The sequence below is a fragment of the Andrographis paniculata genome, unplaced genomic scaffold (genome assembly GCF_009805555.1).
Source record: "Andrographis paniculata isolate CXL003 unplaced genomic scaffold, ASM980555v1 Contig70END, whole genome shotgun sequence".
Lineage (NCBI taxonomy): Eukaryota > Viridiplantae > Streptophyta > Magnoliopsida > Lamiales > Acanthaceae > Andrographis > Andrographis paniculata.
In genome coordinates this window covers 1,337,075-1,481,253 of record NW_026137607.1, presented here as the reverse complement: position 1 = coordinate 1,481,253, position 144,179 = coordinate 1,337,075, and the positions used below count along the sequence as shown (strand labels likewise).

General features: G+C 34.0%; 10 protein-coding genes and 1 pseudogene across 14 annotated transcripts; 9 read left to right on the top strand and 2 right to left on the bottom strand.

The window, feature by feature from the left end:
* The first annotated feature begins 18,118 nt into the window (after positions 1-18,118).
* LOC127264288 (rop guanine nucleotide exchange factor 1-like) lies at positions 18,119-21,061 on the top strand. Its single transcript, XM_051293738.1, has 5 exons — positions 18,119-18,794; positions 19,278-19,394; positions 19,509-20,047; positions 20,125-20,475; positions 20,555-21,061. The coding sequence occupies exons 1-5, from the start codon at positions 18,488-18,490 to the stop codon at positions 20,888-20,890; spliced, it is 1,650 nt and encodes a 549-aa protein (XP_051149695.1). The 5' UTR covers positions 18,119-18,487; the 3' UTR covers positions 20,891-21,061.
* A 10,228-nt stretch (positions 21,062-31,289) lies between these two features.
* LOC127264465 (probable prolyl 4-hydroxylase 3) lies at positions 31,290-34,896 on the top strand. Its single transcript, XM_051294005.1, has 7 exons — positions 31,290-31,642; positions 31,767-31,863; positions 32,619-32,716; positions 32,825-32,922; positions 34,159-34,288; positions 34,374-34,561; positions 34,684-34,896. The coding sequence occupies exons 1-7, from the start codon at positions 31,437-31,439 to the stop codon at positions 34,761-34,763; spliced, it is 897 nt and encodes a 298-aa protein (XP_051149962.1). The 5' UTR covers positions 31,290-31,436; the 3' UTR covers positions 34,764-34,896.
* A 29,168-nt stretch (positions 34,897-64,064) lies between these two features.
* On the top strand, positions 64,065-67,577 carry LOC127264426 (uncharacterized). Of its 4 annotated transcripts, none has more exons than XM_051293958.1 (9): positions 64,065-64,245; positions 64,378-64,578; positions 65,112-65,192; positions 65,294-65,382; positions 65,488-65,562; positions 65,717-65,778; positions 65,854-65,919; positions 65,998-66,117; positions 67,185-67,577. In XM_051293958.1, exons 2-9 carry the CDS (start codon positions 64,450-64,452, stop codon positions 67,265-67,267), a joined length of 705 nt encoding a protein of 234 aa, XP_051149915.1. In that variant the 5' UTR covers positions 64,065-64,245; positions 64,378-64,449; the 3' UTR covers positions 67,268-67,577. The 4 variants fall into 4 exon arrangements, with proteins under 4 accessions (XP_051149915.1, XP_051149914.1, XP_051149916.1 ...); XM_051293957.1 differs by having other exon boundaries at positions 64,354-64,578; XM_051293959.1 differs by lacking the exon at positions 64,065-64,245 and having other exon boundaries at positions 64,252-64,578; positions 66,068-66,117.
* A 147-nt stretch (positions 67,578-67,724) lies between these two features.
* Positions 67,725-69,967, top strand: LOC127264425 (expansin-A11-like). Its single transcript, XM_051293956.1, has 3 exons — positions 67,725-68,344; positions 68,441-68,762; positions 69,519-69,967. The coding sequence occupies exons 1-3, from the start codon at positions 68,200-68,202 to the stop codon at positions 69,823-69,825; spliced, it is 774 nt and encodes a 257-aa protein (XP_051149913.1). The 5' UTR covers positions 67,725-68,199; the 3' UTR covers positions 69,826-69,967.
* Positions 69,968-71,842: 1,875 nt separating this feature from the next.
* On the top strand, positions 71,843-91,952 carry LOC127264355 (peroxidase 64-like). The gene is made up of 7 exons (XM_051293835.1): positions 71,843-72,074; positions 72,748-72,936; positions 73,092-73,254; positions 74,539-74,937; positions 79,466-79,632; positions 91,474-91,540; positions 91,648-91,952. Exons 1-7 carry the CDS (start codon positions 71,874-71,876, stop codon positions 91,950-91,952), a joined length of 1,491 nt encoding a protein of 496 aa, XP_051149792.1. The 5' UTR covers positions 71,843-71,873.
* A 9,469-nt stretch (positions 91,953-101,421) lies between these two features.
* Positions 101,422-108,265, top strand: LOC127264301 (origin of replication complex subunit 3-like; annotated as a pseudogene).
* Positions 108,266-109,629: 1,364 nt separating this feature from the next.
* On the top strand, positions 109,630-112,901 carry LOC127264305 (la-related protein 1C-like). The gene is made up of 6 exons (XM_051293765.1): positions 109,630-110,286; positions 110,469-110,952; positions 111,025-111,166; positions 111,299-111,389; positions 112,053-112,124; positions 112,301-112,901. The coding sequence occupies exons 1-6, from the start codon at positions 109,840-109,842 to the stop codon at positions 112,544-112,546; spliced, it is 1,482 nt and encodes a 493-aa protein (XP_051149722.1). The 5' UTR covers positions 109,630-109,839; the 3' UTR covers positions 112,547-112,901.
* A 12,482-nt stretch (positions 112,902-125,383) lies between these two features.
* LOC127264304 (uncharacterized protein C594.04c-like) lies at positions 125,384-126,798 on the top strand. Its single transcript, XM_051293764.1, has 3 exons — positions 125,384-125,740; positions 125,814-126,077; positions 126,198-126,798. Exons 1-3 carry the CDS (start codon positions 125,486-125,488, stop codon positions 126,672-126,674), a joined length of 996 nt encoding a protein of 331 aa, XP_051149721.1. The 5' UTR covers positions 125,384-125,485; the 3' UTR covers positions 126,675-126,798.
* A 219-nt stretch (positions 126,799-127,017) lies between these two features.
* LOC127264303 (GDSL esterase/lipase EXL3-like) lies at positions 127,018-129,252 on the bottom strand. Its single transcript, XM_051293763.1, has 5 exons — positions 128,793-129,252; positions 128,047-128,177; positions 127,705-127,938; positions 127,350-127,605; positions 127,018-127,274 (listed from the first exon to the last, which is right to left on the bottom strand). The coding sequence occupies exons 1-5, from the start codon at positions 129,088-129,090 to the stop codon at positions 127,084-127,086; spliced, it is 1,110 nt and encodes a 369-aa protein (XP_051149720.1). The 5' UTR covers positions 129,091-129,252; the 3' UTR covers positions 127,018-127,083.
* A 3,306-nt stretch (positions 129,253-132,558) lies between these two features.
* On the bottom strand, positions 132,559-136,138 carry LOC127264548 (uncharacterized). Its single transcript, XM_051294138.1, has 6 exons — positions 135,735-136,138; positions 134,426-134,560; positions 134,188-134,275; positions 133,807-133,901; positions 133,044-133,211; positions 132,559-132,962 (listed from the first exon to the last, which is right to left on the bottom strand). The coding sequence occupies exons 1-6, from the start codon at positions 136,081-136,083 to the stop codon at positions 132,802-132,804; spliced, it is 996 nt and encodes a 331-aa protein (XP_051150095.1). The 5' UTR covers positions 136,084-136,138; the 3' UTR covers positions 132,559-132,801.
* Positions 136,139-136,391: 253 nt separating this feature from the next.
* Positions 136,392-139,152, top strand: LOC127264314 (uncharacterized). 2 transcript variants are annotated; one of them, XR_007841658.1, is made up of 7 exons: positions 136,392-136,521; positions 137,251-137,507; positions 137,884-137,924; positions 138,527-138,595; positions 138,676-138,735; positions 138,829-139,019; positions 139,055-139,152. XR_007841658.1 is itself a non-coding variant. In XM_051293784.1 (6 exons), exons 2-6 carry the CDS (start codon positions 137,387-137,389, stop codon positions 138,904-138,906), a joined length of 369 nt encoding a protein of 122 aa, XP_051149741.1. In that variant the 5' UTR covers positions 136,392-136,521; positions 137,251-137,386; the 3' UTR covers positions 138,907-139,152. The 2 variants fall into 2 exon arrangements, 1 of the variants encoding a protein (XP_051149741.1); XM_051293784.1 differs by having other exon boundaries at positions 138,829-139,152.
* Positions 139,153-144,179: the final 5,027 nt, after the last annotated feature.

Here is a 144,179-nt window from a genome sequence, read left to right as displayed (position 1 = left end):
AAAACTAATTTATGAAAAGTTCATCTACCCAACATTTTGAAAAAGCTTTTACATTTTAATTTTATTTATTCCTTATTTATTCTTAAAATTTAATTATTTATTTTATACATATAAAAATATTTTTATAGCAGTATTTATTAATTATTTTATTACATTTAATTTATTAAATTATATTTTTATTTGTGTAAATTTAAAATAATTACTATTATTAATTATTACATATAAATTATTTTATTTGTAAAATATATATATTTTTTTAAAACTAAATCAAATAGAAAAAAAAGGTTATTAATTTATTTATATATATTAAAACAATAATTAACATAATAAAAATATATATACGAAGATTTACTATTTTATATTTTATATAATTTCAATAAAAAGTTATTATTTTTTAGTAAAACTAATTTTCTCATATCTAAAATGATAAAAATAAAAATAAATATTTTATAATATTTTTATAATTTTTAATAATTAATAACAAAAATTCTCATAAATTTCAAATCAAAATGAACAAAATTAAATATTTTAAAAAATAACATATCAATGTCCTTAATAGTCATTTTATATATAAACAATTAATGTCAAATAGTTGTTTTACCGAGCACTTTAATACAAATCGCTAATTGAATCAGCTAATTGCCAAAGGCACTTAATATCCTCTTTTTATAATTTATTTTTTTTGATAAATAAATATATTGATATAGATTAAGTTTTTTTTATATTAATTATGTATAAATATATATATTTTTATTTAGTTGTATTATATATAAAATTTTATTTTCTATAATTTGCTATTTTTCTTAGATATATTTTATTGAGATGTAATTTTAAAATACATAAATTTATTTTGATTATTGATATTTAGCAATAGCATAATGGATTAGGTGTTTTTTATTTGGATTAAGTGTTGAGATGACAACAAAATTATTATCATGCTCTGGCAATTGCTCGTTAAATGTATCTGTGTATGTATGGCAAACAAAATATTGTTTTAAAAATGTTAAAAATTTTGAAAAAAAAATAATGATTGTAGTATACATCATCAAAATAAATTATCTATATATGAGCAATACAAAAAATACTCAACATACTCAAATTTAAGTACTTTAATATATAAATAAAACTAAATATAAATATAAATATAAAATCGAATATCTAAAATGTCACTAAATGCCTAAAAAACATTTAAAAAGAAAAAAAAAAGATTCAATAATGTTGTACTTATTTTTTGTTTTCTTTATTATCTAATCATGAAAATTAGATAGCATGTAAGAAAAGCATTCAATTGAATTATTTTCACTAATACTCCTTACATTCCATGTCTATATATCTATTTGTTTTTTTCATAAAATTTTAGAAATATTAGTATTATAATAGAATAAAGTAGAAATAAAGATAAAAAGACTAAATTACCCTTATCAGTATTGTATGATATTTAAGGTAATGACATTTGTGTAATATATTGTAAATTAGAAGGGTATTTGTAATGTTAGGTAGATTGTACAATTGCTAAAAAAAAATAAAAAAATAGATACTTTGTTATGGGACGAACCAAATTAAAAAAATAAATAGATTGATAAAGGACGGAGGGAGTATATATTGAATTTGTTGTACCAACACATTTTTATTTTAGTGTTTTTTAATGTATTTTTATATAAATAGGATTGTTTGTCATATTCGATTGTTTGGTTGTATGAGTTTCCTTCGTACAACAAAAATTTTTTTGACACAATCTTTGATCAATATTATAAAAAATATAATATGTTTTATTTATTTTAAAAAATAATTTAACATAAAATATTATTTAGAAAAATTACTTTTTAGTCTTATATCGCAATCTTCTATTATTTTATAATCATAACATATATTGAATCAGTCTCACAATTAAAAAAAAAAAAAAAAAAGTGACAACAATGATGCGCTACCGTAAGTGTCATGATTGGCCAAAAATTGTGTAGATGTCAAGTGACATGATGTAATTATAATTCTAAAATGATAAAAGGTAATATACGAGACTAAAAGATAATTTTTATTATCTTTTTAATATTATTTACATATTTGTTTATATTTAATATAAAAATACTTTAAACTCAAAATTTTAAAAATGCATATTTTGGGATAATAAAGATTTAAAATTAAAATTTATTTAATGTAGTATAAATTATAGTTGAAATAATACTTTTATTAAAAATAATTTTTATATATAATATACTCATTTCGTTTAGCTACAAGAGTTATATTTTTTATTTTTGAATGTTCACTTACAATAGTTACGTTTCTTTTTAATAATTATCTATTTTACTACTCATTACAAATGTCATTTTCATCACATTTGTTTATACAAATATCATTTCATTACAAATAAAGTTAAATGTCAAATTTATCTTTTAATTTGAAAATCCACCAACTATCATTATAATACAATATTTCTTAATTTCGTGCCAAAAGTAGATGTAACTCTTTCCTGGAGAAAGGATTATTAAATAAAAATGAATATATGGTTCATATATTTTTTAAGGATAAAAATATATAGTAAAAACGATTGGAGGAAGAATCATGTTGCTTAGTTATAGCCGATGATAAGTGGATGGATGGATTTGATTATTATATTCTATCTCATATATAGAATATAATAATCATAAAAATTACTATAATAATACTAATTAAGGATAATAATGAGTTTTAATCCTACCAAAGGAATATGCTATTAGTTGTGATTACAATGGTAAATTTTTTTTAATCATGTGCAAAATATTGTGAGGTATATAAAATATTGGCATAATACTACAGCTTAAACATGTTTGATACAAATATTTTGAAATATATTGCAAATAAGCTTTGCGTGTCTTTTACTTATTTTTGTTGGGGAGTCGTTCTCCTAGGATCGATGACTAGAATTGTTTTTCCAATAAAAAATTATAACTCTTACGAAGAAAATTAGTAAGTTAGTCAATCAAATAAATACATAATTTAGAATAATAATAATAATTGAAAGGAAAAAAAAAAAAAAAAACAGTGCTATAATAAACAAAATATTTGTCGGCTCATAGCACAGCTCACTATGCACTAACTCCAAGTCCTCCGACGAGGCAACACCACTGAGGGGAGAAATCAAAGGGCACCAAAGAATCCGTAATCACAAGAAGGACACAAGGAACACAAATTTTAATATTAACAAATGCATACGATATGGAGTTGCAATCGAAAATAAATTTTTCAAAGACAATATCAGGTAACCATTCGTCTTCTACATTGGATCAATAGTAGAAAATTTATCTCTTACCATAAACACGTTACCTACAACCTCATTCTCTATAATTACATTCGCTTTATCGTGTTGTTGGTTTCTAAAGTTTTCTTTAGGATGTAAACATTGATTTATAAAATAATTTTTATTCCCACAATTATAGTAGTTTATATTCTTATACTTAGACTTACCTTTTCATTTGTCATTATACTTTTAATTTTCAAAATCTTTTAAATTATGTGACTTATCTTTGTGTAACAAGACCTCATCAACTGCTTGTTTTTCTTTCCCATTAACCTGCAAATTTAATTCTTTACTTTTAAGCCATTTATTATTGTTTCAAGAGTTATACTATCTTTGTCCCGTAATGGATGGACTGGTGGTGTAGGGGTTGGACTTGTGACCGTGAGGTTATGGGTTCAAACTCCCGACGCCTCAGGTCACTGCCACACATGGTTCGCCTAGTGTAACTTTTAGGACTCCCGACGCCTCAGGTCACTGCCACACATGGTTCGGGTGTATTCATCAATATCATTATCTCATGTTTGTTTATCTTGAAAAATTTTAGCAAAAATATCAAGATTTTCATCTATTTACTTAGTTAAATCAAGTTTAAATCTGAAGACATTTTCAAGTATAAAACAATTTATTCGACAAAGACATTTCCATATAGATATCTTCTAATCATTTCCAAAGTTCTTTTGTAGAGTTATGCTTTCTTATTTTTTTTAATCACATAATTAGATAAATTCAAAATTATCAACGAATATAAATGCTCATCTAATTCAACTTTTCTATCTTCAGTCAATAAACGATTAAAATCACCACCAATAGTTTTGTCAACTTTTTGTGTTGCTAGAAAACTTTTCATCTTTTGTTGCTGAATTGAAAAATCAATTTTGTCTTAAAAAGAGCAATTGACACAATTGTCATTTTGCAAGTATCACTCAAAGTCACACAATTCGCCACACAAGAATGTCACACAATTCACTAAGGGTGTGTTTGTTTGGGGGTTTGGATTTTGAGTTAGGATTTGAATAGTAAAAATTTTGAATTTGAATAGTTGTATGATAGTCATATAAAAAAGTGATGATATGATATAAAAAGGTGATGATGTGATGTTTTGAATGTAAAATTGATTTTCAGTATAATATAAAAAATAAACAATAGGTGTTTGATTTGATGTTTTGGGGGAAAATTTTTGGATGAATAGTGGGATTTTGTCAAAATCCATCAAACGAACACACCCTAACTATCAATGATCAACTATTTACTCGTTTCTTAGAGCAACCAATTACGTAATACCAGTGTTCACATAATTATAAGATTTAAGAAATTTAATCACAACTTACCCTCTAACTAATTAAAAAATAAAAAAATAAGGGTTAGCTTTCCGTTGCCAAATCCAGGGCAAATCAATATTCTGATTTTCAAACTGTGTCAACAACCCATGTCCATCTATGCTTTAATACCACTTTTGGAAATTCATTTCCCCCAGAATTGATGACTCGGATTGTTTCTGCATCAAATATAATAATTTTCACGAAAATAATAGTAGGTTTGCCAGTCAAATAAATATACCTAATAATAATAATAATAATAATAATAATAATAATAAATGAAAAAAAGAAAAATAGTGCTATATATAATAAACAAGATATCTGTCCGCTGAGATCACAGCTCATTTCGTGCCAACTTTAAGTCTTCTGATGAGGTGACACCACTGAGGGGAGAAATCAAAGTCACCAAAGAACCCGTAATTGCACGAAGGGACAAAATAAGCACAAATTTTTAAAGGAGGGGGAGAAATCTGGAAAAACTCTAGCAATTACCAACCATCGTTGGAAGGGAAGAATAAAATCAGCACTATATATCACTTTCACACCCAAATCCAACAAACCCATTAACATATATATAGCCAAGGGAGATAAGCGATAAACCTCCACAAAATAGGAACCAATGATAACTTCAAATAATAGCATATTTTTCGCTTGATAAAACTGTGTATTACTTGAATTTTTATGTGAAAACCAGCAAAATATCTAATTTAGGACACATTTTATTGAATTATTTTGCTTGATATGATCCAGAGCGCGTTTGTTGAGATTATTAATGTTTTTTGCCTATTTAAGCGATGTTTCTGGTCCAGAAAAACAAAGTATTGGAATCCAAGCAATGGCGTTTCCCGCTCGGCAAGCGACGCTCTTTCCGCTCGAGTCAGCGCCAGCGACCAGACATCCACAGCAGCGAAGCGAGAGTGAACCACTCCATAAATTCACTAAGTGTTCAACTCTCAACGGTGTAACCATTTCGATACCAGCCAACGACGACAACATCACTTGAGCTGCGCTGATGCCCTCCAGCCATCTAAGCAATCGAGGAAGGTCTGCTCCCTTACATTCTGAAGCGAGCGAAGTGGCACCCAGGGAGTTATGACCGGTGAAACTGTTTCAACAGATTAACCGCTATCAACCGTCTAACTGCCCAAACAATTTCAAGTGCCGCTCAACTGCCTGCAACCACCATTTCCGTAGATCTATAAATAGGGGCAAAATTCTTTTGTAACATATATACATACACGCGCATTCATACTTTAAAGTGTTGATTTCTGCAAATCTTTAGAGCTCTAACTTTGTAAGGGGGTTCTATTGTTAGGAATGGCCAGAGGAGTTGAGACTTTCTCCTCCTCTGGCCGTTCACTTTACTATTTTTTAGATTAGTTTACTGTTTTGTTCCTACTTTAATTTACTACCTTTATAATGTAGAATTTTACTGTTTTCTATAGTAAGTAATGAAATATCAAGATTTTTCCGCTATCATCTCTATCCAAGAACCATATTTGCATTTAAACGTTAGGATTAGAATCCTATTTCGCTGTGGAAGAACAGAGAAGAATCGACTATTTCAGCCTAGTTTCGCGTCGTATTCATTAACAAATTCTAGGTAGTTCAACGTAGCTAAATATGCGGGAGCCTTGTCGACCTGCTTAGTTGTTGTCCCGAATTCGATTCTGATTAAAAGAGGTAACAAAAGGGTAAAACCACTAATGAGACAGAGATTGGGATAATTTACTAGACATAGACGTGGATCTATTAGGCCATAGAACTTCTCGTTACAATAGATTTTCTTGTGTATAATGTTCTGATTCTGGGCGTCACTGAAGTCTTGTTGTAAATCCCTTAAGGTCAAGTACCAACGATGTCATTTTATATTTTAACAGTTTTTATGTAATTACAGTTAGTTCTCCTATCATTATGTTTTATAAATATATGTTTCGCTTACTCACCTTCCTCATTCGCTCACTTCATCCATGAGAACCTAGCTATCTATTAACATACAACTCAAACACAACATCATCTGAACATCCTTACCGCTCGCATATTATCATACACACTTATAACTATGATCCGCTCCCCGTTGCCTCCGCTCACAACTACTGTCGCTGCATTCATCGCTCGTTCACTGCCTCCACTGCTCACTCACATTAGATCACTTCGCTTAATTTCTGTCTTAGTTAATTTTCGGTTCGCTCAAAAGGGAGTCATCTTACCGCTTTCTGCTGCAGATCACCAATATTTCAATTCTTGATTTACATTTCGCAACTTAAAATCCCTGTGTTTGAGTTGGAAACTCACAAGTTAAAGAGTATAAATAATTGTGATATTGCGATGTAGGGTCTACAACTTCATTTTCATCATCTATATCTGAAAATGTCCAATGATACACATTACATCCAAGAAATTCATAAGAAATTCCTTACCTTAACTTTAAAAATCAAATCCCAAAAAAAACCTATCAACCAACTTACCGATCGACCGCCAAGGGAGAAGGATAAAGTGCAAGAATGAAGGCACCCAAGAAATCTTATCGTGTCATCGTCGAAATAGAAGAAGAAAAAAGGGTAGTGTTTATGTTCGGCTACGGTGAAAAACAAAATGATAAATCATACCTCTTCAGGTCGGGTCAATCAAAGACGAGTCGATTCGGATTTTGGATCGGATCGGGTCTGAATTGGATCAGACAAAAATAAAACCTAACAATTTTGTTACTTGACCAGTCATAGACTTGTCTATCATTTAATCGCTGCACGGCTGCTTCTTTGCCATTTTGTATCAATTTGTTCCTCATTCAGTTTTATATTAAAACTCTTATGACTGCACTTCCATTACTATTTCATAATTGTATGTAATATCTCTTTGGCAACTTCAAAGGTTCTTGTAACCATTACATTTTCTTATTCCACTTTTTAATATGTTGTTTATAGCAATTATTCCAAAACTCCCACCCACCAATTTTATAATTCATTATTGATTTGTCCGATTTTGATACTTGAATATGACACTAATAAAATTATGATGTATCGGCACAAGTCATTTTGATTAAATTAATAAAAAATTCTTCGAAATCAGTCCGTCATTATCGATGAAATTTTTTTGTGTCAACATTATATATATATATATATATATATATATTATATGTGTGTTTGAAGACAAGAAACTAGATGAAGTATTGACATGCGGTGAATTTATTTACGTGTTTCATTCATCTACAATCAATATACTTCATCCACTACAAAAAAAAAAAAAAAAAAAAAAAAAAAATAGTATATTTGTAACGGAATTCCGTTCATAAAGTTCATGTAGCTAATGTAATTCCATCTCAAATTCCATCTCTAATATCATTAGTAACGGAAAAAGTAGATTTAACAACAAAAAAATTTTGTTACAAAATTGATATATTATTTTGTAGTGATCGGTCTCACTCAAATGTATCTTTTTGAAATTTTATAGTAAATTTAAAAAAATAATAATATTTTCTTGATTAGTTAAAGTGTGTAAGAAATTTTGATATTTTTATATATATTAAAAAATAATAATATTTTTAATTGGAACAAAATGAATATTTATTTTTATCATTTTAGATTATGTACATTCCCTATATTCATTTAATAATTTAATAATAATAATAATAATAATAATACATTTCACATATAAAATTATCAACATACCATTAACTTGTTTTTATAATCTGTAAATTTTGATTTTAATACTATTCTAATCAATACATTTTTTCACATATTATCTTATCATACATGAAATTATATCAATATACTTTGATCTACATAATAAATTGTTGCATACATAAGGGATACAATAATTAATTCATCCTCCTGTACGTATTGTAATTTCCTAAAATACTTTAATTTCATCAATAATCAGCACACACTAAAACCAAAATAATAATAAAACTTTTAAAGCAGAGCCACCGCAGCATTGGGCTGTACATACGTATATATTTTAAGTTAAATAAAATGACATGAAATCTCCTATACTTTTAAAATTGTGTCAAATTCTCTTGTGGTTTTATAAACTCTACGTATAACTTCATCGGCGGTCCTTATTTAACGGTATTTAACCTAAATGTGCCTAAACTGCAAATAAATTTTAGAAATTCAATTTATGTACCCCTAAAATTACAAATATATTCATTTTTTTTTTATATTTAGCCTAAAAAAATAGTAAATATACTCAAAAATAATTATTTTATAAGGTTTTAAGAGTTTATTTTCACTATTTTTTAGACTAAATATAAGAAAAATAAAGATATTTGTATTTAGAGGTTTAAAAATTAAATTCTAAAATTTATTCGCAGTTTAGGAGCATTTAGGTCAAATACCATTAAATAAGAACCTTCGAGAAAATTAGCCATAAGGGAGTTTGACGCAATTTTAAAAGTACGAAGAATTTGGTGTAATTTTATGAACCCACAAATGAATTTTGTGCAATTTAATCTATATTTTATATATATATATATATATATGCTTTCACAGTCGCACACATAATTTGGTTACCAAATAACACACACACACCCACATGTTTGTGTGTGTGCATTAATAAATTGACATTTATGACCTTTGGCCAGCACAAATTGTGTCTGTGTCAAAGATTGCAAGAAAAAGAATTGAATTTGAGTAGCCAAAGAAATTTATGGACACATTAATATTTTGATGCTCCATCCACCATTATGCATTTGCACCAAACCAAACCTCTGCCATCACAAATATAATTATCATTCAATTTCAATTAATTCTCTGCCTACGATTTACTATTTCTTGGGACCCTTTTTTTTTTTTTTTCCCTATTTGAGGAACAATATACTCCATATTTAAATTATAAATTTATAATACATGTTTAATAGTATAATATTTTTAATAGAAATGATTTTTACATTAAATAATAATAAATATTTAATATATTATAGTTTTAAAGTAGTATATGTTAATAGGATAGAAAACCAACACGAGTACTCAATTTGTGGTGGACCAATGTGATCAACCCACCCTTCCTAACTCCCGAGGATCATTATTTATTGGAAAAAAATCAATTTTGGTCCCAATATAAAAAATTTATCAATTTTAGTTCTAATATAAACAATTTCAATCAATTTTGATCACACCGTTAAAAAACTAATGGAAATTGCTGATGTGGACATGATGGAGATGACGTGGCAGTTGACCTGAAAAGTACACGGTCATGTACAATTATACACGGCCATGTTGTTATATGGCCATATATATTTCAGTGTCATGACCATGTTGTTACACGGTCATGTACAATTATACACGGTCATGTACATTTCTATTTTAGTTTAAAATTTATTTTTTTGTTATATTTTTTTTAAAAAAAATTATTTTGAATTTAAAATAGTTGATATAGTTAAAATGGACAAAATCAATAGTAATTATAATATAATTAAAATTTATAAATTTTAATTCAAATATAAAAATTTATAAGATATATTCTTTTGAAATGTTTTGTCTAAAATTTTATTATTCATAAAAAAAAATTCTTCTTACAAACATCCAATAAGAAATTTTTTTTTGCTAAATTTTAGAATTTTAGACAAAATCTTTCAAAAGAACATACTCGATAAATATTTATATTTGAACTAAAATTTTTAATTATATTATAATTATTATTGATTTTTTTTCTGTTTTAATTATATCACTATTCTAAATTCAAAAATAAAAAATAAAAAAAATAACAAAAAAAACAAAATTTTAGACCGAAACAGAAAGGTACACGGCCATGTGTACACGGCCATGTAGAATTATACGTGGTCGTGTAACAACATGGTCATGTATAATTATACACTGAAATATACATGGTCATGTAACAATATGACCGTGTATAATTGTACATGACTATGTAACAACATGGTCATGTATAATTATACACTGAAATATACATGGTCATGTAACAATATGACCGTGTATAATTGTACATGACTATGTAACAACATGGTCATGTATAATTATACACTGAAATATACATGGTCATGTAACAACATGGTTGTGTACTTTTCAGGTCAACTGCCACGTCAACTCTGTTATGTCCACGTCAGCAATTTCCGTTAGTTTTTTAACGGTAGGACCACAATTGATTGAAATTATTTATAATTGGACCAAAATTGATTGAAATTGTTTATATTGAGACTAAAATTGATGATTTTTTTATATTATGACCAAAATTGTTAAATTTTGATTATATTGGGATCAAAATTAATTTTTTCCCTTATTTATTTATTTAGTTTTTAGTTTTTTTTTTTTGATGACATAAAAACCCGCAGCAGCTACCCGAAAATGCGCAATAGGTAAACCCTCGACTTAAAGTATCATTATTTATTGATTCTTCTTCATTTACCACATGGAATAATTTTGCATCTACAATATCTATGTAGAAGAATCCTATAGCTTGTGTTTCTATTTTAGTGTCTTTGCTTTCAATAATAAAATACAGGTTCAATAAAATTATGCTGCCTTTATCCCATTTTAATTGACATTTCGATTTTTCTCCGTCTCATGATAATTGATATTTTTTATTTTAGATAAAATTTACTAAATTAAAAAATACTTAATAAGTACGCCATCCGTCCATTAAAATTAGAGCCGGCAATGGGTCGATTCGTGTCGAGTTCGTATCGGGTTGATTACTTTAAACAGGTTAAATTATTTAACCCTAACCCGACCTGTTTATTATCGTGTCGAGTTCGTGTTAATCCGTTTATTATCGTGTCGGATTCGGGTTGACTCGTGTTGATCCGTATACATAATTAAGTCTAATTTCTTGATTCAAATTAAATAATTTTTTTGTTTTGTTGTCGTGTTATGTTAGTTTTTATTGATTTGAGCGTAAATTAGGTTGAATTAGTTAAAATTGAACTTAGGTTAAATTAATTTATAAAAAAATTATTAAATTATGATTATTTTACATATATAATAAATATATTAATCAATATTAATATATTATAATCGGGTTGTCGTGTCGGGTTCGAGTTGAGAGTTTCAACCCTAATCCGATCCGTTTATTATCGTGTCGGGTTCGTGTCAACCCGCATACATAATCGGGTTGAAATCTTTGACCCAAATCCAATTATTTCGTGTCGGGTCAGTTTTGCCAGCTCTAATTAAAATTAGCCCATTTGAGTCCGGCATAAAGATTAAAAAAAAATTATTTTATTGAAAAAATGATAGGTAGTCGAGATATTTTTGAAAATTTAATTAAAAATTAAAGTAAACGAAGATAGTGAATATTATAAAGTTAGTGATATTTGTTATAAATAATTATTGAATGGAGCGTAATACTTAAATGTTGACTTTACCAAAATTAATAATGAGATAAATTAATCAAAACGGAATAAAAATGAAAGTGAGAATAAATTTGGCGATTGAGGGATATGTTTCAACTTAATTAATTATATAACATATAATATCATACATCATGTAGGACTCACTCCAAATTCTTTTATTTTTATCTCTTTCAAAAATAAATATTTTTTTATCTACGTTTCAAATTACACATCTTTTAGAAAACTAGTTTATGTTAATTATATATAAATAAATAAACATATGTTTTTTACTTAGTATTATATAAAATTTTATTCTCTACAATGATATTCATATTGTATATATATTTTTGTTGCGATATAATTTTTAAAATATTTAAATACATATTCTATTTTTTTAACATATATAATTTATTTTAAAACTATCAATATAATTAATTATATAAAAAATAATAAAATAATATTATAAACATTATTAACTTATGTATTGTATCAGTAATAAAAATAGTAAATTATCTTGAGATAGACTGAGTGTTATTATTATTTTATAAAACATCTAAATGATAATATAAACGGCTAATTGGATTTAAATATTTATGTCATATTTATTATTTAAGTTCCGTCTTTATACGTAATTGTCTTGGACTACACTCCTCTTTTTATGAAAGTTATTGAGATTTGCTCCCTACCACTTACCAATTTCCATTTATACTGATATTCAATCCCAATTCATTTTTTACTCTTCTTTTTCAACGTCATATTCTTGCATCAGTTTATTTTGCACAAAAGAGAAATGAATTACAGTGTGGTATTTTCGAGGAAATGAACCTCGCTTTTCCGGAGAAATAAATCTCACATTTCCGGCGACCCAATTGGTGACTCGTAGAATAATTTCAATCAAACTTTTGCGGCAAGGTAGTAAATTCGAGCACTACATTACTTGCGAGCATTAGATTCTGTGATTAATAGCAAATTTGTGATGGATTTCGAATCGAAAACCCAATCGTTAGGTTTATTTCGCGTAAGAAAAATACGGGTAAGGTGAAGGTTCGATTTCAGATGTTTTTTTGATGCAATAATATTGTTGGTTGATTATGGTGATGCTATTAGGGCTTATGATTGATCCCACTCACATTCAGTTTAAAAAGTAGACCGAAACTCGGGTATGATTGATCATCTTCATCATTATTTGATATTATAAGTAGCTATTATTGAAAATAATTTTTGTAATCGATCAATATTCTTGTTTGGTTCTTGAAGATATTGTATATATTTTTTTTAATATAGACAAAATAATGGATTGTGAAGTGGATGCAGAAACACGACATTTTCAATGCCTATTTTATGTTTCATGCGTGCAGAATTTTATGTTCTTAAAGATATTGTATTTTTTTTTAAAATATACACCATGACTACTTATTTATGAACTTTTATTTAATGTACTTGTATATTGAATAATGTTAAATTTTTACTGCTATGCAGCGGGGTCTGCCAAAAATGTGAAAATTGATAATGATTTTGCTGGAAGTTAGATTCCATTATTTAGGTTGATGGTTGATATAAATAGAAAGAATACATTTTTTCGAAGACATTCGAGACTTTGAAAGTCCATCCCTGCCGTATTTTCCGGAGCCCACCACACATACTGTCTCTGGCACCCAGCGGACAACTTCTGCACTCACGTATGTCTTGAATACATGTGTCATTTATTATGACATGTATTACAAGGTAATTAAATTTCTTATAGGTAGTGCGGAGATATCCGATGTACAAAAAGAAAAAATGGATGTCCATTTTCAACAAAGCTGGTTATGCTCCCCTACGAAATGATTTTGAGCCGCATATAATATTTATTGTGGAGGCCATAAGTACTCGTTATGGTATACTATGACCCATAGTGTACCCTTATTGTTTATCTGAAATTACCTTAACATAAATCATATTTATTTATGCAGACATTTAATTTTTTCGACAGAGCTGTTACAATAAAAAAAAAATGAGTATATTTTTATGTTCCTGGAGTATATTCATTATGATCAAAGGTATACATATCCAGTTAAAAGAATTGCGTAATCGTGTATGAAAGCATTCATATTTATATACAAGTATAATTTTGTGAACAAAGGTATTTAAATATTTGTCGAAGATTTGTCATTGATTATTGCTAGATCAGACGATTGTCAGATGATTTCATCACCCCCACCTTTGTTAGATATTAGTATGCATCAACAAATACTTTTGAAACGTTTCATGAGATCACTTAACCATGTATTAAAGGGTGGATGAAAATGTTACTTCAGATAGGTATCTCGTAACATATCATTTGGTGAATCATAATAATAGATATTTTTGTGACATATTGGACATTCCCACACTATGATAATATCTATATATATATATTTATACACACTATACTTTAGATGTGTTATGAGAAAACGAGAAAGAAAGAAAATAAAGAAAACATGAGTTTTACGTGGTTCGGTGACGGTGTGTCAACCTACGTCTACGGGAAGGAACCGGAGAGATTTTATTATACTGATTCAGAGATTTACAGTTATATCATCCGACTAAGAACCATAGCTATCTATTTATAAGCACCCCAAAACACCCTAAATCCTAAGCCTATTTGTTATTAATTAGGATAAGCCCAAAAGGAACTCTGTCAATTGAAACAGCCCTTTCGTTTTGGTTTTTGGTCGAATAGACCGCTAAATCCAAGTCACGTTTCAACAATATGTATATGGATGTTTTATAACTTATCACCGTAAAAATATAAAGATACTTTTTATTAATGTTATAGTTGTATTGTCAAAACATTATACTCCCTCCGTCCCATAAATATAGTCTTAATTGGGTTAAACACGGGATTTAATGAATATGAATATTATATTGGTAGTTGGTAAAAAGTATGGATAAAAAAAAAATTTAGTAGTGACAATTATGTAATAAAAATAAAAAAGTAGTTTTATGGTGATATGATTATTTATGAAAATAAAATTATTGATTTGAAACGGACAAAAATGATAAACAAATATTGGAACAAGGGAGTACTATAAAATACTTTTATAAAAAAAAATTCATAAATTAAACAAGACATTTACTATACCCTTTACTGTTGTTAATAAAAAGCTTATTTCAAATTCCATCTATGTTATTTTGGGAGTGTTGATTTAATTAGTAACTGAAATTATTGACCAAGTTGAATAAATTTCAAGCAATAATTTTTTACTGAAACTGTAGAGTAACTGTTGCAAATTACTTTTGGGTTAATAATAATGCAATTGATTTCATTTGTAGTTTAATTTCCTGATCTGGCTACACAGTGGCTATATGTATTATTTTACAGTACATTATGGATGATATGAAAACATAACAAATAGTATCTCCGTCCCATAACAAATTATTTTTTTTTTTCATTTTAGTCTGTCTCATAATAAAGTATTCATTTTTTTTTTCAAGTAACATGTACTATCTACCTAATATTACAAATACCCTTACAACTTACAATATATTACACAAATGTCATTACCTTTATATCATACGTACTAATAAAGTTATTTTAGTCATTTCTATTTTATTTCTATTATATCTCAATATAATATTAATATTTTTAAAATTGCGTAAAAAAAACAAAAGAATACGTCTTTGTGAACAGAGGAAGTATATTAAAATGTATTTAAAATTTGGATGACAAAATCTGGATAAAATAGCTTTTATTTATATTGCAATTCTGACAAAAGATTCTAATGAAAATAAAAATTGATCCGTCTTTTTCTGCTTTTCTTTGAACAATAAAATAAAATATATTTCACATAATATTTTTATTTTTGAAATTAATTTCATCTCCTTTAATTGGTACTTAATTTGAGTAATTGCATTATTGGAATCAGTAATAGCGACTTTTAAGGAATTTAGGGAAAATTTGGGATTAAATAAAAAATGTATATAATTACGGAATTATTATGATTATTAGGGCAGACATTTATGTTATATGCTTATTTGCACATATTTTTTTTGATATTTATTTTATTATATACTTAATAGTTTATAATATGAAAAAATTCATATGAAATTCTTATTCAGCCCATAACTAACTGTTAAATCAATACACTGTTTTTGTGTGTATTACAAAAAAAAGTACTCTCAAATATTTCATAAAAAGACCAAAATACCATAATAGGTGCAAATAATTTATTTGAAATAAATAATTCATTGTAAAGAAAAATTACCAAAAAATTTGAAAATAAGTATGATATAGGTCAATAATTCAACTTCTAATGGAAAATTAAATTTTTGATTGTTTGTTTCAAATAAAATCGCCACAAACATCACGGTTTGAACGCTATGTTAATTACGTATGAAATGATGATTTCATCCAAATTATTGTTAAACTACAATAAATTAAATATAATGAATTTTGTAGGGAAAAAAAAAACACGTAGTGCCTCCGGCTTTAACAATCTATCCATTTTTTAACAGTACTTTTTCAATTTACAATATATTATACAAATATTATTATCTTTATATTATATAATACTAATGATAGTATTTTATTTTATTTATTTTTTATTTTTACTGCATTCCAATATAATATTAATATTTCTAAAACTCCATTTAAAAAAAAAAAAAGTAAATGAATAGACATATATAACACGAATGTAAATAAATTTATCTTTATTTTATATTTTTTTAATGTTAGAATCCCTTTAAAAATAAAATTAGTGGAAAACTTATTTTTATTTTTATTTTTTAATTTATATTTTTATTATTATTTTTTTTTTTATGATGTTGGAAAGAAGTCACTGGCGGAAAGTATATACGGACAAATCCCATATTAAACCTAATACTCTGTAAATGACTTCTCAGTCGGAAGAATGCATTGGCCCGACAAGCAAGTCACGCTAAAAAGAAAATAGTTTGAGGGGATGTTTGGTTGATGGACTTTTTTTGTGGGATTGGAATTTCACAGTAGGATTTATATATGATAGGATTTATTATATTTAGGATTTGGAATCCTATCATATGTTTGGTTGGTAAAATTATGTGGGATTTATATTTCTCACGTCTTATTTGTTTTTTATATGAGCGGAAATATTTGGATTTTTTATATTCTAAATGACATAATTGCCCCCCTATGAATTTTATTTATTTTGATAAATTAAACATCTAATTTATAATAAATATAAATTGAAAATGTATTAATAATTTTATAAGGATTACAATAGGTTATCGTAAACTCGAAACCCGACTCGAACCCGACCTATTTATTTGAAGTTGAGTCCAATTATTTGAGTATTAGATCTTGATCCGGGTCATATTATGGGTATCCTAATCGGGTCCGAATCGGGTCTAGGGTCTCAGCGGACCATACCCGCACCCAGATTCGATTTATAATATTAATAATATATCGACTATACATATGAAAAAATAATTTCTAACAATATAATTATATTAAAAATATTTTTTTAAGTTTAATTTATTTATTATTTTATTATAATATTTTTTTTCATAAAATACATAAATAATATATATTGGGTCGGTACATGTGTAATTTTAAATTAAAATTTAAGAATTGTAAAAAGAATTGGATCTGTCGGATTTTACCGGGTATAGTTTCGGCCGGATCTGGTATAATCAGATCCAATTTGGATCTAAAGTCTAACAATATATATTCGGGACAGATCTCAGTTCCGGCTGAATCCGATTTATTGTCGTTCTGATAATTTTATAATTTAAATAAAATTTATAATAAATAACAATTTAAAACAATAAATTTATTAATTTATTTAAAAAATATTTTACCATAAAAAATAATAGTATTAATTTAATTTAATATATAATTCAAATAAAAATTAAGTTTAAAATTATTTAATTTAATTTTATATAAATATATTTATAATATATAATATTTTGTTTTATATAAGAGTATAAAAGTAAAATTTATAATCCCATTGAATAAGATTTAAAAGTAATAGAGGTACCCCATTAAAAATAAATTCTTCATTTGTAGGATTTTGGACATGTTTTTAAATCTATTATTTTAAATTCCATTATTTTTTTAAACCAAACATAAATTTCATGAAATTTTAAAATCCAAATCCCATAAAATTCTATCAAAATCTTTGAAACAAACGACGACCCGGATGACGGTGCGAAAGTCCACAATGTATCCATAACATTGGGAGCTGAGGTCCATGGATTCGGTGAAAATTCTCCCAAATTCCGACGCGAAACTGTTTGCCGGACAGAGGCGGCCACCACCATGTGACGGTGGGGCCGCCGTCTGCGGACAATATATATATGTATGTATATATATATGTATGTATCTGTTGTATTGGTAATTTGGTACTCACTCTCCTACTCTTCCTACTGCACATTTATACAATACACCTTTCCATCAAACATACTGCTTTCGCTTTTACTTTATTGCTTCACTTTCCTTTCCCTATCCTTGTCTCTCTCTTCTCTCTCTCTTCGGAAATCATTCCAATTCCGCACCGGCTTTTCGGTCTTCAATGATTCCAGCCTGTTTATGTTGAAATTGTGCCGTTGAAGGCTGAGATTGATGTAAGTTTTTGCAGCCCTTTTTTGTGTTTTTGTTCGGTTCGGGAGATGGATTCCGGTGTTATTTCGCAATCGGATGATGAGTTCGAGGATCTGCAGTCCCGCGGCTTCGAAGACGGTTACAGTTTGAGCGCAGATGTCAGTGAGTCGGAGAGTTCGACTTCGAGCGTCGCTACATTTTCTTCTGATCGTCGACTGGCGTTGGCCAGCACTGCTGCATCTCTGACGGCTTTGGATTCTAGTTCGGAGTGTTTTCCGCCGCCGCCGATCATGTTGCCGGTAGTTGGAGGCAGGCACGTCGTTTTTCCGGCGGAGAAGAGCGGCAGAGAGAAATCTGACACGCCTGAAGTAGCCGGTGAGGTTCTCCTTCCAATTTTGATCGTCCGATCAACGTTACATTTTGTTTGGTAAAGTAAATCGATGAATAAACTCATCAATGGCATATAAACCGCTCTGTGTTCGAAAACGTAGTGCAAAGTAGCAGAAGCATACTGATTACTAATAAAATCGAAAAAGGGGGAAAGATAAGTTTAAAAATCAATCTGCATTCATACATTTTGTTGCTAGCATTTTCATAGCATTTCGTACTCCTCTACCTCATACTGATTAGGCAAAATAAATTTTACCTGATTATCTCCAAAGCTAGCAGCAAATTGTAGATTAGGTCTAGGTAGAGTGGTAGACGGTACAACGCCATTGATGAACACGGTAAGCAGTACTTGAAACGAAGAGGCAGAGGTCAATTACCTATTGAGGCTCGCTTGTTCATACTTCACTGGAAGACATCAGTTGAATTTTCGTTTACTGAGTTGAATTCATTAGCCTTTTTCTGATGCAGAGGCAGAATTGATGAAGGAACGATTTGCAAAACTCTTGCTAGGAGAGGACATGTCCGGTGGAGGAAAAGGAGTAAGCACTGCTCTGGCAATCTCCAATGCAATCACTAACCTTGCAGGTTCGAATGTTTTCACACGCTTCTAAATTCAACCAGATACATTACATTGATTTGTTCATCTTATCACTGCCTTCGATTCTTGTTAACATTCCTTCATAAAATGAAATTTCATAGCTACTGTTTTCGGCGAGCTCTGGAAGTTGGAGCCATTGGCACCACAGAAAAAGACGATGTGGCAGCGAGAGATGGATTGGCTATTGTGTGTGAGCGACTCCATTGTAGAGCTCGTTCCATCGGTTCAAGAATTCCCCGGCGGAGGGAGCTTTGAGATCATGGTGCCTCACCAGAGATCCGACTTATACATAAACCTTCCAGCCCTGAAAAAACTCGACGGGATGTTGATCAGCATCTTAGATGGATTTCGCGACACTGAATTCTACTACATCGACCGTGGAATAGTTGTCGCCAGCGGCGAAAACATCGAGGCATATACAAGTTCACCTTCACGTAGAAGACCATCAGTAACACTCGAAGAAAAATGGTGGCTGCCATTCCCAAAAGTTCCCGCAAACGGTTTATCCGAGGAGACAAGAAATCGATTACAGCACTGCAAAGAATGTACGCTTCAGATTTTCAAAGCCGCCGTAGCAATCAACAGCGGCGTCCTCGCGGAGATGGAGGTGCCACAACTTTATCTCGATAGCTTACCAAAGGTATTTGAAAATCAGCATTTTCTGTATGACTGATCTACTCTATAATTTACATCGAGAATCCTGTTCTTTTTTCTCAGAGTGAGAAGGCATGTTTAGGCGAAATCATCCACCGTTACATAACTGCCGATCAATTCTCTGTCGATTGTCTGCTGGATTGCCTCGACCTTTCATCAGAGTACAGCACGTTGGAGATCGCAAATAGGATCGAATCTGCGACACACTTATGGAGGCTAAAACATCAAAAAAAGAAGCTCAATCATTCGAAATCGAGCTCTTTTTGGGGAACTGCTGTGAAAGGGCTATGCAGTGATTCAGAAAAGAGCAAACTTTTTGCACACAGAGCTGAAACCCTCCTAAAGAGCTTAAAGCAACACTTTCCAGGCCTCCCACAAACAACACTTGACATGAACAAGATTCAGTATAACAAAGTTAGATTCTCATAGCCCTTTTTTCGATTTTTCATAAATTCGATTCGGAGCTAGAAAAATTAAATCTTGATCCATGCAGGATGTCGGGCAGTCGATTTTGGAAAGCTATTCGAGGGTGATGGAGAGCCTAGCCTTCAACTTGATGTCGAGGATCGATGATTTGTTATACGTAGACGATGCCACGAAACAGCGTCTAATGGCTGAGTCGATGTCTGTGCAGCATCACAGTCGCAGGGCGACATCAATGGGCGAGAGCATTCGCGATAACGGCCAAGGGGCTTATGGATCGTTGATGGGGTCACCTTTCCGATATTCGTCGCCGGTTACTCAGCGGCCTCAGAGGCTCTGCCGATCGGTAAGCCAACCTGCCTATCCTCCTCTTGATGTACAAGTAGAAAATCTTAGTTTAAGATAATTGAAATATGGTTGTAAGAATCATGGAGATATTACTAAAACCAAAATGTGTAGGTTCGTTGAGATATATATATATATATATATATTTCTATAGTTTGAATTGAAGAATGAGGAAATATGCTTTTGACAGACAGTGTAGCTTTACTTGCTCTAATGCCGTTGGAGTTCTGTTTCCATCGCCTGCTTATAGCGTAGATATGACATATATTTGGATTAAAAAATTCGATTGTGGTTTAAACGTCTAAAAATAACTATTTGGATTATAATTAAGTCTATATTAAGTAATTTTTAATTTATTGGGTTTATTTAGGGCGTGTTTGGTAATTAGCTGATAGCTGTTAGCTGATTCAATTAGCTAGTTTAACTAGCTGATTCGATTAGTTGTTTGTATTAAAATGTTTGGTAAAATAACCGTTTGATATTAGCTGTTTATACGTAAAATAACAATCGAGGACATTTCTATTTTATTCTTGTTTCCAATATATTCAATTATGTTTTTTTGAGTTTTGAATGTTTAAATTTTTTGCTATTAATTATTGAAAATTGTAAAAGTGTTATAAAAGTATTTATTTTTATTATAGTTAGATTTAAAAAATAATATATTTTTATTAAAATATATAAATAGTTTTTATTTATTGAAAATGATGTAAAATATAAAATAATAAATTTTTCATGTATATATTTATTATGTTAGTTATCGATTAGTTCATTATATTTATAATTTTCAATAAATTTAATTTATTTTTAGTATAAAATTTATATAATGTAATTTTAATAAAAAAAAAATTATTAATATTTATATTTTTTATTTTATGTTTATTTTAATAAATTTATATATTTTACCATTAAAATAATTTTTATATAAAAATTAATTATTTTAAATTTATAAAAGTAAAACTATAATATAATAAAATATTCTAATATAATTAATAAATAATCAAAATATATTTATTTGTGGAAAATTTATAATAAATTTTTAAGGGCATATAAGGAATAAAAAAATTTTTACAGAAAAAAGCTATTTCAAAACGAGTAAATTAGCTTTTCAGAAATTAACTTTTTTGGTCCAAAAAGCTATTCTAAAAAGCTAATTTACCAAACATCTAAATTAGTTTTTTAACTGGTCAAACAGCTAAAAGCTATTCAATAAGCTAAAAGCTTTTCAAAAAGCTAAAAGCTCTTCAAAAAGCTATTTGCCAAACACCCCTTAGTAAACACGGATCTCCTATGTGCATATATCGGGTAACTTATTAATTGAGTGATGAAGCCCATTGATACTCCCTCTGTCCCGGAACTATAGTCTTGGTTGTGTTAGTGAGTAAAAAATATAGGTAAAAGATATTTTTGCCCTTGTGAGTGTATTGTGTAAAAGGTAGTGACAATTGTGTAATAATAATGAAAGAGTAAGGGTAGTCTTATAGTGATATAGTTATTTATGGAAATAAGACTATTGTTTTGAGACGGACAAAAATAGTAAACAAGACTATTGTACTGGGACGGAGGGGTATAAATTAGGGCAACGGCCATTATTTTTCATATAACGGCAGAAACCCTAAATCTTAGCGGTTTTTTCAAGAGGAGTTGCGTCATTAGCTTTAAGAACACAATACTGTTCGTTAAATTTGCATATCTGAATCCGGCTATGCTAAGGAATAAAGTTAGATTTATTTTGTTTTACTTTTATTTTAATTATACACGACAGATCGTGGGTTTAGAATTTAATCTTCAACAATATATTTATTTATAGTTTTATACGTAATAGTGGCGACAGTTATTATTTATATTAATAGTATACAATGAATTATAGAAAAGTATATGATGTTATTATATGAAATATATTATTTATATTAATATAATATAAATAAAATGTAAAACTAAAAGCTGATATATTCTACAAAGCATATAATTATTTATCGGTGTTATTTGAGTTTTTAATCGATATTATTTTAAACGAATTTAATTTCCATTCAACTGAGAATAAGAGGAAATGAATTCCTAGTCGGTCATGGAAGAATGACGCATATTTGGAGTGCAACCAGAGATGATCGAAACAAAATATATATTATCAATCGAGAAAATAAATTTGTTACGTACAAAAATAATAATAATAATAATAATAATAATGGTAGCAGGATCTTAAAGGAAGTTAGGACACGAAGTCGGGCGGAAAAGGAGAAAATATGCACTCAGGTCGGTTGGTCCACGGTCGGTTGGTCCGCAGTCAGATAAGCAGGTCGGAAGGTCCGCGGTCGGACAGGCAGGTCGAAAGGTCCGCGGTCGGACAGGCAAGTTGGTTGGTCCTCGGTCGGATAGGCAGGTCAGAAAGTCAATGGTCGGATAGGCAGGTCGGAAGGTCTGCGGTCGGATAGGCAGGTCGGAAAGTCCGTGGTCGGATAGGCAGGTCGGAAGGTCAGGGATCGGATAGGCATGTCGGAAAGTCTGTGGTCGGATAGGCAAGTCGGATGGTCTGCAGTCGGATCGGATGGTTTGCAGTCGGTTGGTCCGCCATCGGTTGAGTCGGCCAATACGGAGTTTGGACCAAGCGAAGAAGGTCTGTTAATTAGACGTCTAATTAAGTGAACAGTAGTTCAGTCGCTTGGTTGGGGCGACCATTGAATCGTCTGGAAAGACCAGAGGGTGGTCGCTTGATGGGGCGACCAATGAGTCGTTTGGTCTAGCGACCAGTTAGTCTCTGGATTGGTTGGTTGGGTTATGCGGTTGGCGAGACAGTTGTCGTAACTGACCAGACGACGTTTCAAAATATTTCGTTGTGGGCAGTTGACGGCGGTTCCTGGCGACGGTTCCGAAACATCTCTTCTGAGGAATATTTAAGGATTGGGGTCAGCAACTGGCAGAGTATCTTCAATCATCTTCAAACGACAACAAAGTCAGTGATTTGGGGATCATTCTTTAATTTTCAGTCGGTAGCATTTATTTTCCAGTTTATTTATGTACCGTACAATGTTTTGAGATTCCTAATATCCGGCACTAATTATATCAAATTCGGAGATAATTTCTTATTTTCGGATTTTACTTTTTATTGTTGAAAAATTTACATCAACAAATTGGCGACCACAGTGGGAGAAAGATAAGATTGCTGATCCTACGTCAATAGAGAATTTTATACGATTGAGGTCTGGCCGAATCATTAGAAGGATCCATATGGCAGGTTCACAACCTCAAGCGTCTTCAACACCGGTAGGAGAAATAATTTCACCACCTGCTATACCGAATGCAGGGGAAACACCACAAGTACCTACCGATTGGGTGTCTTATGTTAAACAATTGAACAATAAGCAAATTTTGGTCATCGCAAAACATGTTGCGTGAGCAGCAAAACCTCATGTTGCGTGAACAAAAAAATCTAATGCAGAACATGTTGGATCAGACGTTCTCTAAATTCACACTACATTCAAACATGCCTCAAGCCTTGTCACCTTCTCGCTTTCAGTCAACTTTTCCAGGATCAACGTTTGCAGGGCCAACATATGTTGATAATACATTTCCAAGCGTCACAACTTTCAACCGAACAAATATGGGGAAGACTCCTCTAACTTCCCCAGATAATGTTCCTTTGGGACCAAGAGTTGATAATACTCAGCCGAATATCGTAAAGGAAGAAAGATTGGGGGGACAAGCTCATAATCCCATCCCAGCCGAGCCAACCGTCACCAGAGAAGAAAGATTGGAAGGACAAGCTCACAATCCCATCCCAGCCGAGCCAACCGTCCCCAGAGAAGAGAGGTTGGGGGGACAAGCTCATAATCTCATTCCTGTATTCGACCATGTTCCACCCAGAGTAGATCCGGAATACATCGCTAAAGTTCTGCGGGTGCATTTCGGAATGAATCCGCAAACGGTGAATAGAACGGCATATCAAAGACCTTTTCCAGAAAGGATCATTAACGATTTTCCTCTCCCAAAGAATTATCGACCGCCAGACTTTCATGCTTTCTCGGGAGAAGACGGATCGTCCACCATAGAGCATGTGGGTCGGTTCACAGCACAGTTAGGAGAAGTCGATAATAACCCTTTTTATAAACTGCAACTATTTGGTTTGTCTCTTACCAGGACAATTTTTTCATGGTTTGTAAATCTGCCACCTGGGCAAATACAAACCTGGGAAGGTTTAGAGATGGCGTTCCATGTTAGATTCTTCAACCCGTTACCAGCCGTCTCTCTTTCCGATTTGTTGGAAATGAAACAATATCCAGAAGAGACAGCCTCACAGTTCATCGAAAGGACACGTCTAATAAAGGGGCGTTGCCCGACAGTCATTGAGGAGAGCGAAATGACCAACCTGGTGGTCAGGAATATGCATACACGACTGCGGGAGGCTTTAACGGCCCACGACGTTCAAGATCTGGCCAGTTTAGCATCCAAGGCGAGGAGGTTAGAATCCCTTTTTAGAGAAAATGATCACGACTTCTGTCAGGGGGGAAGGTGTTGAAGAAATGATAGTGCAAGATCGAACAACATGCAGGCCAGCACCAGTCCGCGATAAATGGAGGTCGGGTCCAACGTAGCCTTGAAAGATGGAGGTCGGATCTGAGGCTGACGTTGCCTCGGATGACGGCCTGCTAACTCCTAAACATCATGAGAAATGACGCTTAGGAGTCTTGCGGAGGAGGCAAGTTGTTACATACAAATAATAATAATAATAATAATAATAATAATAATAATAATAATAATAATAATAATAATAATAATAATAATAATAATAGCAGGATCTTAAAGGAAGTTAGGACACGAAGTCGGGCGGAAAATGAGAAAATATGCACTCTGGTCGGTTGGTCCGCAGTCGGATAAGCAGGTCGGAAGGTCCGCGGTCGGACAGGCAGGTTGACAGGTCCGCGGTCGGACAGATAGGTCGGTTGGTCCTCGGTTGGATAGGCAGGTCAGAAAGTCCGTGGTCGGATAGGCAGGTCGGAAGGTCCGCGGTCGGATAGGCAGGTCGGAAAGTCCGTGGTCGGATAGGCAGGTCGGAATGTCCGCGGTCGGATAGGCATGTCGGAAAGTCCGTGGTCGGATAGGCAGGTCGGATGGTCTCAGTCGGATCGGATGGTTTGCAGTCGCTTGGTTCGCAGTCGGTTGGTCCGCCATCGGTTGAGTCGGCCAATACGGAGTTTGGACCAAGCGAAGAAAGTCTGTTAATTAGTCGCCTAATTAAGTGAACAGTAGTTCAGTCGCTTGGTTGGGACAACCATTGAATCGTCTGGAAAGACTAGAGAGTGGTCGCTTGATGGGGCGACCAAAGAGTCGTTTGGTCTAGCGACCAGTTAGTCTCTGGATTGGTCGGTTGGGTTATGCGGTTGGTGAGACGGTTGCCGTAACTGACCAGATGACGTTTCAAAACGTTTCGTTGTGGGCGGTTGACGGCGGTTGCTAGTGACGGTTCCGAAACATCTCTTCTGAGGAATATTTAAGGATTGGGGTCAGCAACTCTGCATTTAAGGATTGGAGTCAGCAACTGGCAGAGTATCTTCAATCATCTTCACACGACAGCAAAGTCAGTGATTTGGGGATCATCCTTTAATTTTCAATCTGTAGCATTTATTTTTCAGTTTACTTATGTACCGTACAGTGTTTAGAGATTTTTAATCTCCGACACTAATTATATCAAATTCAAAAATAATTTCTTATTTTTGAATTTTACTTTTTATTGGTGAGAAAAATTTGCATCAACAGAATTCATAACTAAAAAACAATATGATATTAGAGCATCTATTAGATAAACATGATATTACAAAGAATACACATATCACATACATCCATAGTAAAAAAGCATTAATAATTTATCTATGCAAATATAATTTAAATTTATTTTAAAATATCATATTTACCTACTTATTTTCCAATCATATTATATTATATATATATATCAAATTTCAATATTTATTTATTTTAAAAATATATATATATTCAATTTCAACCAACTAACCAATTAAAATACTAATTATTTATTCAACTAGATTTTTAACAAAACTATGGGAACAAAATCTTTTCGGACAATACATTATTTCAACTTATTCCAATATTTAAATTTTCAAATATTAATAATCTCACAAATTTGAATTTTGTAATATTCAAAATAATAATAAAAAATACTCTCTTCTTCCGTCAAATTTATTTTCATTTTTCTTTTTAGTTCGTCCAATAAATTTATCCAATTACTAATTTTGGCAAAGTCAACAAATCAATATTTAATTATTATCGTCCATTCAACACTTATTTACAACAAATACCACTAATTTTATTACATTCTCTCTCTTTATTTACTTTATTTTTTTAACTAAATTTCCAAAAATACTCTTAACTACCTATCACTTTTTTAATAAAATATTCATTTTTCTTAATTCTCATGTCGGACCTAAATATGCTAATTTTAATGGACAGATGAAGGAAGTATATAATATTATTTATATAAATTAATATTTTAGATTAAAATAAAATATAATAATATTATATAATATATATTATTAGACAATAAAAATATGTAAAACTAAACAATTATTATAGATTTTTAAAAAATTGTAAAAATAATGGGCTAAATATGATGATACTATAATGAGTGTTAATAAGGGTAATTTGAATGTTTGCATGTTATTAGATTCAATCGGAAGTTTACCCATATAGATCACTTGAAGGATAGCGCCCGTGAGTTTTCATATTATTATTTTATTTTTTATTTTTTTTAAAAAAAGTAATTTGAATATTGATATAGATATGATATGAATGAAAAAGATAAATAAAAATGTAATGAAATAGAGACATTGACTACAACAAATGCTCTAATAAAAACTGAAAAGATAATAATACAAATAATTGTAACATATGATCGTATAAGAAATAGCTTGATGAAGAAAATCATGAAAATCAAGAATCAAGTACTAAAAATCCAAGCTTACAACTCAAAATTTTCATTCTCATTATGAAAAATATTCAATTCGAAGTTTTTTAGTACACAAAATTCTCTTAAATTAAATAGAATATAATATATTTGAAAAAATCACACACAAAATATATATATATATATATATAGAATTAGCACACAGTCTAATAAAACTTATCATATAATAAATTTTTTCCTTTTGTACATTTTATTGAAAATTTGCATGCAGTAAATTTTAAATATCACATATTGTGTTCGAATAAATCACACCAAAAAAATACATTTAACACAGATCTAATATAACTTATCACAAATGAATTTTTTTTTCACTAATACATAACATAGATAGCACATATATAATAAGTATATTCAACAAGAAACTAAAAATATTTAAAGTATATTTAATTATCAAAATAAAATTAAACCTAAGATGAACCTCATTAAAAAATGAACATACTAATAGAAGTATAAATCATATCAATTCATATATTACTAAAATAATGTCACATAAGTTGATGAATTTGGTAACAGTGAGATTATCCATTCAAACTTCAAACATCTTTAAATTTTACTATGTTTCTATTATTTTATCTTTGTTATGACTCATTGCAAATCATTTATAGGTGTCATTTGTTGCCTTTGCTAAGTCATCTATTTAATGACTCATCATATTGTAACGCATGTATAAATATGTCTATTTTTGTGAAATAAAAGATTACACAAGAATTGATTTTTGGTTCATTCCATCATATTCTCTCTCTCTCTCTCTCTCTCTCTCGTCTCTCTACTCTCTCTCTCTAGAATATATATATACTTTATTACACAAATATACATATACATATGCTATATATATATTACATATCATATATTTTATAAATCATACACATATATATATTTTATCTTATATAATTATATATATTTGTTATATTTTATAACAATCTTATTTTATTTTTATTGGAGTTTATTATTATTATTCTATTATTCTAATTTTTTTTTATAACGTTGTAATCTGCAGTCTCTATCTATCGGGTGCGCTTTCGATATATTTTCGATCAAATCTAATAGCCTGTAAACTAGGCCCGAATGATTTACAAGTATGCTTGTTTTTTTTTTTTTTTTTTTTTTTTTTTAATTTCAAATGAAAATTACTACTTCCTCTGTCCCGGCTATGGTGTCTATTTTCCCGTAGATACATAAATTCAGGAGAAGTATAATTAAAAATAATTAAGAATATATTAGTAAAAATAATTATTGTATAATTAAATAATTATAAAATAAAATTAAAATAATTAATTAGTTCGATTAAAATTTAAAAAATTATAAATAAAAAATTAAAATAAGATTAAGATGTATTAGTTTTTTTAAAAAATAATAATAAAATAAGTGACACAAATAAAAATAAAAAAGTGGACAAAAGTATTATTTATTTTTAACAGAAATATTTTTTTTTTTTACAAATTTTAATAATTAAATAAAAATAAAATTTCTACCATTTTAAATTATTTTTAATCGAATCCACCATTCCACGTGAACACCATGGCCCTACGTAGATCCAATAGGCTGTCAAAACAGGCATGGGCAGACGAATTGGAACGTGCCACGTCTGCATAAAGTTGACTGTTGTCAATGTTTGACTTTTAAGGATTTATTTATAAGGTCAAATAAGAGAGGAAAAGATAAACATGGCGCGCCACACCCGCAATTGTTTAATTACAGTAATTATATCTAATTACGATCAAATTAAGCACAATATTCTGTGAACATATATATGGTAGTTAGATATATATATATATTTTTTAAAAAATCTTTTATAAAGTTTTGAAAATTTTTAAAATAACAAAAAATACTGGTTTTGTTTGTTTAGTGTTTTGAGTTGATTTTTTCTTTTTTTTTTTGTGAAGTATTGAAAATTATATCGGTAATATAAAAAATAATATTTTATGTTGAATATTGATTTTTTATTTTTGTGAAATAATAAAATATATATATTGAAAATCCGGAGAAAAAATGCTGGACAAACAAACCCCTATTATTTAAGACTTTCTTCATCCACTTTCATTGAATACAAAGTTTTGAAAATAATATTCCTTCCGTCCACTTTAAAGGTTTACATTTACTTTTTCTTATTGATTTTTGAATATTATTTATTATATCAAAATATTGTATAAATTAAGTAAAAAAAGACAAAAATACTTATATTAGTGTCTTATAATACAAATATAATGATATTTGTATACAAATTTATACAAATATATTGATATTTTTAATGTTAAGTATAACGACGTAAAAGATAAATACTCCCTCCGTCAAGCTAGAAAGTATACATATTTCTATTTTGGGACGTCTAATTACAAAGTAACCATTTCATTAAATACCCAATTTTTTCCACAAATACCCCAATTTTATATCACATAATTACTTTTATACCAAAAAAGTAAGGGCAAAAATGTCATTTCACTACTTTTACTTACACATTATAATTAAAATACTATTATTCCTTAATCTCCGCGCCTATACTTTTAGCTTGGACGGAGGGAGTATAAAATTTGAAAGTGGAAGGAGGGAATAGCATTTTAATACTTTCTTTATTCATTAGTAATTTCTATTTGACTTTTGCAAACAGATAAAGATAAATTAGTATTTTATAAATATGTAGTAGTATAATAAAATAATATAATATATATTTTACTTTTGAAAAATAATGTAAAAAAAGTAAAAATATTTTAGTATTTAGTTGACACTTACTTTTTATAAAAAAATACTTTTTCTAAAAATTGTGTAATTAATATAAAAACAATGAGCGTATATTTGGACTAATATTTTGACAACTGTAGCTACAATATTAAATTTGAAATTCACTTTTTTGCTGAACAATACCAATAAACTTACAAAAAAAAAAAAAAACAAAATATATTAGTATTGATAACACATTATTTATATTTATATAATACAAATACAGCATCACGCAGAGACACACTGTAATTATAAATAACATTACATGCTTTTATTATAAACAACACATATTATATACAATAAACATTTACTCCCTCCGTCTTATGTTGGATGTCTGGGTTAGATACGAGAATTTAAGATAAATATAATTAGTAGATAATTAAAAATATATTAGTAAAAATAATTATTGTATAATATAAATAATTATAAATTAAAATTAAGATAACTAATTAATTTAATTAAAATTAAAAAAATTTAAAATAAAATTAAAGTGTGTAATTATTTTATAAAGAAAGTGACATGAGATATAGACGGTCAGAACAACAACATGATTCGGTATATGGACTGAAGGAGTATATTTGTCTTTTTTATGGGTGCTGGTACTGATTTATATTTTCAAATAAGCAGGGTAACCTACTAACCTTTCCTTATTTTGACAAATGCATTTAATGCATTCAAATATTCTCGAGTACAAATACATGAAATTCGAATTTGCTATAATCCACTGCGGATGACACTACAATTTACAATACAAGATTTGGAAAATATTCCCGACTCCGTCCGCCAGAAAGATTGCCTCCCTTGCAACCTTTTTGATAAAGTTTGCTCAAACACGCCAAGACAAACCGGCGATGCTGCGAGTCATCCGTTTTGTGTTGCAGAGAATTCGACGAAATCACTTGGAGAGTTAAAAAGCTGAAAAATGGCGAAGGGGAAAGGCAAGGGACACCGCCATCATCAAGCGAAGAAATCGTCTGCTGTTCTGGTCGTTTTGGCGGTGCTGTTACTGCTGACGGTTATGCTTTTGGTTCTGCTCGGATTAGGAGTCGTTTCCATTCCCATTGGCCGCGACGATGATTTCTTCACCATTGGAGATGGATTGAAATTGAAGCGCTTGAGGTTGGAGAGGTAGATTTGTGCGTTAATTTCGATTGTTGAGATTCCGCATCGCGATTGGAATTGATTTGTTCTTTGTTTTTTTGTTCGCGATTTGAATTGAAATTTTGTGCTTCGATTTTGTTTCGAGTGATAGCATTAGAATAGGCGAGGAAGGATCGGAGGAAGGAGGAGAACGTTGGACGGAGATCCTCTCATGGCGGCCTAGGGCTTTTCGGTATCATAATTTTCTGGTGAGTTTGTGGTTGATCACTTGATCTGGAGGAATTTGATGCAATTCGATTAACAAATTGCTTGGCGATTGAGATAAATTTTTGAGTCACAATGATTCGTATATTTTAAATATTTAGTTCTAAACTTAGTAAATTTATATTTATATTTTTGATCTTATTCATAGATGACCATTTAGATTTGACTAACATGGTATTAGAGTCTGTATAGTTTACCAACCCGTGTTTGTTTGATACATGTACGTGAAGGTCTCCTAATTTTGAAAATTTTTCAATAGTTTGTAGCTATTTCTTTTTTCGATTTTGCTTTGAATTCTGATTTTGTTGAAGTCATGTCTGCATCCGTTTGCTCGTTCCTCCATTGCAATGAGAGTCCTGCTATTTCCGATTTTATGGAGAGTATTCCCGTCGTTTTTTTGTTTCAGTAGAGGGTCCGGTCGTTTTCGTTTTCGGCTCTATTAGAGAGTTACGTCGTTTTCGACTTGAGTAGTGAGTCATGTAGTTCTTTTATCAAACATATTCAATTTTAGATTTAGTAGATTATATTTAGACAAGTAGATCTATATTTATATTTGATCTTATCCATGTATTAGATTACATTATTTATAAAGTATATCGAGTTTTTTTGTATTGCAGACTCCTTATTTATAGAAAATCAGATAATTTTCCCCTATAATTTCTACAACACAACATCAACACCAGATTAAGAAATATAAGTTTTGATTATCGACAGCTGATTAGTTTCGACTAATTTACAGTCTAAGAAAGAATGTGAGCACCTGATAAACCTTGCCAAACCTCACATGGAAAAGTCGAAAGTGGTCGACAGCGAGACAGGCGAAAGCGTGGATAGCAAGTATGCTCTCTAATTTCTTCTCATCTGTGCTTGAATTGAGATTCATCTCTCTGAATTATGCTTTCCTCTCCTCTGTTCATAACAACACAAAGATCCTTCGTGTTCTAGAGTTCGCACAAGTTCTGGAATGTTTTTGGCAAGAGGTCAGGATGAAATCATCACCAGAATCGAAAGAAGAATAGCAGATTTTACTTTCTTACCTGAAGGTTAGTCTGATTCAGTGACATTGATTCGAATTTCGCCTCCAATTCCTTGTTTCATGCTTGGTGTTCTACCAATTGGATGTTCTTTTACAGAGCCATAGATTTACAGTCATTTTTGACACTTTTAGGTTGTGTTTGTTTATGGGTTTAGATTTTTTAATAGTAAAAAATTTAATTTGAATAATTGATTGATTTATACCAAATATTGATATGATATTTTGAATATAAAATAAATTTATATTATAATATAAAAAAAATAATAATTGTTTGATTTGATAATTTTTTTAGAGAAACAAAAATGTGAATAGTAAAAGCAAAAAAAACAACAATTAAATATTTATGCATTATATTTATTTTTATTTTTATTTTTAGACTTTTTGTACTATTTATTTTATTTTTATTTTTTAAAAATAATACTTCTTCAATCCATAAATTAATGTCATATTTTATTTATTTTTATTTTGGACTGTAAAAAACTATTGTCTTAATTTTCTTTTTAAATACAAATTTTACCTTTTTATCATTTCGTTCATTTACCACTTTTAATTTCTACTTTACCATAAATAATAAATTTGTCAATTCATAACAAAAAAAACAATTACCAAAAAAAAATTATGCAAATATACTTTAGGATAATGAAAATTAGACCGAGGAAGTAGTATTATTTCAATTTTACAAAATAGCACATTTAATTTATTAATCAAGTATTCCCCCGTTCCATTGAAATGATGCTATTTTTTATTTTTGTCCGTCCCAAAACAATGGTACAATTTCTTAATTTAGTAATTGTAATACTTACCTAACGTAATAAATACACTTCCAACTTACAATATATTACACAAATGTCGTTACTTTTATATTACACTATACTAATAGGAGTATTTTGTCTTTTTTATTATAATATAATATAATACTAATATTTAAAAATCTACATGCAAAAAACAAAAGCCACTATTTCACCGGAGGGAGTATTTAATTTTTATGATTTTTAAAAAATTACACTAAAATTAAAATATCGTATCTACTTTATTCTTTAAGCAAAACAAAGTCACCAAAAATATATATTTTTATAGATTCTCACTTGTTAAAATTTTCTCTTGTCCGTTTAATCTTTATTCTTATTGATCTATTCAAATAGCTGCATTTTTTACATGCAATTTTATTCTTTGTTCTCATTTTTTCAAAATTCCATTTTATGTACCAAACATCATCTTACATATGAAATTAGAAATGTTTTAGAAAATGGAGAAGGCCTACAAGTTTTGTACTATGAAGTGGGGCAAAAATACGAACCACATTTCGACTACTTTGTCGACGACTTCAACATCAAGAAAGGGGGCCAGCGGATCGCCACACTTCTTATGTATCTGTATGCAAGACTTTTCATAAGTGTCTTAAAAATCGTCGGCACTTTTGCACGGCTGTTGTTATATTGCCTTTATATATTTACGCAGGTCTGATGTCGAAGAAGGCGGCGAAACAGTGTTCCCTGCTGTCGGAGGAAACTTCAGTTTCCTAACGAGGAATAATCAGTTGTCCGAATGCGCCAAGAATGGCCTTTCTGTGAAACCCCAAAGAGGCGATGCGCTACTTTTTTGGAGCCTAAGCCCGGAAGCCACTGTAGATCCCTCAAGCGCACATGGTGAATTTCAGTTTCATATCAATATACTATTTAAATAAAAATAAAATTTTTATTTTAAATTAATTTCAAATTACAATGGAATGAAGTCAATTTTCTTATTGTTATACTTTAAATTGGTTTAGGTTCTTGTCCGGTGATCAAAGGAAACAAGTGGTCCGCGACAAAATGGATTCATGTTCATAAATACAGCGTCGAGTCTTAGACCCAAGGTATACATTTTATCCACTAATATGGACACTTAAGTTTTAGAGGGCTCCGATAAAAATAAAAAAAAGAGATGTTTATTTGATTATATATATAATATAAAAATAATAGATTTTTGGTTTGAATTTGAAGATTTTGATGGATAGTGATTTGATAGGGCATGCGGGTCTTGCCCTTCCCACACAGATCAATCATATCATGTCATATACTTATTTATTTTTAAATTTATCAATATTCTATTTCATATATATATTTGCAATGTTTCAATTTCATTTTCAATTTTTTTTAGAAAAATTGTCTTTCATGTTGCTTTATGTTAGAGTCGAGTAGGAAGAGAAAGAGATGTCAATTCCAAATATATACTACTCCCTCCTTCTCACATAACGTGTCTGCTACACTGTAGACACACTATTTTAGAAGAGATGTAATTACTAGATAATTAATAATGTATTAGTGAAAATAATTATTCTATAATATAAATAATTATAAATTAAGATTAAGATAACTAATTAGTTAATTAAAATTAAGAAAAAATAAAATTTTTAAAAAATTTAAAATGAGATTAAAGTTTACATAAAAATATTCGAGCTAAAAGTTTACATAAAATGTCATTTTGAAGCTCAATATTTTTGTATAAAGTTTTAGAGGTACCTTCGCTTGGACTTCATGCGATAATTCTATTACGATAGCTTTTTTTTTTTTCTTTTTTTTCTTTTTTTTTTATCTTTGGAAATGGCTCCGTTCGAAAACTCCTTTTCCAAGTTCAGCAGGGAGTTGATACGGGTCATCTTATCATCAAGTTCGTCCCCTAGGAAGTATGTTGGTTGGGCTTAAAGCGTCTCGATTTTCTTGACTAAAATTCAATTGCATTGACCTTAAAGTCATTTTTATACGAGACTCTCTCCAAGTCTCAGTCATTAGCTATGATGTTGAAATTGACCTCTAAAGTTTTATCATCATCAAGGGGCCCAACCATAGGGTTGTCCTCTGAAGCTTGAGTTGTCAGATCCTCAAAAAAGGCTCGTTGTTTGGGACAACTTATTGTCCAAAATTAACCACTTCGACCTCCATTCTTGATGCGTCGAGAGCTGGTGCTGCAAATAATTTTTGTGAAGTGTATTTTTAGTCCGGTCTATTTGTGTATGACCTATCTGGAACTGTCCATCTTGCTGTTCCAGCTCCTCTCGAGTAGACTTGGTTGTCCCTGACGCTGCCTCTTCCGCCTTTGCGTCTCGTGAGAGGCCGGGTCATTTTTAGCCTCGACTATTGGTCCATCTCCATTCCTTGGGGGTCTTTCCAGAGCAGCATGTGTGGTGCATTGTAATAATCACCCGGTCCACTGAGTCCACGCGCCACACTTTGCCATTTTTCTCATACCTGAGATCTATCACTGTGTTGCTAGGTGACGTCCTACCTCACACCGAGCTCATCGTTGGAGGTTTAATCGACTTTCCGAGCCTCTCAAACACCATCTTTCTTGGGGAAGATTTCTTTTTGTTGTTTTCGGAACCAGAAATTGATTCATAGGTTTTCATTAGATGTGCTCCAACGGCATTAATCGGCATAGGAAATGGTTGAACATCAATCTTTTTATCTTGTTTTTTTTCCCCAACTATGCCTTCCCTACATCGGGGTTGTCTTCCCGCGTATGTAAAGAATGAGCTTCGTTCTAGTATTCTTGGTCCCGGGCTGTCTGAGCGTTCATCAGGAGTTGCTCTGGTTTTATAGCTTTTGAAGTGAGTTATAGAAAATTCTGATATTCTTGAAGGTTTAGCTTCTCCTAGAGCTGGTGATTCATATTGTTGATCACCATGTTCACCATTTGGCTCTCCAAAATTCGTACCTGGCAATGACTCTCGGCACTCCGGAAACGTTTGAAAATTTTTATACTGATTCTTCATTATTTTGGCGTCGATTGATAAGGTCAGACACTGTAACCTTCGGCAGTGTGCTGTAGGACCGTTCATGGAATGATTTTTCCAAATCTGCCCACATCTCCACAAAATGTGGAGGTAAGAAGGTGTACCACATAAAGGCTAGTCCAATAAAGAACAATGAAAATAACTAAAGTTTAACCAACTATTATTTCCGAACTTGTCTCCACATTATGCTGTGAACCGACTGATATGTTCAATAGTTGGGCGCGAATCCTCTTAAAAAAAAAAAAACTATTATTACCACATTCTAATAAAACTTGACGAATATCTTTAGATAACATCCTTGGATATTTATCTATGTGACGTTGTAAGTTACCTTTACTATTTTTTGAATCAACCCCCAATAAATGATCATATGCTTTGCACTTGCATTTCAATGGTTTGCCTGCCTCTTGTGGTAACAACTCAAAATGTTGTCATACTTTAGACTTTAGCTTTGTTTTACGTTTAAAACCTGATGTTGCTTCCGATTTCTTTCGATCGGTCTCTTGACTTGTAGAGTTAGACCCCGAAAAAACTGACTTAAGAATCCATACTGACTTCATCCTCATCATCTAAAATCTCAATATTTTGTTTGAGTCACCTATACAACATAAACAATTTTTTATTACAAGTTATAACAATACGGATCCAGAGTAGGCAAACATCATATTAAATAATGGAAGTACTAGTTGTTCACTTCAATATACCATATTCATTACTGTGATGTCAATGCTGTTAAAAAACTAGTGAAATAAGAGAACACTTTAACAAGATATTTGAAATACAACCAAAAGAGACAAAATACAATTTTAGATAATATTTTATGTTAGAGTTCATTATGTTTTATAAACAAATTTCTATTATTGCAAAACTTAAGAAATTTCAAAAAAATTATTTCAATAGTCTATTAAAATTTTAGTAATGTAAAAAATATTTTTTTAAATCTAGAAATCAAAATTAAATTGCAAATCATCCATACATTCAAATTTTTTTTAAAAAAAAAAACTCAAAATCTTTAAACTTAACTAAAAATAAATTATATTTAGAAAGTAAAAATAAATTAAAAGATGAATTAGATGAGAAAATACAAAAATTTATCTGAAGAGATAAACTGCTAGAGCAATCACTCTTCTAAATCAACTACTCCAAATGAACTCCGGGGTTATGAAACTTGAGAGAAAAATAAGATTTTCAAATCGAAATTCCAGTTCGACCGTCTGCACGGTGCGGTGGGCTGCCGGATGCGCCAATGCCTGTATTTTTCTTTCTTTTTAGGAGAAATAGGTATTAGTGTAGGCCTCTAGGAATTAGGATTGTTCACTTTAGTTATTAGTTACACTAAAAAAAAAATTAGTATATTTGTAATGGAATTCCGTTCCTAAAGTTCACGTAGCTAACGTAATTCCATCTCTAATTCCGTCTCTAATATCATTATTAACAGAAAAAGTGAATTTAGTAACGAAAAAATCTCGTTACAAAATTAATAATTTCTTGTAGTGTTAGAATTTAAAATTTTTATAATTTATTTGGTGCCATACAAACTTAAAATGGTTTGTTTTTTTCTTTATTTTCTAGAATTTATTTTTATTTAATATAATATAAATATTATAAATTTAAAAACAAAAACAAAAAATACATCAATCCAAAACTTAAAATCCAACCTCAATTTTTTGTTTCAGATTATCAGCTCAATTCAAATTCCGACCTTCCGACCTGAACATGACTCTAATTTTTTTCATTTCGTATTAAATTGATATAATTTTTTTTAAACCCGAAACATCCAAATTCTAACATAAAAATTTTCAGATCAAACAAGTTCGATTTTTTGAATTACGTAGAATTTTGACACCCTAGAGCTGATCCCCATGGTGTACCCCTGGAGCTGGCGGGATGGTTGACTGTCCGGAGCTTCCGAATGCCATGCTACCCATGAGTTTATTTTATTTACTCACTAATTTATAGACATATTTTATATAAATCACCGTTTGTTTCTTTTATTTTATATTTTTGAATTCTAGTTAGTGTTGCTTGATATGTAATTTGGACTAGTTTGCAAAATATAGCTAAACTAGGCAAGTTGTGTGCGAGTACAAATTGTCTAAATAAGATAATAATCATACGAATCTTTTTAAATAAGACAACTACCATAAATATAATATATTACTTTTAAATATATTTTAAAAGTGACCACGTTCAACCATAGTCTCTTAATTAATTACTCTATCCGCATTATTCAATAGAGTTCTTGATTTTCACATTGAGTGAGAAAAACCCTAAATTCGAATATTCTCTTAACAAATCCAATCATAGCACGACAACATATATGTATATTCTTCACTTGGAATTAAAGAGCATTATCCATCAGCAAAACAATTGCATAAGCAGGTTATAGATGATCAAATCATGCATAAGGACACATTGTATGTTACACCAAGATCAAGAACTGTTGTAGATTCAAATATGTTCCAAGATTCAGTACATCTTCATCAATTTATTTGCATCAACCAGTTGTCGGGATTCGATGGATCTTCAGGGATGGGTTCACATTCGATATTCTGTAACCTCCTAACCATTTCAGAATCATCTTCTTCGCCACCACGATGATCAATCGACGCAGGCTCATCATTATCATTATTATCATCGACAACATTGAAAATCCGATCCAAGAACATCTCGGCACCGCGGCTGCTCTCTTCCAAGACACCTCCGATGAACTGATCAAAGTAAGATCGGTCGACATCCCGTGTCTTCCTCACCGAACACAGCACAAAATCCTCGCAGCCATCTCTCACACAACTTCTGAACTTCTCGTCCAAAGAATATTCTCTCATGGCATAATAACATCGTTTCCCAATTTCATTACCATAGACACGACCATCCTTCTTGTAGGTGTGTAAGAACGTCTGCCCACGCCCTATTACCACACTTTCCCTCTTATGAAATATCGAATCAATTCTTACATGCTCAATCCATTTCCCACTCTTGCCGCATCCCCGGAAACTTTTTCCGGAGATTTTCTTGATCTTGGTCAAGAAAAAGACTTCCCGGCAATTATCGTAGCCTCTGAAGATATCCCACGGCTCCTTTTCGCCGTAAATGTCGAAGGTGGGAATGACAGGATTGAACCGAATTGGCAACGGCAGTCGATATTTACAAACCTTGTTAAGAAGACACAAGATGATTTCTTTTTCGGTTAATCTTCTAGTATTTGCTTCCAAGATCAGATTCAAATACCTCTGGGCATCGATGAAGCTCCTCGTCGGAGGATCGATAAAATCGAGTGACTCGCCTACGATTTTCTTGATCACTATACACAACGCGTAATCGTGGCAAGAGTCTCGGACACAGTTGGTCTGGAAATGGCTAGAGAGAGTATACTCTCTCAACAAGAAATTGTTCTTGTCGTCGTTCCTCCTCCTCCTGCCTCGACTTTGATCTCTTTTGAATTTAAAATGCTTTGCTTGACCTATTATTTGTTGTTCGTCGTCTTTGATTAAGGTAGTTCTGCGATTCATCTTCCAGCTCCCATTGCCGCATGAGCGGATTCTCGAGTTGCTGAATTTCTTGAGCCTTGTGAAGAAGTATATTTCATCGTCTTCCCAGAAGTCTTTGAAAATTTCTGAGGGAGCTTGGTCGCCATAAATGTCGAAAGTGGGAATTCTTCGTTTGAAATGTTGGGGCAGCGGCACTTTGGTTCGAGTCGTTTCGTCAAGAAGAGCGACCAAGATTTCTTTTTCGGATAGTCGGAATCGCGCCATTGATGAGAAAGGTATTCTCAGCCAAATTAGATCACAGAATTTGTATTCGTCTTCAAGTTCAACTCTTGGGCAGAAAGTTGATGCTCCTGGATCGTAAATATTGAATAAGAGAATACTAGCATTTGAATCCTTACTGTGCGCGGGTGTATACTTAATTAAAATATTTAAAAAATAATAAATAAATTATAAATAAAGCTATTTTAAAATAATGTTATATTTTTTATTTTCTATATATATTTCACAAATAATAAATTACATTTTATAAAATGTAATATAAAATAGAATTATTTCAAATTATTGAAATAAAATTGTTACGTACGAAATTTAGAATTAGGTTAAAAGCCCAAGGTAAAAAAGAAGAATGGGCCTGGCAATAGGGTTGATTGAACTGGCTGAAGGACACCGTGAGGAAATCAAGGAAAATAAATTTATTTATTTATTTCTAAGGAAAATACAGGACGGAAGGTTCTCAGGTCGGTAGGTCCTCAGGACGGAAGGACTTCAGGTCGGTAGGTCCTCAGGACGGAAAGACCTCAGGTCGGAAGGTCTTCAGGTCAGTAGGTCCTTAAGACGGAAAGTCATTAGGACGGAAGGACCTCAGGTCGGTAGGTCCTCAAGACGGAAGGACCTCAGGTCGGAAGGTCTTCAGGTCGGTAGGTCTTCAAGACGGAAAGTCATTAGGACGGACGGACCTCAGGTCGGTAGGTCCTCAAGACGGAAGGACCTCAAGTCGGAAGGTTTTCAGGTCGGGAAGTCCTCAAGACGGAAAGACCTCAAGTCGGAAGGTTTTCAGGTCGGGAGGTCCTCAAGACGGAAAGACCTCAAGTCGGAAGGTTTTCAGGTCGGGAAGTCCTCAAGGCGGAAAGACCTCAAGTCGGAAGGTTTTCAGGTCGGGAAGTCCTCAAGGCGGAAAGACCTCAAGCCAGATGGTTCGCAAGTCGGGAGGATTGGCGGTCGGACCCATACTATTGTAGATTGGCAGTCGGGCCAAAAGAGCGGAAGGTCTGTGGTCGGCTCAAGGAGTGAAATATAGGGAATTTTTGGTCTGCTGGGGACACGTGTCAGCATAAGAAAGGTTGGAAGACGGTTGAGAAGGAGACGTTGTAACCGTTCGGGTGACGGTTTTCAGTACGGTTTCCCAGGGAATATTTAAGGATTTGGATCATCATTTGGCAAGGGATCTTCAATCAACTTCAACAAAGCAAAGTCAGATTTGGGGATCACCACTTTAAATTTCAGTCTTTTATTTTCCAGTTTATTTTCTGTACCATACAGTGTTTAGAGATTCCTAATCTCAGGCACTAATTAATCAAGTTTAAGGATATTTTCTATATCTTTGAATTTTACTTTATTTTTGTTGAAAAATTACATCAACAAATTGGCGACCACAGTGGGAGCAAGACAAAATTGCTCATTCCAATTCCGGCGATAATTTCATACGTCTTAGATCCGGCCGAATCATCGGAAGGGTCCATATGGCAGGGTCACAACCGCAAGCATCTTCGACACCGGTGGGAGAATCCGTTCCACCACCCATTGTGCCAAATGCCGGGGACATCCCACAACCACCAACTGATTGGTGGTCTTATGTTCAACAAATGAACAACCAGCATACCTTGGTTATGCAGAATATGTTGCGTGAGCAACAAACGAACATGTTGCGTGAGCAACAGAGTCAGTTGCAGAACATGATAGATCAAGCATTGTCAAGGGTTAGTCTTCAACCCACTCAAACGCCACCAGGAGTGTCACCGTCCAGACCACAGGCAAATTTCGCAGGGCCATCATTCGTGGATAGTACATTCCCAAGTGCCACAAATCCCAACCGAATGGATCGGGGAAAAACTCCTTTGACTTTTCCCAACAATGTTCCACTGGGACCAAGGGTTACCAATTCGCAGCCGAACAATACAAGGGAGGACAGGCCTGAAGGATATATACATGATCCGATTCATATTCCTGTGCAGGATCCGTTCCAGGTTCCTGATCATCAACGCTTTCATGTAGATCCTGATGAGATTGCACATATATTAAGGGATCAGTATGGATTAACTCCTCAGATGGCTAACCGCCCTGCATATCAAAGACCTTTCCCAGAAAGGATCATTCATGAACACCCTCTCCCAAGGAATTTTCGACCACCCGACTTTCATGCATTCTCAGGGGAGGACGGATCTTCCACCATAGAACATGTTGGTCGGTTCACAGCACAATTAGGAGAGGTTGGCAATAACCCTTTTTATAAGTTACAGCTGTTTGGTTTGTCTCTTACCAGAACGGCGTTTTCATGGTTTGTAAGTCTACCTCCTGGACAAATTCAGACATGGGAAGGATTGGAAATGGCATTTCACGCTAGATTCTTTAATCCTTTACCAGTTGTTTCTTTAACTGATTTACTTGAATTGAGACAGTATCCAGAAGAAACTGCTTCACAGTTTATAGAAAGGGTACGATTGATGAAGGGACGATGTCCTACGGTAATCAGTGAGAAAGAGATGACCAATTTAGTGGTCCGGAATATGCATAATCGCTTAAGAAAGGCACTCACTGCCCTGGATGTTGAGGATTTGGCAAATCTTGCATCCAAGGCAGGACGTCTAGAGTCTTTGTTCAGAGAGGAAGAGCAGCATAACAGGCGTAATAGAGGCCAACATATGGCGAGTATGGGAACAGAAACATGCGACTTTGATTTTAATCAGTCAGAAGAGATGGCAGCCGAAATCCTTTCTGGAAAACCGTATGTATGTCCTAAATTGAAGCCAGTACCAGGATCTGAAGGAAAGGAGCAACCGACCTTTGATAGTTCGAAAGCTGATGAAATCTTTGATATCCTACTGACTGATGGGCAGATTCGTATTCCAAAGGGCCAAAGACTTGCCACTAAAGAAGAAATCAAAGGGAGACCATATTGTAAGTGGCATAATTCTTTCACACACACTACAAGTCAGTGTACTCATTTTAGGAAGGAAATTCAAAAAGCCATCAAGACAGGTCGGCTCAAATACATCACTTTAGGTGTAGACCAGCAACCATTTCCGAAACTAACAACTGCAATGGTTGACATCCAACCAAGTTCGGAAACAAGGAAAAGTTCGGTCAATAGTGGACAAACAGGGGAGCAAACTAGTCCCGGAAAAAAGAAAGGGAATCAGCCAAACAGCAGCCGACCGGAAGAACGACTCAAGGTTGTTGAAAGGCCAGTCGCTGAAAAATGGGACCGTCCAGACGGTTCTTTTAACGTGGAAGTGAAGGAAAAGGTTTTAGTGAAAGACCACCCGACCAGAAAAACGGGTTCAGTCGGGAACGAGTGGGCTCGAAATAAAAAGCCTTTACCCGTTGATATAGATCCTCGTTTCCCAGGTATGAATCGTACACAGATTCGCAATGCCAAACGCAGGTATGCTGCAAAGTATGGGAAACGAGTTCCTGCAGTGCAACAAAGAACCGACGAACAAACTGCGGCCGACCACTTGACAGGAGATCAGTCCATTAGAGTCTTTACAGAACAAACGACCGACGAGCAGGGAGCGGCCATTCAGTCTCCAATAAGTCGGTCCAGTCGGGTCTGGTCAGGAAAGCAACCGAAGGACGGATTAGGAGCTTCCGACTATACCAAAAGAAGTTCGTCGGGACAGGGGAAAGGTAAGGGAATGGTACATGAAATAATTAAAGGTTTTAGATGCCAACATTGTGAACGGATCAACATCAATCCATCTCTGGAAGAATTTCGTATTGAATCCTTGACGGTTCAATCTCGAAATGAGACGAAGGAAGAAGTGGTGCCTACAGAGGAAAATTCAAGATCTGTTAAATCTCGTCTGGGACCACGAATCCCTTGTCGAATGACAGAGGTTAACCAGATGAGTGATGAACCGACGTGGGCGAGTCTGGTAGATGATATTATGGACGAACCTTTATGGGCATTCTTGGCAGATGGCGAATTAGAGGAAACAGAGTGGGCAAAGATTACAGATTCTGAGCCTCAGTCGGAAGCACCTTCAATTGTGTTTCCTCCTATTCCAGAGGGTGCGAACTCCCATTTGAAACCCCTGTATGTTAATGCTCACATTTGTGGGAAACCAATCACAAAGGTTTTCGTGGATAATGGAGCAGTCTTTAATGTTATGCCATTGAAGACTCTCAAGAAGCTAGGGAAAGGAATTCATGATCTGTCCCCTGTGGAATTCGAAATGACAAGTTTTACAGGGCAGCCGACCAAGCCTGAAGGTATGATGGTTGCCACAATTGAGGTCGGACCAAAGAAAATTTCCACTGTTTTCTTTATTGTGGACGCAGATACCACATACTCTCTTTTGCTGGGACGAGATTGGATTCATGCCTCTCAATGTGTGCCATCAACCTTGCACCAACAGTTAATGTTCTGGGAAGGAAATCAGGTCTTTAAAATGGAAGCGAATGACAACCCATTCGACGTAACAGAACAAGTGGAAGAGTCAGTGTTTTATTCTAGTCATTTGGCTCCGATGTCTCAGTTGTATATGGCCAGGGAATACCCAAACAAGGGTTATAAAGTCACTGGCCAGAACTCGATGTTCTATTAAAAGAACACCTTTATTGTATGGCTCATGATAAAGCCACACCCATTTCTGTATAAGTTGTTTGTAATGGAAGATACAACTTTAGAAGTATGTAGTTCTCTTATTAATAAGTTCTATTTAAAGCAGTTATTACATAAAGTAGAAAATAATAAAGAGATTCTGGATGTTCACCTCCAAGAAGATGAACAATTTCGTTGGCCCGACTTATTAGAAAAAACAGAACCAACAGCTTCATCACAAGACCCGTTATTGGAGTTTAATTTAGGAACCGAATTGGTTCCAAAAGTGATCAGGTTAAGTGGTTATTTGTCTAAAGAGCAACAAACAATGATGCTTGAAGTTATTAGAAACAACATTGATTGTTTAGCGTGGGATTATTCAGAGATGCCTGGTTTGACAAGAAGTCTAATAGAGCATCGATTGCCCATCAAAGAAGGTTGTAAACCTTACAAACAACCTCCAAGGCGAATGAGTCCAGATCTGATGCCTCAAATCAAGGAAGAAATCCAAAAACTTCTCAAAGTGGGTTTCATTCAACCTTGCCGTTATGCGGAGTGGCTGGCTAATATTGTGCCAGTGGTCAAGAAAAATGGTAAGATAAGGATATGCATCGACTTCAGGGATTTGAATCTAGCTACCCCTAAGGACGAATACGTGATGCCTATGGCCGACATGCTGATAGATGCAGCAGCAGGGCATAAAATCCTTAGTCTGATGGATGGCTATGCAGGTTATAACCAAATATTCTTGGCAGAAGAAGACATTCCTAAGACAGCATTCAGATGCCCAGGGGCTTTGGGTATTTATGAATGGACAGTCATGCCATTCGGGTTAAAGAATGCAGGGGCAACTTACCAAAGAGCCATGAATTCAATCTTTCATGATTTAATTGGCAGATCTATGGAAGTGTATATTGATGATGTTATAGTTAAATCTGCCAGTTTTGACGAACATTTGAGAGATCTTGAAGAGGCATTTGAAAGAATGAAGAAGTACAAGTTGAAGATGAATCCGACCAAATGTGCTTTTGGAATATCAGCCGGGAGCTTTCTAGGATTCTTAGTTCATGAGAGAGGAATTGAAATTGATGCCAATAAGGCTAAAGCCATTCTTGATAGTCGGCCACCCAAGACGGTTACAGAAATCCAAAGTCTGTTGGGTAAGGTGAATTATTTGAGGCGTTTCATTTCTAATGCTGCTGGCAAGGTCAGACCCATTACTAAATTATTGAAAGCTGGAAAAATTGCCTTTGAATGGGGTCCCGACCAACAAACGGCTTTAGATGCTATCAAGCAGGCATTGGTTCATCCTCCAGTCTTGATGCCTCCCAAACAAGGTCGGCCACTCAAACTTTATTTGGCAAATACATATGAAGTGGTTAGTTGTTTATTGGCGCAGGATGGTGATGACGGGAAGGAAAGGGCAATTTACTATCTCAGTAAAACCCTTACAGGACCAGAACTGAATTACACTATGCCAGAAAAAATGTGTTATTCATTGGTCTTCGCTTGCACTAAACTCGAGCATTATTTGCTGCCCAGAAGAGTTGAGGTCATATCAAAGGTGGATCTCATCAAATTGATTTTACAGAGACCTACTATGAAGGGCAGACTCATGAAATGGGCCATCAAATTGGCTCCTTTCGATCTTCAACATTCCCCGCTGAGGGCAATTAAGGGACAAGCAGTAGCCGACTTCTTGGCAGAATTCTCACAAGTCGGGTATTCTCTTTGTGATAGTGTCCGACCATTTAGTTGTGCATCATATCTGGATAATCTACAGGTCGGATGTGTGCCTTATATAAGTACCAGAACATGGTTGATGTTCTTTGATGGTTCTACCTCTGGAAACAAATCGGGGGCAGGGGTCTTTTTGCAAGGACCTGATGGTCAAAAGATCAACTTACAACTACGATTGGAATCCATGACCCATAATTCGGCAGAATATGAAGCTTTAATTTTGGGTTTGGAGGCTTTAATTGCCAGGAAGGTCCAGTCTGTAATCATAAGGGGGGATTCTCAATTAGTAGTCAACCAGGTAAACAATCAATATGTGTGCAATTTCCCTCATCTTCGCAGATATAGGGACATTGTGAGTCGGCTACTGACAAGAATCTCAGAGGTAATAATTGAGTTCATTCCGAGGAAAGAAAACCAACGTGCTGATGAATTGGCTCAAAGGGCATGTAAAGGAATTCTGGAGGATATGTGGTCGGAGGTCAAGTCGGGCATAGAAGGAAAGACAGACCCGATCTGCGAAGTTACGGTCGGGCAGGAGACTATCGGACAGGACCCCGACTGCGAAGTTACGGTCGGGCAAGAGGATATCGGACAGGACCCCGACTGCGAAGTTGCGGTCGGGCAAGAGGATATCGGTCAGGAGTCCGACTGCGAGGTTACGGTCGGGCAAGAGGATAATGGACAGGAGCCCGATTACGAAGTTTTTATCGGACAGAAGTCCGATGGCGAAACAGTGTCCGATTGGAGAACAGAGCTTATCCTGTATTTACAGAATCCTGGTGCGAGTGTTTCAATTGCGACACGATTGAAGGCTTTACGTTTTCAATTGATAAATGGAATTTTGTACAAGAGATCATTTGAAGGTTTACTTTTGAAATGCTTGGGATCTAAAGAAGCTCTAGAAGTGATGACAGAAGTACATGGTGGGATATGTGGAGCTCATCGGGCAGGTCTCAATATGAGATGGGCCATTCATCGCTTGGGTTTTTTCTGGCCTAAGATTTTTGAGGATTGCATACAATTTGCAAAAGGCTGCCTGGAATGTCAGAGACATGGAAACTTGAATCATTTGCCAGTAACCGAATTGCAATTCTTGGCAAAACCATGGCCTTTTAAATCGTGGGCTATGGATATTATTGGTAAGATACATCCTGCTTCATCGAAACATCACTGTTTCATTTTGGTCGCGACTGATTACTTTACCAAATGGGTGGAAGCAGTTGCTTTGAAAAATGTGGATCAGAAAGAAGTGATAGACTTCGTTTTGAACCAAATTATTTACAGATATGGTATTCCTCAGTCTATAACAACCGACCAAGGCTTGGTCTTTACAGGGGAAAAGTTCTCTAATTTCTTGGCAGAATTCGGTGTTCGGTTACATCATTCTTCACCATATTATCCCCAAGCCAATGGACAGGCGGAAGCAGCAAATAAGATTATCATTGGGATTATAAAGAAGATGATTGAAGGGAACCCAAGAAAGTGGCATTTGTTATTGTCTCAGGCTTTATGGGCACATAGAAATGCCAGAAATACGGCCACAGGGTTCTCACCTTACCAACTTACGTTTGGCCAAGATGCTGTTTTACCAGCCGAAATTCGAGTGTCATCTGGCCGAACAGAATTTACTGATAGTGATCTTACAAAGGAATACCAACAAATTATGTTGCAGCAGTTAGAAGATTTGGATGTTAACCGTCTCCATGCAATAGATCGAAGTGTGAAACAGAGTGAAATCAGAGCAAGGAGTTATGGAAAGAAAGTTCTTCACAGGACATTCCAAAAAGGAGACCTAGTCTGGAAGACCATTCTTCCTACATATAAGAAAACCGATCAATTGGGAAAGTGGTCACCGAATTGGGAAGGACCATACATTGTTCAAAAAGATATTGGAAATGGCGCGTTCATTATTGTAAATCATGAAGGTAGAAGAGTACATGATTGTATTAATGCTAAATATCTGAAGAGGTATTATCCTGCCTTTTCAGATAACAAAACTGCCTGAAACCACATATTATTCAGAACCCATTTATGGGGGTTCGAACCTACTGGAAGGTTCATTTCTGTTAGTCATCGTGTAGTTGTGAGAAATTTTCTGTCTCTGAATCAGACTTTTCATCCCAGTGAGTGGATATTAGCTCTGGTTCTTCTTCAATAAGATCTTCCAAGTCTGGTCGGTACCTTTCCCATTGGCTTTGCATGTCATCTAGATCTTGATGGGTACGTGCTTGCATGTCTGTTAGGGCTTGATGTTCACGGTCAACAATGGTACGCAATCTTGAAAAGACTTTTCGTTGATTGGAAAATATGTTATCCCAACCAAGGTCTGGAAGTATGGTTGCTGCATGATTTTCAATCATTTCCATGTGATGATGGAGATCAGGGATGCGGCTGAGGATGTCATGAAGAGGTTCATACCCCTCAATGACTTTTTCCATCAGGAGGATGACGCGATGAATAGTTCTTCTACCTCGTTGGGAGAATCGGAATTTGAAGTCTAGTTGCTTGAGTATATATAACAAGTCTTCTGCATGGCCTCCAATAGGGTGATTACCTACAAAGAAGGGTTGAAGAACACCCTCCCAGTTGCTTGATGGAACATGAGGTCGGTCATTCGCCATGTTTGTTCACACTTTCAGTGTTTTGATTTTTAAAATATGCTTGGGAATATGTTTCTTAAAATGTGAGAAACAGTGTTCTTTTAAAGAAGGAGTTTGGTTCGTTTCCTATAAAGTTGGGAATTGAAAGGTGATCCTTGTTTTGAGAGAAGAAAGAAAAAAATGGATTACTAAGTCAGTTGTTGTTACAAAGGGGGAAATATTACAACAGTGCCCCTAGGGCAGTTTTTATTTGTGTCCATTTGTTTTCATCCCTGGATAGCCTTCTGGTAATGGCAGCCGTCTGATATCTTCTGATGAATTGGGATCGGGCTTGGGTTTTCAGCTCTTGATCCAATTCAGCCTCATTTTTGGTATACTTCTCAAGCAGATGCTGTTCATTGGTAATTTGCTTATCCAGGGTAGACTGTTCTTTCCTCAGCTCCCGCAATTCTGCCTCCTTTTTCTGAATGGCATCATCAACCAGAGCTTTCGTGATATGAATCTTCAGGAGTAGTGCAATATGGACGGATCGTCGGAGTTAGTACTTTCGAGGCTGAAAATGGACCTTCTGGAAGGGTTCCGTCGAAAGGAAGGGCAGGCATGTATTGATTCGCCATAGTTAGAATGTTTTGGGATTGTGATTCACACAGGCTTGTATTGCGAAGATGGAAGTTTATCAGGCGTGTTTCAGTAACTGGTGCAGTTGCTAAGGGAGTTTTTCAAGAGGGTAGTGATTTATGAACTTCCAAACATTGATTGTTAAATGGCGTTTGAAAGTCCCTTGGCGGCGGGCAAGTTGTTACGTACGAAATTTAGAATTAGGTTAAAAGCCCAAGGTAAAAAAGAAGAATGGGCCTGGCAATAGGGTTGATTGAACTGGCTGAAGGACACCGTGAGGAAATCAAGGAAAATAAATTTATTTATTTATTTCTAAGGAAAATACAGGACGGAAGGTTCTCAGGTCGGTAGGTCCTCAGGACGGAAGGACTTCAGGTCGGTAGGTCCTCAGGACGGAAAGACCTCAGGTCGGAAGGTCTTCAGGTCAGTAGGTCCTTAAGACGGAAAGTCATTAGGACGGAAGGACCTCAGGTCGGTAGGTCCTCAAGACGGAAGGACCTCAGGTCGGAAGGTCTTCAGGTCGGTAGGTCTTCAAGACGGAAAGTCATTAGGACGGACGGACCTCAGGTCGGTAGGTCCTCAAGACGGAAGGACCTCAAGTCGGAAGGTTTTCAGGTCGGGAAGTCCTCAAGACGGAAAGACCTCAAGTCGGAAGGTTTTCAGGTCGGGAGGTCCTCAAGACGGAAAGACCTCAAGTCGGAAGGTTTTCAGGTCGGGAAGTCCTCAAGGCGGAAAGACCTCAAGTCGGAAGGTTTTCAGGTCGGGAAGTCCTCAAGGCGGAAAGACCTCAAGCCAGATGGTTCGCAAGTCGGGAGGATTGGCGGTCGGACCCATACTATTGTAGATTGGCAGTCGGGCCAAAAGAGCGGAAGGTCTGTGGTCGGCTCAAGGAGTGAAATATAGGGAATTTTTGGTCTGCTGGGGACACGTGTCAGCATAAGAAAGGTTGGAAGACGGTTGAGAAGGAGACGTTGTAACCGTTCGGGTGACGGTTTTCAGTACGGTTTCCCAGGGAATATTTAAGGATTTGGATCATCATTTGGCAAGGGATCTTCAATCAACTTCAACAAAGCAAAGTCAGATTTGGGGATCACCACTTTAAATTTCAGTCTTTTATTTTCCAGTTTATTTTCTGTACCATACAGTGTTTAGAGATTCCTAATCTCAGGCACTAATTAATCAAGTTTAAGGATATTTTCTATATCTTTGAATTTTACTTTATTTTTGTTGAAAAATTACATCAACAAAAATAACAAAAATAAAAACATAAAGATACAACTTTGATTTCAATTGAATCTATCATTAAAATTTATATTTAATTAATAAATATATAAATTTAATTTTAAATAATATATAATTAATTAATATCATGATAAAAGTATATTAAATATAATTAAAAAAAATAAGAAAAATAAATAAAATAAAACAAATTTTATCAAATAAATATTGTTAATAAAATAAAATTATGTAGAAAAAATATTAAATATAATTATATTAGTTAATATATTTTTATTGGGGTTGATTTAAGAAATGGTAAAGGTAACTTAGAACGTGACATAGATAAATGTCCAACGATGTTATCTAAAGCTACTGGTCAAGCTTTATTAGATTGCGGTAATAAAAGCTTTTTTTTTTTTTTTTTTCGGAAGAGGATTCACGTCCAACTATTGAACATATCAGCGGATTCACAGCATAATGTGGAAGCAAGTTCGAAAATAACAGTTGGTTAAACTTCAATTATTTTCATTGTTCTTTATTGGACTAGCCTTTATGTGGTACATCTCCTTACCTCCAAATTTGGTCCAGACGTGGGCAGATTTGGAAAAATCATTCCATGAAAGGTTCTACAATCCACTGCCAAAGGTTAGAGTGTCTGACCTTATCAATCGACGCCAAAAGAATGAAGAATCAGTATAAAAATTTTCAAACGTTTCGGAGGGCTGAGAGTCATTCCCAAGTACGAATTCCGAAGAGCCAAATGGTGAACATGGTGATCAACAATCTCTAGGAGAAGCTAATCCTTCAAGAATATCAAAACTTTCTACAACTCACTTCAAAAGCTATAAAAGCGGAGCAACTCCTGGTGAACGCTCAGACAGCCCGGGACCAAGAATACTAGACCGAAGCTCATTCTTTACATACGCAGGAAGACAACCCCGATGTCAGGGAAGGCGTAGTCGAGGAAAGTGTAAATGAGACCCACTTGGTCAAAAAACAAGATAAGAAGATTGATGTTTAACCATTTCCTATGCCGATTAATGCAGTTGGAGCACATCTAAGGAAAACCTACCAATCAATTTCTGGTTCCGACAACAACAAAAAGAAATCTTCCCCAAGAAAGATGGTGTTTGAGAGGCTCGGAAAATTCGATTAAACCTCCAACGATGAGCTCGGTGTGAGGTAGGACGTCACCTAGCAACACAGTGATAGATCTCAGGTATGAGAAAAATGACAAAGTGTGGCGCGTAGACTCAGTGGACCGGGTGATTATTACAATGCACCACACATGCTGCTCTGGAAAGACCCCCAAGGAATGGAGATGGACCAATAGTCGAGGCTAAAAATGACCAGGCCTCTCACGAGACGCAAAGGCGGAAGAGGCAGCGTCAGGGACAACCAAGTCTACTCGAGAGGAGCTGGAACAGCAAGATGGACAGTTCCAGATAGGTCATACACAAATAGACCGGACTAAAAATACACTTCACAAAAATTATTTGCAGCACCAGCTCCCGACGCATCAAGAATGGAGGTCGAAGTGGTTAATTTTGGACAATAAGTTGTCCCAAACAACGAGCCTTTTTTGAGGATCTGACAACTCAAGCTTCGGAGGACAACCCTATGGTTGGGCCCCTTGATGATGATAAAACTTTAGAGGTCAATTTCAACATCATAGCTAATGACCGAGACTTGGAGAGAGTCTCGTATAAAAATGACTTTAAGGTCAATGCAATTGAATTTTAGTCAAGAAAATCGAGACTCTTAAGCCCAACCAACATACTTCTTAGGGGACGAACTTGATGATAAGATGACCCGTATCAACTCCCTGCTCAACTTGGAAAAGGAGTTTTCGAACGGAGCCATTTCCAAAGATAAAAAAAAAAAAAAAAAAAAAAAGCTATAGTAATAGAATTATCGCGTGAAGTCTGAGCAAAGGTACCTCTTAAACCTTATAAAAAATAAGATATATGACAAAAACTTAAGATCTCCCAAGCATGGAGATGAGATCTCTTATTTTTTCTTTTTTTTTTTTTTTTTTTTAAAAGTTGCCATGGCGCATCTCCAAATTCAATATAGGATCTGTTCCCATATAGTTTTGTTTGTTAATTTATAATTTAATTATGGAAGTGACAATTTCAGGTCAATCCAATTGATTTTTAACACATACTTGGATAGGCCGGCCTTGTCTTAAATCAGACTTGTAAACCCAAGGCCGGCCGCAATCCAATTTCGAATCACACTAGGCGAACCAGGTATGGCAGTTGACTGAGGCGCATGGCTCAGTTTTGACTAGCCTAAACATGGCCGAGATTTTCAACCACTGCTGGGATGGTTCGCTCCAGTGCTCAATTCGTATACACTATGCTGTGCAGTTACATAATCAGTTCCTCCCTTTCTACGTGTGTTATATATATATATATATTTTTCCTTATTCAATATTTAATTACGATCCACGAGCATCTAATTTCGTCAAAAGAGTAGACGAATACAAATTCTTCGTTCTTTTTCCATCATTCTGTGGCGCAGCTGATCTAATTTGGCTGAGAATACCTTTCTCATCAATGGCGCGATTCGACTATCCAAAAAAGAAATCTTGGTCGCTCTTCTTGATGAAACCACTCGAATCAAAGTGCCGCTTCCCCAACATTTCAAACCAAGCTTTCCCACTTTCGACATTTATGGCGACCAAGCTCCCTCGGAAATATTCAAAGAGTTCTGGGAAGACGATGAAATATACTTCTTCACAAGGCTCAAGAAATTCAGCAACTCGAGAATCCGCCCATGCGGCAATGGGAGCTGGAAGATGAATCGCAGAACTACCTTAATCAAAGACGACGAACAACAAATAATAGGTCAAGCAAAGCATTTTAAATTCAAAAGAGATCAAAGTAGTGGCAGGACGAGGAGGAACGACGACAAGAACAATTTCTTGTTGAGAGAGTATAGTCTCTCTACCCAGTTTCAGACCAACTGTGTCCGAGACTCTTGCCACAATTACGTGTTGTGTATAGTGATCAAGAAAATCGTAGGCGAGTCACTCGGTTTTATCGATCCTTCGACGAGGAGCTTCATCGATGCCCAGAAATATTTGAATCTGATCTTGGAAGCAAATACTAGAAGATTAACCGAAAAAGAAATCGTCTTGTGTCTTCTTAACAAGGTTTGTAAATATCGACTGCCGTTGCCAATCCGGTTCAATCCTGTCATTCCCACCTTCGACATTTATGGCGAAAAGAAGCCGTGGGATATCTTCAGAGGCTACGATAATTGCCGGGAAGTCTTTTTCTTGACCAAGATCAAGAAAATCTCCGGAAAAAGTTTCCGGGAATGCGGCAAGAGTGGGAAATGGATTGAGCATGTAAGAATCGATTCGATATTTCATAAGAGGGAAAGTGTGGTAATAGGGCGTGGGAAGACGTTCTTACACACCTACAAGAAGGATGGTAGTGTCTATGGTAATGAAATTGGGAAACGATGTTATTATGCCATGAGAGAATATTCTTTGGACGAGAGGTTCAGAAGTTGTGTGAGAGATGGCTGCGAGGATTTTGTGCTGTGTTCGGTGAGGAAGACTCGGGATGTCGACCGATATTACTTTGATCAGTTCATCGGAGGTGTCTTGGAAGAGAGCATCCGCGGTGCCGAGATGTTCTTGGATCAGATTTTCAATGTTGTCGATGATAATAATGATGATGAGCCTGCGCCGATTGATCATCGTGGCGAAGAAGATGATTCTGAAATGGTTAGGAGATTACAGAATATCGAATGTGAACCCATCCCTGAAGATCCATCGGATCCCGACAACTGGTTGATGCAAATAAATTGATAAAGATGTACTGAATCTTGGAACATATTTGAATCTACAACAGTTCTTGATCTTGGTGTAACATACAATGTGTCCTTATGCATGATTTGATCATCTATAACCTGCTTATGCAATTGTTTTGCTGATGGATAATCCTCTTTAATTCCTAGTGAAAGAATATACATATATGTTGCAGTGCTAAGATTGGATTTGTTCTATATCTAAGATAACTAGCGTTTGAACAGTACCGCACTGGTGTATATATAATTAAAATATTTAAAAAATAATAAATAAAGTATAAATAATAGCTATTTTAAAATAATATTATATTTCTATTTTCTATATATATTTCACAAATAATAAGCTATATTTTATAAAATGTAATATAAAATAGAATTATTTCAAATTATTGAAATAAAATAACAAAAATAAAACAAAAAGATACAAATTTGATTTCAATCGAATATATCATTAAAATTTATATTTAATTAATAAATATATTAAATTTAATTTTAAATAATATATAATTAATTAATATCATGATAAAAGTATATAAAATATAATTTAAAAAAATAAGAAAAATAAATAAAATAAAACAATTTTTATCAAATAAATATTGTTAATAAAATAAAATTATGTAGAAAAAATATTAAATATAATTATATTATTTAATATATCTTTATATGAATATTATATTTATAGTTTATTATATGAATAATATGTGTTTACCTTCGTTTCTGATTTATTTGTAAAATAAATATAATAAAAAATATCTGCAAAATATATCAAAAAAAATAAATGAATATGTGTTAAAATATCTCTACAAAATAAATAAAATAGAAAATATCTACAAAATATATTAAAAATATTAATGGATATTATATGTTTATCTTCTTTACATCGTAATTTATTTGCAAAATAAAAAAAAAAAAATATCTGCAAAATTTTTTTTCCATAGATCGTGATTTATCTGCAAAAACAAATAAAATATAAAAAAATATATACAAAATATATCAAATTAATATTATGTGTTATATTTTTCTTCTTCAATAGATCGTGATTTATCTGCAAAACAAATAAAATAGAAAATATCTACAAAATATATTAATGGATATTATGTGTTTATCTTCTTCTTATTTTTTACATCGCAATATATCTGCAAATTATATTAAAATAAAATTTATCCTAAAAATAAAAGCAATTTTCTCTGAAACTAACGCATTTGAAAATTTGAAAATAAATATAGTTTTGATAGAAGGGGAGTCACCAAATCTTTGCCGAGACAGGCGAGAGTCCTAATTTGCTTTAATTCAATCACTATCATTCATCAGAGAAAAAAAATGGAGTATAGTTAAAGTCATTTAAATTGAAATTTTATTACCAACCTAAAAAGGAAAGTAAGTAATTCAAAATTTTTAATTAATACATATGTAATTATAGATAACAATGATAAATTACTAAAGAAAAATTATAATTATTTATTTATAAACAAAAATACTCACCTTATTTGATCATAAAAAAATGTCAGTTTTTCTCCCAAATTTAAATGCTAGCAAACGACAAAAAAAATAAAAAATAAAAAATAAATTGAAATTATAATAAAAAATAGAAGAAGACATATAATTAAAATAAACCGCTTTAAATTGAAAGGTTGAACGAACTATACTAGAGACAGGCGGAAATATGGCATAGGAAAATTACTTACCATGGCAAGAGAAATTCAGATTCAAATGCATTCACACTGCATAGTCAGCATCATCAACCTGAAGAATTGCATCGTATGAAAAAATTAAAATAAAATAAAGTAACAATTAACAAATTGAAATAAAAAAATTAACAATGTAAAATAATATGAAAATTGTTCTGAATTTATGAGATGTATAAGTAACAACAATTGAATTACCTTAATACAAATTATTTCGTGATATTCAACCAATTCTTCAACCATAAGAAAAATATGAAAATTCTCACGAATACAAAAGTTAAATGGTTGAAAGCCAAATCTGAAACCCTTTTCAAAGAAGTATGGTAGAAGGGAGAATCACCAAATCATTGCGAAGCTTTTGCCTCTTTAAGGAAATCTCAAATGGTAGAAGGAAGAATCACCAAATCCTTGCAAGCCTCTTCAAAGAAATCTCAAATGGTAGAAATGAGAGTCACGAAATACTTGCCAAATTTTTGCCTCTTTGAAGAAATCTCAAATGGAGAAAAGAGAGTTACCAAATCCTTTCCATGCAACTGAGATTAATTGCGGGTATTTTGCTAAATTATTGAGAGAATACTTATGTGATACACAAACTAAATTAAAAAAAAACAAAAGTAAATTAAGAAACTATCCCATTATTTAAAAAAATAAAACTGTAATTGATTAACTGCTGTATATTGAAAAGATTCCATTAAAAAATTTGAAAAAATCTAAAAAATGAGAAGCTTTAGTGCGTACCTTTACATAGGAATTTGAGGAATGAGGTCCACACTCTTTGCTATAATTATATATGATAGAATATGATATATAAGATATATATATATAGAGAGAAAGGGAGGAACTGATTATGTAACTGCAGTGCGTACCTGTACACAATCCGTGCGCTACTGAATTATCAAAAATAATAATAATAATTTAAATATTTTTAAATATGTACTCTCACATATTTTATCTGCTTTAGTGTACACACGAGAAGTTAAGAAAGGTATAATTAAAAATGTATTATTGAAAATGACTAAAGTTAATTATAGATTAAAATTAATTTAAAATTTTAAAAAAATTATAAATTAAATTTTTTTAAATAAGATTAAAATATATTTTTCTTTTTTTAAAAAAAGTGACAAAATAAGTGAGAAGTAATAAAATTCAAAATTAATTACATATTAAATATTTAAATTTTGAACTATCATAAATGTATTTATTTAGATTAATAGTATAATTTATTTTTTAATAAAAATAATTATACAACATAAGAATACGTACATATTTACAGTGATATACAAATCGTCTAAATAAGACAATAATCTTATGAATCTCTTAAATAAGACAATAATCCGACGAATCTCTTAAATAATACAACTATCAATAATATAATATATTGCTTCTAAATATATTTTAACACCCCTCCTCAAACTTAAGATATGATTTAACAAGCTTGAATTTGTCAAAAGTGACCGAGAAAGATATCGCCGAAATCTTCAACGAACAAACTTGAAGTTGTTATTGACTAAAGGTGGTGTAATCGTCAACTGAATCAGAGTCGGAATCATAACTCAACAGCCTTAGAGTTGAAAACATGACTCACTCGTTCACAATGGAATTAGAGTCGAAAAAAAAACTCACTCGCTCACAACAGAATTAGAGTCGGAAATATGACTCACTCACTCTCAATAGAATTAGAGTCGAAAACGTGACTTTCAACAGCGTCAGAGTTGAAAGTAGAACTCAGTCAGTAGACATCGAAATAGTATAGACGGAGATGGCATGGAAATGACGACGCGATCGTGGATAGAAGCAAATACATCAATAAAATATATACGAGATACAACGGGTCATGGATATACCCGGAGAAAATTTGGCTCTGATACCATATTAGAACATGAAACTGAAATTCTCTATTTCAATCATAAGAATACGTACATATTTATACTGATATACAAATCGTCTAAATAAGGCAATAATCCTACGAATTTCTTAAACAAGACAACTACGATAAATATAATATATTACTTCTAAATATATTTTAACAGTGACTACATTGTGATTACTGAGTCACCCTACCATAACAAATTGTCCACCCTAACGGGGCATGTTCAACCATAGTCTATTAATTAATTACTCTATCCGTATTATTCAATAGAGTTCTTGATTTTCACATTGAGTGAGAAAAACCCTAAACTCGAATATTTTCTTAGAGGTAGAACAAATCCAATCATAGCACCACAACATATATGTATATTCTTCACTTGGAATTAAAGAGGATTATCCATCAGCAAAATAACTGCATAAGCAGGTTATAGATGATCAAATCATGCATAAGGACACATTGTATGTTACACCAAGATCAAGAACTGTTGTAGATTCAAATATGTTCCAAGATTCAGTACATCTTCATCAATTTATTTGCATCAACCAGTTGTCGGGATTCGATGGATCTTCAGGGATGGGTTCACATTCAATATTCTGTAACCTCCTAACCATTTCAGAATCATCTTCTTCGCCACGATGATCAATCGACGCAGGCTCATCATCATCATTATTATCATCGACAACATTGAAAATCCGATCCAAGAACATCTCGGCACCGCGGCTGCTCTCTTCCAAGACACCTCCGATGAACTGATCAAAGTAAGCTCGGTCGACATCCCGTGTCTTCCTCACCGAACACAGCACAAAATCCTCGCAGCCATCTCTCACACAACTTCTGAACTTCTCGTCCAAAGAATATTCTCTCATGGCATAATAACATCGTTTCCCAATTTCATTACCATAGACACGACCATCCTTCTTGTAGGTGTGTAAGAACGTCTGCCCACGCCCTATTACCACACTTTCCCTCTTATGAAATATCGAATCGATTCTTACATGCTCAATCCATTTCCCACTCTTGCCGCATTCCCGGAAACTTTTTCCGGAGATTTTCTTGATCTTGGTCAAGAAAAAGACTTCCCGGCAATTATCGTAGCCTCTGAAGATATCCCACGGCTCCTTTTCGCCGTAAATGTCGAAGGTGGGAATGACAGGATTGAACCGAATTGGCAACGGCAGTCGATATTTACAAACCTTGTTAAGAAGACACAAGATGATTTCTTTTTCGGTTAATCTTCTAGTATTTGCTTCCAAGATCAGATTCAAATACCTCTGGGCATCGATGAAGCTCCTCGTCGGAGGATCGATAAAATCGAGTGACTCGCCTACGATTTTCTTGATCACTATACACAACGCGTAATCGTGGCAAGAGTCTCGGACACAGTTGGTCTGGAAATGGCTAGAGAGAGTATACTCTCTCAACAAGAAATTGTTCTTGTCGTCGTTCCTCCTCCTCCTGCCTCGACTTTGATCTCTTTTGAATTTAAAATGCTTTGCTTGACCTATTATTTGTTGTTCGTCGTCTTTGATTAAGGTAGTTCTGCGATTCATCTTCCAGCTCCCATTGCCGCATGAGCGGATTCTCGAGTTGCTGAATTTCTTGAGCCTTGTGAAGAAGTATATTTCATCGTCTTCCCAGAAGTCTTTGAAAATTTCTGAGGGAGCTTGGTCGCCATAAATGTCGAAAGTGGGAATTCTTCGTTTGAAATGTTGGGGCAGCGGCACTTTGGTTCGAGTCGTTTCGTCAAGAAGAGCGACCAAGATTTCTTTTTCGGATAGTCGGAATCGCGCCATTGATGAGAAAGGTATTCTCAGCCAAATTAGATCACAGAATTTGTATTCGTCTTCAAGTTCAACTCTTGGGAAGAAAGTAGATGCTCGTGGATCGTAAATATTGAATAAGAGAATATATATTATATAGCCCGCAAAAATGAGCAAAGCCAGAAAGTCTTGATCCGAGCACTGGACCGAGCCATCCCAGCGGCGGTTGAAAATCCGGGCCATGTCTAGGCTGGCTAGTGCAAACTGAACTGAACCGTGCGCCGTAAGATTTATCAAATAAAATTTAATTTAAATATGTAATAAAATTGAAAAATTTAATTATATATTAAATGTTTCAATTTTAAATTATCAATAACTTAATTATTTTTTTTATCATAATTTTATTTATTTAGATTAGTATAAATAATTATGTAAAATAAATTAAAATAAAAAAATTTAAAAATAGCTTACTCCAGTTTGACATGACTTAAAATTGTATTGGCTCGGACTTGGGCTTTTCAGGCCCAGTTTAAAACTATGTTGGGCTGTCGAAAAAAGAACTGAACCAAGTTGTAACAAAGCAAGAAAATTTATTAATGTGAATGGTTATGGTGCTTACTTAGGCCTCAAATCCTTTATTTCAATTTTTTTTTTTTTTTTTTTTTTATATTTCTCATCTTCCAATTAATAATATCATTATATTTATAATAATACAAAAGAGAGAATAAATATATTTAAATCCATTTAAAGATTAAAAAAAAATTAATCCTATTAGTTTCTTCATTCTTTAAATTTAAAATAATAGAAAATTATATATTATATTCTTCTTTATTTTTAGTATGTTATTTTATAATTTTGATAAAAAAATATTAATTTTTCATAAGAAAGTTAAATTTAAATATTTTAAGAGTTATATTTTATATTTATTTATTTTTATTTTATTTTCAACCATAAAATATTATAAAAAAGAATACTATATATTGTTATAATTATAAAATACTAATATAATACAAAATTGAGTTTGAATATAATTATTGTTTTATTTTTTTTACGAAAATAAGGGGAAAAATATCTAAAATTATACTTAAATTTATTTATGTACTTTTTTTAATTTTTTTTGACATTGCACCATTTTATGAATGGAAATAGAAGAAATGTGCAGAGCTTGTTTGGTTTGATATAGAATTGAGTTTTATATATATATATATATATATATATATATATAAAATATTACGAGTAAAAAATATATTATTTTCATTAATATGAGAGTTAAATATTATTACCAAATGTACTCATGATAGATCTTGAAATATTTATTTCACTTATATATTGTAACATATTTAATTATTTTTTATTATTTAGGTACGGTTTGGATTGGCTTCTGGTAGCTATTTTTGGTTTTTGCTTCTAAGAAAATACTTTGTATTTGTTTGCATGGATTTTTGTCCAAAACAGAAGCAACTTTTGAGACTAAAAAATTTTTTTTTATTTTTTTTATTTTTGCAGAAGCACATTGAGAGCAACTTTAAAAGGAGCACAAACACTTTTTAACTAAAATTACTATTTTATCCTTAATAATAATAATAATAATAATAATAATAAAATACAATACTATAATATACTTCCTCGGTCCCCAAATTTATTCTCACTTTATTTTAGTTTGTCCACTAAATTTATCTCATTATTAATTTTTGCAAAGTCAACAAATCAACATTTAATTATTACTATCAATTCAATACTTATTTACAACAAATATCACTAACTTTAATACATTCTCTCACTTCATTTACTTTATTTTTTAAATAAATTTTCAAAAATATCATCAACTATTTATCACTTTTTCAATAAAAATATTCATTTTTCTTAATTTTCGTGTTGAGCCAAAATAGGTTAATGTTAATGGACGGATGAAATATTATATTATAAAAATAATTAGTTATATATTATATTTTTAAAAAAAAAGCAAAAAATACTATTATATTATTATTATTAATTTATATATTATAGTTAAATTAAAATTTAAAATTATAATTGAGATACCAAATTTAAATAAAAGTATATAATTATTTTTTAGTTATACTACATTTTTACAAAAATTGTAAAGTAACGTAATAGAAAAGACAAATTAAAATTAAGATTGGATTTAATATTTTTTTTAAAAAAAAATAAAATTAATTTTATTTATCTTTTAACCTTCTCATTTTTTATAAAATAAATTTTAAGTTAATTATAAATAAATAAATAGATTTTTTATTTATTGTATTACATAAAATTTTATTATCTGTAAAATAATATTTATATTGTATATATTTTATTGAGATATGATGTTAAAAATATTTAACATACTAATAATATTACTCATATAGAAAATAATAATAAATAATATCTTATTATTAATAATTTAATAATTTAAGAGTTTGTATCTCCAACCCAGTTTTAGGCTAGATCACTGTGTAAATAAAACTGGGCTGGAGGAGGTTTGGTGGACAGACTCATTGTCCTTTTCTTTTTTTTCTTTTTTTAATTATAAATATAAAGAAAATTATAATAATTATAATTTAATAAAATATATACATATATATGTTATTTTGTAAAATTTTTTTTATTATAATACAAATAAATAAAAATTTAAAAATATAATATAAATTTATAATTAAATTATACAAATTACTATTCATTTATATTATTATATTCATACCAATCAAATCAATACACATCAAAACTCCTCAAACTCCAACCAAACTCAAACAAAAAAAAACATCAAAATTCAAATTCATCTCAAAATTCAAATAAAAATCAAATTCAAACCCAAATTTCCTCAAAATCTCCTAAAGAAACACACCCTAAAATATACTCCCTCCGTCCATTTACAAGGGTTACATTTACTTTTGGTGCGGTGTTTAAAAAATAATAGTATTTTAATTATAATGATTAGTTAAAAGTAGTGTAATGACATTTTTGTCTTTACTTTTTTGTGTAAAAGTAATGATGTGATGTAAAATAAGGGTATTTGTGAAAAAAAGTAGAGCATTCAATGAAATGTAAACTTTGTAATTGGACGTTTCAAAATAAAAACATGTAAAGTTTGTAAGCGGACGGATCAAAAATAAAATATTATATCCTAACAAAAGGGACATCATAGGAGCGAATATTATATGAAGTCCTACCATATAAAGAAGTTCAATGAACAAACCCAAAGTTGAAGAAATTTGAAAACAAAGAACAGACGCACAAATTGAATCCTTAAATTAATAATGGCCCCACTCGAACAAACAATACTCCCTCTGTCCCCAAAAGAAATATTTATTTATTTTTCACATATAATTTTAAAAATATTAGAATTATATTAGAATATATTAGAAATAAAATAGAAATAACTAAAATAATCTAATTAGCATGTGTGATAGTGTGATATAAAGGTAATAGCATTTGTGTAATATATTGTAAGTTGTAAGAATATTTATAATGTTAAGTAAATAGTACAATTACTATATAAAAAAAAAAAAAAATAGATAGTTTGTTATGAGAATGAGCAAAATGGAATATAATATTTGGTACGTGCATCGAATCTTCAAAACGCCGTCGTTTCGTTTACTTGAAATCTTAAGAAGACTCAATCGTGTCTTGAGTGAGTGACGACCTTATCCAAATTTCCAATCATTGTCAATTAATTAATTATTCAACATATGTACGTACCTATACATAGATGGATGCACGTAGTATATCATATACATACACACATACATGATACCGACAACGACAGCAGAGAAGAGGAGATAGCCAGTTAGGGCACAAGTCCTGGACCTGGAGCAACAAAATACTCCAGGAGCACTCCGCGAGGCGATCGTGGGAATAACGAAGAAAAGAATTGTCGGAGCTGAGGGTCCTCCTACTCTGGACCACATCATCATATGATCATATCCTTCAGAGTATGAACTCGCGTTTACATACCCACCCTTTTGTTCATGTACAGATGCTGTTCTGCACGTACTTCCAGCATCACTCCTAGAATTTCAGTTATCTAACTTTAATTGCAGATTTGGTGCATATCCAAACCCTAGTTATTGCAGGTTTTCCCGATTCGGTTGTAGCTGGATACAATAAACAGTTACTGAATTCTGCTTGGAAAAGTTATGAGCATGGATCGGTACCAGAAAGTGGAGAAGCCGAAGGAGGAGTCACAGATTGATGAGAATGAAATTCGCATTACGAGTCAAGGCAGGATGCGGAATTACATCGCTTATGCTATGACTCTGCTTCAGGTGTGCTTATACACTCCATGTGTGAGTTAGTGCTTCGCTGCGGGATTGTGCTTTATGTGTATGCTTAGGGCAAAGCGTTCATCCTGGATTCTCTTCCTCATCTATCAAGTGATCCCTATTATCTGTTTCTGCTCTGTTTGAAACTTTGAATGTAATGGTCAATTACTTGTCATGGTTGTGAACTTATTTCAATTAATAGCCAGTCCTTGTTTAGATAAACGTTGCTTCGATATACTTTGATTGCTGTATCCTATATTGAGGGAGAACGTGTCAATAAACTAAATACCCATGCTTTGCATTTTTGCAATGCCAGTTTAATTTCTTGGATTTTTATGTGTAGTTTTATTAGGATTCATGGAGTTGGCAAAAGGACACTGATGCATTATTTCGTTTTATACTCTTGGGGTTGAATTTTAGCAATTTGTGTTGGTTGGTTTGTATCGTTTTAGTAAAATAGTTGCCATTCTTGAATTGGTTAGGAAAGTACTTCATAGAGCAAAGTGATTCACAAGTATATTGTGTGGTGATTATAGGAAAAGGGTTCGGATGAAATAGTATTAAAGGCAATGGGCAGAGCAATCAATAAAGCTGTAACCATTGTGGAGTTGATCAAGGTTTTCGGTTTGAGCTATTCTGTTACTTTTGCAGGTCGATGTTGGTTCTTCGTTTTAATTTCTTATGTTGATATACTGAAAACTGTTCTTTTGTGATTCAGAGAAGAATTGTTGATCTTCACCAAACAACATCAATCCAATCCACGGACATAACTGACACATGGGAACCCCTGGAAGAAGGCCTGCAAACGTAATGCCATTTTTCGATAAATTGAGATCCAATGATATGCCTTGATGTTGATTGAGGGATATTAACGTTCTGGTCTTTCTGCCATTGTATGCTAAATCTTCGCAGCCTTGAAACCACAAGAAAAGTATCAATGGTCACAATTGTTCTCTCAAAAAAGGAGTTGGACAAGAAAAATATTGGGTGAGATGTTGCACACATTTTCTGTTTGCAAGGCCCCCCTTCTCCATATCTTTCTCATGTCTGTTCTTTTCCCTTAATGTGCAAGCAGTTCCTTCTGTCTTCTGATGACATAAATTCATTGAAGTGGGATCTTTGATGGCCTTGTGTTCTATAGGTATCAGCCCCCTATTCCAGCTCACATGGTGAAGGTTTCTACAGAGCCTAACTACGATGGAGGTGGAATTTTTAATTTTTGCAGTTACTTTACTTTATTCCAGTAAGAAAATGTTTTCATATGTTATGATTCTCTAGAGGGATCGCCTCCTGCCCAAAGAAGAAGAGTTAGTAGAGTGAATGGGAGGCCTAGAGTCCCATCTGGTATGAATTTAGCCAATCTCTTGGTGTTCTATTAGAATCAGTTCAACGACTATGATAATCTGTCTTTTTTCATTTTAGGGGATGAGTTTGCATCTGCTAAGTATGAGCGTGGTGGCTATCAGTTGAATCATGGATATTCTGTTGGCAGGGGAAGGGGAAGAGCTAGAAGTCGCTATTTCGGTGGTCGCGGAAGGGGAGGTAGCGTTTCCCTTCTCAGTAACTATTCCAGTATATTGTTTTTTATAAGTTCAGCTAAGCAAAAAACACTTTCTGACTAGAGTTGTAAAACAAACAAGTAGTCTGAGAGCTCAGTTCGGTTCGGTTTGTTTGAACTCATTTAGTAAAATAATACAACTTTTTTTTTTATTAAAAAAGGTAAAAATTCTATTTTATCTATTTTTCTTAAAATCCGTATCCGGTCAAATGAGCATACAATTGGATGACGGATGGAGTATATTTATCTATGATACTATACTTAATTCTAATTTGTATACAAAGTTTATTAATAATAATTCTATTATTACATTAATAGATTAAATTTAGGTTTAAATAGAATAAATAAAATAAAAAGATGCTTATCAAGCTGAACAAAAATACAAATTTTTGTTTAATGAGTCGAGTTCAAACAAAACTTTTAGCTCGTGACCTTTAATGAACAAAAACCAAGCTCGAGTCCTTAACGACTTAAATATGAACATGAAAACTCGGCTCAGTTCAGCTTGTTAGCAACTCTATTTCTAGCTAATACTTAATGCTAAGCTACTTTCTGCATATGAAATTCTATTATGTTTGTTCAGTTTCTTGTTTTAACTTCTTTCAATATACTTCCATAGCTTTGCACCCCTTAGGATGCTGCTCTTACCAAAATATTTGAGAGATCATTTTAGGTCTGTTCATGGCCTATTTGGGTACATTTATTATCTAGACTGAATACTAATCTCCACCATTCATGATATCTCTTGCAATTATCTAAGGGTGTGTTTGTTTGGGAGTTTGGATTTTGGTTTGAGATTTGAATAGTAAAAATTTTGAATTAGAATAGTTGTATGATGTGATATGAATAGGTATTGATGTGATGTTTTTAATGTAAAATTGATATGTAGTGTAATAGAGAAAATGAAAATTAGAGTTTTGATTTGATGCTTTTTAGGAGAAAAATCTTGATGAATAATAAAAATTGGGTAAATTTGATAAGAGAACACACCCTAAGTGTAGCTCAATGAGCTAGTTATAATAATTGCTTGTGCACCATTTCTCTGATGCAGATGTTGGCCAAAGCTGTGGCAGGGGGATTCGTGTGAGAGATCGTGGATTCAGATCAAATGGACCGAGCGATGTTAGTAATTGAGGCATGGGTAATCAGTATGTGGTGCCTATTAAAAGAAGACACAATATGATTGTTCTGTTGGGTGTCTGCTCACTTGGTTTCTTTTTTCGTCGTTGCTGGCAATGTATTAATTATAAGGTGATATATATATATGTATATATGTAGTCATTGTAGAGTAACTAGGCCTGCATATCTGTTGTGAGCTCTTGTGTCTTTATTTTCTTTCTCTTAGTTAATTAGTTGCTTTGATCAAGTGTAGTTTAATTTGGTTGTTGAGCACCAAATTCTTTAATTTGTTCTGTTGCAATTCAAAAATGTCTTTGCTTTCTAAGTTCTCTGTGTCTCTTTCTTTCAATTGTTTAGCTTGATTGATGATAGTTTAATCTTCTGCCACTGATGATGTTCCCATCAAAGAACAACTAAATGGATCGATTACAAGAATGAAGCATATCTAATGAAACTGGGAAGGTACTAATCTTGTGTTTATAATATACATTGAGAAACCTCAGGATCTCATCCAATAATGTCAGAAGGCATGTGGCACTACAGCTGAGGATAAAAAGGGTGTGGGCACATATGATCTTGGAAGGGCATCACATGTGAGGTGACATAGCTAAATGTTATTCCTATATATATATATATGCATTTATTATGTGGTGTTCTCACATACTCACATATAAGAACAACTGGTTACTTTAAATAATGTGTGACATGAATAAATTTGGAATATGTCCATGTGATTCTGTAGAGAAAATTGAGGGAGAGAACGTGGGTACAATTGATGGGCTTTCAGATTCATCACTAGATCATTCAATATTATCTGCTTCTTGCATGTGAGCTTTGTTCTTTTCTGCAAATTCTTGCATCTATAAATAACCTGTCTGTATTTCATAACCAACAATCTTCCCTCTCATTTCCTCATCTTTCCACATTTCACTACAACCTCCCCAAACATGTCTACAAGAAGTATGTTCTTACCAGCAGTGATCTTAGTACTATTACATTGTTTCATCATCAATGCCGGCGCTATAACGCCTTCTGGATGGATTCAAGCCCATGCTACATTCTACGGAGGCAGCGACGCATCTGGCACAATGGGTAAACAATCAATCCTTTGTATCATTTTCTTTCCGCAGACAAAAGTATGTTTTAAATTTCAAAAGTGTCGATGGATTTGTGTTTATGTCTGGACAGGAGGTGCCTGTGGATACGGCAACCTGTACTCAGCAGGATATGGAACAAGAACAGCGGCACTCAGCACTGCATTGTTCAACAATGGAGCTTCATGTGGACAGTGCTTCAAGATCATGTGTGACTACAAATCCGACCCTCAATGGTGCAAGAAGGGCACCTCCGTCACCATCACCGCCACCAACTTCTGCCCTCCAAACTACGATCTCCCCAGCGACAACGGCGGCTGGTGCAACCCTCCCCGCCAGCACTTCGACATGGCTCAGCCCGCGTGGGAAAAGATCGGCATCTACAAAGGCGGCATTGTCCCTGTGCTCTACCAAAGGTAACAACAACAACAACTCACACTTGTTGCAATAGCTAGCTCATGCATTGTTAGCTGAATGTTTTGTTTTTATATTCAAATAAATAAGGGTAAACTGATTTTTTTCGTCCCGTAACGGGACTCCTTTATCATTTTAGTCTCGTAACTAGAGCCTGTCGCAAACTAGTCTCGTAAGTAAAATATTTTGCAATTTTAGTACTCCGACACCGGAGATGTCTACGTGTGTCCGAAGATAAGTGTTCGCCAGGTGTTGCTGACCTGGCAGACAGATGAATTTTTTTAATTTTTAAAATTTTTAATTTTCAATTTCTTTAAACAAATAATAATTTTTACAAAAAAATACGATAAATAAATTAATTTTGAAAAAAAAATTGAAAAAATTCCACGTGTCCGCCCGCCAGCGCTGGAGATGCCTACATGGAACGTATTTGGCTTGTCGGAGGACACGTATCCGTCAGGTGACCCGGCGGACACGTAGATTTTTAATTTTTTTTAAAAAAAAATTAATTTTTACAAAAAAAGAATAAATAAACTAATTTTTAAGAAAAATTTTAAAAAATCCACGTGTCGCTGACGTGGCGTACATGTGTCCTCCGGCGAGCCATGTAGGCATGTCCGGCATCAGATGACTAAAAGTGCAAAAAATTTTCACTTACAAAACTAATTTACGACAGGCTCTAGTTACTGAACTAAAATAATAAAAAAGTCTAGTTACGAACTTAGAAATCAGTTTACCCTATTAATAAATAAATTTAGGGTTCCTTGCAAGAAGAATGGAGGGGTGAGATTCAGCATGAATGGGAGGGACTACTTCGAGCTTGTGCTGATCAGCAATGTCGGGAATGCTGGCTCTATTCAATCTGTTCGTATAAAGGGATCAAAGACAGGGTGGCTGCCTATGTCAAGAAACTGGGGGGCGAATTGGCAGTCCAATTCTTACCTCAATGGTCAACCTCTCTCTTTTATGGTCACCACCACTGATGGAGTCACCAAAACTTTCTTGAATGTTGTCCCATCTAATTGGGCTTTCGGGCAGACATTTTCAAGCCCGATCCAGTTCTAAGCTGAATCGGGTCGGGTTTTCTGTTTGGGCTGGGGCGGCGACGAGCAGCCCGCCAATTTTTTTTTGAATTGATTGTTCAACAACATTTGTATATGAAAAGAGAACGACATAAGATATGGTGAACGAGTGGATGTCGTTGAAATTGTCTTTCAATAATATAAAAATAATTGCTATACCATATGAAAGATGTTTTTCATTCTATTTATTTGATAAGTATACATTTTCTTATTTTTGATTACCCAAATACAAAGTATTTCATTTGTCTTCCCATTCTTTTTTTCTTTTCATTTAAATCTATTTTTATTTTTTTAATAATACCACTTTTTCTATTTACTTTTTATTCTAAAAAATAATATTTTTACTCCCAACAAATAAGCTTATATTTGGATAACAAATGAGGTATATTTAAGTATATTTGGATCTTACTACTCATTAGAAATATCATTCGTATTTATAAAATAATTTTTACTTATTTAAATTATCACAAACTATGGTTGAAATATAATATTTATTAAACTTCATATAAAATAAGTATTAAATTTTTAAGTAGGGGTGAGAATATTGAACTTGGCGGTAGTTTGGCTAAAGTTGGATTTGAGTTTGGTTTTTATTTGAATTTTGAAATGAGTTTGAATTTTGTTGTTTGTTTTGTGTTTGGGTTTGGTTGGAGTTTGGGGAATTTTGATGTGTATTGACTTGATGGATAATGAATAAAATAATATTTATGTGTATTAAATTTAATTTATAAAATTTATATTGTATGATTTGATTATAAATTTATAGTATACCCAACATATATATATTTAAATTTTTTTTTATTTGTATTATAAAAAATTTTATTCTCTACAAAATATCATATATATATTATATATGTATATATTTTTCATTTAATTATAATAAATATTAAATAAAATTTTAATATTTTTTAAAAAAAAAACAAAAAAAATAGAGGTTTGGCGCCTATTTTACTTTACACAATAAATGTACAATAAAATGGGGTACTGTGCACAGTAAGATGGGCCAAACAGCTTGGAGAAACATATCCAACATACCCTAAATCTATTGAATATTTATATATTTAATGTATGAAAGAATTGAATAGTTAGACTAAATCTAGTGAATTTAATTTGTTATGAATTTTGAAATGGGTTTGACAATTTTTATTTTATAGTATATATTTGTACTATATATTAATCCTGTGTTGTTGATTAATATCCTAGTATTGTTTTTTTTTTTTTTTTAATTTTTTTAACGTAGTTATCCTATGTATTTTATTTATTTTTTATCGTAATTATCCTATGTATTGTCTGTATATATTAGATGTGTTGCTAACACTACGTTGGAATATCGACAATTAATTGAAAATAAAACTTATGACGTTACAAATTGTTAGATACACATTAAAAAAATAAAAAATAAACATATGCAAAATATATGCCTACATAAATGTGTGTTTTTTCCTTCATTGGATGATTAGTGGAGTTGAGGCAAGGCCATGGGCTAATATATACCATAAATTAGAACTTAATTTGTTAAACCTAATCCACCATACAATCTCCTTTCTTGCACAATTTGTTAGTAGGGTGGGGTCTTTCTATTTTTATTTTATTTTATTTTATTATTTATACTCATTGTGTGGTTGGTTAATGCTCAAACCTAAAAGTATAGATAGTGAACTTGTTGTAGTTTCACCTATACACCATAATTAAATTGGATAGTATCTTATGACTTCATTCTTTTGTACTCTTCATAACTTCTTAATCATTTGTAAATCCATAAGCTTAAGACCCTATCCACTTTCCACCAAGAATTCACACAACATTTCCTTAAAAATGGAATATATATATATATATATATATTTCTTTCTTACAACTAATCTTAAAGAACTCAAAAAGTGGTTCTACCTCAACCAAACAGCTCTACATTATTATTATGTGTTTCTTGGCTTTTACTTGATCTTTTAGGCCTACAAATACCTTTGGAAACTTGATGAATCTTTCCAAGAGTGTAATTTACATTGTGGGTTTTCATTATTAGACATAATTATAATGGCTGCAGTAGCCCTTATTGGTTTCTTGATCATACTTACTTTTTTGGGCATTTCTAATGCACTAAGTGTAGACTATTATGAGAAAACATGCCCTGGAGCTGAGTCAGCCATTACAAGAGCTGTCCATAAAGGGATGATCAATGACAAAACAGTTCCAGCAGCCTTGCTTAGAATGCACTTCCATGATTGCTTCATCAGGGTATAAAAATACATACATACACACACACATATATATATATATTTATATTATCTACATTGTGCTGATTTTATGTTCAATTCAGTTATGAGATACTTTCTTCCTGTATAAATTTATTAAGCTATATTCATTTGGGGTGTCTTTCTTTTGAGTCTTGATTGAGTTTGGAGGTTTGGGTTTTTAATTAAAATAATACTCTTTTCGAACCTTAACAAATTTTTTTTTTGTTTTTTTTGATTCGTCTCACAGTAAAGTATTTATTTTTTTTTATAATTGTATTATCTACTAACATTATAAATACTCTTACAAGTTATGTCATTACATTTATATTATACAATACTAATAGGATTATTTTAATAATTTCTACTTTATTCTTACTGCGTATCAATATAATACTAATATATAAAACTCTATGTAAAAAGTAAATAAATATCTAATTAAGGGACGTAATGAGTATTTAATGTGATTTTTTGTGAAATAAAAAATATAATTTTTTAGGAGAATATAGATTCCAAATAATAAAAACAGAATCTTGAAAGGAACAAACCTTTTACTAGGAATGTAATATGCTGAATTTAACAAGTACATATGTGGGCTTTGCTTTGGTGCCATTTAATGGTATATATATTGGTTACTACTTACTATATCAATAATATGTGTTGTGTAAAATTGGAAGGGGTGTGATGCATCTGTGCTTCTCGACTCGAAGGGGTCGAACCGGGCCGAGAAAGCCGGGCCCCCGAATATTTCATTACATGCATTCTATGTCATTGATCTTGCCAAGAAAGCTGTTGAGAAAATCTGCCCAGGAGTTGTCTCATGTGCCGACATTTTAGCTCTTGCCGCGAGAGATGCTGTTGCACTTGTATGTTTTTTTTTTTTTTTTTTGCTTTGTTTCGATTACAAGCATAGTTGTTTATATTCGAAGAAATTTTATATGATATGATATGATACGATACGATATGAATTCAGTCAAGAAATATATATAATATAATATGTTATGATACGACATGAATTCAGTCGGGAGGTCCAAGTTGGGAAGTCCCAAAAGGAAGAAAGGATGGGAGAATTTCAAAGGCTAATGACTCACTTAAACTTCCATTCCCAACCTTCAATATTTCTCAGCTCCAACAAAGTTTCTCCCAAAGAGGCCTCTCTATAGATGATCTATTGGCACTCTCAGGTTTGTCGATATATGTATTTTGAAAAATACTTTTTCAATTCGAAATACTTATGTCAGTTTTTTTTTTTCTGTTAAATTTATATTATTTATTTATAATAAATAATTTTATTCATTTATAATTTTGTTATTCATATTTTAACATATAGTAATAAATAATTTAATTATAATAAATAATTTTTTCATTTATAATTTTATTATTCCCATTTTAACATATAGTAATAAATAATTTGCCACCGCCTTTTCAACTATTTAATAAAAATATTACGATATTTCTATTTTACTTTTTTAGCTAATTTTCTTTTATTTTAAAATATTATTACTTTCTTTTTCTACTTACTATGTTCACATTTCCATTTTGTCTGATTATACACTTTAATTTTATTTTAAATTTTTTATTTTAATTTGATTAATTATTTATCTTAATCTTAATCTATAATTACTTTTATTATACAATAATTATTTTTACTAATATATTATTAATTATTTACTAATTATACTCATTTTAAATTTTTATGTTTATATTAAAGTAGACATAATAAATAGGATAGAGAAAGTATTCTTTAGTACTCTCTCTGTCATTTAAATCTAGGTTCACTTTCTTTTTTGGGTTGTCATAAAAAAATATTCTCGTTTTTTTTTTAAGTAAAAAATCATTACATTTTTGTACTTTTTTTTTACTATAAAAAGAAAAAATAACAATTAAAACTCGTGCCCGTTCAAATAAGCACATATTTGAATGACAGATGGAGTATCATTTTTCAGACAAAATAATATAAAAAATATGGATAGAGGGACTATATATTTATATGTATATAAATTATACTGCCTCCGTCCCAAACACCTGCAATATTTCCTTTTTGGTATGTCTCAAACACCTTACAATATTTCCAAAATAGGAAATAATTAATTATATATAATTTATATCTCACACTTTATTCTCTCACATCATTCAAATAAAAAAATAAAAAATATATTTATCTCTGCATCAATACTACCCACCTAAAAATTCGTGCGAAAAACTAAGTGTTGCATCTTGTTTAGAAAGGAGGGAGTAGCATTTGTCTCTCATTCAACCTAAACGTGTGTCAAGAGTCCAACAAGTTTCTTAAATAATTCAAATACACCAGCACATATATTCTAACAATATTGAAACTTCAAACTTGTTTAACAGATTCCCTATAAACTAACAATTTCAATACTGAAGAACACAAACAAATACTTTCATCACAAAGAATCATTAATCTGAGACAAATCCATTCCTAATTCATGTATCTATATATGTAGGAGGGCACACCCTAGGCTTCTCCCATTGCTCATCTTTCCAAAACAGGATCCACAACTTTAACTCGAAAACCGACGTCGACCCGGCAATAAACCCATCTTTCGCAGCCGGGTTACGCCAAGTTTGCCCGATGCACAACAAGGTGAAGAGTGCCGGAGCCAACCTGGACCCGACCCCGACGATCTTCGACAATGCATATTATCGAATGCTGGTGGGAGGCAAGAGCATTTTGACGTCGGACCAGGCCCTCCTCGACAGTCCGCGGACGAAGGCCCTGGCGGCGCGGTTCGCAGCCTCGCAGGAGGAATTCTTTAAGGCCTTTGTTCACTCCATGATCAAGATGAGCTCCATCAATGGAGCTGGAACTGAGGTTAGATTGGACTGCAGGGCTGTTAACCATAGTTAGTTTGGTTGTTTGATTTTTTTTTTTTTTTTTACATTGTTTAGTTTGTTTTGTGTTTCTGTCAATTGGATTGGATTGGATTGGTTTGGACTTTGTATGTTGTAAATTGGTTTGTTTTATTGGATTAATGATAGTGATAAAAAAAAATTAAGAGAGCTGGTGTCTTTATATATATATATATATATACTTGGAATAGTCTTATAGTTTTCAATTCCTAAATAGTTTGTTTGGTTTTGAGTTAAGATTGTGGATTGAATTGAGTTTTTATTTAAACAGTAGTTTAATACGATGTTATGTGAGAAAATAGTGTATTTTTATCAGAAATATATAAGTAAATTGTGTTATTTTGATTTGAAATGTTAAAAGAAATCATCCTAAATTAATCGAATAAGTATTTCATCTATAGCAATTAAATTTCCAACCTGCAAAAGACAAAAAAATTTTGCCAAAAAAAAAAAGAATTCAAGGATGTAGATAAATTATATCGAAGGTATTGTAAGTAATATGTAATCTTTCTTTTACTTACTCCGTCCCGGCTAATTTGTCCATTTAGATTAGGCATGAAGTTTTAGGTATTGTATAATTAGTGAGTAATTAAAAAGAATATAAGTAAAAATAATTATGATTTAATAAAAATAATTTTATATTAATTAAGAAGACTAAATAATTTAATTAAAAAATTATAAATTATGAATTTTAATATATTTAGTGAACTAATTAACTGGGAGGGAGAGAGTAATATTTGTGGAGACCATAATTCCTAAAAAAAAAAAAAAAAAAAAAAAAGAAAAAGTATAATATTGTAATACACAATACCTATGAATGAATTACGTGGATGCTTGTCGATGTCAATCATATAGTTGCTACGTAGGCGATATGTATAATTGTTGATTTGTTAGTGGTGCAATATTAACCACACCTATCATTATTCCCTCCTATAAATAATTATGTCAAGTCACACACATTGGAATAAAAAATCCATAAATTCTCTCTCTCCCTCCTTTAAGGTCATCTCTATATACTTGCATTAATTGTTCTAATATATATATACGCAGTAATATATCTATATATACATATATATATACATATAAATATATAAGTTAATGCACTATATATATAAATATATTATTGTTGATGTAATTTTTCAACAAAAATAAAGTAAAATTCAAAGATATAGAAAATATCCTTAAACTTGATTAATTAGTGCCTGAGATTAGGAATCTCTAAACACTGTATGTTACAGAAAATAAACTGGAAAATAAAAGACTGAAATTTAAAGTGGTGATCCCCAAATCTGACTTTGCTTTGTTGAAGTTGATTGAAGATACCTTGTCAAATGATGATCCCAATCCTTAAATATTCTCTGGGAAACTGTACTGAAAACCGTCGCCCGAACGGTTACAACGTCTCCTTCCCAACCGTCTTCCAACCCTTCTCCTGCTGACACGTGTCCTCAGCAGACCAAAATTATCCCTATACTTCACTCTTTGGCCGACCACAGACCTTCCGCCCTTTTGGCCCGACTGCCAATCTACAACCGTATTGGTCCGACTGCCAATCCTCCCGACTTGCAAACCATCTGACTTGTTGGTCCCGCCGCAGAGTTCCGACCTGAGAACTTCCCGACCTGAGGGCCTCCCGACCCGCAGACTTCCCGTCCTGATGACTTTCCGTCTTGAGGACCTCCCGACCTGAAGACCTTCCGACTTGAGGTCTTTCCGTCCTGAGGACTTTCCGTCACCTCCCGACCTGAAGACCTTCCGACTTGAGGTCTTTCCGTCCTGAGGACTTTCCGTCTTGAGGGCCTCCCGACCTGAAGGCCTTCCGACCTGAGGTCTTTCCGTCCTGAGGACTTTCCGTCTTGAGGACCTACCGACCTGAAGACCTTCCGACCTGAAGTCTTTCCGTCCTGAGGACTTTCCGTCTTGAGGGCCTCCCGACCTGAAGACCTTCCGACTTGAGGTCTTTCCGTCTTGAGGACTTTCCGTCTTGAGGACCTACCGACCTGAAGACCTTCCGACCTGAAGTCTTTCCGTCCTGTATTTTCCTTAGAAATATATCTATTTTCCTTGATTTCCTCACGGTGTCCTTCAGCCAGTTCAAACAACTCTATTGCCAAGCCCATTCTTCTTTTTACCTTGGGCTTTTAACCTAATTCTAAATTTCGTACGTAACAACTTGCCCGCCGCCAAGGGACTTTCAAACGCCATTTAACAATCGATGTTTGGAAGTTCATAAATCACCATCCTCTGAAAAATTCCCTTAGCAACCGCACCAGTTACTGCAACACTCCTGATTAACTTCCTTCTCCGCCATACAAGCCTTTGTGAATCACAATCTCAAACACTCCAACCATGGCGAATCAATACATTCCTGCCCTTCCCTTCGACGGAAACCTCCCAGAGGGCCCCTTTTCAGCCTCGAAAGTATTAACTCCGACGATTCGCCCATACTGCACTACACCTGAAGACTCAAATCGGATGAGGGAAGTTTTGGAATCCCGAAATTCCTTGGCTATCAATAACCCTAACTACCAAGCAGTTCGCATTCGAGATAGCATCAAAAGCCATCTCACGGACCCAAAAGATCCTTACCGCGCTTGGTATCGACAGGTAGCAGAACACTTCCAGACCCAATGGCGATCTCAAAAAATCGACCAAGCAATACTATTGTCCACCATGCCGATCAATCTGCATGAGAAGGTGCTCTTAGCCATGTCTGCCTTCTGGAATGCGGAAAATGGGACTTTTCTCTTACCGTCGGGCCCCTTTGGTCCGACTCTCATGGATGTTGCAATGATCGCGCATCTCCCAGTCGTGGGTGAAGACCCTGTGATGGGAGCTCTAAATGGGCAGGAGCCACCAGAAGACCATCCAGGGTGGTCTTTACAAGGCGTGAAGGAATGGGGCTGGACAAAGTTCGCAACCGACCAGCAGGGGGCTCCAGGGACCCCCGTGACCGACCGGGAGCATACTGCCTTTATTCTTTTTTGGCTTTGTAGGTACGTCATTGTTTCCCCTTCTAAATGCGTTCTTTCTTCTCATCTCGACCTGGCCATTCATATCGCGTCAGGTCGGTTCTTTTCCCTTGGCACCCTGTTTTTAGCCAATCTGTTTGAAGGACTCACCAGGGTTAGTCTTCGTTTAACAGATAATGATAATAGAAAATTAGACACTGCCGCATCGGGTCCGTTTTGGTTTTTAGAACTTTGGTTCCGTCTTTACTTCCCCAACGCGTTCAACTTAGGATCTCCGCCCACTATGCCAATATCCGAAAAACATTTGGGATTAGCCCTCAACCGACTCTGCTCAGGACGTAATAAACTCCAATCTTCCGATCCAATAATAACCACAATTTTAACAGATACCCGCAGTAACTCTCGATTTTCTATGTATAAAAAGTATGCGGGTTATGCTCCCGACCACTTTTGGCCCTTTCCGGCACCAAATCCTCTTCCGACTCCTGAACCTTGTCCTCATCCCACCTATCCTTTTGCCTGGGACGTTGCCCTCAAACCCAGGTCTCTTTTTAGCAGCAAAAAACTTGATAAAAAAGGGCAAAAAACTTTTTGCACCTTTAATTATGAACCTCAATTCATGGCGCGCCAGTTCGGCTGTTGCCAAGGTATCCCTGGACCCGTCGCTTGTCCGCATATAATTTTTCAAAGTCCTGACCGACGAGTCCTACCTAATTCAATCCCTTCTTATATCTCCCAGCTCACCACGTATATAATTTCCAATTCTTATATTCCTTTCCGCTCCAACCCTGAGACTGTAGATACATTCAATGAATGGTGGTCAGTTGTATGGCCCCTGATTTCCCCTGATAAGAATCGGTTGCTGAACATACTCCTTCCCCCCCAAGGATTGGTTCTAGGGGCGGCTAGACATACTAGCACTCAGCCACAAACAGCCGCCCCGGGAATCGGATCTAGTGTTCCAATACGAAAAAGGAAAGCTTCCCAGCTGCAAACACCCCCGACTTCTGGGGCCGACCAGCAAGCTCCAGCGGACCTTGGAACAACTAGGACGTCAGCAAGGACCCGACCCCGAATAGGTAATTTTTCTTAAAACCGTGAACCAATTCACTATATCTTAACTTTGATTTCACTCATTTCATTCACCAGAACCGACCTTGGTAGCACCGACCACACAAACGATGCCACCCCCAGCCGACCATTCAATCGTACCTTTGGTTCAGACTGAGGCATTTCATCTCCAAACCCCTACTCCAATGAGCAGTCGGGCGGAGGACCCGACGAGGAGGCAAACTCTTCCTCCCGTACCGAGGAGTGGTCGGGCCAGGCACCCGACCAGGAGGCAATCTTTACCAGCAGTGCCTATAGAACCAGTAAGTTCCCTCATCAGCAATACTTAGGATTCTAATGATCAACCTTGGTGTATTTAACAACAACATTTTTATGATTTTTTCACAGACACCTTCACCAATCGCATCAGCAGCAGGGGTCTCTGCAGACAGCGAGGGGACTACTTCCCAGATGGGTCGACCGCCATACATGGCATCAGACTCATCCATTTCGAAGGAAGGACCAGCTGCCCTTGCCAAAGCTGACCCTCAAGACGACATCCCTGCTGCTGCCGATCCCGAAATAGTCCAATCGGATGCAGCCGCGCTGGAAGCCGAAAGTGCCTCAGCTGCGGCTATCTCAGTTGCTCCAGAGATCCCGGCTGCAGTGGCTCTAGATGCAGCCGCCCAACCTGCAGCCGCCCAACCAGCAGCGGCGCTACCTCCAGCAATCGAGTGGTAGGCAGTAGAACCACCTGTGGCAGCCCAACCTCCAGAAATAGAAGAAGTTTCGTCGTCCGATTCGGAAACTTCTGTGAATTTGGTAAGATTAAACCAATTCATGCCACGATGTTTCTTTCGGAAAACACTAACAGTTTTATATTCTACTTTCCATAGGGACCCAGGTCGGCACCTCAGCGACCATTCGCAGCAGCCGACGAGTCGGCTGCCGTTATACCAGCTGTCCGCCCTACTCGACCGACCTCATAGTTGCCCCCTTCACTGACAGCAGTTCGCCCAGAGGTGACACATATCTTATTGAAACTGTAAGACTTGCAGGGGCCTTCGGACTTAGCTATCCTATCGACTGTTCCAGTTCCAGCAGAGGCCCAAACTATATTCACTGAGGCCATCAAACTATATTTTGAAAATCAAACATTTGAAGTGTTAACAAACATGGCGAATGACCGACCTCATGTTCCATCAAGCAACTGGGAAGGTGTTCTTCAACCCTTCTTTGTAGGTAATCACCCTATTGGAGGCCATGCAGAAGACTTGTTACATATACTCAAGCAACTAGACTTCAAATTCCGATTCTCCCAACGAGGTAGAAGAACCATTCATCGCGTCATCCGCCTGATGGAAAAAATCATTGAGGGGTATGAACCTCTTCGTGACATCCTTAGCCGCATTCCTGACCTCCATCATCACATGGAAATGATAGAAAATCACGCAGCAACCATACTTCCAGATCTTGGTTGGGATAATATATTTTCCAATCAACGAAAAGTCTTTTCAAGATTGCGTACCATTGTTGACCGTGAATATCAAGCCATAACGGACATGCAAGCACGTACCAATCAAGATTTAGACGAAATGCAAAGCCAATGGGAGAGGTACCGACCAGATTTGGAAGATCTTATTGAAGAAGAACCAGAACTAATATCCACTCACTGGGATGAACATTCTGATTCAGAGGCAGAAAATTTCTCACAAATACATGATGACTAACAGAAATGAACCTTTAAATAGGTTCGAACCCCACAAATGGGTTCTGAATAATAGTTTGCTTCAGGCAGTTTTGTTATCTGAAAAGGCAGGATAATACCTCTTCAGATATTTAGCATTAATACAATCATGTACTCTCTTACCTTCATGATTTACAATAATGAAAGCACCATTCCCAATATCTTTTTGAATAATGTATGGTCCTTCCCAATTCGGTGACCACTTTCCCAATTGGTCAGTTTTCTTATATGTAGGAAGAATGGTCTTCCAGACTAGGTCTCCTTTTTGGAATGTCCTGTGAAGAACTTTCTTTCCATAACTCCTTGCTCTGATTTCACTCTGTTTCACACTCTGACCTATTGCATGGAGTCGGTTAACATCCAAATCTTCCAACTGTTGTAACATAAGTTGTTGGTATTCTTTTGTAAGATCACCATCAGTAAACTCTGTTCGGCCAGATGATACTCGGATTTCGGCTGGTAAAACAGCATCTTGGCCAAAAGTGAGTTGGTACGGTGAGAACCCTGTGGCCGTATTTCTGGTATTCCTATGTGCCCAAAAAGCCCGAGACAATAACAAATGCCATTTTCTTGGGTTCCCTTCAACCATCTTCTTTATAATCCCAATAATGATCTTATTTGCTGCTTCCGCTTGTCCATTGGCCTGGGGATAATAAGGTGACGAATGGTGTAATCGGACACCATATTCTGCCAAGAAACTAGAAAACTTTTCCCCTGTGAAAACCAGGCCCTGGTCGGTTGTTATAGACTAAGGAATACCATATCTGTAAATAATTTGATTTAACACGAAATCTATCACCTCTTTCTGATCTACATTTTTCAAAGCAATTGCTTCTACCCATTTGGTAAAGTAATCAGTCGCGACCAATATGAAACAATGGTGTTTCGATGAAGCAGGATGTATCTTACCAATAATATCCATAGCCCAAGATTTAAAAGGCCATGGTTTTGCCAAAAATTGCAATTCGGTTACTGGCAAATGGTTTAAATTTCCATGTCTCTGACATTCCTGGCAGCCTTTGGCAAATTGTATGCAATCTTCAAAAATCTTTGGCCAGAAAAAACCCAAACGATGAATGGCCCATCTCATATTCAGACCTGCCCGATGAGCTCCACATATTCCAGCATGTACTTCTGTCATTACCTCTAGAGCTTTTGTAGACCCCAAACATTTCAAAAGTAAACCTTCAAATGATCTCTTATACAAAATTCCATTTATCAATTGAAAACGTAAAGCCTTCAATCGTGTCGCAATTGAAACACTCGCGCCTGGATTTTGTAAATACATGATAAGCTCTGTTCTCCAATCGGTCATTGTTTCACTGGTATCTTTGTGTCCGACTGTACCTACGCTGTCGGGCTCCTGTCCGACAGTAACTACGCAGTCGGGCTCCTGTCCAACAGTAACTACGCAGTCGGGCTCCTGTCCAACAGTCTCTTGCCCGACCATCTCTTGCCCGACCATCTCTTGCCCGACCATTCGATCACATATTTGGTCTGTCTTTCCTTCTATGCCCGACTTGACCTCCGACCACATATCCTCCAAAATTCCTTTACAGGCCCTTTGAGCCAACTCATCAGCACGTTGGTTTTCTTTCCTCGGAATGAACTCAATTATTACTTCTGAGATTTTTGTCAGTAACCGACCCACAATGTCCCTGTATCTGCGAAGATGAGGGTAATTGCAAACATATTGATTGTTTACCTGATTGATTACTAGTTGAGAATCCCCTCTTATGATTACAGACTGGACCTTCCTGGCTATTAAAGCCTCCAAACCTAAAATTAAAGCTTCATATTCTGCCGAATTATGGGTCATGGCTTCCAATCGTAGTTGTAAGTTGATCTTTTGACCGTCAGGTCCTTGCAAAAAGACCCCTGCCCCTGATTTGTTTCCAGAGGTAGAACCATCAAAGAACATCAACCATGTTCTGGTACTTACATAAGGTACACATCCGACCTGTAGATTACTCAGATATGATGAACAACTAAGTGGTCGGACACTATCACAAAGAGAATATCCGACTTGTGAAAATTCTGCTAAGAAATCGGCCACTGCTTGTCCTTTGATTGCCCTCAAAGGGGAATGTTGAAGATCAAAAGAAGCCAATTTGATGGCCCACTTCATGAGTCTGCCTTTCATAGTAGGTCTCTGTAAAATCAATTTGATGAGATCCACCTTTGATATGACCTCAATTCTGCTGGGCAGCAAATAATGCTCGAGTTTAGTGCAAGCGAAGACCAATGAATAACACATTTTTTCTGGCATAGTGTAATTCAGTTCTGGTCCTGTAAGGGTTTTACTGAGATAGTAGATTGCCCTTTCCTTCCCGTCATCACCATCCTGCGCCAAAAAACAGCTAACCACTTCATATGTATTTGCCAAATAAAGTTTGAGTGGCCGACCTTGTTTAGGAGGCATCAGGACTGGGGGGTGAACCAATGCCTGCTTGATAGCATCTAAAGCCGTCTGTTGATCGGGACCCCATTCAAAAGCATCTTTTCCAGCTTTCAACAATTTAGTAATGGGTCTGACCTTGCCAGCAGCATTAGAAATGAAACGCCTCAAATAGTTCACCTTACCCAAAAGACTTTGGATTTCTTTAACCGTCTTGGGTGGCCGACTGTCAAGAATGGCTTTAGCCTTATTGGCATCGATTTCAATTCCTCTCTCATGAACTAAAAATCCTAAAAAGCTCCCAGCTGATACTCCAAAAGCACATTTGTTTGGATTCATATTCAACTTGTACTTCTTCATTCTTCCGAATGCCTCTTCAAGATTTTTCAAATGTTCGCTAAAACTGGAGGATTTAACAATAACATCATCAATATAAACTTCCATAGATTTGCCAATTAAATCATGGAAGATTGAATTCATGGCTCTTTGGTAAGTTTCCCCTGCATTCTTTAATCCGAATGGCATGACTGTCCATTCGTAAATACCTAAAGCCCCTGGGCACCTGAATGTTGTCTTAGGAATGTCTTCCTCTGCCAGAAATATTTGGTTATAACCTGCATAACCATCCATCAGACTAAGGACTTTATGCCCTGCTGCTGCATCTATCAACATGTCGGCCATAGGCATCACATATTCGTCCTTAGGGGTAGCTAGATTCAGATCCCTGAAATCGATGCATATCCTTATCTTACCATTTTTCTTGACTACTGGCACAATGTTAGCCAGCCACTCCGCATAACGGCAAGGCTGAATGAAACCCACTTTAAGAAGTTTTTGGATTTCTTCCTTGATTTGAGGCATCAGATCCGGGCTCATTCGCCTTGGAGGTTGTTTGTAAGGTTTGCAACCTTCCTTGATAGGCAATCGATGCTCTATTAGACTTCTTGTCAAACCAGGCATTTCTGGATAATCCCATGCTAAACAATCAATGTTGTTTCTAATAACTTCAAGCATCATTGTCTGTTGCTCTTTAGACAAATAACCACTTAGCCTGATCACTTTTGGAACCAATTCGGTTCCTAAATTAAACTCCATTAATGGGTCTTGTGATGAAGCTGTTGGTTCTGTTTTTTCTAATAAATCAGGCCAACGAAATTGTTCATCTTCTTGGAGGTGAACATCGAGAATTTCTTTACTGTTTTCTGCTTTATGTAATAACTGCTTTAAATAAAACTTATTAATAAGAGAACTACATACTTCTAAACTTGTATCACCCATAACAAACAAATTATACGAGAAAAGGTGTGGCTTTATCATGAGCCATACAATAAAGTTGTTCTTTTAATAGAACATCGAGTTCTGGCCAGTGACTTTATAACCCTTGTTTGGGTATTCCCTGGCCATATACAAGTGAGACATCGGAGCCAAATGACTGGAATAAAACACTGACTCTTCAACTTGTTCCGAGACATCGAATGGGTTGTCATTTGCTTCCATTTTGAAGACTTGATTTCCTTCCCAGAACATTAACTGTTGATGCAGTGTTGATGGCACACATTGAGAAGCATGAATCCAGTCTCTTCCCAGTAAGAGAGAGTATGTAGTATCTGCGTCTACAATAAAGAAAACAGTGGAGATCTTTTTTGGTCCGACTTCAATTGTGGCAACCATCATGCCTTCAGGCTTGGTCGGCTGCCCTGTAAAACTTGTCATTTCGAATTCCACAGGAGACAGATCATGAATTCCTTTCCCTAGTTTCTTGAGGGTCTTCAATGGCATAACATTAAAGACTGCTCCATTATCCACAAAAACCTTTGTGATTGGTTTCCCGCAAATGTGAGCATTAACATACAAAGGTTTCAAATGGGAGATCGCACCCTCTGGAATAGGAGGAAACACTATCGACGGTGTCTCCGACTGAGACTCAGAATCTGAAGTCTTTGCCCACTCTGTTTCCTCTAATTCATCATCTGCCAAGAATGCCCATAAAGGTTCGTCCATAGTATCATCTACCAGACTCGCCCACATTGGTTCATCTCTCATCTGATTAATCTCTGTCATTCGACAAGGGATTCGTGGCCCCAGACGAGATTTAACAGATCTCGAATTTTCCTCTGTAGTTACAACTTCTTCCTTCGTCTTAATCCGAGATTGAACCGTCAAAGATTCTATACGGAATTCCTCAGGAGATGGATTGATGTTGATCCGTTCACAATGTTGGCATCTAAAACCTCTAATTATTTCATCTGATATTCCTTTACCTTTCCCCTGTCCCGACGAACTTCCTTTGGTATAGTCGGAAGCGCCTAATCCGTCGTTCGGTTGCTTTCCTGAACAGCCCCGACTGGACCGACTTTTTGGAGATTGAATGGCTGCTCCCTGCTCGTTGGTTGTTTGTTCTGTAAAGACTCTAATAGGCTGATCTCCTGCCAAGTAGTCGGCTGCTTTTTGTTCGTCGGTTAGTTGTTTTGCTGAAGGAACTCGTTTCCCATACTTTGCAGCATATCTGCGTTTGGCATTGCGAATCTGTGTACGATTCATACCTGGGAAACGAGGATCTATATCAACTGGTAAAGGTTTTTTATTTCGAGCCCAATTGTTCCCGACTGACCCTGTTTTTCTGGTCGGGTGGTCACGCACTAGAATCTTTTCTTTCACCTCCACATTAAAAGAACCGTCTGGACGGTCCCATTTTTCAGCGACTGGTCTTTCAACAACTTTGAGTCGTTCTTCCGGTCGGCCACTGTTTCGCTGACTTCCTTTTTTTGTTCCGGGGCTTGCTTGAGTTCGTTCCCCTGTTTGTCCATCATTGGCCGAACTTTTCCCTGTTTCCGAACTTGGTTGGATGTCAACCATTGCCGTTGTTACTTTCGGAAACGGTTGCTGGTCTACACCTAGAGTGATGTATTTGAGCCGACCTGTCTTGATGGCCTTTTGAATTTCCTTCCTGAAATGAGTACACTGACTTGTATTGTGTGTGAAAGAATTATGCCACTTACAATATGGTCTCCCTTTGATTTCTTCTTTAGTGGCCAACCTTTGCCCCTTTGGAATACGGATCTGCCCATCAGTCAGCAAGATATCAAAGATTTCATCAGCTTTCGAACTATCAAACGTCGGTTGATCCTTTCCTTCAGACCCTGGTACTGGCTTCAATTTGGGGCATACATAAGATTTTCCAGAAAGGATTTCGGCTGCCATCTCTTCTGACTGATTAAAATCAAAGTCCCATGTTTCTGTTCCCATACTCGCCATATGTTGGCCTCTATTACGCCTGTTATTCTGATCTTCCTCTCTGAACAAAGACTCTAAACGTCCAGCCTTAGATGCAAGACTTGCCAAATCCTCAACGTCCAGGGCAGTGAGTGCCTTTCTTAAGCGAGTATGCATATTCCGGACCACTAAATTGGTCATCTCTTTCTCACTGATTACTGTAGGACATCGCCCCTTCATCAATCGCACCCTTTCTATAAATTGTGAAGCAGATTCTTCTGGATACTGTCTCAATTCTAGTAAATCAGTTAAAGACACACTTGGTAAAGGATTGAAGAATCTGGCATGAAATGCCATCTCCAGTCCTTCCCATGTCTGAATTTGTCCAGGAGGCAAACTTGCAAACCACGAAAACGCTGTTCTAGTAAGAGATAAACCAAACAGCTGCAACTTATAAAAAGGGTTATTGCCAACTTCTCCTAATTGTGCTGTGAACCGACCAACATGTTCTATAGTGGAAGATCCGTCCTCCCCTGAGAATGCATGAAAATCGGGTGGTCGATAATTCCTTGGGAGGGGGTGTTCATTAATGATCCTTTCTGGGAAAGGTCTCTGATATGCAGGGCGGTTAGCCATCTGAGGAGTTAGCCCAAACTGATCTCTTAATATATGTGCGATCTCATCAGGATCTACATGAACACGTTGATGATCAGGAACATGGATAGGATCCTGCACAGGAATATGAATAGGATCATGTATATATCCTCCAGGCCTGTCCTCCCTTGTATTGTTCGGCTGCGGACTGGAAACCCTTGGTCCCAGCGGAACAGTGTTGGGAAACGTCAGAGGAGATTTTCCCCTATCCGTTCGGTTGGGATTTGTGGCACTTGGAAACGCACTATCCACGAATGATGGCCCTGCGAAATTTGTCTGTAGTCTGGATGGTGATACTCCTGGTGGAGTTTGAGTGGGTTGAAGACTAACCCTTGACAGTGCTTGATCCAACATGTTCTGTATTAGATTTTGTTGTTCACGCAACATGTTCGTTTGTTGCTCACGCAACATATTCTGCATAACCAAAGTATGCTGGTTGTTCATTTGTTGAACATAGGACCACCAATCAGTTGGTGGTTGTGGGGTTTCCCCGGCATTGGGCACAATAGGTGGTGGAACGGATTCTCCCGCCGGTGCCGAAGATGATTGAGGTTGTGAACCTGCCATATGGACCCTTCCGATGATTCGGCCGGATCTAAGACGTATGAAATTATCGCCGGAATTGGAATGAGCAATTGTGTCTTGCTCCCACTGTGGTCACCAATTTGTTGATGTAATTTTTCAACAAAAATAAAGTAAAATTCAAAGATATAGAAAATATCCTTAAACTTGATTAATTAGTGCCTGAGATTAGGAATCTCTAAACACTGTATGTTACAGAAAATAAACTGGAAAATAAAAGACTGAAATTTAAAGTTGTGATCCCCAAATCTGACTTTGCTTTGTTGAAGTTGATTGAAGATACCTTGCCAAATGATGATCACAATCCTTAAATATTCTCTGGGAAACTGTACTGAAAACCGTCGCCCGAACGGTTACAACGTCTCCTTCCCAACCGTCTTCCAACCCTTCTCCTGCTGACACGTGTCCTCAGCAGACCAAAATTATCCCTATACTTCACTCTTTGGCCGACCACAGACCTTCCGCCCTTTTGGCCCGACTGCCAATCTACAACCGTATTGGTCCGACTGCCAATCCTCCCGACTTGCAAACCATCTGACTTGTTGGTCCCGCCGCAGAGTTCCGACCTGAGAACTTCCCGACCTGAGGGCCTCCCGACCCGCAGACTTCCCGTCCTGATGACTTTCCGTCTTGAGGACCTCCCGACCTGAAGACCTTCCGACTTGAGGTCTTTCCGTCCTGAGGACTTTCCGTCACCTCCCGACCTGAAGACCTTCCGACTTGAGGTCTTTCCGTCCTGAGGACTTTCCGTCTTGAGGGCCTCCCGACCTGAAGACCTTCCGACCTGAGGTCTTTCCGTCCTGAGGACTTTCCGTCTTGAGGACCTACCGACCTGAAGACCTTCCGACCTGAAGTCTTTCCGTCCTGAGGACTTTCCGTCTTGAGGGCCTCCCGACCTGAAGACCTTCCGACTTGAGGTCTTTCCGTCTTGAGGACTTTCCGTCTTGAGGACCTACCGACCTGAAGACCTTCCGACCTGAAGTCTTTCCGTCCTGTATTTTCCTTAGAAATATATCTATTTTCCTTGATTTCCTCACGGTGTCCTTCAGCCAGTTCAAACAACTCTATTGCCAAGCCCATTCTTCTTTTTACCTTGGACTTTTAACCTAATTCTAAATTTCGTACGTAACAATTATATATTTAACACACTATATACACATATAATATATATATATACAAATAGTGATTAAGAGTGGGATAATTAATATTCTCATTTGTTATTCCTATATTAATATTTATAACACATTATCAGCACGATCAGTCTTTCCGGCACGGTAGGTATATTTCAATATTATTATGGCTACTAATATTGCAAAACAGAAATTCGTCTCACTTATCATTTTTGGCAAAAATTATTTGTCATGGGCCATGGATATTTAAATGCATTTGGAATCGATGGGTCTGGGTGAAACTATTGTAAGAGGCAATAATGCCACCAATCAGAGCCGAGCAAAGGCAATGATATCCTCCGACATCATACCGATGAAGGGCTGAAAATGGAATATCTCACAGTCAAGAATCCTCTTGACTTGTGGAATAAACTAAAAGAAAGATACGATCACCTGAAGTTGATCGTACTGCCAAAAACCCGTAGCGAATGGCACAATTTGAGGTTGCAAGACTTCAAATCGGTCACTAAATATAATTCTGTCATGTTTAGGATCACATCGCAGTTGAACCCATGCAGCGAGAATATTAATTACAGTGACATGATGGAGAAAACATTCTCCACATTTTATGCCTCAAACCTGCTTTTACAACAACAGTATCGAGAGAGAGGCTTCAGAACATATTCAGATCTTATTGCTTGTCTTTCGTTGGTATAAAAAAACATCCAACTGTTGTTGAAAAATCATGCATCCAAGCCAACAAGTTACAGCCCATTCCCTTAAACGAAAGCGGTACAGTCTGCAAATCTAGGTCGTGGAAACAACAAAATCGGAGATATGGCAAAGGCCAAAAACGCGACCGTCCCCAACCTCGTCGAAATAACGGCAAGAAACTATACAAGCCCATGAAGTGGCAGAATGACGAGCATAAAAGAAATTATGAAGATAAGTGTCAAAGGTGCGGCACAAGTGGACACTGGTCGCGCGTCTGCAGAACGCTTAAGCATTTGGCTGATACCAGGCTTCGTTGAAAGGGAAAAGTACATCTGCTAACGTAAATCTCTTTGAGCAAAATAATGACGCATATGATGATGTTCTGAAGAACACATTAGCTGATGTAAACCTCGCTTAACAGAATAATGATGACACATATGATGATGTCCTAAACAGCGACCTTATGCATCTTGATACATCAGACTTCCTTAAGCACCCTGAAAGTGCCAAGTGACTATGTACTTAACTGCTTTATTAATTTTTGTACCCTCTCTCTACTCTTTGTAATACCTCTTTTTTTGTATCATTTTGTATTCCATCGGCTCTATTAATATATTGTCTTTTTGTTATTTTTATTCTGAAAAGAATATGAATGCCACGTGTGCCACGTGTCACAGTACATATTATAAAAGGGGACAATATTTGCCTAATCGATAGTGCGACCACGCACACGATATTGAAATACAAAAAGTATTTCTCCCACTTGAAGTTGGGAAAATAAAAAGTCAGCACAATAAGTGGCAGTGCGACAATTGAAGGATCCGGAAGGGCCCTTATATGTTTCCTTGGAGGAATCAGACTTGGAATACAAAATGCACTGTTCTCGAGTAAAGCTCAAAGAAATTTGTTGAGTTTCACTTATATCCGTAGAAACGGATATCATACTGAAACAATGGACGAGGCAAATAATGAATATTTGGTGATTACAAAAATCATCAATGGAAATAAATGTGCAGTTGCGAAATTGCTCTCATTGTCCTCTGGCTTTTATTATGCTAAAATAAGTACCGTTGAAACATATGCAGTAGACCTGAAGTCTACGCAATCAAATGAATTTTCGATTTGGCACGTTCGGCTCGGGCATCCTAGAAATACCATAATGAGGCGAATAATTGAAAACTCCATTGGCCATTCATTGAAAGATCGAAAGATCTTGAATTCGAATGAATTCGCGTGTGCTACATGCTCACAAGGCAAATTGATAATTAGGCCATCACCAACCAAAGTTGGGATTGAATCTCCATCGTTTCTAGAAAGAATTCAGGGTGATATATGTGGACCTGTAGATCCACCATGTGGGTCATTTAAATATTTCATGGTGCTCATTGATGCATCAACGAGATGGTCACACGTATGTTTGCTATCTACACGTAATATTGCGTTTGCAAGGTTACTTGCACAAATATTTAATTGCGAGCACAATTTCTAGATTATCCAATAAAGAAAATTCGTCTCGGTAATGCTAGTGAATATTCATCACAAGCATTTGACGATTATTGCATGACTTTGGGAATAGCTGTTGAACATCATATTCTTCATGTTCACACTCAAAGTGACATGGCAGAATCCTTTATCAAAAGACTGCAATTAATTTCCAGACCATTATTGATGAAGTTAAACTCTCTGTCTCTGCATAGGGACATGCAATATTACATGCAATAGAACTTGTGCGAACTAGACCGACAAGTTATCAGAAATACTCTCCAACATAATTAGTGTTTGGAAAAGAGCCCAATATTTCTTATTTGAGGATTTTTGGATGCGCGGTTTACATGCCGATTGCACCACCTCAACGTACAAAAATAGACCCCCATCGTCGTTTGGGAATTTATGTCGGGTACGAATCACCGTCGATAATTAATACCTCAAACCAATGACGGGTGATCTGTTTACTACGCGATTTGCATATTGTCATTTTGATGAAACAAATTTCCCGATATTAAGGGGAGAACAAAATCAACTGAAAAATAAAATTTCATGGAAAATACCTATGAATTTTCTGGATCCTTATTCACAATAATGTAAATTAGAAGTACAATGAATTGGAAATTGCAAATCAGTTACTTGATGCATTTAATGCTCTAGCAGAGTCATCAGGTCATATATTTCTGCAGCAAATGATCCGGCAAAATTAAATATCCCAGAAGGATAAATTAAAAGTGCCAATGAATCTTCTATGTGCCTGAAGTGTGGTAGACCTGTAGGTTCTAAGGATAAGAATCCCCAAAAGAAAAGAGTTATGATTAATGATTCAATCTCTCAAACAATTTGTAGTGACAAGGAACAAATTCTTGAAGATGATGCTCCTGAAGAGCATACCTCAGAAGAAACTAAAGTTATCGAGAATTCAATTAACTTCATCGCTACAAATAAAAGTTGGAACCGCAATGAAATAGTCATCGATAATGCATTTGTATATAATGTGACACTTGATATAATGGAAAATGACGATGATCCCGAACCAACATCAGTTGATAAATATCGGAAAGGAAACGATTGGCTAAAATAGAAAGATGCGATCTAGTATGAACTAGACTCACTGGCCAAAATAAATTTCTTTGGACCTATAATTCAAACACCACAAGGTGTTAAGCCAGTTGGGTGAAAATGAGTATTTGTGATAAAAAGAAATGAAGACAATGAAATTTTTAGATACAAAGCGAGACTTGTAGTCCAAGGATTCTCACAAAGACCTAGGATTGATTATGATGAGTCATATTCCCTAGTTATGGATGGTATCACATTTAGATACCTTGTAAGCCTAGCAGTGCATGAAAAAATTGACATGCGCCTAAAGGGCGTAGTCATTGCTTTCTTATATGACTCACTGAAGAATAATATTTACATGAAAATCCCTGAAGGATATGACATGCCTGAAGCATGCAAATCGAATCCCAGAGAATGCTATTCTATCAAAGTACAAAAGTCTTTGTATGGACTTAAGCAGTCTGGACGCATGTGGTATAACCGTCTCATTGAGTGTTTAACTAAAGAAAGTTACACTAACGACCCAATATGCCCATGTGTTTTTATAACGAAAAATGGGTCAAAATTCGTGATCATTGCAGTATATGTCAACGATCTCAATATTATCGGAACTCCTGAAGAGCTCCAATCAGCCGTAGAATATCTGAAAAGGAAATTTGAGATCAAAGATTTTGGAAAGACAAAGTTTTTCCTTGGTCTGCAAATTGAATATATGGATAATGGAATATTCATCCACCAAACCGTCTATACCCAGAAGGTATTGAAACGATTTTATTGGATAAAGCACATTCATTGAGTACCCCAATGATCGTTAGGTCACTTGATCCTAACAAGGATCCATTTAGACCAAAAGAAGATGATGAAGAGATACTTGGTCCTAAAGTACTATATCTCAGTGCAATAGGTGCACTCATGCATCTAGCAAATAACACTAGGCTAGATATTGCATTTGCAGTAAACTTATTGGCCAGATTCAGTTCATCTTCTACAAAATGACATTTGAATGGGGTTAAACATATTTTGCGCTATCTTCAAGGGACAAGTGATCTTGGCCTATTTTACCCAAATGATTCTCGACATGAGTTATTAGGCTATGCCGATGCTGGGTATTTGTCTGACCCGCACAAAGCAAAATTGCAAACCGGCTATATATTTATATGTGGCGATACTTTGATTTCCTGGAGATCCACAAAACAGACAATAACTGCCACGTCATCAAATCATGCAGAAGTATTGGCTATTCATGAAGCGAGTCGAGAATGTGTTTGGCTGAGGTCGATGACCCATCATATTAAAAAGAATTGTGGGTTAATATCGGAAAACGAAAATCCCCCAACAATTATATATGAAGACAATGTAGCTTGCATTGCTCAGTTAAAGGGTGGATATATTAAAGGAGATAGAACAAAACACATTTTCCTAAAATTTTTCTTTATTCACGACTTGCAAAAGAATGGTGAAATCGATGTGCAACAAATCCAATCATTTGAAAATTTTGCAGATTTATTAACCAAGGTCCTACCGACAGCAACATTCAACAAATTGGTGAAAGGAATTGGAATGCGTCGGCTTATAGATCTCAAGTCCAGTCCAAATTAGGGGAGCAAATAAATACAAGAATGATGTACTCTTTTTCTTTCACAATGATTTTTTTCCACAGGGTTTTTTCATAGTAAGGTTTTAACGAGACACATTCTTTATTTAAAGCATCCAATGAGGAGTATTGTCATACACAATACCTACGAATGAACTACGTGTATGCTTGTCGATGTCAATCATATAGTTGCTACGTAGGTGATATGTATAATTGTTGTGGTGCAATATTGACCACACCCCATCATTACCCCCTCCTATAAATAGCTATGTAAGTCAAGAATACACATTAAAATAAAAAATTCATAAATTCTCTCTGCCTCCTTTAACGTCATCTCTATATACTTGCATTAATTGCTCTAATATACATATACACATATTATATACACAGTAATATATCTATATCTACCCATACATATACATATATATATATATAAGTTAATGCACTATCTACATAAATATATTATATAACACTCAATATACACATATAATATATATACAAATAGTGAGTAAGAGCAGAGATAATTAATATTCCTATTTGTTAGTTCTATATTAATATTTACAATAGATAAAACTTATTTGAGACGGATTAATTTTTTTTTGAATGGAAAGAGTACTTAAGTGTTTGTTCGAAGGATTTGGAAGAATTTATATTATTCATACAAATTTTCTCTTCCAAAAATATCAAATTAAACACTTAATTTCATCTTTTATATTATACTAAAAATTAATTTTATATTCAAAATATTACAGCAATACTTATTTATATCTCATTATGCCACTATTGTTGATAAATGGCGATAAAATTTTCAAAAAACACTATATACTAATATTGTTATCCTTTTGAATGAATACTATTTTGAAAATTAATATTTATTTTATATTTCTTACATAATAACAAAAATTAATGTAATATCTTATTGAAATAAAAACAAAATAAAAATAAAATGATTTCTCTTTATTCTACATAATTTGTCAATTCTTTCTATTTTTATCAATTCTACATAATTTGTCATTTTTTTAAAGATATGAGTATAATCATATTTTAAATTTTATAATTTTTTTATTTTAAGAAAACTATTTAATGTTATATAAATAATAATATAATATGGATATATAAATATATGTAAGTTGGTAAGTATATTATATATATATATATATATGTATGTATGTATGTATATGTGGATGTGGTATGTATATGAATATTATATATATAGATATATAATGAAGATATATATGTATAGTGATAAATGAATGTGGATAGAGAGATGGAGGGCGCACAGGGAGAGAACGAGGGAATTTGGTGTATTTATTCATTCCAAATAGCACTACATATTTATAGGAGGACTTGACCAATAAAAAAACATTCACACCTTAACTACACATGCATACAAACACTACCTATACAATATATATACACGTAGTGGCTGCGTGTCTTTAACATTTAATAATCTTAATCTTAATTTTTATTATTTTTATTAAATATAATTATTTTTACTAATATATTTCTTAATTACTTACAAATTACATAATATCTAAAGCTCTGTATCCAATTAAAGTGGATAAATTAGCTGAGACGGAAGAAGTATATAATAAAAAAAAAAGCATGTTATTCTAACAAACAAAAAAGAATTGACACTTAGGAAAAAAATTCTTGAAATACATAACATATACTTCACCCTTAACAGATACAAATGTCATATATATATATATATATATATTTAAATGTTGGTTAAAATTCATAATTCATTTTTAATAAATAATTTTATATACTCATACTTTTAGTATTTTATTTTAATAAATAATAATTAATTTGTCACTATTTTTTTTATTTTAATCTACTATTTTTTTATATTTTAAACTACTATTTTTTTTATTAAGTACAATTAAGTAAAAATAAATATAAATCTATTAAATGGACGAACAAAGTAATTTTTTTCATAACATTCATATTTTATTTTTTTATTTATCTTACTTTTACGTTAAAATAAGTAAAATCCTCACTTAATAAAGTATTCATTTTTATATTTTTGTCTGTCCCAAAATAATGTATTCCCTCCGTCGTATAAGAAGAATATTATTTTTCATTTTTGTTCGTCCCAAAACAAATGTACAAATTTATAATTTAGTAATTGTACTACACATCTAATATAATTAATACCCTTACAACTTCAAATATATTATACAAATGTCATTATTTTTATATCACACAATCTAATAAGGACATTTTTATCATTTTCACTATTAACCAATATAATACTAATATTTAAAAATTTACGTACAAAAAATAAATGTTACCAATTTTATGTGACGAAGATAATATAAATTTTAATTTTTAATGATTGTACTACATACTTTAACACTTAAATGTGTTTAGTTTTAATAGTTATAGTGGATAATATTATTTTATTTAATATAACCATATATTTTATTTGCTATGCATTGTTATATCTCGTAATTAAATACAACATGACATAATAGTAGCATAGTTAAATATTATTAATCATTCACTTCTAAGTAACATTAAATAACATTAATTACTATTAATGTAAAAAGATTATTTTACACTTTATTAATAGCTAATATAATATTAATTTTAGAAAAAATAGCATAAAACCTCCCTATCGTTTGATAAATTTGTTGAAAATTCTTTGTGGTTTGAAAATTTCATTAAACCTACTTGTGATATTTAAAACATTGTAAAAAACCACCTTTCCATTAGGACTTAATAGAAAGTGGTCTCACGCGCTTAGACTAAAATTTATATACAAAAATTGATATATAACTATCTTAAATTACAAAAATACCCCTCTAAAGTTTCAAAATATATTAATTAAAGAAGATGACTATTTTAGTCATTTTACCTACATTAAAGAAAAAACATAATTAAATAATAATAATAATAATAATAATAATAATAATTATATAATCTAATTTCCAATTCATTTTCTTCGATGGTACAGATCGAAAAGCGCACCTCTTCTCATTTTCCACCGTCCGCCGACGATGACTGCCACACATCATCCGTCACCAATCTTGTTGTTATTCTCGATCTTCCTGAACGTTGGGTGATCTGCACAAATCAACCAAATAATTAGTGCGGATAAAACTCAAAGGTTAAGAATATAAAATAGAAATATATATATTAAGAATTAAAAAAAAAAAAATTTGCTCAATTGGTGAAGTAGGCTCAGATCGCAGCCACTCTTTCGCCAACTCCAAGTCGTCCTACGAGGTAACCCATAAAGGTGTCGATTGCGGTGGTTCCTAATACGAAGTAACCCAAGAACCCTAGAGTGTTCATCGCACACGCAGTATATCAGGACAGAAAAATAACGAGAGAAGTCGATAGGCATAGGCAGGCAGTAAGTTCGTTGCTCACAAAACAAAATAGAATATCGAACACGTTCCACACATCTCCCAAAATCCCAAACCAAGGAGAGTTGAATGGATAGGTCTCAAAAGAGAATAAAACAACCTTACCTTATCAACGGCCAGACGAACTCGATCAATCATGAAGAAATAGAGATAACACCGAGAATGAAGGAATAGATTTAGGGAGGATTCAAAATACGAACATAATGGGAATATAGTAGATCGGTTCTGATTTAATAAGAGAAATTAAAAATCAAACAAACCGGGTCGGTGTGGGTTCGGGTCGGATCGGGTCTGGGTCGAGGCTGAAACACACAAACAATGTCCACCTTGTTTCTAGTCAACCCTCATGGTTACATTGGAGGGCAATCGGGAGTGAGAACATGCTATCATCATCGCCATTATTTCTGCAATCTCAACACAAAATCAATCTTGTAGAGCATATATTAATCACATAGAAATAATACATGCTATCAATGAAGAACAGACACGGTTCTAATCAAATGTATCAATATTTAACATATTTAAAGATGACTGAAACTTAGAAACAGGCAAGCATTTGGTTCCCATATCAGCATGGTTAAATTGAGAGGGTATCTTTTCAAGTTTAACTAACCCTTTTGCAACTATGTCACGTATAAAATGAAACCTAACATCTATGTGTTTGGTTATACTATGAAAATTAGGGTTTTTGCATAATTGGATTCCATACTGACTATAAAAATAGACTGTGACAGTGTCATTCAGTATTTCAATTTCAGAAAGCAAACCTTTTAGCCACATCGCTTCTTTAAGAGCCTCAGTTATTGCAACATATTATGATTCAGTAGTAAATAGAACAACAATATGTTGGAGTTAGGATTTACAACTTATACATGAGCCATACAAAGTAAACACATAAGATGTTGTAGATTTTCTATTGTCTCTATCGTTCGCATGATTATAATCCACATAACCTCTCAATTTTACTCCTTCAACACATTTTCCAAATTTTAGCCCTAGGTTACTAGAACCACACAAATATCTAACTAACAACTTGACTGCATTTCAATGCTCAGTTCCAAGATTAGACATGAAACGACTCAAACAACTTACAAAATATGCAATATCAGGCCTAATGCAAATCATCAAGTACATCACAGAGCCTATAACATTCCGAATATGACATCATGTAATTCATATCAGATTTAGACTTAGGACATTGATCTTTACTTAGCACAAAATGAGAAGCTAGAGGCACATTAGTTGACTTTGCATTAAACATACAAAATCGTTTCAGGACTTTCTCAATATATGCAGATTGATTTAACAAAAGTGTAAAAGCAGCCCCATCTCTAATAATGTTCATACCAAGAATATTCTTTGCATCACCCAAATATTTCATGTCAAACTTATTGCTCAAACAGTCATTAACATGCTTGATAGTATTCGCACAAAGACTAATCAATAACATGTCATCGACATAAATAAGTAAGAAAACATGAACATCATTTGATCTTATAAAATACAAGCAATGATCAAAATTACGTATCGTGAATTTTAAAGATATCATGCACTCATCAAATTTAATGTTCCACTATCTAGGTGATTGTTTCAAACCATACAAAGATTTCTTCAGTAGACACACATGATCAGACTTACTTTTATCTACAAAATCATCAGGTTGTTTCATGTAAATTTTCTCACTTAGATCACCATGTAGAAAAGCAGTTTTAATATCCATTTGTTTTAATTCCCAATTAAAGTGGGCAACTAAGGAAAGCATGATCCTAACAATAGTATATTTAACCACATGTGAGAAAATTTCAGTGTAATCAATCCCTTTCCTTTTGAGTGAACCCTTTTGCTACCAACCTATTTTTAAATCTAACATTATCATTTTCATTTTTGAATTTGAAAATCTATTTGCAGTCAACAATAGAACAATTTGCAGGCTTAGGAACAAGAATCCACGTATTGTTAACATGCAAGGAATTCATTTCATCACGTATTGCATTTAGCTATTTTTAACATGTTTAGATTTAAAAGTTTCTTCATAAGATATGTTCATTTCCATCTAACGTCTAGAATACACTAAAAGCATAGGAAATCAAGTCTTATTCATCAAATCTAGACGGTTGCTTAGTGGTTCTCTTAGTCCTATCTCTCGTTAGTTGGTTGTTTTTTATGTTCTCATATTTTGATTCAGAATTTTCAGCATTAGGTAGGGCATTTTCAAGCAATTTATCATGAGATTCAGATTTGTCATGCAGTTTTTTAGAACTTTCCAATTTATTTGGCTCCACCTCATTAGAAGTTACGTTAATTTCAGTATTTGACACATTAAGACAAAGCATCTCATTTTCATTAAAGGTGACGTCTCTATTAATTAGTACTTTGAAAATTGGTTCATCTTTTAACCATAGCTTATATCTTTTTACTCTTAAAGGATAACCTAAGAAAAATGCATTTCACAGCTCTAGGTTCAAGTTTATCACCTTCATATAAATCATATGCAGTACAACCAAATACTTTCAAATTGGAAATATCAAGTTTCTTAGCCGACCATACAGATTCAGGACATTTACCCCTAAGTGGCACAGAGGGAGACCTATTAATCAAATATGCAGCCGTAGTCCTAGCTTCCCCCCAAAAACTCTTTGAAAGACCCGAGGAGTTTAACATACTCCTCACCCTTTCAATAAAGTTCGATTCATTTGTTTTGCCACCCTATTTTGCTGGGGTGTATAGGGAATTGTCTTATGTCTAATTATATCTGATTTAGCACATAATGAATCAAGCCACTTATTGCAAAACTCGAGACCATTATCTGTTCTAAAAAATTTAATGCGCTTACCTGTTTGGTGATCTATTAACTTTTTCCATGCTTGAAAATTTTCAAAAACATCTTATTTTTGTTCTAAAAGAAAAATCCAAACTTTTCGTGAAAATTCATCAATTACCAACGGGACAGAACTCGATCAATCAAAAAAAAAAGGGATAGCACCGAGAATGACAGAACAAATTTAAGGAGGATTCAAAATTCGAACAGAATGAGAATAGAGTAGATCGGTTCCGATTTAAAGAGAGAAATTAAAAATCAAACAAACTGGGTCGGTGTGGGTTCGGGTCGGATCGGGTTTGGGTCGATGCTGAAACACACCAACAAATCTTCTTCTTCTCCTTATTTTTCCTTCTTTTTATTTATTTTTATTCAAACACATTATATATTATTGAGAACAAAATGGAAATCAAATTCAAAGACAATCGTATCAATTCCAGAATTTGACAGCCTCAAATCCTTTCCTATTACTGAGTCAGCGAATTTGTACTAATTTCACAGGAAATCCAAGAATTTTTCATGGAATAGAAAAATTTGGACGGAATTAATAAGTGAAATTGGGACGGGAGAGAGAGGCGGCCGAATGAACAGTCGGTTTGGGGGGGGGGGAGCGTTGTGGCTGGCAACGGCGATTGGCTGAAGAAGGAGTTGCCCGACGCGATTGAAATCAGCGGAGAAGGGCGGCGCTCATGGTTGCGATGATGGAGGAAGAAGAAGACGACGCCCGTGGGTGGTGGTTGGCGGCTGCTTGTGCGCGCTGTGGACGGGCATGGGTTGACAGAAGAAAGAAAGGGGGAGAAGATGCATCAGTGAAAGAAGGTAAAGATAAAGAAAGAGGGATATAGTAGATAGACAAAAAAATGTGGGTTTGGATTTGAGAATTTAATTTGGAATTAAAGTTTAATTTTGATATTTAATTTAGACTTAAAGCAGGACATAACCACGGGATTTTCAGCAAATTCATCAAACTAAGTTTTATGTTATTTTGTCTTAATTTTATCATGTAACTAAAAATATTATCAAAAAATTAATAATCCATCAAATAAATATTTATATTATTTCATTATATAATTAATTCAAATAATACTATATATATTATAATTATACTTGTATCATTCAAAAATTGGATATCATTCAAAAATTGAGAAAATAGTAAAATAGTAGTCATTATAGTAAATAATTATTGAGTGAAGTATAATAATTAAATATTAAAAATTTCGATTTTAGCATAATTGTTTAAATTTAACATATGAATAAAAAAATAAAAGTAAATTTGGCAAATGATAATGGAACAGACAAAATAAAAAAGTGACATGAGAGGAGAAAATATTATATATTGTATATATTATTTTTTTATACTATCCACATATTTATTAATGTATAATACTCCTCCGTCCATAAATTATTGTCTTACTTTTTATTTGGAACGTCCAACAACTATTGTTTTATTTTATTTTTTAAATATAAATTTTATATTTTTATCTTTTATTCATTTATTATTTTTAATCTCTCTATCGTATAATCGTATAATTAAGGTTAAATTTATTAATTTATAATAAAAAAAATAATCAGCTAAAAAAATAGTGCAAATATATTTAAAAACAGTAAAAATTGGACGGAATGAGTATAAAAAATATATCGGACACAAAATACATAACAAATCGAATTCTAAGGTTTTATTTCACTTAACAGTCGGGTCTGTCCCCCCAAAATTCAGAAAATCTATTTTCATTTTCTCAACCAAACAAACGTGCGCGCACAAAAATCAATTGAACAAAGCCCATCGATCGATCTCAAGCCGCCGCATCTGATCGACGGTCACGATTGCAGGAATTCTTCTTCACCTCTTCCTCCGCCTACTCCTCCTCCACGGCAATCGTCTCCAGCGGGCCAATTCAACGACGGAGGCTTCTTCGCAGAAATTACCGGCGCCGGCGCGACCTCGATCCAGATACCCGAATACCGGACCCGCTTCGCCATCACCGCCAGATTCACTCAAATGGTGCGTAAATGGGCAAGTTTATGAAGATGCTTAGAAAGTAATTTAGTGCTGAATGCTTATCACCTGTGTGCTGAAGTGAAATTGGTGTGATTTATATATAGAGAGGGAGGGAGGGAGCTGAGGAATGGCGACGTGTGGGAAGATACATACACAGATAGGTACATAGATAGATACAGTACCTAAGCTTCCCTTTCCACATTCTATTTGTTTCTTTTCCCGCCAAAAACGGAGGCGGTGGTTTTCGCCGGAAAATCACAGTGCGAGAGAGAGGCTATGGCGGCGGATTCATCACCGTCCTTGGACACTCCGACTTCGGAAAATAATCTTCAGGTATATTTATCTGTCGTCTACTATAACTATGAAGTCGTCGTGGATTTGACTAAGCTTGTATACGCTGCAGCCTTTCTTCATTCTTCATAAAGCCTCTCCGTCGCGAAAATCCGCACCCAAAACCCGAAGAAAAAGCGATCAATTCTCCAAATATTCGGAGACTTCTGCGAATGAATACAGTGATAGGTTGCGATTAGAAACTTTCAAATTACTTTGGTCCAATGCTGAGTCTACTATCAAGGCAAATGCTCCATTTCCTTACCTTTTGTTACCTAGATGACTCTTTTTGTTGTTTGTCGCATTATTTGTCAAAATCTTTGATATTTCAGGACGTTTTGAAAAGAATTAATGCCAATGTGTATGTTGAGATTGAGAAATGGGTTCGTGCGTCCTTCGATGCAATACGATCCCATCAGAAGCTTGATTTCACTACCGCTGCACGTCCATATCCGATTTTTGGTTCATCAGAGGCAGCCGCTGGTGCATCTCGACAGATCTTCACGGCTTTATTATTCACAAGTAATTCATTGCCCTAGCGCTTGCTTATGATATAGTTTTTGAATCCGTGCATTTTTAAATCCACATAGGTTGTCAATGCGGTTGCAATTATCCTGGGTACTGGGAAGTGGGAACTGATGTTTGGTGTGATGAATTTGCAGAAAATATGGAATTTGTTGATGATATACTCACATTTGTGGACCTCGCTGTGCATTTGCGATCCCATGGATGTCATGTGGCTAACCTCACATCATTGGACTTCTCTGAGAAGAATGGAGTTGGTGGCTGTCTTAAAACCTTACTTCGCCAGTTTCTGATTGTTGATACCAATGTATGGAAGTGATTCTTTTTTCACCTAAGTTCACTAAGAATTGATACAATATATTCCATGTTGTGAAATGGATTCCGGAGCTAATATTTGTTCTTTACTTGGTATCTGATTCTTAGTAGGCACCTGACATGTCCGTTTTAGCTTCTTGGTACACTGAGCAAAAGAACTATGGGAATCCGCTTGTTGTGACAATTGAGGATGTGGAAAGATGCTGTGTTTCTGTCCTGGCTACTTTTATTGCAATGTTGAGGTATTGTGGCTATTTTGATTATAAAGTAATCATTCTTGACTTGATATCGTGAAAGCCGTTTTTTGTTGTTTTTGCTATGGTTTTAACAATCCTCTCTTGACAGGGAATGGGTAGTGAAAACTCCAGTAGTTTTAATCCTGGGAGTAGCAACAACTGTTGATGTTCTGAGAAACATCCTAAGCTCTAGCGTATGCTTGCATTTATCTGTTTGTGAATTTACTTTGGGTACCCCAGCTGAAAGGATGGATGCCATTGTTGAGGCTATTCTTCTGAAAAATTGTGAAGGCTTTTGTATTGGAAAACATGTGTCAGCTTTTCTGAGAAATTACTACGTTAAGCATGATGGTACATTGACGTTATTTGTTAGAGCTCTAAAGGTTAGTATACTGGCCTCACACTTTCTGTAAACTAAAATTTTCATTTATTGGCATGAGGCGATGTGCCCTCAGGCCTGTAAAAGTTTTAATTAAGATATTTCTATTGTCTCACAATTGTTCTCTAGATTGCTATGGCCCAACACATCTTTGTGGAGCCTTCAAGCATTGCTCTTAGGAAATTTATTCATGGAGAAGAAACAGAGGTAAGTTACCTAAGTTTTGTTGCTCAAATTTCCCACTTTGTGCTGTTTGTGTCTTCCTGGTTGTTGGTTGGAAGTTATGTTTTTTCGTTTTAGTTCCGTGTATTGAGATTTTATATTTACTTAGACTGTGCTTATCTATACTGCTTAGAACTGCAATGGTTCAGATTTGATGACTGTATGTCTCCATCACTCTGTGAATTTTCATTTGTAATAGTAAAACATTAGTATTAATTAGAAACTATATATTGAAGAGAGCTTCTATTCTTCTCCATGAAATTGAACTATGATAATATACTGTATTTTCTCGTTTTAGTTTTGTATCATGCGTTGTTTTTTTTTACCATTGCAGGGCATTGATGGTGAGAGTATGTTACCTGAAGATAATGTGCTCAATCTGGTGGTTGATCTTCCATCTTTACAAAGGTTTCCAAATGATTTGTTTAAAAAGTGGCATGTATCTTTAACTTGAATTACATAAGTTTCTGATCTAGAGCTATATATACAAGGTGTTGTCAGCCTGGCATCAGTTGCGTAGACTTGGCCTATTGTTAGTCAGAGCTGAAAAGACTAAATAGACTACGAAGTTCTGCTGTTATGGTAAACTTTTGAGCTAGTAGCTTCCTCATAGCTTGAATAACTTCCACATTTTAAAGTAGATAAAGACTACTTTGCTCAGGAAACTGTGTGAGAAAACTGCATGTTCTATTTTCTTATATATACACATTAAGACCTCCAAATCTCCATATGATTTCCTGACTTTATTTTTCGTCAGTGAACAGACCCTTTTATTTTGCACTTGTTGATACTTGGATGTTGTATTCTTCTGTACCATTCATGAATATTATATATATATATATATTTCTATATTTCATTTATGAATAAATAATTAAACACTTATCTGATAGAAGCATGCTGAGGAAGGGATTTCTGATTTGTGTATTTGTCAATTCTTCTCAGTGCCTGCACGAAGTTGGAAAACACCGCAAAAATTCTTTGTTGCATTTATATTGTCAGATAATCCAATCTGATCCAGCCAACTCTAGTTTTCCTGTTCACACTCAAACCAACAAAGAGAATGCTATATCATCACATGATGTTCATTTGCTTGGCTCCTCTCGAAGTGAAAGTTATGCTGCTTGGGCCTTCCAGATAGTGAGGTAAAATTCACACTTTTAAATTAGAAACGAAGTATTCAACCCTCGAGATCTTACTTGTTCCAGCATAATATAGGAATAGGAAATAGCTTGAAAGATCAAGTTCCTGAAAGTAAAATATAATAAAAGGCAATAACACTATGCAATGTACTTAATAGATGTATTATGGTGCACAGATTATAATGCTGATGGGAATCATTTCCAGGAAGAATCTTATTATGTTCTGACCTGAGGGAAATTGATTCCTCTTTTCTGTGACTTTCTTACATATAAGATCTGTCGAAAGAATATTAGTTTGTAAATCCAGAGTTTTGAGTTCTATTGGCAGGAATTTGCCAGCGGCCGAGCTGTGCAACTTGCTCAGCAGGTGGGAAAATCTTACCAGAGGCATTAAAGAGGTATTCTCAGGGGTGACATATTTATGATTCTGTATTTCACATCATAATGTTGTAACCATGAATCATGCTGCATTCTGCATTATAACAACTTAACTGAACTAATACTTATGCATAGTTTTCAAAATTGTTGATTAGAAATGATAATTCAAGCTCTAGGGATGTGTTTGTATTAGGTTTGGATTTGGATTGTGGGTTTGATAATAGTAAAAATTTGAATTGAAGTAATATTTGATGTGATATAAATAGATGTTTGATATGACATTTTGAATTAAAAGTTCTTTTTTTTTTGAGCGTGTGTGTGTAGTATATTAAATAAAAAATAGGATTTTGATTTAATAGTTCTGGGAAAAAGTTTGGGAATAGTCCCAAACCCAATGCAATTGATAAATTGTTCAATTGTGTATAGAAGTGAGGGGAATAATGGCACTATGCCCTAGAGAAAGCATCTGTTGATAAGTTAAAGCATTTAATTAGTAAATAGATTGAATGGAGCTTTATGAGAGGATCCAAGTATGTAACATAGGTTGTATCCTGGCAGACCAATAAGAAAAGTGCATCCTGGTTTTATGCGTTTTGCTTTGCTTTTATGAGACTATTTAATATCTGATCTGCATGTGAAATTGATTTTCCCAGATCCATGAGAAGATAAAGGAGCTACAATCCCTGACAACATTAGAGTGGAGTGCAAAATGTGATCCAGCAGAGCAATCCAAGTATTTCTCCTTTGTTGCCTCACCTAAATTCGAATAATATGATTGAATTAATGCTGGCAAGTTTTTCTTGGCGATCTTGGGCATTAAATATCATCTAAGGATGGTTAAGGGTAGTTCAAAAAATCTACATTATCATATCCACTGACTATGCCATTGGTTCTTCTAAGTTGCATATAAGATGACAGAGATGCTTGGTTATATATCAGTTGGTCTCTTGATGCCCCACTCCAGTTGATGTATAGTTTAAAAACTTGATATTGAACCTTGGATAGCTATGCAAACTGTAATTTTGGCCATCTACAATTCTTAACCTCCATGATGTAACTTGAGAAAAGTATTTTCTTAGGAAATTTAGTGTTGTTGCCTTTTGTAATTTCCTAGAACTCATCAACCTCTTCATTCTTTGACAATCTTGCAGGAGGTCGACATCCAGGAATCGGTTAAATCAGAAGAGAGATGAAATCACTGCCAATGAAAAAGTTGCCACATTTCTGGAGTATATGGTCAGGTAGGAATCTCAATACCTAGGTTCCATTACAAAAACTTCTTGGTTACCCTGATTGATATCAGATTCCTAGTTTTCAATCGAAAGCCATATGTTTCTAATCTCTAATTCGAATAAATTATGCAATATGTGTCTCAAGTTCTTCATGTTTGAATCAATTAATGATGATTCTATTGTTGATTCATTTTTGTCGAGTTACTATCCTGATTTGATATCTTTGGTTCATGACTCAGGCAATACATCAAGCCAATTGAAAGTATTCCCTTCAATGAAGTAGTCTTCTACGATGATGTCGACAAACTTCAAGCAGTTACGTGATCTTCGATATGATCTTTTAATGGCACAAGAACTTACTACCTTCGGGTGATCAGCATGCTAATACTACAACCCATTCTTGTGTTTCTCTCTTCATCAGGCTTTGATAGGAGACCCGAGAAGACGAATCCAAGCTGATCTTTTGGACTCCAACAAATTTCTTAAGTGTTCCTGCTGCAGAAAGAACACGGGCATGTTACTTCCATCCATGCATCATACTTCCATACTGTAAGCAAACCCATTCTTCCTAAATCCTTATAACCATCCATACTGATCTCCCATTGAGTATAATTCCTGTGAATTCGCCGTGCAGGTATTCCCTGGCTCAAGAGCACGGTGATCTCATCAATCTTCACGAATGGTTCCACTCATTCAACGCAGTTCTTCGCCAGCCTCCTCCTGATACCAACAAGAAAAGGACACGAGCATCTCCGTCCCCTAAAAAACAAAAAACAGAATCTAAGATAAAAGGCGATGCTTCCATCCAGTATCCTTCTTGCGTCATTTTCTTCAATTGCATCTCATCTCATCTCATCTCCTGCTGATGATATATATACATACATATATATAAGGATTGGTTATGGTGCTAATTGGGACTAATAAGCATAATGTTAATCAGTTAGTCCCGGGCAGCACATGGTAATGATATATATATATATCACGTGGTTGTTGTTGAAACATGTGCTTTATATATCATTAGCATGTGTTGTCCGTATGTATTATGGTAATGTGTTATATGTGCCGAAATCGATGATGATACGTGCTAACTAAACTATTGTCACGTTGTCAGCTCATATGTTACATTGTATTATATTAATATAAATTGTGTGCTAGGCCTATTTCTGTTTGAGTTGCTGTTTGCAAACTAATTACAGCTGCATATGTATGGAAAATAGGGATTCCTTAATTTGCATGCATAAATAAAGAGCAGAGTTTTGCAGTGGAGTTGTGGAGCTGCAGATAACAGGGCTGATTCGGATGCCAACCAAAAAACGCCCTGATTACGTCCACAGGACTGCATTCGGATTTTGACAGTTTTAACTCTCTCCATTAAAAACTACTAGGAGGTATGCATAACAACGATCCTTTTCTTATTTAGTTTAAATACATTTTTGTTTCGATTTAAATTAAAGAACAAACACCGGCAGGTACCTATAGTTATTGATCCTTGTTACTAGTTGTTTTCTAGTTTGGATTTTGGTCGATGTTTGCAGGATATCTGGGCGACAATCGACGTCGGTGAGGATAGAGGAGAAAGGTTTGGAGTTGGGTATGTTTCAAGAAATGGATGTGATGATTTCTTGACGAGGGCAGCTCGAATTGGAACTGGGTTAACATCTCGTCTGCGTCACTTAGGATCCATCTGTATTACTGTATGTATTCCTTGTCTCTTGCTACTTTGTGTGAGCTAATTGGATTGGAATTTGGAATTGCAAATTGATTTTATATAAATATATACTACTATTTTTTATACAGATATATTATATCTAATATAATGTCTAAACAAAAAAAATAAAATCACAAGTAAACATTTATATATTTTTGTAATTAGTCCATCATCCAGTAATGTATAGTTATTTGTTTTCAAAAAATATTCTACCAAACTGTTTTGTGTGGATTAATATTCTAAGAATATAATAGTTAAAATGAGATAAATTTAAAATATTCTAACAAAATTTTTAAGGGAATAAATCTCGACTGTTCAATTAAATTAATTATACAATATAAATAGATGAATTGAGTATAAATAGGATATAATCAATTGTAAGGAACTAAATTCTATATTTTTAAAGTTTTTGGCACTGTATATTTACATATTTTTTAAAAATAATATAACATTTAATATTTTATTTTATTTTTTTACAAAATATGGGTGTGTTCTTTTTGTGAAAATAACATATATAATTTTTTTAAAAATTGATATATCACATTCATAATTAAATAATTAGTTTTTATTATATTATTTTAAAATTTTAATTTATATTCAAAATATTATATTAGTATCTTTTTTTATATCGTATTAAACCATTTTTAAATTTTAAATTTTTAATATTAAAACACTGAACCGAAAATTCAATCCATAAACAAACCTACCAATTTTAGAAAATTTTACCTTTTTTTAATTAAAAAAAAAAGAAGAAAAAGATTAAAATAGCATCAAAGTTAGGCAATCTGCCGATTTAGAATCCACAGTTAGTATTTATACAAAATACTGTGTCAATTCTAACCTCTGTTAAAAGGATTACATCTTCAGTTGAGTTTACTTTGTATCCGCAGATTATTTATGCGGATACAACAAAAACAAAAGAATAATTTTAAATTTACTAACTATTTTTGAAAATTATGTATAAGATTTCAAATGATAAGGTGTTTTCGGAAATTATATTCTTTAAATATAAAAAACAAACTTATAAAACACAATTAATATATATATATAAGGAACTTTATTAATGATATATAAATACATACCTTTTTTTATTATAACCAACTTTATTAATAATACACAAATACATATTTTTTTTATTTCTATTATATAAATACTATTCTTTACAAAAGTTAATAGATACAGTTTACTAAAATATAATAATTCAAATATAATATTAAAAATTTACTCAACATTATTTAACCAATCATATTTTGAAAAATTTAAATAATCATGGTAACAAATCTCCAAATAATCAGACTATATTAAAATTCATCCAAACAGACTAACGGATAGCATATATATATATATACCCTAATACAAGGGTAAAAATGGAATTCGAAACAGTACCGTGTCCTTATGTGTAATTCGCATAGACACCGGCGTAGTTTATACATTAGAGAGTAGCCACCGCAGTGAAGTGGGCGAGGGGCGCTCTCAAATCTCTCCAGTCTCGGTTTACGATCGCCGTTGACGGCCCAAACGCCATTCCAATCCTCTTCTCTCATCACAACCCGCATTTGCATTTGGTTTCTGTCAAGGAATTCGCTATCTTTTTTGCCTTAAAAGATTGCTGCTTTCTTCCCCGCTCGCTTGGGGGTCGATTTTTAGGGTATTGGTGATGTCTGATAATCGGCCGTCTTCCGCCGATGTAGCATCGAACGGAGATGAGAGTAGTTGTCCAATGTCGCCGCGGCGGCGGAGCCTTACCACGCAGTGGGCGTCTGTGGTCCGTGGGGATTATGATCAAAACTCGTCTACGTTGGCCGCTGCTTCTTCGGTGGCACCTGGGGGTTCTTCATCTCGGGCGCTGCTGGACCAGCCGTCTGGTTCAGATAGCGTGTTGGTTGAGAGTTCGGGCTCGGAAGGCCCATTGGGAAGCCACAATGCTGGTAGGCAGAGAAGGCCTGCGTGGAAAAGGCCTATGAACGGTGCCGCTAATCCTATTTGTGTAATTGGTGGGGCAGGGTCCTGGCCTGCACTTTCGGAGACGACAACCGGTCCTGTTATTAAATTGTCCTCGGATAATTCGAGGAGGCTTGCTGATGGATCTGTCTCTTTATCTCAGGTAAGGATTTTTAGATATGCGATATGATGAATCCTCCACCATGTCTTTTTTAATGTATTTTATTTTGTAAATTTATGTTGACAAAACAGTTCTGTTTCTCATGCAATATTTGGAATTGTGAGATTTGTTTTGTAAATGCATTTGTTATCAGCATAGCATGTGATTAGATCTTTCTTTGATAGGCTCCTATATTGTCGCAACCTCCGCAGCGGCCAATGAATGACAGGTCTAGTGGTGCTACAACCTCTGCGAAACCGAGGTCAAGGAACCGAAATGGAGGAGGAGGTACCCCTGCGGGAATTGCTCCACCACCGAACACTTTAAACCAGACATCTCTCCGGGCACCGCCATTTATGCATAGCATGGTTCCTACTGTAGTGGATGCTTCAGCGAGAGGCACAAGACCTGTCGGAGGAGGAAACGAACATTCTCAGAGGAATAATTCGAGAAGGAATGGTGGTTATGGCCCCCGACCTCGAAGAGATGCGCAATTCCATAATAATCATGGTCGAGGGCGTGATCAAAGTCGTAGAGATGTTCTTCCTCACTTGCCCTATGGACCGCCTCCTCCTCCCATGAGCTATATAGCTTCTCCTCTGCACCCTGGAGCTCCACGTTTTCTTGCACTTCCAGCTATGAGAGTTTTTCCCGGACAAATTGGGTTTGGTGAGTATTGAATTTATGATTATGCTATAATTTATTTACCAATTTGTCTCTAACAAGAATTATGGCTTTCAGAAGTGGGATCGCCTTCTTTTTATTATCCAATTCCTTCGGATTCGTTCAGACCTATCCATGTTGTTCCGACAGTTGTGCCACCTTCAGCCATTGATAATACATTAACAAACAGTATTGTTAAGCAGATAGACTTTTATTTCAGGTAATTTCCATAGGAGATTTCTTTTCGGCACCAGAGTATTTGATTTATACTGTTTTTGTGTTTTGCTATTTTCTATTTGCTATTTGCCTCAACGAGAAAACGATACTGAAATGATTACTCATATTGGCCCAGTGATAATAATTTAATGAGAGATAGCTACCTGAGATCGAAGATGGATGACCAAGGCTGGGTTCCGATTTCTTTAGTAGCTTCCTTCCCGCGAGTAAGTTATTGCTAGATGTGTGAATGATGATCATGGTATATCACTCCCAAAGCGATTGGCACATCCTTTCATAATGTTCATTGTTCGCAATTATCGGACCAACTTAATGCTGTTTTATTTCTGATTTTGTGCTCTTGGTCTAGACTTAAATAATTCGTGAATTCTCAACATTTATATTATGCTATCCTGGACAAGTGAGTGAGCTCTGAAAATGCCTGCAAATGTTCAGAACTCCACATAAATGTTTATTTTATTTTATCTGGTATAACCTATACTATCTATTAGGTATCCACTTGTTGACTAACTAGTTTGCAAATTGTGATCATGACTAAATATGATTCAGTTTTAATGTTTGTATTTGCATGTTACTTCTTAGGTTTAACTCGATTTTATCTATTATTACTTCCTCCAAGCACATTATATTCTGTTTTCATTTTTGTAAAACATATTTTAACTAATTGTGTTTCTTTCCTTATTTGACTTCCTTTTGTGTGCATCCACCTACCTGTCCCGGTTGAATGAATAATGGTTTCAGTTTGTTGACGGAGGAATTTTGAAAGACTTGTGTTTTGGCAATTGACTGATCAAACAGTTGTATACTTACTTGTATTGCTCTTGCCGCTTCCAATGCACATATCAATGTTGTTTTTTTTGCAATTTCAGATTAAGCAAATGACGAATGACATTTCATTGGTTATGGAATCCTTAAGATATTCTACAGTCGTGGAAATGCAGGTCAGATCTTCATTTCTTTCTAATTGATACCTTCGCTTGATTAGTAATCTTTCAGTATGCATGTTGATATGTTCTACACAGGAATGTGATCTTTCTATGATCTACTATGTTGTGCTTGCAGCTCATACTTCCTTGCAGTCTGACTATATTTTTCTTGCTGGTTTTTGGTTTGTTAGGGAGACAAGGTCAGGAGGCGCAACGAGTGGGCGCGGTGGCTGCCTCCATCTGACGGGCTTGCTAATTCTGGTTCTCAGATCACTGGAGCACCTGACAATGAACTGGCAACTTCCTTACAGGGAATTTCAATCGACAATACTGAAGCTGATTTAATTGGCAACAACGATGCCATGGAAGGTCGTGTTGAGATGAACGCAGAGAGGACTGAACAATCAGCGGAAGAAGCTCGTGCAATTAGCATATAACTATCTGATTCCGAAAACTTTTTGGAATAGCTGAGGTTTTTGAAATGCAGTCTAAGGGGTGTACGTCAAAGCAAACTATTTCTTAGTTCGAGGCGTGCCCTGAATGAGAAGTTCCCTGAAGACGGTTCATTTCGCCAATCTGACTAACATGGCTTTTTTGTTGCTGACATCATGGTTCATGTTCACAATCACCAATTTTTAGGTGGACTATTATTTTTGCAATGGATTGTAAATTTGAAAAAAAAAAAAAAATAAAGAAAAACGATCGATGCGGTGCGGCTTTTGAGTACTTGCTTCAAGTTTTATACTTGTTTGCTGGGTATTGTTTTATTCATTTGTAAAGATGAATTTTGCTATATGATTTTATGTTAATTATTTATTTATTTATTTGTATTTTGCAAATCAACTTCACATCCTCTTCTATTCTTGCATGGATTGGGATCAGCTACATTATATGTTTTTTTATGAGATGTGTTTTTTTATTCAGCTTCTTTCCCATTTATTTCTGCCATAGTTGCAAGTCCAATAAATTCAATTTACCACACACACACATATATGGTAATTGTATTTTGCTGCTGATGGAAGAAGAAAAGGATGATGGTAATCATCCTTGGGGATGTGGAGAATCAAGAAAAGTGGAGACTGATAAAGAACAGGGAGGGAGTCTACTCTGCTGCAAAATCCAGAGCTAGAAAACGGGTAATGGCTGAGTCCCAGAATTAAATTTGTTTTCTTTTGAAATTTTTATTGGGGCTGTATTTATTTTGTTATGATTGGAAAGGCAGAGATACAGAGGCTGCATATTTGGCACAAGAGAAGAGAATGCTTTGCAGCTGTTGTTGATGAAGAAGAAGAAGTTCGACAGAAAGCTAAGCCAAGCCCGCCAAGCTTTCTGAATTCAATTCAGGGGAATTGGATTGCAACAAATTGACTAAGGCAGGTTTGATTTCTTTCTTTGTTTATTACTCCCTCCGGGCCCATGTTGGGAGTTAGCACGGAAATTAAGAAATAATTAGAGGTAGATTGGAAAGTATGAATAATTTTGTTATAAAGTGGGACCATTGGAAAGTATGAATAATTTTGTTATAAAGTGGGACCACTGTTACTAAATAAGAAAATAGGATAATTATTTTGGGACGGAAAAAAATGAAAAAACAAGATAACTTTTTTGGGACAGAGGAAAAATTATATAACAATTCATTATATTTTAGTAAAAAGTACAAAACACTATGTTTTATTTATGTAAAGTTTGCACACCTTCTTGGTGTGCAAACTTTATTAACATCGCATTTTTTATACAAATAAAAAATTTAAAATAAATAAATAAATAATTAATTCTTTATTTTATAATTTTTAAAGACAAATTATTATTTGATTTTAATAAAATTAATAATTTATCAATTATTTATTTATTTTATTAAAAAAAATATTTAAAATATTTTATATTTTATATTTATATAAATTAAGTAATATCAATTTTGTACAATAAGATGCTTTACATTAATAATAAAAATACATGGTAGTTTGTGCATATTTAGGTCGGGGAGCGGCCGATGCGGGCGTGCCGGATCGCCCCTCATTCGGCAATGATATGTTGGACGATGGGCCGCCCAATGGACGCTCAAGCCGGGGGAGGACATGCGCTGTCCAGCGAGCTTGATGCCTCTCCGGGCGTCGGGCTGGCGCACAACGGAGGATTGCCGGCTTCCGGCTCGGGGGCCGACGGGCGCAAGAGTTACATAATTTACCCTTATAGTAATATATAATGAGGTGGATTGGTTTGGTTGCGGCAGTGAGTCTGTCTCCGAGTCCGACTCGTCCTTCCTTCCATTCTTGCCTGTCTCTGTCTCTCAGTCTGTTGCTTTCTTTCTGCTCTGATGATTGTACGTATATATATATGTGCACGTGTTTATTTTCATCTGGGCCTGGGCTCTGATAATATATATGCACGTTTTTATTTTTCTATGGGCCTGGGCTCTTATAATATAATGCACGTGTTTTTTTTATATGGGCCTGGGACTGGGACTGGTACCCACCAGGAAATCAGTACTTCCGATATCACTAACTAATCTAATGCCCTTTTAAATAACAATTCACAACGTTGTGTGTTTAGGATTTATTTTTTTTCTCCTCAAACTAAACTTATAGTTTTATTCTGAATATTATTAATATTTATTTTATATTTAAAAAATTATATTAAATATTTATTTACATTATATCAGTTTTTTACTATTTTCATCTTTTAACTATACTAATCAAAACTTGTAGAATATGTGTGATTTGTGTTTTAAGGTATTACTCTGTGCTCATTTGAGATTTAAAAATAAAATAGGTAAAAATAGAAATTTGTATTTTTTAGATAAAAAATAATAGAAAAATAGTATTTTTTTTATTAAAAACAAATATGAATAAATTTGAATGATAATAAAAATAAATAAATAAATAAATAAAATAAAATTTGAAAATATTTTTGAATGACAAAGAGAGTATTTGTTATGAATGGAAAAAAGTAATATAAAAATAATATTTTTTTTTGTTAAATTATTGATTTTTTTAATGTTCTATATAAATATATTATGTTTTTTTTATAATATTAATAAAAATAAGAATCCTGTCGGAAAAATTGTTAAATAAATACAATTATTTCCAACTCAATTGAATTTTTAAGTTAAAATATTTATATTATATAAATGACAAATTATTAATATTATTATGTAAATTATAAATAAGTATTTCTATATTAATTATAAAGGTCATATATATATATATATATAGCATAAATAAATTCTTGGTAGTAATATAATAATAATATTTGTGATAACATAGATAGGACCATCAGTAGAGAAAAAGAAGCTAAAATAAATGTCAGTGGGTACAGCACGTGATGAAGGGTTGATTTATTATTTTTTCGATTTATGTTGAATAACATATGGGTGGGGGGGGGGGGGGGGGGGGGCATAGCTTGTCAATCCTACTATTTTTATAAATGATTTTTTAATATTCATGAGTTTTTTTTTTTTTTTTGTTTAATTTCTCGTTTAAAAAAGTATTTTTTGTTTAAAAAGAATAATTATTTTTATAAAAATGTATCCAAACATAACATTGAATTGTTTTAAACTTATGCTTATTATTTTTAAGTGAGGGTTTTAATTTGTGATTTCGGGTGATGTTCATGTTGGATTGATATATAGGTGTAACAAAAAATCTTCAATTCAAACCTAAGCCAAATTCGAAATTTGACCTAAAATTTTAGATTCAAACACGATATAAATTTTTTATGGTTGATTTAAGATCAATTAGTTTCAAGTCACTCTAACAAACCCGATATGGAAAAAACCTGAAAATCTAATTTAGTTTTTTTTTTTTAGTAATTAAAAAAATTATATTATATTATTTAATATTATATAAATTGAAATAAATTGAAATAAAAATTAATTTTTAAGTCAATTCAAAATTCGATTTGATTTTTATATTTCGGGTTATCAGGTTAACCCGAAACTCGGCCCGTACACATATCGGCTGGATTTTTTGGCAAATCCGAAACACCTAAACCCGAATTTGAAAATTTTCAGATGGAACATGTTCGATTTTTCAGATTGGGTTTAATTTTGACATCCGCAATTCAAACGCCAAGTCACAACTATTATTTTTGTAAATGTAATTATTATTTGTATCAATTTTAGTTCAAATATAAAAAATTTAACAACTTATCAATTTTAGTTTTATTATAAATAATTTCAATCAATTTTAGTCTCACTGTTGAAAAACCAACAAAAATTTGTTATGGTAGACGTAACAGAGTTGATGTGACAGATGATCTAGACTAAACACGGTTGAATTAAATTTAACACAGTTGTGTAATTTCTTATGACCATGTACCGGGATGGTGTATGTACACAGCCATATGTGTCCGTGAACATGGCCATGTACATTCGTATTTGGCTTCAATATTCCCACGATAAATAAGGCCGTGTATATATCAAAACATGACCATATTTGGTCGTTTATTTAGTTTTCTACCTTGTATTTAACATGGTCGTATTTTTATTTAATAAACTTCGTATTTTATTATGTTTCGTTAGAGTTTTTGTTTTTGTTTTTTTTAAAAAAATTATACTTCCTCCATCCGCGGCTCACATTTATTTTTTGCGTTATTATACTAAACATTAAAAATATCTTTATATTTGTATAATTTTTTTGTACAAATGTTCTTCTATTAGTATTATAAGACACTAATTGAAATTGCAATTTTTTTTTAATTTGTACTATGTTTTGATATAATAATTAATATTCAATTATTGACACGTAAAAAATAAATGAAACTCTTAGAGCTGAACGGAGATAGATATTGAATTTAAAGAAGTGAATATAGTTAATAATTAAATTGTACCAATTTGATAAGTTTGAATTAATGTTAGTAAAAATAATCTACCATACTTTAAATTAAGTTAAGAAATCATATATAATAAATAAATAAATAAATAAACTACATACTTAAAACAAAAAATAAGAAAAAAAATAAAATCCAAACTAGTCATTCTTGTTCCGGTTTGGATGATTTGCAATTAAGGCATCAATGTCATTGATTTTGTTTTTATGTCTCAGTGTAGGTACATATGGAGTGTCATTGTTTGGTGGAACATAAATGGAGATATGCTGAAAAATATACGAGAATGAAAATTTCATCTTCAACCGCATATCGTTCATCCAGTGATATACTTCCATTTACATATCGTTTATACGTTGATGCATATTCATGGATAAATCGGCAATGGCTGACCTATTAGTGAATATGATATCTTGAAGCATGCGATGGGGTTGATCACCCTCCGGCGCGCTTTGATCACCTTCTGATGTGCTCTGATCACCGTGAAGCTAGTTATCCTTATATATTGGCTCATCAACCCTATCAACTTATCTATATCTATCTACTCCTATATTTGTCACCTTCCTAACAATACTCATTATTTGCAGTGTCCGAAAACTACAAGGCATCATGACGCAGATAGGCTCCTCAATACTTTTATAAAAAAATTTCAAGGCCCTTTGTTAGTCGAGTAACATACGAACCAATAGCAATTTTTTCCCCAAATGACTATCCTCGCATCTGGCCGTCCTCGACTTGATATATCATAAAACAAGTGAGCATAAAACTCAAATTGATAAGTTGACACTAAAGCACTCCAAAGATAGCATAAGTCAAAATTTAAGACTATCCCGGTGCTCTTGCTACGACCGAAAAGTGAATAAGCCAAATTATAATGTATATACCATAGTGGTGGGTACTGGAGAGATGATCTTAGAACGTGCAGAATTGTAAGCCATTTTTGTACTAATCCTAGATGAGAACGCTGCAAATTGAATAGGCATAAAAATAGGCAAGCCCTGGATGTAATATGATTCCATAAAGTTTTGATTGTATAAACTCATTATCACTGAAAACTTGGCAAGTTATATCGAAAATATCCTTCATTGTAGCCTAAACGTCAAAGTCTTGGATTTTTAATAATTATAGTTCATCGAGCCATAATCGAGAGTTGACATGAACTCTAAAGTAAAATTTTTATAATTCGGCTCTACAATCCAAAAAATGAGCACACGCCCCTACCGAAACCAAAGCCTCTATCTCCTCCTTCATCTCCAAAACAGACAAAGTACCACAATCGATATGCAGACTCTTTAAGAAGGGTGTATTTTCCTATATTTTTCATATCGTTCGGCTTGTTCTAATTCACTAAAATTTTAAACATTATTATCCAGCTCAAACCGTGGAATATCTTCCGAAAAATATACATTTGCATCGGTTCGATCTCTCTTAGTCTTACCATTCCCCTATGTGTCATTTCTCTACATTAATAATAAAAAACAAAAAAAAAAATTATTTTGCTCAAAATATCCATGCAAAGTAACAAAAACTTAAACAATATAATATTAAAACATAAATGTTTTCAACAAAATATAACATAAACTAATACTTTGAAAAAACTAATATAAAAAAATAAATAAATTATCAAGTAAACTTCATAAACAACCTATATACAAATTAGAATAAACATAATTTATGGAAAAAAACAACAACAAATAAAACCATTTTTTACATTTGAATTGAAAAATCGAACACATTTTATGTTCCCAACTTCAACTCTCTTCAAATAAATGCCGTCCGCCTCATCTTCCGGTCGGTCCGTCGTTGTCATTTCCAAAAAAGAGTTAGAATGCTGAATGATTTGGTTTTGTCTATTCGTGTTCAACTGAAGAAAGCCCTTAAAAACATTGAATCGACACGAAGACGGCGTGTACAAATCTCACAATGCTGTGTAATTGACAAAAAAATATTAAAATCCCGTTGTATACATGTTTGTGATCTAATCATTACAATCACAGTTAGTAGTATACCTTGACATCCATTGACCCAAATCACAGCTCGAGAACCGGATTGAAATTCATAAACGAGCGATTTCAAACATATATAATATTTGTTGAACCATCGTTGTCCATTGATAAATTCATCTGCTAACTCCATTGTGACACGTTATCCTAGATTCAGTTTTCACAATGCTTCCGCATAATTCCATAACTTCTCATATTGTTCATCTGCACTACCATTAATGTAGTTGGGGGAATTTTATCGTCAGGTATTAACCCATAATTTTTCAGAATATGTTGAGTCATTGACCTCGACAAAACACATTCTCGACTAGTTTCATGTATTGCCAATATTTCAGCATAATTTGAAGAAATGACAGTTAAAGTTTGTTTCATCGATCTCCAATAGATCACTGTTTTGCCACAAGTAAATATATAGTCAGTTTGTGACTTGGCTTTATGAGGATCAGATAAATATCCTGCATCGGCAAAACCAATTAGTTCATGTTGAGAATCTTTCGAGTAAAATAACCCGAGATCAATTGTTTCTTGGAGATAGCGAAAAATGTGCTTAATCCCATTCCAATGTCATTGAGTAGGCGATGATCTTAATTTCGCCAATAAATTTACAACAAATGATATGTCATGTCAGGTGTTGTTAGCAAGATACATCAATCCGCCTATAGCACTCATATATGGCACTTTTGGGCAAAATGTTTCTTAATTTTCCTCTTTTAATCTAAATGGATCCTTTGTTGGATCGAGTGCTCTGACGATCAATAGGGTACTTAGCGGATGTGATTTATCCATCATAAATTGTTTCAGTACCCTTTTTGATATAATTTGATTGGTGGATGAAGATTCCACTTATCAAGTGCTCAATTTGCAGACCAAGGCAAAATTTAGTTTTTCCAAAATCTTTGATCTCAAACTCCCTTTTCAGATATTCAACAACTTTCTGGATTTCATCAGGAGTTCCAATTAAATTGAGATCATCGACATATACAGCAAGGATTACAAATTCTGACTCATTTTTCTTTATGAAAACACATGGACAGATAGGGTCATTTATGTAATCTCCTTTTATTAAGCTTTCGCTGAGACGATTGTACCACATTCGGCCTGATTGTTTGAGCCCATACAAAGATTTTTGCAATTTGATGGAATATGATTCTTTTGGTTTTGATTTGAATGATTCAAGTATGTTAATCCCTTCTGGGATATTCATGTAGACGTCATTGTCTAAGAAGCCATAAAGATAGATAGTAACCACGTCCATTAATCGTATATCAAGATTATTGTGTATTGTCAGGCTCACCAAATACCTGAATGTTATTCCATCCATGACCGGCGAATACGTTTCTTCAAAATCTATGCCTGGTCTCTGGGAAAAACCATGGGCTACTAGCCTTGCTTTATATCTTGTGATATCATTATTGTCATTTTTTTCCTCACAAACACCCATTTGTAGCCAATAGGTTTCATATTTTCAGGTGTTTGGACTATGGGTCTGAATACTTGTCGTTTATTCAATGAGTCTAATTAAGATTTAATTGCGTCTTTCCATTTTGTCCAATCATCTCTTTACCGACATTCATCAACTGATTTTGGTTCATAATCCTCGTCTTGGATGCCTTTGAACTCGAGATGACTTGCAGAAAATCTTTCATTATATCGAGTGTTACAGAATGTGCAAATGCATTATCAATATTTGTTTATATATGTTCCAATATTTTCCACCGGTGATATAGTTAACAGAAGTTTCAATAAATTCATCCCCACTTTCATCAGAATTTTTAGTATCAATCTCTTCAGGGGTTGTACTGACCTTTTCAGGTATGTTATCATTGTTGATCTCTTCACCAGTATTTACAATTTTTTTCTTTCATGGATTCTTATCCTTGGAACCCAACGGCCTACCATGTTTTACGCGGGCAATATGCTCATTAGCACTCGACACCTTCCCTTCTGAGATATTTATTTTAGTTGGTGCATTTGCTGCTGCAATATATGATTTTGTAACTCTGGAAGCATCATTAAAAGCATCAAACAATTGATTTGCAATTTTCTACAAATGCACAATTCTTTGAACTTCAAGTTCACTATGTTCCGTACGAGGATCAAATTCAAGTGGTATTTTCCATGAAATTTCTTTTTTCAGTTGATTACTGTCTCCCCTAATGTCGGAAAATGAGATTCATCAAAATAACAATCTGCAAACCTTGCAGTAAATAAATCACTCATTGTTGGTTCAAGATATTTTACAATCGATGGTGATTCATACCCGACATATATACCCAACCTTCTTTGAGGTCCCATTTTTGTACGTTGGGGTGGTGCAAGTGGCACATAAATAGCACATCCAAAAATTTGCAAGTGAGATATATTTGGTAATTTTTCATATACCAATTGAGTAGGAAAATAACAGTGATAACTTGTCAGTTTTATTTTCACGAGGGCTGCTGCGTGCAATATGCCATGTCCTCAAACTGATACGGGAAGTTTAGACCTCATTAACAATGATCTAACAATTAATTGCAATCTTTTGATAAAGAACTTAGCCAGACCATTTTGCCTATGTGCATGGGAACAAGATGTTCCATAACAATCCCAATTGACATGCAGTAATCCTCAAATGTATATGATGAGTACTCTTCAACATTATCTAAACGTATTTTCTTTATCGGATGATTTGGAAATTGTGCTTGCAATTTAATTATTTGTGCAAGTAGTTTAGCGAAAGCTAGATTGTGAGTAGATAATAAGCATATGTGTGACCATCGCGTTGATGCGTCAATTAGTACCATAAAGTACTTGAAGGGTCCACACGGTGGATCTATTGGTTCACACGGTGGATCTATTGGTCCACAAATATCACCATGAATTCTTTCCAGAAAAGCTGGGGGATTATTAACTTCCCTTGGGAACATGCAGTATAAGCAAATTCATTCGGACTCAAAATATTTTTCTTTTTAAATGGGTGGCCATTTGAATTTTCAATAATTCGCCTCAGCATTACATTTCCAGAATGCCCAAGTCGATCGCGCCAAGTTTTAAATTTGCTAGTAGTCATTTGGTCTACTAAGTGATATGTTTTTATGGCATTAACTTTTGAATAATATAAGCCGGAAGAAAATGATGGCAATTTTTCTTTCACAATTCTTTTGCCATTTACAATATGAGTTATCAAGAGATACTCATTTTCTATCTCATTCAATGTTTCAATGTGATACCCATTTTTCCGAATATCACTGAAGCTCAGTAAATTCCTTCGAGCTTTGCTCAAGAACAGGGCATTTTCAATTGCCATTTTTGTCCCTTTAGGGAGAAATACTGTAACTTTTCATGAGCCTTCAATTAGTTTTGATACACCACTTATAGTAACAATAGTGGTCTTTCCCATATTCAGACGGGAGAAATAACTTTTGTTTTTTAGAATACTGTGAGTCGTAGCACTGTCGATAAGAGAAATATTGTCATCGGTTCCAAAATATTTGGCATCCATATCTTTGCAAGAAGGTAAAAATAATAAAAGATATATATTAGTAACATAATCAAAATAGACTTATATTATAGAGGATAATACAAAAACAGGGGTAGAAAACATCGAAATAACAGAAGAGATACAACAACATTTTATCATTTAATATCATCAGCTATGTCAAGCAAATCATCGGCATCCAGGTGCGTGATATTTTCATTCATCACATCGTCAAATGTGTCATCGTGGACAGTGTGATTTGTTTCGGGGCTAATTCTTCCCTGCCTTTCTTTTGAGGCCCGATACCATTCAGCCAAGTGACTGGTTGTGTGACAAACATGGGCCCAATGGTCTTTGATTCCACACCGGGTGCATTCCTCATCATTGCTTCTATTTCTCCCGGTGTTGAACCTCTGTTGAGGTCTGTACGGCCTTCTGTCATTATAACGCCGATTCACATATCGGGGCCTGTTCTGATAATTATTGTGACTGTATGCATTTGTCCGGCCCTGTCCATGATTATGATTTCGATCGCGATCAATTCGTTGATTTTTGACCTGCCCAAAGCCACGCATAAGATTTGCCGGTTGTATTGCATTTGCCTCTGGAAATGGATTTGCACATGTCGGCCAAGATTATTGATTTTTCAACAATAATTCGTTATTTTGTTCGACTAGCAAAAGACAGGTGATCAGCTTAAAATATTTCTAAAAGCCTCTTTCGCGATACTGCTGCTGCAAAACCATGTTAGAGGCGTGAAAATGGAGAAAGTTTTCTCCATCATATCAGATTCAGATATATCTTCGCCACAGTGGCGTAGCTGTGATGTTATTTTAAACATGACAGAATTATATTCTTGGACTGTTTTAAAGTCTTGAAGCCGTAGGCTTCGCCATTCGATTTGTGCCCTTGGCAATAATGTCAGCCTCAAGTGATCATATCTTTCTTTCAATCTCTACCACAACTCAAGTGGGGATTCCAGCGTGACATCCTGCATTTTCAGTGCCTCATCGATGTGATGACACAAAAAAGACCATGACCTTTGTACGATCTTGGCTTGGGGAATTTTTATCCCGGCAATGATATTTTCCAAGCCCATTGAAGTTATAAACATTTTAACCTCGCGAGCCCATGCCATATAATTTTGGCCAGAAACGAGGAGAGGGATAAATTCCTGTTTGACAAGGTTAGTCATAATAAATAAATAAAGTATAAAATATTATCTTGCGGAAAATAAAATGCACAATCATGATGATAACGTGTTGTAATATTATTATAGGATTAGTCAATCGAAATATTAATTATCTTTACCACTAACCACTATTTTATATATTGTATATATTATTATATAATATATATATATAGTATATAAAGATATATGTGTGTGGTGTGCTATGTAATAATATATATACATAGGCAAAATTGTCCATAACTCCCTTGTGGTTTCGAAACTCAGCGTAAATTCCCCATCTACTTTAAAAATTGCATGGCGTCCCTTCTACTTTAAAAAATGCTACATGAAACCCCACTGTGGTTTTAAAACTCAGTTTAAATCCCCACTTTACTTTAAAAAATTATATGCCGTCCTCATATACTTTAAAAAAGAATGAAACTCCCCCGACATGCAAAACATACATATAGGAAATCATCTTCTCATCATACTAGAGAGTTTTTATGGTGGTGGGGTTTCATGCAATGTTTTTGAAAGTATAAGGGGATGTCATGCAATTTTTAAAATATAGGGAGATCTTACGCTGAATTTCGAAACCACAAGGAAGTTACGAACAATTTTACCATATATATATATAAGTGTACTTTGTGTGTTAGTGAAGGTATATATGAATATATATTATATATGTACTATAATGTATGTAAAATGGAATAAAATGAACACGGACAGATGAGGCAAGAGCGAGTGAATTTAGTTGGATTTTTTTTTTCATTAGTAAAAATGTACATATATTTACAGGGACAAACATATTTCAAAGATAAAGAATCTCGCATCCACTATTATACACGTAGTGGCTACGTACATAATACATATCTACTACGTGTTCAACATTCATTTATTTATTTACATTTTGATTGTTTTATATTTTTATCATTTATTACTTTATTGTTTATTTTTGTATACATGGAAAATGAAAAATTAATAAAATTGGAAAAATTATTCCAAAACATTTTTTTATAAGTAAATTATATACTCCCTTCGTCTTATAAGGAGGATACAATTTTATTTTTTTTTGTTCATCCAAAAAGCTAGGTATCATTTGTTAATTTAATAATTGTACTACTTGTTATCTAATATAATTAATACTGTTACAACTTTTAATATATCATAAAATGTCATTACTTTTATATTACACAATATCATTTTTATCATTTTTACTTTAATCAATATAATATTAATATTAAAAACTATACGTGAAAAAAACAAATAGTGGTGATTTTATGAGACGGAGGCAGTATACTTTTAGATATTAGATAAATTAATGTAAAATTTTTAAAATATTTACAAAAGAAATTGTAAATAAAAATTTGATTAAATAACAATACTCGTCCACTAAAGTAATTGGATAATTCAAAATAAATACATATATACGAGAGTAGACGGAGATACCATATATTTTTATTGTATGAATATGTTGAATAATTGCATATTATTTAAAATAAAAAATAGAAATAAAAACCTTACTACAGTACGGGTCCAGATGGGTTTGCTCAGCCCGGCCCATCAAGTGTGGTCCCAACCAAACCAAATATTGAAATCATGATGATATGGCGCCGACGCTTTAGCGCCACCGAAGACGGCGGAGAGAATATTCGCCGGCGGTGACATCACGATCGATGATGATGAGTTGCCGAAAGCAAAATGGAGCTCATCATTTGCTTAGGCAGGGGCAATCATTGCTCCACTAGGCATACACCTAATCTCATTCATTATTAAAATCACTAATCTCGGCAGTGATCAAGGAACGAATATGGAGAATCAGATGGCAATGATGACACCACGGTGCTCTGAAAAAGATTTGAGCGGGAGTTCTGCAGCGCCTATAAAATGAGGTGCGGGGAGTCGATGTAGGTCATGACTCATGACTGCCATGGCGCCATTTAGCAGCAGCATCAGCAATCGACGCCAAAACCTGCGGAATGCGGCGGTTGCAGTTCTCGCTCCGCTGCCGTCCGTTTTGTTCTACCTATCGTTCCTACGCAATTACTCGGAAGATTCTGCTTCGCCTCTCTGGAATTGGTGCGGTCGGCACCCTTTCCTGTTGGCGAACGTTCTGTTCTTCTTCAATGTCAATGTTCTATTCTGGATAGTAGCTCTCATCCAGTCCAGCCACTGGGTTAGTATTAAGTTTATACTCTCGATTAACCTCTATTATCTGTGAATGCAACTGGAAATTTGGCTTGTTGCAGATGATCGGTTTGTATTGGATGATGATACCTGTGATGCTGGTTCATAGCTTCGCAAGTCACCCGTTGGCGGAGTTCAACGCTTGGAGATCGAGGTTGGTGATTATTTTGACGTGGATTTGGAGCGTTCGACTCGGTCACAGCTATTTCCGCCGGGAAAAATGGCAGTGGGGAGCGCAGGAAGACTGGAGATTCAGCGACATGCGGCGGCAGTACGGCAGCAATTGGTGGTGGATTTCCTTCTTCGCTATCTACCTTTCTCAGCAGGTAATTGAATTGAATTAATCTGCTAGGGTTTCTAGACTCAATGCTGTACAGTGTTCATACTTTGCAATGAAAATGTTTGATGAAATTACTGAATGCATTTACCTGTGATATATGCCTCAGGCATTTCTCATGGGAATATGCTCACCTCTCTATGCTGTCCACTCAGAAGATAAGCAATTGAATAGATGGGATTTAGTTGCTGCCATGGTGTGCTTGACTGGTATTAGTATTGCCTATTTTGCTGACACACAGCTTCACAATTATGTGACTAGAACTGAAAAGATGAAACATCTTGGTCAAGCGTCTGCGCCGATTCTTGATGAAGGCTTATGGCGCCACTCACGGCATCCAAACTATTTTGGCGAGCAGCTATGGTGGTGGGGATTGGCGATGTTTGCTTGGAACTTGGATTGTGGGTGGATGTCTATTGGGGCGTTAGTGAACACTTTATGCTTGTCTTATGTTACGGTACTTGTGGAGGAACGGATGTTGAAGAAGGAGAACAGGGCGGAGGCATACAAGAAGTACCAGCGTACAACTTCCATGTGTGTACCTTGGTTCAAGTCATCTTTGGTGGAAAAAGAAAAGAAAACATGACCAAGATATCGGTATAGATTGGCCTCTGTAAGTGATTGTTCATCATTGCTCTACTTTCTTTTGTGCAACGACAGTTTGATTGCTTTGTTTTCTGGTAATGGAATTGGACAAAATGATTGTGAGATGTTACTCTTGAGCAGTTTGTTGTGGACAAACTTGATATATGGAATAACATGTGTAAATGAAGCTGTTGGTGATTTGATAGATGGAAGCTCTGTTTCTTTATATAAGACTGTGGTACAATGGTTTTCAATATTAATTGCATATGATTACATGAGACAGTTGTAGTTATAGTGTGAATAATATGTAGTTGTAAAAGGGCAGCTGTTGATTGTGTAGGAACAACATAAGACACTCTTAATCAATGTAGGAAGAAATTGTCGAGATTTGTGGCTGTAGTCTGTTTTGATTAGAGGAACTTGTTGGCATATTTTTGAACAATTTGATCGACAAGAAACTTGTATGCTTTCTCAGTGGGATGGTAGCTGTCCCAGAAGATGTACTTAGAATCATCTGCACATGTTCCACTGTATTGATTACATAGCACGACTGCTTCTATTTTCCCTGTGCCGCAACACCCTATGTCGCTGACTTCAAAACCTGAAACATTACTCAGCAATGTTATTTAAGAAGTATGTTTATATGGGAGATTTTACAGAGGGCAGTCAGGCTCACCATATTTTTGGGGGTGTTGGATGAGGTCAAGAAGAGGGTTGTAGACATCGATGTAGACAACTCTTGACTGAGGGAGACTTTGTGTGAGGGAATCAAGCGCTGGCGCGAGTTTGGCATTAACAATTTGCGCTGCCTTATTGTACTCCTCGACGCACGCTCTTGTTGAGCCACCTGCAAGTGTTCTCTGTGCTGGCAAACACCCTATTGGTGGGACTCCAAACACGGCTATCTTTCTTGCTCCAACTAGGTACAGTTGCTGCAATTACATATCACACACATACACACGCATGCCTGAATTTAATGATCATATTCATGTCTGGAAAATTTTGGATGTAGTTAGGAGTCGTTTCCCCACCTGTATGAAAGTGGAGGCAGAGGATACTACAAGATCAGCATAAGAAGTAACATCATACTGCCGGCGGCGAATACCAATGGTGAAGTAAGTATTTGCTAAATCATCGCTGCCTGCTACTACTAAATGAATGCTGCTGTTCAATATGTTGTTTGCTGCTTCTTCTCCAACTGCACCTTTTAGCTTCCATACATAATCTTTGAATTGCTCAAGCTGATCAGTTAGTGATGTCACTGACTGGAAATCGAACAAATTAAATGCACACACAAAATCGTGTATTAGGAATAAATGATTTTGAACCATCAATAAATTAGGGATATAAGTTCTAAGTTGTGTGTATCATACCACTAATTGAGCTGTTTGAGGGTCATAACCACATCCTCCAGAAGCAAAGCTTACACCTTTGGTAAAATCTTTTATGGTTAGGCTGGGATCTAGATAGGCTGGTATCATTGTTGCAATCCCCAACGCTTCGGCTGTAGTTGAAGGGAACTTAACATCACATATATATTTAGACTACTTAAAATGGATATTAAAGGTTGTGGTTATAAAATTCATTTGATGAGGTAAAATGAGCTGAGCTTAATACAAACTTTACTTTTTATTCGAAATCTTTTATAGTGTTGGTCTAAAGATAACTTTTCACATCTAAAGTTCACATTTCATTTTATATGTGGTTTAGGATAGAAGAACTGTTCAACAAGCTGAGTTTGAGTTGGAGTTAGAAAACTTAAGTTGAAAAAACTAGTTAATGAGTTGAATTGAGCTTGAGCTTGAGCTCGAAATAAGAAATTGATTAATATTGAGCTCAAACAACATACAGTGCATTTTACTTAGAAAATTACTATAAACCTACATTGAACATGAGAATCTTAATACAGTCTAACTTATTAATAACTTTAAACGTAGTGTCTGGATACTGTTCTTTTAAATCCATTATGTTGTGAACCAATGGAATCAATCAAATTAACTATATAGCTCCAAAGTTACAATGCATGTATTATAACACAATTTTGTTTGTGAGTTTATATAAATACATACATATATATAATATGTGGTGTGGGTGATGATGTTTTTGTATTTACACATACCAACAAAATCTGGAGGGGTCCTGCCATTGCTGAACCTCCCTGTGGGGACTCCACCTTGGAAATCTTTGCCATATGGTGGAAAATTGCATTTAACTATAGTCCTCATCACATTGTTGTTGCCCTGATCAACAATGGAGTCACCGAATGCAAAAATTCCGGCTGCTGTCATATTTGGCGAGAGCCTTACAGTCCCATCACAACTCATGAGGCCAGCCATGATCATAAACACACACAAAAGCCACCAAACCATCATTCTTGAACCAAACTTCCATGAACATGGAACCTGAACAAATCCCATCTCCCTTTAATTTATATGCTGTAGATATTCATAAGATCAATAGGTGTTGAACATGCTTGGATAATGGGGCGCGGGTATATATATATGTGTGTGTGTATGTGTCGGTTTAGACACACACAAGAGTATACTTGATATAAGTTGGTTTTATAGAACAGCTATAGATAACTAGTGTAATATATATATACACATATATACATATATAGTGGCGGTTAGAATACTGATTTTTTTATATACATCGTAATATTATGATGTGCTCATATGTTGTCAGAACATATATTGTGTGTGCATATGTGTACACGTGTAGATAGAAGGATTGAGGTTTCCTTGCTTTTCCCGAGCATTCAATTAAGTAGGTGTGTGTGCTTGCTTTAGTTGCATAAATTATGAGACCTCATGCCATGCATAAAATGGATTATTTTATTTTATTCTACTTTATTGTTCATGATATGTGTTTGTGTAGCTGTGTGTATTTTTGAAGTATTTTGATAAATGCATCAGTCAACTTCGTATAGTGTCTGTATATACATCTGTGTTTATATATATATATATATATATTAGTAACTTGATTCTACTAGAATTTCCAAGGTTGACTGAGCAGCTAAGAGTACCAGAGCTGATTAGATTGCCTAAATTTATGCAGAGAAATGAATAATGATCAGTTTGAGGTAGTAAATCAATGAGAGGGAGGGAAACTTAGTAGTTAGTTCAATGCCCATGATGCAAAATTTAATTAATTGGGGTTGTTGGTGAGGGTTAGTTCAGACGAGTGTAGTCGTGTCATCTTTTTTACATCCTTAGTTTGTTGGTCTACCCTCCATTATCAGGCACTAAAATGAATAAATTCAAGAATCACACACATATATATGTTGAACTTATTTATTTAATTAGTCCCAGAAACTGGTTAAAAAGATAAATGTTAGATTAGATGTATTCTAGAATTCAGGGCTTGGTACATATACATCACAAGAATTAATAAGTTGACTGAGGTGATTAAAGAACATTATCATGAGTGAGAAACTGAGAATGAATGGAAGTAGAAGAAAGAGTTTGTTGAACAACTATTAATAGAGATGATTGTGAAGATGGTTAAATGTAAAAAGGAGATGCAATGGGCCGCATGGAAATTATTGAAATATTTTAAATATTCAATTTAAGATTTAGGGTTGTTGATGTCACATAAATAGGCGTTGATGTAACGTTTTGAATGTAAAATTGATTTTTAGTATAATATAAAAAATAAAAAATAGATGTTTGATTAGATATTTTTGGGGAAAAAAATGGGATGAACAGTGTATTTAAAATACAATCCTCAAACAAACACACTTATATTTAGATCTGGTCTTATCCATATTTTATAGATTATTTATATTTGAGTCTGTCGAGTAGGTTTTGTATTGCATCGATAAGATAATTTCATTATTTTCCTCCAAAAATTTCTAGATTTATTTTAAATATAGTTGGGATGTCACAAATCATCATCAACATCACCATCCTGTATTGATCATCATTGTCTAATAGTAGTATTAACCAGATGTGATGAACACACAGGTGGCTTGTCTAATAGTATTAACTAGACATTTGTGGGAGTTTAAAACGATCTGGTTGTCCAGATCAGGCTTAGCTGTGGCTGCGCCTGTTTGTTTGGCTCTTTATTTTGTCATTAACTAACTGCGCAGAGATGTGGTGGTGTTATAAACTTTATGGAGTAACTTTTTCTTTCTTTCTTTCTTTGTGTTGACTCTCACGGGTTTTGTTTCGAAATCAGCTCTGTTTCTGCTCTGATTGTTACCTTTTTCATATCTCTTTACGGTCTGTTTGTTTGGCACAAGCTGTGTGTTCTTCCTTGTTCAGACATTCTCCGTTGTTGCTTATATTAACACTAAAATAATACTCCCTTCCTGCCCAAATAATAAGTTAGGGTGTGTTTCTTGGTCTGCAAAATTTGGGTTTTGAGTTTAGTTTTTATTTGAATTTTGTGATGAGTTTGAATTTTATTGTTTTTTTTGTGTTTGAGCTTGGTTGAAGTTGTGAGAATTTTGATGTGTATTGATACTATAGATAATGAATAAAATAATATAAATGTATAATAAATTTAATTGATAAAATTTATATTGTATGATTTAATTATAAATTTATATTATACCTAATATATATATTTAAATTTTTATTATTTTTATTATATTATCTACAAAATGATATATATTGTATATATTTTTTTAATTTATAATTATTATAAATATTAAATAAATAAAATATTTGAATTATATTTATATTTTGAATTAAAAAAAAAAAGTGCGGCTTTTGTGCTGCAAGCTGCAGCGGTTTGGATGCTCCCGATTTGGCGTCCAAATCACTGTGTACAGTAATTGCACAATGATTTTGCCCAAATTAGGTTTGGAGAAACAAACATTTAGATTTATGTTGGATATAAGATTTAAGTAATATTAATATTATATTGATACAAGATTTAATAGTTAGTATTCTCAATAGTTAATTTGACCACTCCTTTTATTTTTGATCCATATAATTTTTATTTTTTTTTCAAATATAACTATATATTTTAATTATATTTTAAAATTTATAATTTATAATTTTTTTATTTAAGTAAATTATTTAATTATTTTAATTTTAATTTATAATTTTCTTTATTAAATCATAATTATTTTTGCTAATATATTTTTTTAATTATTTATTGATTACCAATATCTAAAACTCCGTACAATTAAGGTGGGACGAAAGAAGTAATAAATATAGTAAAAATATATTTTTGCCTTTGTGAATTTATTTTAATTTGTAAAAAATAATAATATTTGTGTAATAATAATTAAAAATAAGATAATTTTATAGTGATAGAAATAAGATATTGTTTTTAAAAGTTCACATCTCATATCACTTTTTTTTTTAAAAAAAATTATATATTTTAATTTTATTTTAAATTTTTAAATTTATAATTTTAATATAATTAAATTAATTAATTATTTTTATTTTAATTTATAATTAATTATATTATATTATAATTAATTTTATGATATATTTTTATTATTTAAAGATATTAAAAATAAATATTTAATAATATTTTCACAATTATAAATAACTAACATTAAAAGTTTTAAATAATAGTCTCATCATGCGATAAATTGACAATATAAAAAATAATAAAATTAATATTAAACTGCTGATATTTTTATTTTTTTATTTTTGTAATATCTGAGTATATACTTTGCTTTTAATTTGGTGAACATGTCATTTGTTTATTTTTTCTTTTTTGAATGGATATATATATATAAAGCAATTTTCTACAAATATTAAAAAGAAAATATAATATATACACATTAATATATATTTATTATAGTTTTTAAATAATATTTATAAAAAATTATATATACATATATATATATATATATATAAAAAAAAGGCGTAGAGTCTTTTTTCCAGCATCTGATAAATAAATAAATAAAAGGATTGTCATTAACAGAAAAGCCGCGGCCAAATTTCAATAATTATTCATTCGTAGCATACAGCTGAAATTTTATGTATAATATGACATTAGTGATGTTTCATCCCTCCAGATTAGGATCCAACAATCCTTCAGAACCAACAAGCTAGGGATCATCTCTCTCCCAGCAATCAACAACTTAAATATTATGCATAGGTATCACAATTTTCGACTATAACTCTATTTATCATGGGATAAAGTAAACAACTTCGGAATCAAACCGGCAGTCGAGAAGACACTCCCACAGCATTTTCCATTCGACTGTACCAATCGCCAATGCGTGTGTTCTCCACCATGTCTCTGCCGGACTTGAGGTACCTGATAGGCCTCAAGACGCCGTAGACAGCAAGGTCTGCCAAATTAGGCTTCGATCCCCCTGGTAGACACGGGGAATTAGTCCTCATGTCTTAATATATATATATGTACTCATCTCTAACACTTTGCAATTGATTCATACCTAAAAAGTCTCGACCCTTGAGCGCATCCACCCATGTTTCTGCTGCTTTGTACAAAGCAGCACGCTCGTCGCTGATGTTGTGCCTTTTCTTCAGTTTCTTTGAGACAAAATACATGGCAGCAGCTCCGGCGTACTTTGCAGTTAATTTTTCGGTGAAGCTGAAATTACCTGCAGCCGGAAGATGCCAATGTTAGGCCTAAGGGATACATAATTGACTGAGAATTTTGCGCGCCATTTTGAGTCCTTTAAGCATCGGGTGAATCCTACATAGTTTGATACTCGAATAGTATATTTCACAAGCCAAGTGTTAATAAATGAAATATTGTTACTGTCTTGTCAATGAAGATAGACCAACATACTCCCTCCGTCCCAACTCAAAGTACCAATTTTATCATTTTCGTCTGTCCCATTCCAAAGTATCTATTTCCTATTTAGTAAAAGTAATCATACACTAATACCAAAATACTATTTTACCTAAATTACAAACATATCATTATATACACAATTATTTTATATATAAAGTGAAATGATAAAAATGTCAAAAACTTCTTAGTTCTTACGTCACTTCCACTGACCGATAAAATACTAGTATTATTTTTTTAATCTATTACAAAACTTCACATGACCCCTTTGGAGTGTGGCCGGAGGGAGTATATATTTAGCTTTGGAGTAAAGATCATCAAAATGTCATTTGAATCTACTCCATGAATTTGCAGCACTGATAACTAAATCATATGTACCAATGGCATTACAAAAGTTTTACCTTGACTCGTGATGTAGTCGAATGACTCGAGTGCTTCAGATGGACTTCGGTATATATTAGGGGACAGCACATGAACCAAGTGATTGTCCACCCAACTGCAATTGTATGAATTAGCATCACTAATCATAATGCAAAAAAGATGCGCTGCATTTTAAGTAAAATTTGATAACGATCAACATTATGTATTTGAAGTGAAAAGTTTATAACAGTCAACAGGATGCAGAGCATGTAAAACACATTAGGCGTATCCCAAAATTATGCAATGATATCATTGACAAATTCATTACAGCAAACATTAACGTGGAATAAATCGAAACATACCAACAAGCGAGAAAAAGGTTAACCTCCGATAAAGCAGTGATAACTGCTATAAACACATACCTCCGCCACTTGTTCTCTTCACTATCTTCACTTGCAGAATCAACAGAAGCCTCAGGATTAATCTTTTTGGTCAAGGTATTGATTATAGCTGAATTAGTAAGAGAGAATAATTGCATGAAAAACGATCAGGACAAATTGTTAGGAAGTGTATGGATAATAGAATTAAAGAACTATTCTGCATCCATAATCATCGAATCTAAATGAGGATGTTATGGTTCATCTTCTAGATTTTCAATACCTGATGAATCAACCATTTGCTCACCACCAACCATCAATATGGGCACTTTCTTGTAATCGGACCACTTTATTTCCTTTTTGCTTATAGGATTGACCTCCACAACTTTGTACGGCACATCATGGTAGTCTAGAAAAGCTGAAATAACAATACTGCTATAAGCTTGAAAGACGACCAACAGTTCAAGTACTTTAAAAAACACGAAATGATTGACTCTTAATTATTGAGGAACCAAACAATGTTATACTCCATTAGAAGACTTTCAATTTATCCATCAAAACATTCGAAGATTGCTTTCGTCCATTTCTATCCAATGTCATCTATACCAATCTGTTCATCATAATTGTTCTTCCTATTGCTTGTATATTGTTAGAATATGAAACTAACATTTTCTTTTTCAATCATAAGAATACGTATATATTTATAGTGATATACAAATCGTCTAAATAAGACAAGAATCCTACGAATATCTTAAATAAGATAACTACCATAAATATAATATATTGCTTCTAAATATATTTTAACACTCCTCCTCAAACTCAAGATATGATCGAACAAATTTGAATTTATCAGAAGCTACCGAAAAAAATATAGCCGAGATCTTCCACATACAAATTTGAATTCGCCAAGATTGATGTCGTCCACTAGATCAGAGTTAGAAGCAGAACCCTCAACACCATTAGAGTTGGAATCTGGACTGGACTCGCTCATTCGCAACAGAAGTATAACCAAAAACAAGACTCACTTACTCTATAGAGTTTGAGTCGAAAATAGGATTTGCTCGTTCATAACGGAATTAGAGTCGGAAACAAGACTTTCTCAGTTAGAGTAAAAACAGGACTTTCAACGGCATTAGAGTCGAAAGTAGACTCCGTTAGTGGAATAGTAGAGACGGAGACGACATGAAAATTACAGCGTGATCGTAGATAGAAGCATATACATTAATACAATATAAAAATACATACGAGATAAAACGGGTTATGGAGGTACCGGATAAAATTTGGCTCTGATACAATATCAAACTCAAATTCTATATTTCAATCGTAATCATATAGTGATAAAAAATCCTAAGAATCTTCCAGTGAGCCTTATATCAAAAAAGCTCGATTTGCCCAAAATCAGCAAGAAAAAACTAAAAAAGAAAAGAAATCAGAATATAAAATATGGCAATTTCCCAATTTTTCTATACAACCAAATAGTATGTACTGCACCTTCGATATCGCAAGTCCATGATCCGTGACAAATGTATGTAATTAATTTACCAGGCTCGTAAAGTATAGATCAATTAGAAGCTAGAAATGAACAAGTATACCTCTGACTTTGTTACAGAAAGGGCAAGCTTCGTACTGATAGAGAACCATGTCCTTAGGCCTGAACATCGACTCCACGGGTTCTTTAGCGTGGACCTCCTCCACAACCGTGCTCGCCGCCGCCGAAAACAGCATCGTCCCGGCGAAAACGCCGGCGGTCTGATCACCGGCGATCCTATTGTACGAAAACCAGTTAGATCTACCCAAGGAATTCCCATTCCCGTTCGTGCTATAAGCAGCCGCCTGGAAGAGGCGGCTGGGATGCTGACCAAGGCATCCAGGACCTGAAGAAGCGACGGCGACACCCCTCACGGCGCGGCAAACGGCGGCGACTCCGGCGATCCTCTTCATCTAGAACGATCCAAAACAAATCTAGAAAAATCACAATTAGTTAGATAGAAGAAGCTTCTGAGCGGTTTATGTGAGGTTTTGGGCGCCGCCGCGCCGCCGCTGAAGTCGGCTCCAGCCGAGGCTTGGCTATTCGGCTTACTGGACCTTTTCCTTTAGCCCAAGCCCAATATATTTGGGCTCTATATTTATTAGTTACCAATTTATTAATTCGGCCCATGCCCAATATATTGGGGGTTTACATTTTTTTTAGGTTAGATTTTTAAATTTATTAATACTTAATATAATTTTATTTTATTTTTTATATCGGTATTTTTTACACATAGGCGCGCCGCTTCCAGACCTGACTTCTTCTCCAGCTCCGCCGTGTTTTTCTTCTCGGTCGTCGACGTTGTCCTCCAAGAGAGTGAACATTCGTTTTCGTTATTGTACCGAGGCTTGGTAAGTTCAATTTTTAGACTATTTTTAATTATTTGTTGTTGTTAAATTTTCAATGCCTGCCGATGGGTGTTTAGGGTTTGAATTGCTTGAAGTTAGTTGTAATTAGTTGTGTTGATTTTAGATTGACTCGAAGGTTTGAAGTCGATTAGTTTAATTTTTTTTTGCTTTGTGCACTCTTTTTTTGGATCGGTGGTTCGCTTTGTGCTTCTTTTGTTGGAATTGGTTTTGGTGTTTCCTGTATTAGTTATAATCTTATGCATTTTTGTGTGATTGAAGCTACCTTTGTGCCTTTGTCTTGTTAGTTGCATATTGAAAAGGCAAAAGAAATATGATGACATCTTGTTATTTGAATCAAAATATTGATATAGACATGGAAGATCAATAGAATTTCTTAGGCTACTGACAAAAAGAGAGAAGTTTTTTTTTGTTCATTTTTTCTCTTTTCCAAAAAGAAAAGAAGGGTTGGGGGAGGTGGGGGTTGTAGAAGATGCTATTTGTGAATTAGGGCGGGAAGAAATATATAAAATGTTGCATTATCCCAAGGGAAAGTTGAAGAATCAAAAGTTCGATCCAAAGATCCCAAGGGACTTACTAGCTGTTGCAATTTTCATGCATGATTTTCTTATTAAATAGTTTATACTGTGCCGTCTAATTTGTTATGCTTTCCCCTGCCCCTCTTTGGTCCGCCAGCCCTTTCTAACAGCTCTAATGATAACTTTGAACCTGCAGAATCAACCTACAGTTCCTAAACAACAGCGTGCTGATACCCCTTCTCCTCATCTTCCTTAAACCTGAGGCAGGATTCCTAGCTGAACAATCAGTTGGCAATTCCATTGTGTGAGATCAGCTGGGATCACTCGAAACCATGACGGATTGCAGTCGTCAGCGTGATTTTATGTTCTGTGAAATGTGTGGGACAATGTTGTCATTTGATTCTCAGAAGGTTGCTGAATGTAAGCTGTGCAATTTCGAGAAGCCCCTGGATGGTAATTTATCAGTTATCTGTTTCATATATTATTTATAGATTTAAGAGGTAGATGATTTTGAGGATGGAATTGACAAGTTTTTGCTTAAAGTAGCAAACATCAGCTTTGAAAATATTGGATGGTTGTAGGTCAGCTCAATGTTTGATGCTATGCTGTTATCTATATCTGTGCTTTTGTCAAATATATATATATATATTTTATAATTTATTGTAGATTTGATGCACTGATGGACTAACGAATTAAAAAATCGGAAACATATAAGAAAATGCTGGGATTTTGCCCATATACCACATCATGTTTTGTAAATTTGATTAACTGAATTCGTGTTTGCTTTTTGCTCGTTGATTGAGGATTTTTCATGGTATTGCTTTTTCAGAAATTGCTGGGAAAGAGATTCGCTATACCATTAGCGCAGAGGTATGATTATAGTTAAGTCTGTTTACTTATGTCTTGTTGATTTGGGGTTTGAAAATTTAAAGGTGAAAATAGGTATCACCGACAATATTTTGAATTTAAAGCAAGTGCTAAATATATGCTTTTTATTTTAGAAAAAAAAATGGAAACGCATTATTATCAAGGAATCTCATAGGCCCAATGTGTTGATTGAAAAACCACTTTTTGTTTTGATTGTGATGAGGTAGCAAAGCTCTATAGTACTTTATCTTAAATTGTATTGGACTAAAAGAAAAAAGTGAATATATATATATGTATATCTTGCATGATCGAAGTCTTATGTCACTTGTAAACCTATTGAAACTATGGACTTTAGAGATTGGCCTTGGTATCAGCTAAATAGTACAATATTTGGTAATCTTATCTAATATAAAGCAGAAAATGTGAAGTTTAGAATGAACATACAATGTGTATAGTCTCAGTCTAGAAAATGATCACCAGATGAACCTTAATCTTATTGGACTTGCATATGCTCTCACACTTTTTTAATGTGATAGTTTTTTGTTTTAAATTTGTCTGTCTATTTGTAGTGTTTATGAGGTTTAATCTTTGGCTGAATCTGGCAGGATATGCGGAGGGAGCTGGGAGTGTCGTTGCTCGATGACATTGAAGAAGAAAGGGAGCTGAAACAAATGGTTAGAATTGTATTCTTGCTTGTTTTCCTCTGCAGATTTGACTACGACTTATTTCAACGATATATTCTTTGTTTGGATAGGATTACAATGCAAAGTGTAAGGCGTGCCAACACTTGGGCATGGCATATGTTGCCAGACAGGTATATGTTTTTGTGATCCATGTGCTTACTAACTTGAAGTGATTGTTCTAACAAGATTTGCATTTGTTTGGTGTTTTTGTTTGATTCATTCAGATTAGATCTGCTGACGAAGGGCAGACGATATTTTATACATGCCCTGTGTGCGCGTATAAACAGACGGAGAACTCGTAGAGTTTGGGGACTCGCTCGGGAGTTTGTTGTGGTTTGGCATCTAACTCTTCACCTGTTGTGGAAATCTGAAGATGAATTTCACAACCCCCTTTTTGTTGGCTGTAGAATTAGATGTTACGAAGTTATAATACCCAATCTTGATTGAGAGTATTATTAGTCGTGAATTTTGTAGTATTTTTACAATTTTATTTTTGTTCCATTGTTTAATGTGATTTCCAAATTATATTGAAGCAGCAATTCGCAATAGTCTATATTTAGAGCAACGGCAATGTTGTAGTTTTGTTTTTTTGTTTTTTTTTTTTTTTTTTAGAAGTCCTATCTTTTTAGAGGCTCCATTGAAAAAAAAACATCACAGAATAAATTTCAAAGCCAAATTATCGATTAAAAAATGATTGTGCCTCGTGCAGTTGAGGCCACAATCAATATATATATATATATATATTTCAATCTAAATAAAGGCTCTTAATATATTTATGTTATATTTATATATTCATATTATTTGATTCTTTTATATTAATAGAAGAATATAGTTTGATTCTATGTACTATTTATGAATTTTTGGGTTCAAATTTATGTACCTTTAAAATTTAAAAATATTTTTTAATGTATTAATATTAATTAATACTATTATTAATATTTTGCATATAAAAATGTTAGATATTTTATTTTATTCAATTGTTTATATTTTATTATAGATAAAAAATACTCTCTCCGTCCTTTACGTAAATTTTTGAATATTATTATTATATTGGATTGTAGTAAAAAAGACAAAAATACCTCTATTAGTATGGTGTAATATAAAAGTAATGGCATTTGTGTAATATATTGTAAGTTGAAATGATATTTATTATGTGAAGTAAGCAGTGCAATTACTAAATTGGAAATTGATAATCTTGTTTTGAAACGGACGAAAATGGAAAATGGTAACCTTTAAATGGGACAGAGGAAGTATATTATTTATAAATATTGTTTAGACAAAATTAATATTAATACTATTATTGATATTTTATCTAAGAATGTTAGAAAAAGTTATTTTATCTAATTATTTATATTCTATTATAGGTAAATATATATATATATACTTCATCCGCCCTTTATCTATATGTTTGCCTTTTGCACGGAGTTTTAGAAATCTTAGTTTGAGGGTGTGATATGAATAAAATAAAAAAGACTTGTGTAATATATTGTAAGTTGTAAGCGTATTTTTAATATTAGTAGAAAGTATCATTACTAAAAAAAGAAATTGATACTCTGTTATGAGATGGATCAAAATGGATAAATTGTTAAGGGGCGGAGGGAGTATATCATTTATAAGGGGTTTCTTAATTTAATTTTACTTTTTTGCATTAAGAAGAAAATAAGTATTAGAAAAAATTATTTTTATTATTAGGCAAAATTATCAATAACTCTCTTGTTGTTTTAAAATTTAGCGTAAATCCTCTCTGTAATTTATAAATTGCATGACGTCCTCTTATACTTTCAAAATTGTTGAATAATACTTTTTTTATATATTCTTTTGGATGATGAGAAGATGATTTTTCGTCTATATTATTTTGTATGATATGAGTTTCATATAATATTTGTTAAAATATAAAAGGGACGTCTCACAATTTTTAAAGTACATAAAAATTTTATGCTAAGTTTCAAAACTACAAGGAAATTATGAACAATTTTCCTTATTATTATTGATATTTTTGCATAAAATACTAAAAAAAATGTTTTTTTTATTAATTATTTATATTTTATTATAGGTAAAAAAAATATTTTATATATATATATATTTAAGGGCCCTTGATTGTTATTTCGCCCCGACCCTTCGAAAGTCGGGACCGGCCCTGTATACACTGTATATATACACAATTGTATTATGGGGCATAGGAGACTAAAAAACAATGGGGGCCGACTATCCGTCCCCCGTGTATGCTGTTTCTTAAAAAAACAAACAAATTTTTAATAATATTAAATGTGTTGTACACTCGTAGGGTTTGTTCGTTTGAAGAATTTTACCAAAATTCTACTATTCATCCAAAATTTCCCCCCAAAAAAAATCAAATCAAACACCTATTTTTTATTTATTATATTATACTAAAAATCAATTTTACATTCAAAACATCACATCAACACCTATTTATATCACATCATACAACTATTCAAATTCAAAATTTTTACTATTCAAATCCCAACTCAAAATCCAAACCCCCAAACAAACACACCCGTAGTATACACATGTATATGGTGTGGATGTTGCGTGGCCTTCACTGTACTTCCATTTGCCTATAAATACACGCATGTGTTCATTCAATAAATGGCATAGACAATCAATTCATTCTCTCTCTCCGTTACACATCTTTGCTCTACTATATTATAATATATTAATATAAATACTTAGACTAATATATATGTGCATATATCTATATACTTATCAACACACTATTATATTATTATATAACACGTTATCAGCACGAAGGCTCTTGCCTATTTTATTTTTGGTAAGTTTTATTTTTATACTATCTATATTATCTATTTTCTAAACTAGGAAAATCTTGCAAAATTTTCTTTTAAACCTCTGTCTCTCACCGGCAATAATTTTTTGACTTGGTCCCTGGATGTAGAAATGCATCTGATTTCAATGGACCTTGTTCATACAATTGCCAATGAAAAATACGGCTACAAACCAAGATCGGGCAAAGGCAATTATTTTCATCCGTCATCATTTGGACATTCCTCTACAGTCTGAATATTTGACGGTGAAAGATCCACTAGATTTGTGAAATGAATTAAGAGAGAGATTTAGACACTTGAAATATATCACTCTCCCAAAAGCCCGACATGATTGGCTTAACCTGCGGTTGCAGGATTTTAAAACTGTAACAGAGTATAATTCTGCTATCCATCATATTACATTTCAGTTAAAACTCTGCGGAGAAAATGTTACTGAGAATGATAAATTGGAGAAGACTCTCTCTACTTTTCATTCTTCTAATATTGTGCTGCAACAACAGTATCGTGAGAAAAATTTTCAAAACTATTCACAGCTCATAGCATGTCTTTTATTAGTTGAGCAAAATAATGAGTTACGGATGAAAAATCATCAGTCCCAGCCCATTGGTTACAGTCCGTTCCCTGAAGCAAACATGACATTTTCTGAACGAGGCCGGGGACGTGGTAGAGGCTATGGACGTGGTCGCGGTCGTGAAAGTCAACGCGGTCTATATACCCCTTACAATTTGCCGCAGTTTTGACATTAATATGATGCAGAGTAAACCCCAATATGGGGATATAGCCAAAAAGGCTAAACAAGGAAATAGGCAAATCGGCATTTGTAATCGGTGTGGCATTGAAGGCCATTGGACCAATACCTGCAGAACAGCCAAACACCTAGTCGATCTTTATCAAGCCTCACTGCAGAAAAAAAGGGAAGGAGGTCGAGACTAATCATGTTAATAATGATGAAAACCCTGATGATGATCTTCTGGATTACGACACAACGCATCTTGATATAGCGGATTTTGTCGTAGATTCAGCAAATCCCCAATGACAGACATAATATGTCATTTTATATTGTGCTATTATGTTTTTTAATATTTAAATTATCGCATATTATCTTTTTGTAATGCATTTTGTAATATTTATATTTGTCTTTATTAATACTGCGTTTATTTATATTTGAAGGTTAAATTGATGTCAATCAAAATGATGCAAATATGTATTTCATTGACAGTGCAACGACGCATACTATATTAAAACACAAAAAATATTTCTCCCATTTGAAAAGGTAAAGAATGAATGTCAATACAATAAGTGACAGTGCAAAATTAATTGAAGGCTCTGGAGAAGCCATTATATTTCTCCCCACGGGGACAAAAATTGTGATACAGTATGCACTATTGGCCACTAAAGCTCGAAGAAATTTACTGAGCTTTCATGACATTCGGAAAAATAGTTATCACATTGAAACTATAAGTGATACCGATGGTGAATTTTTATTGATCACCAATATCATTGATAAAAGGAAATGCATCATTGAGAGATTACCCTCACTCTCTACTGGCTTATATTATGCCAGGTTAGGTGTTGTTGGAACACACCTCACGGTAGATCAAAAGACTACCGATTTTCAAATATGGCATGATCGCCTTTGGCATCTTAGCAGTATAATGATAAAGCGAATAATTGAAAATTCGCATGGTCATTCATTAAAAGGTCAAAAAGTGTTAAACTCAAATTAGTTAACCTGTATTGCATGCACTCAGGAAAAATTGATAACCAGGTCATCGCCAGCTAAAGTAGGTATTGAATCACCTACATTTTTTAAAAGAATATACGGGGATATATGTGGACCAATAGACCCACCGTGTGGATCATTTAAATACTTTATGGTGCTTATTGATGCATCTACGAGATGGTCCCATATTTGTTTATTATCTACTTGCGATATGGCATTTGCGAGATTGCTTGCCTAAATTATTAAATTACGGACACAATTCCCCAATAATCCAATTAAGACTATACGTCTGGATAATGCTGGTGAATATACATCGAATGCATTTGATGATTATTGTATGTCGATTGGAATTAATATAGAGCACTCAGTTGCTCATGTTCATACACAAAATGGTCTGGTAGAATTACTTATTAAAATATTGCAATTGATTTCTAGACCATTACTGATGAGGTCTAAGTTGCCCGTTTCAGCTTGGGGGCATGCAATCTTATATGCAGGAATACTTATAAGAATGAGACCGACAAACTATCATAGCTATTCCACAATGCAATTAGTATTTGGTCACGAACCAAATATATCTCATCTACGTATTTTGGGTGTGATGTTTATGTTCCTATTCCAACCTCCCCCCCCAAAATGTACAAAAGTGGATCATCAACGTAGATTGGGCATTTATGTCGGATATGAATCGCCGTCAATTATAAAATATCTTGAACCTATGACGAGTGATTTATTCACTGCAAAATTTGCAGATTGTCATTTTGACGAATCATATTTTCCGACATTAGGGGGAGATAGAAATGAACCAAAAGGGATATTAATTGGAAAATCTCATTGAATTTTAATGATCCTCGTACTAAGTAGTGTGAACTAAAAGTTCAACGCACTATACATTTGCAAAATATTGCAAATCAGTTACCGGATGCATTCAATGACTCAAGCAAAGTCACTCGATCATATATCCAAACTGCTAATGCCCCGGCTAAAATAATTGTCCTGATGGACAAATTACAAGTGCTAATGAATCAGCGACACGCTTAAAGCGTGG

What these genes read in the sequence shown, in the direction of transcription:
- LOC127264288 (XM_051293738.1), top strand. Translation starts at nt 18,488, where the DNA reads ATGGATTCCGGTGTTATTTCGCAATCGGATGATGAGTTCGAGGATCTG. An exon ending in TGCAATCACTAACCTTGCAG is followed by an intron (nt 19,395 to 19,508) that starts GTTCGAATGTTT and finishes GAAATTTCATAG; the next exon opens with CTACTGTTTTCGGCGAGCTC. An exon ending in ATCTCGATAGCTTACCAAAG is followed by an intron (nt 20,048 to 20,124) that starts GTATTTGAAAAT and finishes CTTTTTTCTCAG; the next exon opens with AGTGAGAAGGCATGTTTAGG.
- LOC127264465 (XM_051294005.1), top strand. Translation starts at nt 31,437, where the DNA reads ATGGCGAAGGGGAAAGGCAAGGGACACCGCCATCATCAAGCGAAGAAA. An exon ending in GCCACACTTCTTATGTATCT is followed by an intron (nt 34,289 to 34,373) that starts GTATGCAAGACT and finishes ATATTTACGCAG; the next exon opens with GTCTGATGTCGAAGAAGGCG. An exon ending in AGATCCCTCAAGCGCACATG is followed by an intron (nt 34,562 to 34,683) that starts GTGAATTTCAGT and finishes AAATTGGTTTAG; the next exon opens with GTTCTTGTCCGGTGATCAAA.
- LOC127264426 (XM_051293958.1), top strand. Translation starts at nt 64,450, where the DNA reads ATGAGCATGGATCGGTACCAGAAAGTGGAGAAGCCGAAGGAGGAGTCA. An exon ending in TTGGACAAGAAAAATATTGG is followed by an intron (nt 65,563 to 65,716) that starts GTGAGATGTTGC and finishes TGTGTTCTATAG; the next exon opens with GTATCAGCCCCCTATTCCAG. An exon ending in AGAGCCTAACTACGATGGAG is followed by an intron (nt 65,779 to 65,853) that starts GTGGAATTTTTA and finishes ATGATTCTCTAG; the next exon opens with AGGGATCGCCTCCTGCCCAA.
- LOC127264425 (XM_051293956.1), top strand. Translation starts at nt 68,200, where the DNA reads ATGTCTACAAGAAGTATGTTCTTACCAGCAGTGATCTTAGTACTATTA. An exon ending in CGACGCATCTGGCACAATGG is followed by an intron (nt 68,345 to 68,440) that starts GTAAACAATCAA and finishes ATGTCTGGACAG; the next exon opens with GAGGTGCCTGTGGATACGGC. An exon ending in GTCCCTGTGCTCTACCAAAG is followed by an intron (nt 68,763 to 69,518) that starts GTAACAACAACA and finishes AAATAAATTTAG; the next exon opens with GGTTCCTTGCAAGAAGAATG.
- LOC127264355 (XM_051293835.1), top strand. Translation starts at nt 71,874, where the DNA reads ATGGCTGCAGTAGCCCTTATTGGTTTCTTGATCATACTTACTTTTTTG. An exon ending in CGAGAGATGCTGTTGCACTT is followed by an intron (nt 72,937 to 73,091) that starts GTATGTTTTTTT and finishes ACATGAATTCAG; the next exon opens with TCGGGAGGTCCAAGTTGGGA. An exon ending in CTCCAGAGATCCCGGCTGCA is followed by an intron (nt 79,633 to 91,473) that starts GTGGCTCTAGAT and finishes AATGTAAATTAG; the next exon opens with AAGTACAATGAATTGGAAAT.
- LOC127264305 (XM_051293765.1), top strand. Translation starts at nt 109,840, where the DNA reads ATGTCTGATAATCGGCCGTCTTCCGCCGATGTAGCATCGAACGGAGAT. An exon ending in TCCCGGACAAATTGGGTTTG is followed by an intron (nt 110,953 to 111,024) that starts GTGAGTATTGAA and finishes TATGGCTTTCAG; the next exon opens with AAGTGGGATCGCCTTCTTTT. An exon ending in TAGTAGCTTCCTTCCCGCGA is followed by an intron (nt 111,390 to 112,052) that starts GTAAGTTATTGC and finishes TTGCAATTTCAG; the next exon opens with ATTAAGCAAATGACGAATGA.
- LOC127264304 (XM_051293764.1), top strand. Translation starts at nt 125,486, where the DNA reads ATGACTGCCATGGCGCCATTTAGCAGCAGCATCAGCAATCGACGCCAA. An exon ending in TCATCCAGTCCAGCCACTGG is followed by an intron (nt 125,741 to 125,813) that starts GTTAGTATTAAG and finishes GGCTTGTTGCAG; the next exon opens with ATGATCGGTTTGTATTGGAT. An exon ending in CTATCTACCTTTCTCAGCAG is followed by an intron (nt 126,078 to 126,197) that starts GTAATTGAATTG and finishes TATATGCCTCAG; the next exon opens with GCATTTCTCATGGGAATATG.
- LOC127264303 (XM_051293763.1), bottom strand. Translation starts at nt 129,090, where the DNA reads ATGGGATTTGTTCAGGTTCCATGTTCATGGAAGTTTGGTTCAAGAATG. An exon ending in GACCCCTCCAGATTTTGTTG is followed by an intron (nt 128,178 to 128,792) that starts GTATGTGTAAAT and finishes CTTCAACTACAG; the next exon opens with CCGAAGCGTTGGGGATTGCA. An exon ending in CTGCCTCCACTTTCATACAG is followed by an intron (nt 127,606 to 127,704) that starts GTGGGGAAACGA and finishes ATGTAATTGCAG; the next exon opens with CAACTGTACCTAGTTGGAGC.
- LOC127264548 (XM_051294138.1), bottom strand. Translation starts at nt 136,083, where the DNA reads ATGAAGAGGATCGCCGGAGTCGCCGCCGTTTGCCGCGCCGTGAGGGGT. An exon ending in GCAAATGGTTGATTCATCAG is followed by an intron (nt 134,276 to 134,425) that starts GTATTGAAAATC and finishes TTACTAATTCAG; the next exon opens with CTATAATCAATACCTTGACC. An exon ending in CAAGGGTCGAGACTTTTTAG is followed by an intron (nt 132,963 to 133,043) that starts GTATGAATCAAT and finishes CGTGTCTACCAG; the next exon opens with GGGGATCGAAGCCTAATTTG.
- LOC127264314 (XM_051293784.1), top strand. Translation starts at nt 137,387, where the DNA reads ATGACGGATTGCAGTCGTCAGCGTGATTTTATGTTCTGTGAAATGTGT. An exon ending in AAAGGGAGCTGAAACAAATG is followed by an intron (nt 138,596 to 138,675) that starts GTTAGAATTGTA and finishes TTGTTTGGATAG; the next exon opens with GATTACAATGCAAAGTGTAA. An exon ending in TGGCATATGTTGCCAGACAG is followed by an intron (nt 138,736 to 138,828) that starts GTATATGTTTTT and finishes TGATTCATTCAG; the next exon opens with ATTAGATCTGCTGACGAAGG.